At 37.6% G+C, this 144,179-nt stretch overlaps 2 protein-coding genes and 2 long non-coding RNA genes across 7 annotated transcripts; 2 read left to right on the top strand and 2 right to left on the bottom strand.

Moving 5' to 3' along the window:
• Positions 1–7,326: 7,326 nt before the first annotated feature.
• Positions 7,327–20,583, top strand: LOX (lysyl oxidase). Of its 2 annotated transcripts, XM_064405809.1 has the most exons (7): positions 7,491–8,340; positions 8,727–8,835; positions 10,132–10,269; positions 12,526–12,682; positions 15,031–15,126; positions 15,276–15,391; positions 16,864–20,583. In XM_064405809.1, the coding sequence occupies exons 1-7, from the start codon at positions 7,626–7,628 to the stop codon at positions 16,868–16,870; spliced, it is 1,338 nt and encodes a 445-aa protein (XP_064261879.1). In that variant the 5' UTR covers positions 7,491–7,625; the 3' UTR covers positions 16,871–20,583. The 2 variants fall into 2 exon arrangements, with proteins under 2 accessions (XP_064261880.1, XP_064261879.1); XM_064405810.1 differs by lacking the exon at positions 16,864–20,583 and having other exon boundaries at positions 7,327–8,340; positions 15,276–15,395.
• Positions 20,584–24,023: 3,440 nt separating this feature from the next.
• SRFBP1 (serum response factor binding protein 1) lies at positions 24,024–87,554 on the bottom strand. Of its 3 annotated transcripts, none has more exons than XM_064405811.1 (8): positions 87,399–87,554; positions 66,338–66,426; positions 65,325–65,397; positions 45,106–45,177; positions 27,511–27,592; positions 25,873–26,605; positions 25,410–25,447; positions 24,024–24,709 (listed from the first exon to the last, which is right to left on the bottom strand). In XM_064405811.1, the coding sequence occupies exons 1-8, from the start codon at positions 87,426–87,428 to the stop codon at positions 24,519–24,521; spliced, it is 1,308 nt and encodes a 435-aa protein (XP_064261881.1). In that variant the 5' UTR covers positions 87,429–87,554; the 3' UTR covers positions 24,024–24,518. The 3 variants fall into 3 exon arrangements, with proteins under 3 accessions (XP_064261881.1, XP_064261883.1, XP_064261884.1); XM_064405813.1 differs by lacking the exon at positions 87,399–87,554 and adding an exon at positions 68,123–68,406; XM_064405814.1 differs by lacking the exons at positions 65,325–65,397; positions 66,338–66,426 and having other exon boundaries at positions 87,399–87,495.
• Positions 87,555–88,372: 818 nt separating this feature from the next.
• Positions 88,373–96,146, top strand: LOC135289864 (uncharacterized). The gene is made up of 3 exons (XR_010352596.1): positions 88,373–90,444; positions 92,224–92,287; positions 93,401–96,146. It is a non-coding gene; the product is annotated as an uncharacterized LOC135289864 (long non-coding RNA).
• Positions 96,147–100,804: 4,658 nt separating this feature from the next.
• Positions 100,805–106,206, bottom strand: LOC135290979 (uncharacterized). Its single transcript, XR_010353822.1, has 4 exons — positions 106,177–106,206; positions 105,805–105,898; positions 101,563–101,683; positions 100,805–101,065 (listed from the first exon to the last, which is right to left on the bottom strand). It is a non-coding gene; the product is annotated as an uncharacterized LOC135290979 (long non-coding RNA).
• Positions 106,207–144,179: the final 37,973 nt, after the last annotated feature.

Raw genomic sequence — 144,179 nt, 5'->3', positions numbered from 1 at the left:
TTTTCACAGACTCATATAATGGTTTGGATTGGAGGGGACCTTCAAAAATCATCAAGTTTCAACTTTCTGATATGGCAGGGACACCTTCACTGGTCCAGATTGCTCCAAGCCCATCCAGTCTGGCCTTGAATGCTTCCAGTGATGGGGCATCCACAGCTTCTCTGGGCAGCCTCCTTCCATGTCTCACCACCAGCATTGTAAAAAAATTTCTTCCTTGTATCTAACCTATATCTACTTGCTTTCAGTTTAAAAATATTCCCCCTTGTTCTGTCAGTACAGGCCTCAGTAAGAAGCCTCCCTCCATCTTCATTACAAGCCACCTCTATAGACTAAAATGCTGCTAGATTGTCTCCCTGGAGCCTTCTGTTCTCTAGACTGAACAACCCCAACTCTCTCAGCCTACATTCAAAAGAAAGTCCTCCAGCTTTCTGATCATTTTTGTGTCCCTCCTCTGGACCTGGTCCAACAGGTCCATGTCTTTCTTGTGCTGAGAACCCAGAACTGGACACAGTACTCCAGGTGGGTGTATCTGAACACAACAGAGCAGAGGAGCAGAATTGCCCAAGATCCCACTGGCTTTCTGGGCTGGAAGTGCATGCTGTACCCCTTATCTTCGGCAAAGAAAACTATACCACTCAGAAAATTTTTCAGGATGTTTTTAATCCCACTGCCTTGGTAATTAATAAAGATCTCAAGCACTACTGGTCTAAATAGTCACCCTTGAGGGACACCCTTTGTTACTGATCCCCATTTGGACACGGAGTGAAGCCATGCTGGCTGCCTCTAATTAACTCCCTGTCATCCAGGAGGATATGTTTATGTAATCCACACAGAAAACCTTCTTCAGGGTTTACACAATGAACACAGCTGTCTGATAAGCAAAATAGAAACAATAGGTGTTAATAATATCAAACATTTTCTTACCAATACCATGCTAGGAACCAAGACTGAATTGCAAATGTGTTATTTTAGAAACATCCTTCCCCCTGATCAGGTGTTTCCATTTTGACATCATGTACAGCAAAGCACTGCTGTAGATATTCAGCAGGGATAGATGCCTAAACAATACTGTTTTTCATTAGCAGCTTGGCTAATACAACTTACAAGTTGGAACCTGCCTCCCTTACCAGAAACCTTTGTCAGGTTCCTGTGTCCTGCTAGAAGCAGATCTCACTCACTGTGGAGAAGTTGGACCATTCAGCTGTTTCTATTATACCCTCATTTCTTTTTCAATGCAAACTGCAAACGCTATTTCTAATGTCCTTGATACCTTTAAACATTCTAATGTGAAGGTGCAGGAGGATTGCTTGTTTTTACTGTGTATATATTCTCTAGTGAAAGCAAAGTAAACAAGTAAAATCCTAGACATAGGAGTTCCTCTGCCAGATCTTCATTTACCATCTTCAGTGCCCCACTTTTTATACACTCACCTTCATATTACGGGGAGCAATACTGATCAGTGTTTTAATTGAGCCTTGTCAGTATAACACCTTTTTTTTTTTTTCTAATGTCAATTATGAAAGTTCACCTTGGGATTTGAAACAGGCATTTTCTCTGGCATTTTTCCGTCAGGCATTGAAGTTCCACAAATAAAGTCACCTGTCTCTGTGGTAGCCATGCAAATTTGGGGATGGTTATGAAGACATAGATGCTATTAAAAAAAATCACATCCAGCTGAGGTTAGGAGAGTTTTTTATGAGATGCATAGTAAAATCATGTTCCAGAATTTCTGCTGACATGTTCTGTTCTTACATTATGTTGGGCAGTGTTCCTCTTTGTTAATGATTTACAGGCACTCATGCCCTGCTGAAGATGGAAGAAAAATGACAGATTTGGAAAGCTATCAATTTCTCTCCCTTCCTACATAATCTCAACCTGGTGAAATGTCTCGATTCAAAACTAATTATTCTCTCAAGCCTTCCTCAGCTTAGGCTTATTAGATGGGTTTTCTTGCTTTTGTGTAAAATATGCATAAGGAAAGACTTGTTTTGGAGCACTGCCACAACAAAGATATGTATAGAACTGTTCAGCCAGTTTGTGTTTTTCACAGTAACCTCTCCTCAGTATCCACGACGTTCAATAAAATTAGGTGCTTGTGCCTGAATGGTGGGCAGTGCTTTAGCACCTGCTCAGCTTGTGGAGACAATACAGGACTGAACTACCTAAGCAGTAAGGCACTGTTTACCCATGCATTGTCTAATCTAATCTGAATTCTATTGACATTGTTCAATGAAGATAACTCTAGTTCCTATCACAGGTGTAGCTGCACAGATCTTCACTTTGAGTGTCTCAGACTTCAGCTCCTTTGTATGTGTCATCTGACAACTTGCACACCATTGCAATGAATACTACATAGACAATAGATAGGGAAGCTTTCATTATAGATGCTGATGTATAAAGAAAGAAGAAGCTTTGGTGGATTTTTAACTCTCTGAATAAATTTGCAGTAACTGCATATTTATCTATTTATTTCACATTTTTCGATATCTCGCTTTTATAGAAATCTTGGAAGACAGAAAGCAAATAGGAAAGTTAGAAAAAATATACAGAGATGGAACACATTATAAATTCAAGAAGTGAAAGGCTTTTTGTTTAATATTCACTGTGTTCTTTCAAAATCTACATTCAAGAAAGAAACCATGTAACTGCATCCTGTGAAACCACTCGTGTTCAGCTTTAGCAACACTTCAATACTCTAGGCCTAATTATACTCATATTAAAACCTCATCACAACCAGTGATTTGACAAATTCACTGATATCAGAAGGCTTTGTCTTCAGCCTTCACCATGCAAGAAAAGAGCAATGTCTGTCTCAGGTCCTGTAGCTGCTTTTCCTGATCAAGTTGTCAGAGATAAAGTGCGATTAATTTACTTCATCTGGTGAATTCAGCAATTCTACCCATGGTGCATAAAACCAAATAACCACAAACTGGTGTTGTGATGCAGATAGAGAAACCCAAAATATTAGAGAAGGGACAGGTGGCATTTTGGCTGTTAATTTTGAATTGAGGTCTTTACCTGCTAATAAAATTATAATAACTTTATTTTTTTTCATCAGATTAGCAAGTTCATCGAATCATTAAAAATCTGTCTGTTCCTTTATAAGTTCAGAGCAGAAAAAAAAAGTCTGAAAGTTTACTTTTGCGTTTTACTTATGGTAGTGGAAAGTTGGCTGATTAGAGACTTCAAAATCAGACATACAAAGGGTAGCTAAATTTAACTGGAAGACTAACTTTTGTAAAAATAATAACTGTCTGCTCCAAAGACTATTGATGTCAGAAAAAGTCTATAACTCTTGTCTCTAATTAAGTTTGTTTGTTAAAAAATATCTCATTACAGACCTGAATCTGAAAGTGCTCAGTGTTTTAGTTTCTAGTAAAGTTCACATAATGTAAAAAATACCTTTACATCTTAATCCAAATTATTAAGGGGAATTTATTAAAATTAGGAAGCTTTTAATCCAATAGACTTACAAGTGACTTCCTAAATTAAGATACCTGGACCTTCTGTAAAACATGCTTTAGAAAAATCCACAGTGTTCTGGTGTGCAACAAAATTACATAATTTTTAATATTTGAATGCAAAAAAGGGCAAGTAATAAAAAATATTATAAGTGAGATCTACGAAATAAGATATATTTGAATAATCTAGTTGCAACTCAGTGTTTATGCAAACTGAAGAATCAGAGTAAGTTCTTTGTCTATTCAAGAACAGACCAGATTAGTACACTGAATATTTCCCAGGTAGAAAAAGTTGAAACTAACCCCTACTTTTCAAGATTTTTCTTGTAGTGACTCCTTAACAACCAACCCTCCAATCCCAAGTGAAAAAAATCAGTTTATAATTATACTTAATACATATTAAGTTTGTCTAGTTTCTTGCTAGGATTTTATAAAATTATTTATATTTCTTGGTTTATGTGTGTGACCCTAGCTAAGCATACCACTTTTTGACTAAACAAGAACACAAATTATCCAACCCATTACTACAGAACTGATATTTTAGCAATAATATTAAATGTAACAAATAAGGGGATTGATGTAAACTGACATTTAAAATTGCTTCCCATTTTTTACACTATCATATTTTTTTCATAAACATATCAACTAGTAAGATTAAAGAACCTTAAAATGTGTGTTTTAGGACATGTATTAAGACATGCCAAATTCAAATAGGTTTGGTTCTGTTTGGGGTATTTTTGTGGTGAACAGGTTAATATTTTTCTATTTTCAAGATCTGCAACTGAATTAGCAGCTTAGCAGTGCTACTAATGCTATTGGAGACATTTTTCTATTTGTAATATTGGAATGAGGACTGATACAACCTTACAATTAAATGTAAATTTAAATGCAAGTTACCACCTGACACCAGGTTCTGAGACATTGCTGCAATTACTTACTGACATCTGCTTTAGTTATTGTCATTTTTTAGTGAAGGAAGATTTTATTTCCCAGTTGATATACACTATATTTATTTCTGTAAGCAGCAGAAATCAAAATCCCCAGTGCAAGAAGTACCCAGGCATACCAATCATTCCAGACAAAAAAGAAAGGGGTAAGCAAATGTTTAAGTAACTAAATTAACTGTGATCAGTATCAGAACTGGACTGTACAAAGCAGCTGTACCAACCTCATTAGAAAGTTTAATATCAGAATGCTCGACAGTTTTTGGGGCAGTCACAGTACCTGACTTGCTTATGAGTCTTTTTAAAGTACTGCAGAAATTTTTACCTCCACATCTCAGGTCACACAGCTTTTTGATGGTCTTTTCAGACCCATGATGTAAAAACCTCGTGTAATTGGGCAAGTTGTGGCGAGAGGAAAGTAGTTAAATGGACATGGACACCTAATGCTAAGGGAAGGACATGACCCTCTAGTGATGCTAGTAATGCTTTTCAGGCGTTATGAACCCTAAATTAATTAACAAATGAAGCTTGTGCTATGGAAAAAAACGGCAAACAGTGCAAATGGCTGATAGATAGGTGAGAATACCAGCCTCAAATATGCTTTCTCCAGTTTCATGAAAAATAGTAACTTAATCAGGCATAAGAAAAAATGGCTGGAATCCCACTGTGTGGAAACATTGTCTAATATCACACATTGGGCAACAACCTACTGTTTGTAACATTAGTAAGATTTAGAGGAAGATTAAAAAGACAGAAATCTCATTCCTTCAGTGTTGCATTTTCCCTATCTTCAACGTTTCCATTTTACTCAGCTTTAGTCACTGATTGTTCCAGGCAAACCCTTAAGTGGAGAATAATATTTTCAAAGCCACAATGAGAAAGATCATAGGGGATGAGCAGCCTGCAAATACGATGAATAAGAGAACCCAAGCCAAACCACCTCTGCAGCAGACTGCCCAAACTAGCACAACCCGCTTGTGGAAAGACACCAGTTACTGTTCTGGCTGGCGGCCCAGTCCAGCAGATGCTCCCCACCATCCTTGGTGCTGGCTAGCAGCGGTAACAAGCACCCACCTGGCTAGTGGATATGTTCTCAGGTGAGAGGACTTTGCTATCCTTGGAGCAAAAGTGCCCTGTGCTGCTCAGTGTTGTGCAGACTGGCCATTTCTATGGCTAGAGCACAGCCAGCCTGGCGTGGCGAGCAGCCAGCGCCGGTCAGAGCCAGTGATCCCCAGTCCATGGGGGGACCTTTGACACACACGGTGGCACCACTGACTTCAGGGTGGTGAAAGTACTTCAAAGATGAGCACTGCAACTCAACAATTCTATAGCAGTGTAAATCAGCATTCACCATCCATCACAGCCACAATACAGGACCTTATTTTGCCGTTTTTCTATTATTAAGTGTGCCCCATTTAAAGTAATATGCAATTAAAATAAACTACAACACGACTGATGACAGAAGAACTGTACAAAACCATCAAAATCCAGTGGCAATGTCCACCTGGCCAGTAATATGTGGCTTGTTAACCTGACCTGGGGAAGCTGGCAGTGGTCCTAGGGGGCCTTGAATCTACCTGAGTAAGGTGGAAACCTCCAGCCCAGACTGATCATCATTGACAAGATTACTTAAATGTTCTCACCACCAAACTTTCGGTGAAGGAGAACTTTTGTGTATTCTCATCAATTCCTTTGCAAGGATTCATAAGCAAACAGCCTTTGGAAAAATACACCCAAAAGAAGTTTTGGCTGAAATCCATGAACCTTAATTCATTTGCCTTACTGGGTGATTGTACTTATCAAAACACAGCCTTGATGAACTCTTGTAAAAGCAGAAAGGAAGGGAGAGGCTTTCAGGCCACAGCCTGCTCCTCTTCTCCAGCAAGATTTTGGGGAGACACTACCCAAACTAGGTTTATTTGTTCTGGTGATGGGGCTAAGCCTCTCCCATGTGAAATTTCACTTTTCAATGAAAACTTACTCTGGGAGGAGCATCGCCAATATATTTCTCGTGTGACTCATATGCACAAAACCCAAAAGTCAATAGTCAGGAGTTTATTTGATAAAGGTTTTCTCCTAATTAAGAGGTCATCAAGGGGATCCGACTGTTACTCAGCGCTGAGACGAAGGTCACCAGCAGCTGCTCCAGCCCGGGAGATGTGCCGGCCAGCACATTTTCCAGAAACATGTTTCCTCTCTCGCCAGCGGCCCCTTCCCCCTCCCCGCCACCCCGTTTCTAGTCTCTCCAGCGCTGATGAGCTAATAGCATTTTTCCTTTGCATACTTTGGCGCTGCCCCACGGCATACTCTGGCAGCCTACGTGTGTCTGAGCGCGCCCGCCCGCCGCAGGCTCGGCACGGCTCGGGGCGCGGGGGGAGGCAGGGCAGGGAGGGAGGATGGGGAGCCCCCGCCGCCGCGCCGGCCCCAGCCGCCCCGTTCCCCCGAGCCGCCCCGTTCCCGATCCCCCCCGAGCCGCCCCGTTCCCGATCCCCCCCGAGCCGCCCCGTTCCCGATCCCCCCCGTTCCCGTCCTCCCGTTCCCGTCCACCCGAGCCGCCCCGTTCCCGATCCCCCCCGTTCCCGATCTCCCCCGTTCCCGTCCCCCCGTTCCCCCCCGTTCCCGCCCCCCCGAGCCGTCCCGTTCCCGATCCCCCCCGTTCCCGATCCCCCGAGCCGCCCCCGCGCGGGGCGGGCGGGGGGCGGCCGTGGGGGAACTGTCAGGGCCGCACGTTTCCAGCCGCATTACGTGAACAAATGGCGGGGGTGCAGCCAGCCCAGCCAGCGGGGCTTGTGTAACTTTGCGAGCGTGCCAGCAAGTTTAAAGTCCCTGGTCTCTCCTCCTCCTCCTCCTTCCCTCGCTCCAGACACCAGCGCGGGCCGGAGGACGATGAGAGGCTGATTGTTTGCTCCGGCTCCCATTCGCATCCCCTCGCCTATAAATACCGGGGAGAAGAAAAGCCGCTCTCGCCGCCTCCCCCGGGCCGGGTTTCCTTTCCTGCCCGACCTGCCCGATGGCACCTCCCGGGTGCTGCAGCGCCTGAGACCCCGCTGCCCGCCCGACCCTTCCAGAGGCGCAGCCCGCACCCCTCGGCCTCCCCGCACCGCCCCCCGCTCCGTCCGAGCAGGAAAGGCGCCCCTCGCTCTGCTCTCGCCACCCCACCCCTCCCCTCCCGGTTTCGCCCGTATCTCTCTACCCGCCGGCGCCCACGAAAGCGGAGAAGATGCGTTTCGCGCCGCCGGGGCTCCTGCTCGCCCAGCTTCACGCGTGCATCTACTGGAGCTGCCTCTGGCCCGCCGGCTGCCAGCAGCAGCCGCCGCGCCGGGATCCCCCGCCGCCCCCCGCCGCCTGGAGGCAGCGGATCCAGTGGGAGAACAACGGGCAGGTGTACAGCCTGCTCAGCCTGGGCTCCCAGTACCAGCCCCCGCGGCGCAGGCAGGCGGCGGGGGCGGCGGGCAGCCCCATCCTGCTGCTGCGGAACAACGGCACGCTGCCGCCGCGGAGAGCCGCCGCCCGCGCCGCCGCCGCGCAGCCCCCGCCGCAGCCCCAGCCCGCCGCCGGCAGCCGCCCGGGCTCCGGAGCTCGGCACTGGTTCCAGGCCGGCTACCAGGCTTCCTCCGGGGGTCGCGCCGCCGGCGCGCAGCGGAGCCCGGCGGCCGCCACCTCCGCGGCCCGGAGCGCCTCCTCGGGGGCGCCGCGACCCAGCCCCGCCGGCGGCACCGGCACCGACGGCAACGGGAGCAGCACCGGGGCCGGCAGCCTGCCGCCCCTGGGCAGCTTCAGGCCCGGCCGGGAAGATGTCATGGTAGGAGACGACCCCTACAACCCCTACAAGTACACGGACGATAACCCCTACTACAACTACTACGACACCTACGAGAGGCCCCGCCAGGGCAGCAGGTACAGACCCGGCTATGGCACCGGCTACTTCCAGTACGGTAAGAGCCCTCCTTCCCGCCCGTCCCGTCCCTCCGGTGCCGCTGGCTCCCCGCACGCCGGTCCCGGCGCGATGAGCGGCGGAGCTCGCCGCCCCGCCCGGCCCTCGCTGACCGGGCAGGCGCTCGCCCGGCCCTCTCGGACCGCGGGCAGCCCAGGCCCCGCGTCCGGGAGAGGGGCGAGCTGCCGATAAGCCCACCGGGGGTCCGAGCGTCGTGTTTGCGGTGGGGTGTTTGGGACAAGCCTGAGCAAAGGGGAATGCGAGGCTAACGGAGAGCAGGGGTCCGTAGGAAAACGACGGCTTCTAACGACTGGGATGGTAGCCAAATATTTGCAAACGTGTCCTGGGTTGATCTTACTGTTATGTGGTTGGTTTGATGAACTGCAGGTCTCCCTGACTTAGTCCCGGATCCCTATTACATCCAGGCGTCCACATATGTCCAGAGGATGTCCATGTATAACTTGAGATGTGCTGCCGAGGAGAACTGCTTGGCAAGGTAGGCGTCGTGCCCAGATTTTGCCCAGTTGCTGTGGGTTGCAGTGCTCGTGTTTCCACCTGTGAACACGGTGAATAGTGGAGAAGGGTGAGACAGGAGGGCTCACGGAAACACAGCCCTTTGTAACCTTCTTCCAGGTTTGTGGCAGGTGATAGAGTATGCACGTCAGAAAGCAATCCTGCCATATTAGAGAGACAAGCTGCAGATCTCCTGAAGAACCTACACTCTGTGGAAATCTGTATTACGTGTTTTTATTGCCAGGCACACATGAACGTTTCTGAATTTTGTGAAATGAAGGCACCTAGAAAACCACTTCATTCAGTTGATTTTCATCTCCCTCCTCTACTCCCACAAGATCATATGTTACTTCAAAAAAAAAAAAAACTCAAAAACTGAACAAAACCTCTATTCTTAACCAGCACAATTTCTTATTAAGATTATAATAAGCTAATTGTTTCTGGGTCTATGCCTTTTAATGTTTCCTAAAACTAAAATCCCTCTGAAAAGTGTTTCAGAGTCTCTTAAGGGGTTGAAATAACAGCTTTGTTATGAAGTTAAGTCTTGTCCAGTTGGCAAAGAGAGATTTTTCCTGTTTTGTTTGGAATGAAATCAACATGGCTGTTTTTAACCATTTTAACTTGTTTGATACCTTATCACGCAAAACAGATTTATTTATTTACCAGCATCATAAATTTATGTTTCAGGGTCATTCCTGCTCTTCGCTTGCAGAAAAAGAAATATGACATAGCAGGGTTTTTTTTTGCTAGCTTCACAGTGGAGACTCATTGAAGTGTTCTTGCTGGCTATTGGTTGATTAAAATATTCCAGTATTTAAAAGAGTGTAGATAATAGCTGTGTAGAATAGAAAAACACAGCCTGATGCATAAACATATTAGTTAGGTTTTTTTTTACAATGGAATCAAACATGTGTTGTGTGATCTTGCATACACAGGGAGTTATTTTGGTTAACAGCAACTAATGAAATTATGGTTTTTGGTACCAGAGTAATTTTACAGCTCAGCAGTGATCTTCTTCATAGAGGGAGTCAGTCAGTGGTCAAACTTCCGTTTAAAAAATTAAAACCAGCTCTGAATTTTACTCAGGTCTTGGTCTGACACCAGGCATTTCCACACCCTATGGAATTCCTCTGTGAATCTCCAGTGCATGAGGCGTATGGAGCATGAAAAGATCTCTGGTACCAGTTACTTCTGAGACAATAGAAAGCATTTTTTCAAAATATTTCTTGCATATACTTATGGCTTTTTCCTTTGTTTTCTTTGATTTGTATCATTGCAGTTCAGCTTATCGAGCAGATGTTAGAGACTATGACAATCGAGTGCTCCTGAGGTTCCCCCAAAGAGTGAAAAATCAAGGCACGTCGGATTTTCTGCCCAGCAGACCCCGTTACTCATGGGAGTGGCACAGCTGTCACCAGTGAGTGAAGGGCCCAGTATGGCATCTTCTAATTATGCTTTTCACTAACAATTGTCACTTACAAGGCAACATTTTCTAAAACTAAAGTGAAGTAGAGAGAAACCATGGGGAAACTTTAGCCTTTTACTATCTGATTAATTTTATTAATTACTCTTTGTAGGTAGTGATAATTACTCTTTGCACAGCCACGTGAAGCAAAGATAGATACAAAGCTTATCCATATGTATGAAAGAATGTGCAGATTAAATACAAATACAAGTCTGAAATGAGATTTCACATTAGCACTTTCTCATTTTATTTTACATATAGTCCACTTACATTTAAGTGTAATCAGTAAATAAAAGTCCCAACCATATAAAAATAAATAGAAACCCTAAAGTGTACATTTACTAGAATATTCCCTATAATAGCACCCAATCACTTCAAACAGTGATCCATACTTCTTCAGCTGAATTCAATGAACTAGTTCTTCACAAGGAATGGTCTGATCAATATGGAAAAAGAAAGCTACTGAGTTGACTCAGGTTGACTGACTTTATCCCATTATCAATAATATTCTGTACATATGTGATGATATTTTGACATAGCAGCATTGCTCTAGAAATAGTGTATTTGCTGGAAACACAACAAAGGAAATGTAGTAGACCAAGCAGGTAACACTGCAAACTTGTACCTTTTTGGAAAACTCATATGTAGAAGTTTGCAGGTTTGTTTCAGTTTTTGCTACTTCTCAGCAGGAGCAGTTATAAGATACTAGAACTAATTACTCAGAATACTTACTTCCACCTTACTTAAAATATGACTCTGATGCTACAGGTAAATACGTGATGACTTAATCTCTTTTAAAAATGGTGTGCAACATGGGTTTGGTCTGAAGGCTTCTGAGCCAATGGAATGTTTCCCTCTAGGTGCAGAGGCTTTAGGTATTGAATGAAAAATTAGTATCATTAGAACAAATTCTTTCAAAAAAGACTCATATTATCAGTTTATAAATCTTACATGCATCAAAAAAGCTAATACTGAATCAAACCTAACAAAAAAGCATCCACAAGTCCTTTAGTTAACATCTATCCCTGAAAAAAATCTCCACCAATAACAAATCCCCCAACCCTCATGCCTACAAACTTGATAAATGGATGAAATGGGTAGAGAGCAGTTGAAGTTTTCTATTTGTAGAGCTTACTGTGCCACGACAGCCCAGCTATCACTGTCCAGATGCAAAATGTCTCTGATGTTGATTCAGTTCTTGGACAGAAAATACATTGCCTACAAAAAAAAAATGCATCTCTCGTGATCATTTCCATAACAGTGAAGCAAACTCATTTGGAAATGAGCCCTAACTGCCAGTTGCTTTGGCGAGCCATCAGACCTCAGTGTTAGTCATCATCATCTGTGGATGTGTTCTGGATGTGCCTGCTTGTGTGCTGCTTTGTTTTACCAATACATTTGAGTTTTGTTTAATTAGGCCTTTCTCATATACCTCTTGAGCTGATAGCATTCAAAAGTAATGACAGCCAAATCCTGCAAAGACACGGTTTTTTTTCCCACACATTGGAAAGGGTGAAATTACAAGAGTACAAGGTGTTAAATCTCCACAGTAAGAGCTAGAAGTCACTTTGTGTGAAAGCAAGAAAAATGCATCACTTTGCGCAAATCAAAAGCATACACACTGCTGAAATAGAGACAGCATTACGTACAGACTGGAAAAATAGCTGATATTGAATGAAATCTGCATTGCCAGTACAGAGAAGCTTTCTTTATACAGATTTTGCCTTCACCAATGTTACAAATGTGTTACATTGACTGAGGGCCAGGGAAATGTGAAACCAAATTGTTGGGGTTTTGCTAGCAAGTAGCAAACTTCCATGGAATTTATGGTATGTAAGGTAAGCATTCCTAACAAACCCCTGGTTAAAGACACTTATAAGATGTTAAATTCAAATATGAAGTACTAAATACTTGCTATTGTTGTTGGAAAAAAGGTGAAACAGAATTTTGGAAAAACAGTGCTACTATGGAGTCTTTCCCATAACAAATTAAAAACTATTATTTATTTATAGGATGACATGTGGTATTTGAAAATGAGAGTAATGAAAATAATTAGTGGTCAGTAGTAGAAAAGTATACTAACACACAGGTTTTGGGTAGTAAATAAAATTTGTCCAGATTTAACAGGATGTAGATCAAACAGGAATATGTGAAAATGCTATTGATAAGATCTGAGCCATCTCTAATAATGTATCTGTGGTTTAACAGACATTATCACAGCATGGATGAATTCAGCCACTATGACTTGTTGGATGCAAGCTCACATAGAAAAGTTGCTGAGGGACACAAAGCAAGTTTCTGCCTTGAAGATACTTCCTGTGATTATGGATATTACAGGCGGTATGCGTGTACAGCACACACACAGGTAGGAGTTGCTTGGAGACAACCACGTGTTTGTGTTTGGGTAACTTTTCTGCTAATCACCTGATGCCCTAAATTAGCTGATGCCCTAACTAGCTTCTGGAATCCCCGTTACAGAGACCAGGATACTAACCTGGAGATGGTAATTCACCCACCTGCTGTGGGTTTCTTGCTAAAGGGCAGTGACACTCCCTAGCGTAGCACCATTGCTGACTGAACTATATTAAAACACACCACAAGCTCTCGTGGCAGTAGGACTGGTCGGGCTTGCTAAGGGGCACTCCAGACAGCCCATAAAGAAGCTGTTCCCAATGTTCATCTCCCCAAACTGATGTCACTGGCTGGTGCCAGAGTTCATAGCCGTTGTTTTCTCCCTTGTGAAGTCTGAAGCTGTAAGGGGCTGGATTTTTCTAACACCCGCAGCTGCTGGCTGGCAGCCTGGCACAGTAATCTCAGAGTATTGTTCTGTGCCCGTGCAGCAGGAGGCTGTTAAAGAGAATGGCACCTGCCTGGATGTTATGATGGGCCACGCACAAACGTACAGCCAGGTGCCAGGGGAACATGGAAAACAGAACATACCATTATGATAGACAAATACATGCAAGACTCCTGCCTTGAGTATTGCATCACCACCTCTCAGAACTGCTAAAGAAAAGCTTAAAAAATCATAACCACCCAATCCCAGCAGAACTAGGTTGATTAGCAGTGTAGTATGGCTAAGAAATTTCATAGACTATTCCATTTGGAAAACCAGAAGTTAGACCAAGATTTGACTGGTGTATTGAAAGAAGAAATTTTTGATATTTACTGACAATAGTTGATGTTTCGGTCAATATATGAAGACCTGTCAGGCAACAGCTTTAAAACACAGAGGAGTGGTCTTTGGACACATGAATGAAGTATTAAATTCCTTGCCATTAGATGTTGCACAGATCAGAAATCTCCATGGGATCAAGAAGAATTTAGACAAAATAACAGATGTTATTTAACACAAAAATCCCATGCCTTAAATACAGTTAAATGCCTGGTGGAAGGAATTTGCCTGACATTACACATCCCATTCCTTATGCTCTTTTCTTGTTAGGCGTCTGCTGCTGAGCACTGTCAGAGACATGACACTGAGCTTTGCTGGATCTGTGGTTTAACTCAGTGTGGCCATATGTACACATAAACCTGTATCCCTTATTCTGCAACTTTTAATCTAGAAGGTAGTTATTCTGTCACAGAGAAATGACAGCCATGTTTCCCTGCTGACGTGTCCACATTTGAATTTTAACTATAATGAATGATCTGCAATATATAGAGGCTTTGAAGAGGTTTTACAAATACTTTTTCTGCTTCTGTAGACTATGACATCTAACTAAGCAACATACATATTTTACAGCTGGTGTATTTATGTCACTAGAATCATGGCTGTGTCAGCATTTCCACTGGAAGCCCATATTTCAGGGGTTTGTAATTGGACTGTAAAACTTTCCTCCAGCCTCAGACTTGGCACAAACACACAAGAGTCTGAGCTGATCACCAGCTGGGTCAAGAGGGAATTCCTGCAGGACTTGGGTTTTCTGCACTCTGTGTGTTGCCAGAACAGATCAGCTCTGCCTAGAGCAATCTGTATTGGCCACAGCTAAAGACACTAGCTTTGAACCACCAATACATTCATATGTGGGGATTCTTACTCATGTTCCTAACAACAAAGAATTTTTAAGAAAGATGCATCTGGAACAAAGGCTACATTTTCAGTTCCCTCAGATTCTTGTATCACTATTTGCCTGTAGAGACACCATTCCCATGCAAAGCTCAATGGGAAAATGGCCCTTACCCCTACTATTCAAAGATGGCACATTCATAGCAAAAAGTTGCATAATTCCTAAGGGTAGAGAGAGGTTCCAACATGGTGATCAAGTCTGTCTGTACTCATGACTGCAGAAGATATTCACTCAACATTTATAGATCCTTACCTCCAGTCTGTGGTCAATTTTTATTGTATTCTGATCTTATGTGAAGAACAGGAAATAATATCATCAACAGTTTTTACATAAAAGGAGTACTGTAACAAATGATTATAAGAAAATACAGATACCTCACAGATGAACAACTGTCAATATTATAGGTGTTTTTTATCCAGTAGTGATAAAGGGCAGTCTATAAAAGTGGTACATTAGACCTAGGTGTTCTAGTTTAGACACAGAAGTAAAATGCCAGCTAAAAATAAGATTAATTTTCTAAGTTAATTTTCTCAGTGAACTGTGATAGTTAAGTGAACTTCAGTCTGAGTGTCCCTAATGTCTATAATGTCACTGTTTCTAAAGATTAATGTTTTTTCACATCAATCTTTACTTCATTCTTGAGGGTCTGAGCCCTGGCTGCTACGACACTTACAATGCTGACATAGATTGCCAGTGGATTGATATTACTGATGTAAAACCTGGAAATTACATTCTGAAGGTAAGCGTACTGGGAAGGGGGAGGGTTTTTTTGGAGCTTTTTTTTTTTTTTCCTGTTTAAAAGAAGCAAATCATTTGCATACATGCTTTGGCATGTAAGTTACCAGCTGAAGCGTGGCAGCAGACAGCAGTGTGCTCTCTCCCCTCCAGGTGAGTGTAAACCCCAGCTACCTGGTGCCTGAATCCGATTACTCCAACAACATCGTCCGCTGCGACATCCGCTACACGGGCCACCACGCCTACGCCTCTGGCTGCACAATTTCACCGTAAGTGCCTCCCCACTGCAGGTTTCTCTGACTCTCTGCCCCACTGTCAGGATTTTGTTTTGTGGGAGTCTTAAAATTTGTGGGAATTTTGCTCTGGCACTCATGCCGTTGGAATATGTAACACTTTCCAAAACTGCTGCTCCTGTCTGCTCTGCCAGATAACAACCTTTGGCTCACACACCTTCTTTTGTACTTGCATTAGGACCTTTCTAGAATCATTCAGTGCCCTTTTACAGCACCCACATGCAACTGAGCAGCTATAGTGCTCTTTAACACATCTGCAAAATCCCACACATGTGTTACTTTGCTGCTGCTGCTGCCTGCAGCGCAGCCGTCCTCCCTGAAACAGTTCTTTCACACATCCTTCATTTACAGTTTTGCTCTTTAAAAGTTTAAGCAATGCCAAAATTGTGCCTTTTTTACATTTTTTCCTCCAAAAAGGCAAATTCATTTAATAAATGTCCTCATGGTCTACTGTACTTTAGTATCTGTGAAAACACACAGAGAAAGCAGTCTTCTGTAACACAGAGGTAAGCAGATCTCAGAACACTGTGTAAGTTGCTCACATGAAATATTTATCAAGAGACTTGGCTTGGATTGTATAAGGAGTATTGACATTGTATAGAGCTTCATATTAAACAAATTCCAGAGCAGTCAAGGAAAAACATATGACCAGTGTAGTCTTCTATAACAATATCAGTGAAACAAATAGACTGAATTAATGTGACTTTTTAAATTAGCCTGTAAAATATTCATTTCTCACTTTGCATTAGGGAATCAGTAGTTAAATGAGCCAAACTTACATTTCATGCCTTTAACTTCTATGTTACTGAGTACATAGAATAATAGAATAGTTAATGTCAGAAAAGACCTTTTAGATCATAAAGTCCAGCCATCAACCTCAGATCAACACCATGCTTACCATTAAACCATAGTCTCAAGTGCCATATTCACACTGCTTCTGAACACTTCCAGGGATAGCGACCTCACCACTTCCCTGGGTATTCCGCTCTAATGCTTCACAACCCTTTATGTGAAGAAGTTTCCCCTGCTATCCCATCTAAACCTCCTCTTGAGGCCATTTCCTCTCATCCTGTCTCACTGGTTACATGGGAGAAGATACCAACCCACACGTCACCACTGCCTCCTCTCAGAGTTTCATAGAGAGTGATGAGATCTCTCCTCAGCCTCCTCCAGGCTAACACCTCATATATATTTTTATACGTACATATATATATACACACACACACACACACACACACACATATATATATATATATTTATGAATGCATGTATTTATGTAGCCCATACTTTATATCTCTCTCAGGTACATGTTCATGCAGGGCTAGGGAACAAAATGTCTGTTACTGTTGGCTGGCTTGTGCTTTCAAGGTGACAAGTGGGTATTCAGCAGTTCCTCTTTCTGTGCGTGCCTGTTCACCTGCATAAAATGATTTATCTTCTTTCAACAGATACTGAGAAAGATGCAAGAAGTGGATGAGATGGTGACAGATGTTTTGAACTGAAGTGTCATTATACAGACTTCACTAGGATGCAAACAGTATAGAAACAAAGCTACAGAACATACACAGATACACCCACACACCTTACGTGACTTTGAAGCACTTCTGCTGCTTCTCAGCCAAAACTTAACTGGATTTTAGGAATCTAAATTGGCATTACTTGTGTTGCTATTGAAATGCGTGAAACTGGTGCTTCATGTAGAGATATTTTAAATTTTTATAATCTAACTCATTCATAAAAACATGGGACCATTTCTTAGCTCCTTCTAATTTGGAGTTTATGTGATAGTAGACTTCAGTGGGAATATTACTGGTGGATGAGTTGAACATATTTAAAAATGTAGAAAAAAATGTATGCAAAATGAATTTAATAAAACTCAAGAGAAAGTACTAATGTCAGCTATCTCAGAAAAGACCATAATGAAAAACAGATTAAGAGTGATAATACAGTACTATTAAAAATTCTTGCTAGGACACATTGATATGAAAGAGAGAAGTATGTTCAGTTTTCAAGGAATATTAACATATAGTAGAGAAATACATATATATTATATATATCAGTTATACCCCCGCAAGAAAAGTTATGTTTACATTTTTAATACATTAGAAGTTTTTCCATTTTCTTAAGTGAAAAACAGATTGGGTTTTGAAATACACCTTTAATCTGTGAAAATTAATTAAACATCTTGCCCACCTTTATATGTTCAATAAATTTTTCAAAGTGGGACTTTTAAAAAAGTTTCACAAACTTAATGTGGATAAAAGATACCGGTTAAGAAATGGACTCTTGAAGATGATGAAGAGTCCCTGATGTGGTCATCTATGAAAAACATCCAACTTGAACAGGTTAACCATCAAAATAATACAGGCAATTAACTCAGGTGGCACCACAAACAGAAGTAGGTCAGAATCTCTTACAAAGTATTTTTAGCGTGAACAAAACCTACTACCTGCTTCCCCCTTAAGTACTGTAGTTGACTTTAAAATGTATATCTCAGTATTCAAAATAACAAATTTGAAAATATATTATGTAGAGAGGAAGAGCAAAAATCAGTGTATTTGACATCCTACTTTAGGCTGTTCAGGAACTAAATGCAACATTGTTAAGCGGACAAACTTCCAGCCCAAATTAATGTTTTTGCTGAACTGCTTAACTGGTGCTGGGTGTACTACTCCTCCTACCATCCCCAAATTATTTTGCTTTTGCAGTGCACCCTGCTGTAAGCTACAGTAGCTGTGATTTTTGTTTTAAACTGTGAAATGACATATCACAAGGGGATCTGGCTCTTTTTTTTTTTTCAGAAGATTTCTGATCATGTAAAATGAAGAATCTACTTTTGGAGCAATGGGACCTAGAAATATTGATTGGTGTTCATTAATTTTATCAGCAGTTCAAAATACCTAATGAAATATTGGAAGCTCAATAAATTTAAAAAAAAAATAGAAAAAATGTGCTATTCAATATAGTTTAAAATTTAAAATCTGAGGAGTATGGAGAGGTTTTATTATCACTATTGAGAATACTTCAGGTAGTATCTGGAAATATTTTATACTTTGGGACCCTATGGATTTAATTTGGAATTTTGATGAATTACCATAATATCCTTCACAGATCAGCTGTTCTTTAGTATATTAATTTATTTCCACCTTAATCATAACTTGGTTACAAATTTGCACAACCAGAACTTAAAAGGAGCCTGAGAACGAGCAGCCTGGTGATGTCCACCCACCAGTGGGAGAGGGTGCGGAATAATTTAATTTACACCTGCAGGTCCCTTTCTGTTTGCTGCAAGATCTATTTTGGCAATCTGTAACTAGTACGGGCAATGAACAGAAGCAAAATTTGGAAACTTGATTTATGAGAAGACCATTTGTTACATATGTGTGCAAAAACGAGGGTCTGTTTAAAGTCTAGGCTTCTGAAATCTCAGCCCAGAGTTCTTAGGTTTAAGAGGTGTTAAGGGATGCAAGCGCATTCACCTTTCTACAGACTTAGGTCAAAACTGGGGTCAAAGTCCTGAGAGCAGCTTGGGCAATGGACACAAAAGCTACTGAATGGAAGCCAGGCTGTGGGCACGGGCTGCTTCCTGGGAAGAGGTGGTGTGCTCGTACCTCATGGTGCCTGATGCTGAATGTGGGATATGAGAGCACTAACTGGAGCCGGAGCAGCCGCGGGAAGGGGGGTACCCTCGCACGTGACACACTCACCTGCTCTCACGTCTGTGCCCAAACTACTTGCAGAACTCCACTGAAGTCAGCAAGGAGCCAGAGGGGCCTTGAGCATCTGTGTGGGTGGAACAAGTGGGAATGGCCTTGTTTGGAAAGGTGTTGAATGCTGTAACTTTGAATATTGGGGATACTGGAGCTACAAAAATGTAGCTTTTTTTTCCGTAGCAAAATATTGTATTTGTTTTGAAATGTGTGTTAAGCGACATGACATTGATGTACAATAGCACAAAAAATTGCCTAAAACATGAACAAAAAACCAAGGGATTTTAGGATTAAAAAAAATGAAGGAATGTGACTTCAACCCTGTCTAACTATAGTCAATCACAATGCAGTTAGAAGTAGAAGAGTTTATTATATAGCATGTGTAGAAGTAGTTCTAACTAGGGGAGCACCACCCAATATTTTCAGTATCTTGGCTCTGCAGATTTGACACCTTATTTTTTGCGTACTGGAATATGTTTTTGGGATTATGTGCATTTTTAGGAACTGTTTTGGAAAGTTTTTATTTTTACAGCAAATTGTATTTGGAGTCCATTTTACCAGACATCAGGCTTATTCCCTTATCTTTGAAATGTATTGACATTGGTCTCAGTGGGAGCAAAACCAGATTTAAATTTTGTGGGATTTCTACTACAAATTTGCTGTCTTGCAGTCTCAAATTTCTTCCGAAAAGCCAGAATGTATAAGTGTGTGTGAAACAATAACCTCCCACACTTCAAATCTTTACTTAAGAATTGCACATAAGGAACATAATGTATGTCAGGCTTATGAGAGGAAGGGTTTGTTATATATATATTTTTTTTTAATCCTGAAATACATTTGGTATTTGTGTATTTCTAGATAAAAGTGTAACAAAAATGACAGACTGGTCACCAATGGAACCAAAACATTGTGTAGATGATGTTTTTGTGTTAGGAAAAGTCTACTCGGTTTTTTTCTGCTCCAGAATGAATGCACATATCAAATGTATCTTCCTGTTGTCATTCATGCATTGTTTGCAGTGTGCTCATTCAAAACCAGCAGGGTGGTTTTCATAAATGAGACACTGAAAGGTGGTTTATCCTGTGTCTCACATTTATGCCAAAAAGGCATTTTCATTTTCTCCAAATCCTAAAAGGTGCTGAAAGATTTTTAACTTGAATTAAAACCAAAGAGTATGTAATTGGGAGGTTTTTATTAAGCAACTAAATGCTACAGATACAGTGAAATGCCACTTATTTTTTGCAACTTTCTTGAAGACTTTTCATTATTTCCCTCACTTTTCTTCAAAGAGTCTTAATTTCAGTAACTTTGCACCTTTATCTGAAGAGCTCTAATTTATAATATTCAGGCACTAGCTTTGTATTCTTCACTGCACTTTCATATTTTTGTGTTACCTGCCCGTATTATGGTTGCAAGTTTATGTGAAAATGACTTGAATAAAATGTTTCAAGCGTTCTACTTGTCGAAGTATTACAGTATTACTTACTGCACAGGCCACATCCATCCCTCAGTGAGAAGGCTTCAGTTGAGCTTGTTATGTCGACATGAAAATGAAGAAAATTCTGTCTTGCTGACAGTCTCAGAAAAAATGTGACAAGAAGGTAGAAACAAAAAAAATTCAAGGCACGATAAATTACCCCCCACACTACACAAAGGATTAACATGTCAAGGCTTAACAGGAGGAGGAATATGGTTCATCTGGACACGCAATTTCCCTACCACATCGGTCTTGGTGAAAACAGGAACTTAAAAAGCACTTTCAGAATTTCTGCTCCAAAAACTATGCTTTCACAGAAAGAGCATTTGAGCAGTACATGGTAGGAAGTCTATGTACTCTAGAAAACTGACTAACAGATTAAACATGCAGTTACTCCAAACACATTTTATCCTGTTTTTTACATCCTCTGACTTCAAGCCAGTGTCCTGCTGCCTCTTCAATCTGTACGCTAAACTGATGAAACAGTCTGAGTTGTGAAGCATCTCTTGTCCCTTCACTGAGGGACTACTACAGAAGAGAATAGTTAAAAAGAGACTTGGAGTCTAAACAGTTTAACTCTTGATAGTTAAAAAGAGTCTTACTGGAGACTTGTTCCAGTAAGAAGTCACCAAAGACATAAATATCAACTAACTGGCACTCTTGGCTTCAAGTAAATGGAGATAAAACTGATGTAATATCTTTTAAAATTCATGAAGGTAGAATTATTTCAGATATAACCCACTTTGTGTAATGTTTCTCTATTTAAAAAGTATTTTCTATCCTCCTACTTGTTAGAGCTAAGAGCTTCAAACTGAGAATTTCTGCAAGTGCTATTCCCAGAGCACAGAACCTGGACTGGACAGCTTCTGTGCAAATACAAAAATGCAATAAAAATGGCATATGATTATTGCAGAAAGCATATTAAAATCTATTAAAAATAAAGCATCTCCTAGTTTCCACATGCCTTCTACCCCCATTCTGCTCTCATTTTTACATTAGACCACCTGCCTACTATCACAAAATGAATCTACCACCAGTAGATCTACCACCACTCACAAAACAGCTCCAGAAAGTATTGATGTAACTGAATTTTCATCCAAGCCTATTTTTTTCTGATCTAACTATTCCATAAAAACTGATTAAATAAATATTTACGCCTGTTTGGAAGTCTACAAAATGGTCCCATCAATAATACACCTCTTTGCTATTAACAAAAAACAACAATCACATTTAAATTAGTGATGACTGTCTTAAAAGATACTGAAAAATCTGAGATTGATTTGTTGGTAAGCATGAAGTGAAAAAATTGTGCATCTGAAGCAGCCTAGTAGTATCTGACAGTACGTACCTGGCTAAAGATATTTCTTCTATGGTATGGTATTGACCTGAAAAGCATGGTTCTCAACATTTTAAAATCTAATCATTACAGAAAGAAATAACTATAAAAATGTCACTATAAAAATAAATTGCTAGTACTTTGTGAGAGGTCTCTGTCTAAACAGCGCCACTGATATGATGTAAGTTAAAATCACATATATGCTGAAATAGTTATGTTGTTCTAAAAATGTGCTAAACTTTATCAACAACCTCCAGGCAAGCTCACTGGGTTTATCAGTTCATACACAAATTGCCCAGTAACATGTAAAAGACATTATCAGCTCTCCACCATCACTACTAATTTGTATAATATATTAAGGCTGTGATCCAGGTGAGTCACTAAGCACCAGTAGAAAGTAGCAGTAACCCATTAAAACATGAAGTAATGCCAGTATCCTAATCTATCTTCTCTCATTCATGTTCAGAGTATGTTATCTGTTTTATTTCCTTTAAAGTAAGAGCTCAGAATATTTTTGAAGGAAAAAAAAAAAAAAGAGATGTTTTGATAAGTCAGGCTTCCTTCAGGGAGAATTCTGTGGCCACAAATTACAGCTGTAATAATTCAGTAAGAAACTTGCTCTAATGCCAAGATAAACCAATGCTCCTATATCTTTTAAGCACATGCAAAAAAACATTTTAGAACATTGGCTCCTTAAAGTCTTGAGTTTTTTTTGAAACTATTTGCAATCTTTAAGTTTTTGATCCTTAAATAGGGTACTCATCTGCTAAAAGTAAGCTAAGTAGTCCATGTTACAACTGATGACACCTACCAAGACATTTCTCGTGCCTTACACTGGAAGCAGAGAAGTCACATACCAAACCTTTGTTTGTTGTGGCATTCATCTAGGATTTATTTACTTGTTGTATTTAAAGCTTTAATTTGCATCTGAAAATCCTGAAGTTTGTAGAAAGCAGGTAAATGCGTGGCTTTTTCTGTGAAATATAACCTTACAAAACCACAGTAAACATTTTTCTATGCTTCATTTTGCAACTTTTGGCCTTCAATACTGTTCCATATGGTACAGTGAAAATAACAGCAACAAAACCACTTCGAAATGGAAGATGGTTTGAATTTCTCACTCCTCTGGGAGGCAATGACATTAAAGACAGTATTACATATACTGACATTTGTTCAGTACATGGAAAAGAAAGCCTAACTAGTGAGGCAAACCATGCCTAAATATTAATCCAGAACAGACCAACTTGAAGGTTTTGTCCTCAAGAACTTAACACAAGATGGGATGTGTATAATGTAGCATTATCTGTGCTTAGTCCAGGGCAAGGATCCTCATACTGCTGGCAACATTTTCTAATACAGCCCAGGAGGCAAAGAAAAACACTAGGCTTTTTCAGACTACAGTATGTAGGAATATGTCATCTACACCTTTAAGGATGACATATTCTACAAGTTTCCAGGGATTTAAGAGCAGACAAATCTGAAGAAAGGAAATTGATTGATCAAGGATTATTAAACTCCATAAGCTACAATATCACAAGATGTCACTGCGCTGTAAAACTGGAAGCTTGAAGAGATGGATGTTGCATGATGTATCATTGTGTGTTCCTTCTGTTCTTAAAGCATCCTTTTTTAACTAGTTTCAAACATACTAGGTTAGATTGGCCTTTGAGGTGATGCAGGGCTTTCCTCAGGCATCTTAAAATGCTACATGAATAGTACAGTCCAGTCATTTACCAAGTTTATGAATTAATTTGATTATGAAAGGTCACTATATTTAAATAAACAGCACTATTAAAGATTAATTACATGTTCAGAATTTCCTTCAATTAGGTAATAGAAAAAGCACTTGAAGTATTCAATGAACTTTTTTTGTCATATTCTAATCAGAAGAACTCCCAGTGTCAGACTGGCACTTAAAAGTCAAATGCTTCTTAATGTACAAAGTTTCTTCACATTTCCACATTCTTTCAGAAAGTGGAAGACACACATGTTGAAAAATCCAGACGTAACTACCAGAACAAAGTATTAAAGACACCTCTTAATTTCTTCAAATTGGCAGTATAATCAGAGGACAGAGATCACAACTTAAAAGCACAATATTTTATTCTCTCCAGAAATTTTCATATTATGCTCAAAATGGATTGACTTTTCCAGCTACATGATACACTGATGAATTTATAAAGTCTCTTCAAGTTTAAGAATCTTTTACTTTGTCTCGGTTGAGATATGACAACCTTTCTTCTGACAACCAAGTTCTCATATAAAGCACATTTTTTTACATAAAAAAACCAAACCCTTCCAAACTATTTCTACAGGGCACAAATTATGCTCCTAAAAACCCTTTATTCACATCAGGGTATATTTCATGAATGGTGGTACTGCATAATGGGACTTATGAACCAAATGGCCATTACATTAATCACCAGACAGCACGAAGAATGAATGAAACAATCTTGATATTCTATGATGGTAAATAATAATTGCAATTTTGGAAGTTGCAAAGGATATGGACAGTATAACAACGATGTTCAAACAGTAGCTGCAAAAAAATTTTTCTTAGAACCCCCATTTACATATAGTCTAGTCATCAAATTTAATCTTTTTCCCCTGGAATGCTGTAATTTGAGACATTTGCTCTCTGCGTTTCCTGCTTGCTTCCCATGAAGGATGAAGAGGCTGCTCCAAAGATGCTTTCTTATTGTTGCATTTAATATCCCCTGAAGCTTTTGCAAATGGTTTCTTCTTAAGCTTTGTTTCATTTTTAAGAAAACCTGCGCAAGTAAAAAACAAAACATTAACCACATCAGGAACCTTCATAAAAGTACCCCAAATCCCTTGGGATTGCAGATATTTTCAAAAATTTCATAATGAGCCATGGGGAACACAGTTATCTGAATATTCACAGCAAGATTTCTTCATCTTGCAGCCTGGTAAGTTGCCACTCGGTAGGCTGCAGATAGTTAAGATTTATTAATACTGACTAAACTCTAAATTTGTGTAGACAAGCATTCAGCACAGTGCAAACTTTTTTCTTCACAATAAACCAATGACTGTTACACAATGTAACTCAGTATGACTGGAATGATAACCTCAGTCTAATGAACTTCAAAATGGTACCACAGAATATAAACTGAATAAAATATTCCACATTCAGGAGCTATGGAAGAAATTTCTTGAGATAAGGAACTAGATATATATAACAACCTGTGCATAAGTAATGCTAACTGCTTGACAGACAGAAAAGCATTTCCAGTGTTAAGTATTTCTAATATGAGAAAATAGAAAATAGCAGACAATATCTACATATTAAAATGAAAGCTAAGCAGTTTGACCATTTTAACAACAAATGTTAAAATATGTGCCACAAAATTGAAAAGAAACAAATACATCCCATCATGAATAGACTGCAGAGGCAACAAAATTTCAAAATGTTTTTTCTCTCCTAATTTTACCTGGTTAAGTAATACATACCTGTTCTTTCCTTTTTGAGAGGCTGGTGTTTAGTATTTCTAAAAAACAAAAAGAGAAATTAAGATTTTTCAATAAAATTGTAAGATTACAAATACCTGTGAATAAAGAATCATCATCACCAAAACACTCATGGAGTAACTTCAAATGTAACATGTGAGCTTCTTCAATAGTGCTCCACCCATGTTAATAAAGAAGTAGAAAGAGAAATATTCAGAAGTGATTGAATTTGGGTTTAGCTCTAGTTAGGAATCCTATGCATAAATCAGTGCTATTGTGAATATAAAAAATTGTCAAGAAAGCTTAAGAAGACTAGTGAGTAGTTTCTGTGAAAATGTTTTGAGGTTTGATGGGCTGAAATTCTCTTTCTTTAATAAGGATTACTAGAAATTACAACTAGAAATCACATTTCCATTGCCATGAAGGAGGGAAGGAATGGAAAACATAACATGGGGAAGAGGTTTACCTTCTGTTCTGAGATTTCTGATTGGTGGTAGACAAAGAACTGCAGAACACTGACTCCAGCTTGCTTGCTTTTGCAAGTGACTTTTTCTCTTCCATGATCAAATCCTGTGCTGGCCCAGTCTCTGTACTCTTCTCTGTTTTCATTACTTTTTTCTGAACACTACCCTTTTCTTTTGTTGAAGAAAAACTATTAACTGCTGCTACTTTTTTCTTCTTTTTTACTTTTCCAATGAAGAAATCATCATTGCTGTCACTGTCAGAATCTGATGATTCATTGTAAAACCTCTCTTCAGTACTATCATCAAAGTATTCCTTTTCATGCTCTTGGTCACTATCATCAATTCTTTCTTTTATTGCATTTAACTTGTTCATACTCATATTTTCTTTCCTTTTTTGATAGTCAAGTTTCTTTTCTGTTTTGTTTTGAGTAACTGTTTGCATTTCTACTGCCTGAAATGAAGGTGTTTCTGGAGCATACACTCTCTCCATTTCCACAGTTTTCTGCTCAGATTCACTCTCACAGAGCTCTTCAACCACTTTGTCAGTTTCTACTTTCATGCCTGGTTTTGTTTTGTGTTCATATCCTTGCTGTTTTTGAGGCCGCTTACAAGCTTGGTCATCCAAGTTTTTATTGGAATGTTGTGCTGATTTAGGCTGTTCTTCTGACTGATCCTTTTTCACAGGAGTGGCTTTGTCTGGGTTCTTCCTTGCATCCTTAAAAGCTTTAACAGCAGCTGTACAAGGGGCAGAAAAATATTTTGTTGCAGCTACATATGAATTATTTTTATATAATAAAACATTTTTGCAACTTATATGTGTTGTATTGAGCATATTTTGAATGTCCTTGTGAAGTATTTACCAAAGTATTTACATGGGACAAGAGATATCTTAGAATGCAGTAGCAACGAAAGTGAAGGAAAAACACTGAAAATATGATCAATAAATACACTATGAAATTTGGGTTAAACCATGAACTTCTCTTTCAAAAATAATCTGCAGCTGATAATCGTGCTCACTTAGTGTACACTTGTACACACATGTACACTTTGTGTGTAAAATTGCAAACTGATATTAATTTGTTCCTATAAAATTAAATGGGTATTTGGTATGCTCTGTTATTAATGAAGTAACCTTATGACAGTACTACTAAGACTTTACCCATCTTAACATTAATTTTAGGTGGAAAATTCCAGTTTCAAGAGAATAAGAGAAATCCTAAATAACCAGGAAAGATACCCTAAGGATTCTGAGGACAGTTTTCAGGGAAAATTAAGAAAGTGATTTGTAAAACCTTTTAGGTGCCTTTGAAAATCCAATTGTAATGATCCATTTATGTTCCTATTTAATTCAGAAACATTCCATTACATCTACTGGATTTTTAGAATTCCCATTATGAGCTCTGTTTGTTCAATACCCTATATTAAATAAATGTTGTATTGCATACAGTCACATATAAATTTCAACCCATACAGATGGTTTGAAGTTTGTGGCTTGGTTCACTGCAGCTAGTTAGGCTAATTACACAACCTTTTGGTTTTTGTGGGTTTTCTACTTTTGTTCGTGTCAGAAATATAAATGAACAAGGTAACACACAAGTAAGCTACAGATAAAATAAAAAATTCAATAAAATGTTTCATACCTTTAAGTTCAACAAATCTGGGCTTCAAGGTGGGGTGTGTTGCAAGTCTTGCCATGGCTCGCTCAGCTGCAGTACAGTTTGGCTGCACAAGAAAAATTCAAGGGCATGAAGTCACCAGAACAGTCAACTTACACAGGTCTGTATCAGTTATGCTACAATGCATACTAATGTGATTCTCACCAGGAACTGAAGAAGAAAGCTTATGACACTAACAAGTATTTTATTTTTCATGCATTACTGTCATGCTAAATGCATTAAAATCTGCCTGCCTATCATTGACAGAAATGTAGCAGATATCACACAACACATGATACTTCTCAGGTACTGAATAGGGATAACATGATTTATGTCTTCTTTAAAGCCTAAGAGATGCATTGGTCTCTGATTTTATATTTACTATTTCATACAAGAGCAAAGAAAGTTAATGAACTCACTGAATAAAGAACATCATACTGGTAGAAGGCATTCTGCTTGAAGGAATGCAATAGGTTGCAAGAATCCCATAAAAGCTGGCAAAATGACATAGCAGATATTGAAGGAATACATGTAAACTATCGAAAGGCAAGGTCTAACTTGCCCATAAAGACAAATAACCTTAAATTTGATGTGGCAGAATACTGGAACTCTGCAAACTGATTCAAAGAAGAAATATGATCTTGCTTCAATTAAAAAGAGAAAAGAAGGAATTGCTTCTATTCTGACTTCCTCTTTTTGATACTGGAAATCACACGTATGACACATTGTAAAAGCTCTTGTTTTCAGGTTCTTGTCATCACTCTGCTTGAAAAATAAAATGAATGGTATCTAAGACTTTTTCAAATACAGTCCTGTCTTCTGTTCAGTTTTTTTTCCTGTGTGATTGTTTGTTTGTTTCCTTTTTTCTTATCTTCTTTATTGAAAAAAGGAAAAGCAGGTCCAACAGATTTGTAAAGCACACCTTTATCAGGAAGATTTCTTAAAGCCTGCAGTAGAATTCTCTGGGAGAGAGTGGAAAAGACATACAAAAAGACATACCTTTCTCTCTTCCTCCCAGTGGTACTGCAGTGGATACAAATTGTTTCTGTGATTTCACCTTTGTGCTATGGAAATATCACAGCAGAAGCCACCAGAATCAACAGAGGATGATATTCATAAAGAACCAAACAAGTGCCCTTGTGACCAAACCTGAGCTGATTTTGGTGGCACCAACTCAACAGAGCATGCTGCCTCTCCTGTCCTAAGCAATCACCAGAGCAAATGCAGCCCAAGCCCCAGGTGTTACCTGGTAGACAACAAGGAGTAGAAGTGGTACTGGCTCTCTCCTGGGTTGGAGTTAACATGCTTCATAGTAGACATGATGGTGCTGTGTTTTGGATTTGTGACTAAAACATTTTAGAGTTGGTAAAACATCAGTGTTTTAGTTACTGCTGGGCAGTGCTTGCACAGCATCAAGGTCTTCTCTGTTTCTTGCTCTGCCCCTACCATAGGCAAGGAATATCCCGGTACAGGTGATCCACATGGACCAAAAGGATATAAAGTCCTTTTCAAGTCATACTAAACAATAAAAGCTTGAGGTAACAAAAAAGTCTGGGGAGATGTTTGTGGTTATCACGTTTATCCTCCCAAGAAACCATTATGTGAAGTGAAGCTCTACTCTCTGGGATGTGGCTAAACATCTGTCTGGTGATGGGAACTGGTGAATAAATTCCTTCTTATCCTTTTCTTGCACAAACAGATTTGATGTCCTCCTTGAACTGTCTTTATATCTTGATATAGAAGTTTTTCTGATTTCTCCTCTTGGGATGCGCTCCCCATCCCACAGGGGCAGGGTGAGTGAGCAGCTGCTGGGTGCTTAGCTGCTGGCTGGGGTCAAACCCCCATGACACACATGATACCCAACACATCAGCAAGTCACACTTAAGCAGCTGATGTGATCCACATAAGACTGCTCAGTGGTGAATGTCACTTGTTTGCATGTCCCTTTTCTTCCAGCAGAACCATGTGTCTAGAAACAGTTATATATCCAGTGCACAGGTCTGAAGGAAACAGAGCAAAAGAAGGCACTACAAATAAACCAGAGTCAATACTTCTAAATGCAGAAACATTTAATTGGTTTGCCAGCCATAAATCTTCTTCCTCAACCAGTGGAAAGCAAATCCCATTTTGTAATTCTTCTCCCCTAGTTTTAGAGCTTATAAAATATACCCTGTGGTCAGCCATATTTCAAGTTTGAAGTGTAGAGCATCTGGGAATTCTAGTACTTTCCTTTCCCCTCAAGTCTCTGCTACTAAAACATTATTTCTTCAGGTCAAGAAAAACTGGAAAATTGTTCTCCCCAAAGTCTGTCTACAGAACTATGAACACTGGCCAGAGGAGACAGGTCAAACGATGGGTCCATTTCCAAGGGCCACAGATTGGCTTATTTCCAGGCTAGTTTAGTTTAGCTCTAAGAACTTGACATCTGAATTTTGATCCCCATGTGACAGTGCTGCATGCTGCCACCAGATTCTTGGGACAGAAAACTCACATTTCTGAAGATCATATGCTATTTTCTTTGGAGATTATTCTATAGCTGGAAAATCTATTTCTGAACTTAATTAATATACTTTTTCCCTCAGCTACTTCCTGTGGGTTTTGAAAGAATATACCATGACGTTCAGAAAGCAGCAGCAGCTTCTGTGCAACATCTGGTGTCTTTTAGTTCAAGTATTTATAGAAAGGCTTTAAGCATATATAGGACAATCCATATGGAATAACCACATTTTTTTCCTTAGAGTAAAATACTTCACAAACACTACTCAGAGTGATAGCCACCAACTAACAAACACACGATATTCACATTCCCTCAAATTTCTCATTTTTCTGTATACGGATTTTTTGGTTTTGCTTTGGTTTGGGGTATTTTTGGCACAACCCATGCTCACTTTATTTTCCCTCAAATATTTTCCAGTATATAAAATGTTTTAGAAATATAGACAATATAGAAAAAGACTTAACAAAGAAATACCAACTGTCTTTACAATCAAGAACACTTTCCCCACTCCTTCCTATCCCTTGGATGTATAATTAGATACTAAAATTGTACATCTTTATCCTGACATAATTCTACTACTTCTTGTACTATTTTGCACTACTTTTACACAAGAATGTGCTAGTACTTTCTACAGGAACGTTCTTTGTCCTTCAGTGTGCAACTGAGGCACTGGAAAGTGAACAAAGCTACAAAGCAGTGCATAGTCACACTTTGCAGTGAGAAATTTTAAGTTATGTGCTGGTTGAGGCTGGGGTAGAACTAATTTCCTTCACAGGGGCTGGCATGGGGCTGTGTTTGGGATTTGTGGTGGACACAGGGTTGATGATACAGAGATGTTTTGTTATTTTTGAGCAGGGCTTACACAGATTCAAGGCCTTTTCTTCTTTAGTACTCCCATGTTGGTGAGGAAATTGGGGTGCCTGGGAGGTTGGGGGGAGATACAGCTGGGAGAGGTGGCCCCAGCTGACCAAAGGGATATTCCAGACCATGTGACATCATGCTCAGTACATGAAGGGGGGCAAAAGGAGGAATGGGGGGGACATTTGGAGTGGTGTTTGTTTTTCCAAGTCACTGTCACTGTCTGATAGGGCCCTGCTCTCCTAGAGATGGCTGAACATCTGCCTGGCATAGGAAGCACTGACTTAATTCCTTGTTTTGCTTTCCTATTGTGCACAGCTTTTGATTTCTCTATTAAATGGTCTTTATCTCAGCCTGTGAGTTGTCTAGCTTTTATCGTTCCAATTCTCTCCCTGATCTTGCTGGTGCAGGAGTGAGTGAGCAGCTGCCTGCCACTTGCTGTTGGCTACAGTTAAACCACCTGAAGACAGTCACCTCTAAAATTCTATCTTGGTAAATAACGTGTTATTTATGTAAATAATATTAAAAACATGTATTATCAAACACACATGTAAGCCCCACACAAGAAAGACAAGCTTGGCAAATAGTGGCAATGACTGTGAAGAGAATGAACGTTACAAACTTGCGAAGATAAAAGCAGATTCTCAGTGCAAGTTTTGAGATGGGTTGGAACAGGTCAGAAGTTTGGAATGGCTCTGAGAGCTGGCACCACAGGGTAAAAAGAAGGAGCAGTGTGATGTAAACATCAGGCATAAGCCGTGTGGGTAGAACTTGTTTCATACCATGCAGGTAATAAAGTGAGAATGAGAAAGTGAGTGTTTCAAGGCAGATGGGATTGCAGGAGCTGAATGGTATGCCTCGGTAGTAAGTCTGAGACAGTAGAGCTTCAGGATGAATTAAAGGGCAGAACCCATGATTAATCCGAGAATATGAAGTGTAGACTTTTGACCATTGTTGTATTCTGAATAATCTTTCTGTTCCAAGACTTTTGTCTGTACCCTCTCTGCTATAGTTATAATCAGTAACAGGAAAAAGGTCATATTCTGTTCTTCAACTGACTTTTGCACAGAAAGGGAATTGCCTCACTACAGATCTCATCAGAAACAAGACTGTTATTAGAAGCATATACTACTATAAGGACAACAACTACAGTTTCACCTGGGCGAGAGTGCTACTAAACTGGTAATGCTTTGTGGCTCTGCATCTGTCATTAGTCAGCTATTTAAAACAATGATATTCAAATGGAGACAGTAAGAAACGCCACTGGGAAGTAAACAGTACATGGAAAAAACACGATACAGAAACCAACATTGGAGAATGTGATATGGAAAAAACATGATACAGAAACCAACATTGGAGAATGTGATACTAGTTTTTAAACTACCTAGAAGTGCAGTTTAATTTCAGATGTTAACAACACCCTGAATTTAAGAAGGAGGTAAAAAAAAGAGTCAATACTAGCTAGAGTAAGCATAAAAAAGGTTAACATCCAATTCTGGGCCAAAGAAGACGTCATTGCAATACCCTTTATTAGCAGCTTGGGAGAAGACCTCTCTATTAAAAAATAGCAAAAACTGACCAAACAACTAGAAACTACACATTCTTTACAAAACTCTAACTAGTTACAGCTGTCCTTCATAACAGCAGATGTGATTAATGTGAAGTCACAGGGTGGTTCAAGGTGCCAAATCATGGCTGCCACCCAAGTCTACACCATGACCTCATACTGCTTTGGAACAAGACTTGAAAGAAGTTACGTTCTGACTGTGAAACTCAGCAATTTCTCCCTCTTGCTTTATGTCGGTAAGGCATACAGCATGTGATTTGTGGCCATCAGACATGGTGATGATTTTGGTATGGGAAGCCACTGGTTAATGGTATTACTCATGGCAGCATTGCTGTCTCAGCTCCTGACAGCAAGGGGTTGGTAGTTGACTGTCTCACATTAATGATGACAAATGATGACAAATTATTTACTCATCATCTGCCAAAACCTCTCATTTTTATAATAATCTACTACTTTGACTTCACTCAAGCTTTAACTATTTTCAACATAACATCAAAATGATCACACAGTGTTAGAAAGTAGCAATTATAATAGTTTAATAGCATGACTGGTGAGAAGTTCTTAAAGAAATAATTTCTTTATGCATCTCAGGAAATTACCCAAGTTTCAGCAGATTTTTATTTTTAATTGGATAATATACAATTTTAAAATAGGCTGATAAAAATTTCCATTTGAAGATTAACAAATCTAAAAGTCTTAACAGATCTAAAACCTCTGCAAAAACTCTGTTCTATGACAGAACTACAGAACTAAAAGTGAACAAATTCTTATAAAACATCAAGATACACAAGAAAACTTGTTTATTATTCTTTTCAATGCTTGCCACAGTTTATATTAACTGACTTTTTTTTTTTTTAATCATAGTAATTCAACCACGAAAGTATTTGGATATTAACTTTATTTATCTTGAAAGCCATGATGGATCAACCTCAGCTGGATGCCAGGTGCCCAGTGAAACTGTTTTTACCACTCACCTCCTCAGCAGCACAAGGGAGAGAAAATACAATGAAAGATTCACGTCAAGGGATGGACAGGGAGAGATCACTAACCAAGTATCACAACTGGCAAAACAGACAGCTTGGGGAAGTAATAATTTATTGCCAATCAAATAAGAATAAGGTTTTGAGATCTAAAAACATCTAAAACACCTTCCCTCTACCACTCCTTTCCTCCCAGACTCAATTTCACTTGCCATTTTCTCTGCTTCTCCCACCCCAGTGGCACAGGGAGGTAGGGAATGGGGGGCCTTGGGTCAGTTCACACATTATCTCTTCTGCTCCCTCCTCAGCTCCAGTGCCTGAAGCACCTCCTCCTCTTCTTTCTCCCACATATTCTCACTCCTCTCTTCCCTGGTTGCAATTGCTGCTGTGCATTCCCCCCATTCCTTTTTAACTCTGTTATCCCAGAGGTGCTGCTACCATCGCTGAAGGGCTCAGCCTTGGCCAGTTGTGGGTCCATCCTGGAGCTGGATGGCACTGGCTCCGTTAGACACAGGGCAATCTTCTGGCCCCTTCTCACAGAATACATACCCTATAGCCAACCCATTCACCAAAATCCTGCCATGCAAACCCAGCACAAAACACTATGAAGAACATTACGAAACTGAAGACATGGGGTACCTGGCAATATGCACAATATTTTTGCTCATATGTAAAACTGCACACAGTAGAAGGTAGAAGTCTGGAAAAACTATCTGAGCTTGGGCTGCCAGCAGCAGCACTGACTCAACTCATCACTCTCTACCACAGACTCTTGAATCTAGCACCAGGGAACAGCATGAGATTCTTCTAAATACTATCAAGGTACTTACACAGCTGTAATTTTATTTGAATGTCTGGACCAAAGCTACCCTTTTCCCAATAGATTTGCTCACCTAGATTCACGTTCATTTCCATATTAAGTTTGTCTTGTCTTGTTTTTTGGCTTGTCTTTTATCAAGAAGTCTGATGTATAAACATGCTTCTATCATTCCTCCTCTTCTTTTAAAATAAGAGTTCCAAATAGGTCATTGATTCAAATAAAAATAGATTATTTGTGGTTCTTTACTACATGCACGATAAAAAGTACCTACTATCTAAGCATTTCAAGATGTTAGGCTCTTTAAAAAGCCTAGCACTCTGCAAATGTTAGATGACCATATTTAATATGAGTATGAAAGAGTCAATAGAGTTTCGGACTAATCTGTCACAATTCATTTAGCCAGGCAAAAAAGCGTGAAGTAAATGCTTATTTTTCAAATTTGGAAATGGTCAAAGAGAAGCGGAGTAATTAATCCCAAACTATCAGAGTGATCTACAGCAGGGCTTGGCATAAACCCCAGACCTGCCCAGTACAAATTATGTACTTAATCTTCTACACTTTTCTTTTTCTCTTTATGCAAAAAAACAATTCTTATGATTGTTTCAATACAGAAAAGTCAGAAGAAAAAAGTCAAGATTAAAGTAGGCATGGATTCTTGATTATTTCCTTATGGAGAACTGGTTCAACTCTAGGTGTAAGTGGAAACTGCTTCTAACTCATCTTCATTTTTTCCAAGGCTAGTAAGGCTATGTGTCTATAATCATCTCAATTTGACATCCCACACAAACAATGTGCACATTAAAAAACAAAAAACTTCTTAAACTTATTAAAGAGGACACAAAGTGAGCTCTGTAACAACTCTTCCCTGAGTTGTGATGGTCTAATTCATATGAACACTGAAACCACTGCTGGCCTTTAAGAAAACCTAGGAGAATGCTGAACATTATTTTAAGCTATAGAAAACTGTGGACAAATTCCAAGTGGAAAACAGATGTGAAGGGAGTGCTCCCTATTTAGAGTCTAAAAAAATTAAATAATTTAAATTGTACATCCTGGACAATTCACCAGGATAAAATACATGCAGTTCTGACTTATACAAATGTAAAATCAAACACAAAGTATAGCAGTATAAAGGCTACTTGTTTGTTTTAATATACAGCTTTCTATAAAATATATGTATTTCATATATATTTTGACATTTGAACCATTTGGGCACAGTATTGCTATAAAATACATGCACCTTGCCAAACTGCATAAACAATTTTGGGGGAGAGCATAGATGGCACTAAAAAACCCACCCAAACTCCACATAAGAAAACCAAGCAAACATTCCATCCCACAAAGGCAAGAGACAATCATACTGAGAGATTAAACTGTAAAGCAGAATAAGATCAATAGAAACCCTGAAAGAAAATACATACTCCAGGGGGAATAGAAACAAAATACATCTTGGAAAACAGGCAGTAGCTGTGAGAAAAAGAAAGTTCTTTGCCACAAAATCCACATAGAGAAGAGAAGAAAATGAAATTTGAAGGAAACACCAACTATATATCAGATCTGAAACCATAACTGACTTTTACAAAAAAGTAAAGTTGAGATAATTTCTTGTAACTGGCCATCTTGACTGAGGGCCTGAAAAATTAAAACAGGCAGCTGTTTATTAAGTCTGAAGAGACAGTTAAACTAGGTAATGTAAAAATTAAATATGAAACACATTTTTAAAGAAAATATTAAAAATTGATTATTTATACTTATTTGTTCTAGAAAAGAGAGCAAAACCACAAAGGAGACCAATAACACTTAGGCAGAGCTGTAAAACAATCAGTAAACAGAATTCTCTGACTTCATTTTAACCTGAATGCATCTGAACTCCCATGAGTCAGCTGCACACCATGGGCTTGTCTAAAGACTGAGTGGAGCTGATGGTAGCAACTAAATTGGTGATAAAGGGATGAGCTCTGTATTATTAAAACTATTATAATGAACCAAGAAGTTAAAATATTCTGTCTTGGATGAACCACAGGAGTTTCAGAACTGAAATATTCACAGTTGTCCCTATGACATCGATATGCTGACAAAACTCTGTACCAAACTATCAGGGATGTAATCTTGAGATATCCTTACAATATTTAATTTTAAAACAGATGTTCAAACCTCAAACTATAACTACTCAGATGCAGCTTGATACTGCACTGTAGTATAAACATATATGAACTTAAGTTTATAGCAGAGAAAGTAGATGTAGTTGAGCTTTTCAAATTTAAAACAGATGTAATGCTTTAAAACTAGCTAATATTTCAAAAAGAAGTGCCACTTTAATCAGGTATATTTCAGATAATTTATTACATAAAGGAAAATAATTATCCCTGTGGACAGATCTTGTCTTGGTCAGACCTTTACAGTTGCAAGCACTTCCACCAGGAACACACACCTATATGTAACTAAAGTACTGTCAAGTTTCCAATACTTTGTCTTACCTATCAATATTGCCAGAGAGGTGCAATGTGCTGTAAACTTATGCTGTCATTTTACCAAGATTAAACCTTTTCAACTGGATGGTCTTGAAAGTAGCTATGTTCATTGGCATCTCAATACATAAGAATTTTTTTAAACAGAATTCCAATAATTCAGCAACATCTACAGTTTCAGGCAACGGTGGCTCTAGCACTTTTTCTCCTAGTTTTTCAGTGTTAACAACAGTTTGATGGGGTTACTAATGAGCTGAAAGAGCCTGCTTAATTCCATAACTTTTGTTTTACATTTTTGATTTTTCTAAGTATCAATTTCTTAGTACTTAGTTGGGCACTTTAAAAACTTACCTGTATAGGAGAGATGGGAAGAAATCAGAATAATGTACTTTATTTTTACATTTTATATATATAATGAAAACCTGACAGAGTTTCATTTGTGAAAATAAAAGGAGCATAAGACACCAGCGTCTGGCTTTCATTTTCAGAAATATCAGGAATGTCAGATTTTTTCTTTAATTTTGTAATGCAATTCTGAGTCACACGACAAAGCAAATATACAGAAATAGTTTTTCCAGTTAATAATGCACAAGGAACTGTTAGTCTTTAACATAAGTAATCACACTTGTTTATATAACATTAAAGACATTTTAACACTTACAATTCTCTAAACAAGCAACCAAAATAATGTTTAAACTCATGTAAATTCTACCTTATGTTTTCTCCTTGCACTTTTCTTCTAGATAGGAGTGCATTCACTTGGCACACTATCACAGAGTCCCAACTCTATTGTGCTTCTGAAAGCAAGATCAAGACATAAACTATGGCCATTTTCCCCTCCAGAGTTCACCGATTTCTCAAATTCACAAACATAGAAAAAAGCCTTCCTGCTGGAAGTTGGATCTCTTAAAACCAGCTATAGGAAGCTTGGTTGAAATTGCTCAATGAATGTCAATTCTCAGAGTATTTAGAGATAGATGGCAAGACAGAGGAAACATTTCGCTTTGTCATTTGGTTGCACAAATCTATCTCCCTGCCCCTTCATGTGGATCAACTTTACAAACTGATTACTTTCAGTAATTACTATGGGATATCCATAGGGAAAGTAATCAGTTTTATGGATACATAAAAAATACAATTTAAAGATTCTGTCTTTAGTATTCAAAATAATTAAGAGTAACTGAAAACATTGACTCTTATTATCTTTCCTAAATTTGTAGCTTCTCTAGTCACATTGAACATTTTCTCTTCACCATTATCATTCTCACTGGAGCCTGGTACAGCCAGTACAGAACTGGTATCAAACTTTTGTTACAGTTGGAACTTCCATTCAAAACACTTGAGTGCTTTTTTTTTCTGGTAATACCTTTGAACTGTTAAGCAACAGTGCTTCACAGAAAAGTACCACTCTGATGTGTGTACATTGCATCCCATTATCCCTGTAAAGATGGTAAATTGAATTAAATTGCAATTTGCATCTTGAAGATGTGGTGGAAGAAGGGCATCTATATTATCTATATCATCTGTGATGATGATACATGTCAGGAATTCTATCTCCCTGCCATTACTGTTTTCAGTGCAAGGGTAAATATTGAAGCATTCATAATTTACACTCTTTCCCTGTATACCTTAGTACTGGAGGTGTCAATCAACTGTCACTGTAGTCGGTCTGATTTACCCTCATTACTTGTTGGATCAAGCTGTTCTGTCCTGGGCCTGTAAGAGACATCCTCAAAAGTAGCCACATGCTCCCTGTGTATTATATCATTGCTAGTTTGATGTTCCTCCATGCATATAATCTCCCCTGAGCTTTTAAATATTCCTTTATGTCCTTTAAAATTCTCATCACTGACAGCCCATTGCAGTATGGACAATGCTGCAGGGTCATCCTTCAGCTTTTCCTGGCCCCAAACACACTACAAGTATCTAAGTGTCTCGTTTTTATACCCTACACTTATCTAGGCACTGGTATTCTGCCTCATAGGCATTGTATGTGAGTCTGGGCAATATTCTGGAGAAGGAGATTGTGGCTATCAGCAACTTGGCCTTTATTAAAAAAAAAAAAAAAACAACAAAAAACAACCATCCCCAAAACCCAACAAAACAACAAAAACCAAACCAAACCAAACGGCTGCCAAATCAACCACAGTACCCTGAGAACCTCTTTTTATCTCACTTTTCTTGTATTTTCTTCAAGCTTATATTCTCCTCTATTATTCCTGTGACAGCTCAAATCCAGACAGATACTGATGACACATCATTAATTTAAAATAGAAATGAAAGTTGTGAGTTGATTGTCTTTTGTGAGTGCTGCAACATAAAGCTTTCTGTGACTGAAGAAGTACAGCCATGCAGCATCATGCATCACACCATCACACACACCACCACTGCCACAGCCGTATCTGACTTCAACAGCACTGTTCTACCCACGCCACTTTTCATCCATTATGCCTTCACAAGCATATTCATTCTGTTTGAATTACCTGGGGATGCAAGCCAAATCTCACTCACAAAAATGTGAAACAACTTTCTCTGAGCTTTACTAACTATGATATGTTTGCCCACATTCTGGTCTGGCACATCAAGTAAGTGAAATGAGCACTTCAAATCAAAGGCAATCACACCACTTCTGAGTCTAGGGACAAGACTCTACTTTAGCAAACTTGAAATGTTCAGGCAACAAAATTAAGAAATACAGTCTCACAGGAATGCAAATGAGTGGTAGAAAGATTCTTGGACTAGCAATTTAAAATCTGAAAGGAGTCAGCCCTTTTGTGTTAGAGATAAACAATATCTCTGTGAAACACTGCCAAAATTAGTAGAAGCTTATTTCGATACTGAACTTAAAAGAAGACTTCTTCCAGAATGAGCAAAATCAAAGCTGTGGTCAAACTGAGCTCATTGCAATTGCTACTCTGATGTTAAAGACAATGCTAGCTTTGGTCTAGCCTACCCCCTTGCTCTCAAACAGTGGCACTATAGTGGAGTGTGTATGGCAGCCTAGTTTGAATGTGAAGGGGCAACTGGAGAAGATGGATAAGGTGGGAGTGACATGGACAGAACCCAGCACAACTCTGTACTCTCCCACTGGAAGCCTGGGGAGGGATTGATACTGGCCAGGCCAACAGACACACAACTGCAAAGCAAAATAGGCGGGAAGAAGACTGGAGAGAGATTTGTCAAAAATTGGCAGACTTCATTTATACTGATATAAAATTACAGTTGCAGCCACAGTAATGGATTCTAGGCTCTGAAATACAGCCTGGTATATAAATAAAGGCCATGCTAAACAGCTTGGAGTTCAAGAGATCAAATTTGGAAGATGAACTTTCAGGAAAAGAAAACAGAGAACAATCAGTCACACCGAGAATGTATTTACACCTGAATGTGATATTCATCAATGAATGCAAAATTCTTCACTTCATCAGTAGTCTTCGGAAGACTAGAGACATTCCTGTTTAACTAACATCTGGTGTTTGACATAGAAAATTCTCAGGAAACTGTGGCTTCATACATTTAGTGTAACTTCCATTCAAAGTGAGTAAAAATACTCACGAAAAAAAAGAATTAAACTCTGTAACACTGATGCCCAGCATAAAGACAATTATCTTAGTCTGTGATGCAGGAAATTGTAATATTAAATGAATGCAACATATTTCCAAGAAATCTAACATGTTGACAGATGCATCTACTACAGAGAGAAAAGTCTATCTAGCATCTAATATGCAAATTAGTATCCATTGTTTCATGCTGAAATAATTCTCCAACAAATCTTACTTTGTTGGAGAATAGAAACCATGTACCTAGTAAGGCAGTACAGTCCTTCTGGAGAAAAAGGAAATAAGATAACAATGTTTCCAGTACTTAATACTCATAGGCAAGGGGGCAGGGAGGGAGATAGAGATTATCTGTGAAATCCAGGTAGGCCATCAGTGTGTGTAATAACCAAAATTTAGAGAAGGAGAATCAAGTTTTTCATGGGTTCCCCAAAACCACCAGCTGTTTGCCCCCACACAGCCAAAATCAAACAACAAAATTGCAATGTATTAATGATAAGCATATTATACAATGCTTATAGAATATCATATCAGTAATACAAAGTTAATTGATTCATACAATAGTCTTGTCCCTATGATTTATGTACTGCAAACAAAGTATTTCCATAAGCAATGTTAAAAATCCATTTACATAAGAATCTACTCTTAAAGGCACTAACAACAGAAAAAGAAGTTTTACATCAATAATAACATCTAGACTAATTAGTATGCTTGTGTCATGAACAGAATTCTTCAGGAGGGCTGGGGGGAGGAGAAGAGAGGAGGTTGTGGAAAAATCCCCCTAACACTAAACAAAAGACAGCAACTATTCTGTGTTTGATTCAAAGCCTTTGAAGCTAACAGCAAGTCTCCAATTAAAATGCAGAAAACCCTTTTTAGGGGCCTTTTTTATGATTTAGTACATTTCCTCAGATTAAATCTACAGTACATGCAGAGGTTAAGATATCTTCAACTAGGAAGTACATTTTTAAAAATAAATGAAAGCAAAGATCACAAACATACATTTAGGATTATCAGAAAAGAGAGAAATCTTTCTATTTTTCAAAATTAGGAAAGACAGATATGACTGCTGCTCTATAGATATAGATGTGTTTAATCAAAAATTCTACTTGATTCAGAAATAACATCTTTCTTATCCTGCCAAAAAGTCCAAAATTACGAGGAGTATTAAGTTTAAAATTTCCTTACTAAATAAGTGTATTTAGTAGAACAATGTCTCGTGTATTCCTTCAGCACAAATGATGTCTTGTATCCATCTAGTGAGTGATTCTGGGACACCTGGTGCTCCAATTAATTACCCAATCTTAATTAAAGCCCTAAAGCTAGCAGCCTTTCATAAACTTTCACAGCCTTTCACATACTGTAGGTGCGAAAAACATTTTCAATATAAATCTAAAAAGAAGAACAAAACTAGGATTGTGACTACTCCACCCTTGCTCTTTTTTTGGTTATTTATGACAGAGAAGCTGTGAATTTATAGACTAATCTCAGGTCATCACCTGCATAATTTAAAAAGGACACAAATCTGACAAATGCTATTTTGATAATGTCATTGAAACACACTTTTGAAAGAAATAAAGTTAATACATATTTAGCCCTGTAGCTTTGTCATTCTTCTTCCTGTCTGTCCTGGGCAGAAACACCTTTCTAACTTCCTTCTCATGTCCTTTTTGCCCAAGGACTTGTTAGTGAACATCTGTTAGCAAAAGCAACAAAACCAACTGTGGTTATGATGAAGGTGTTTGCAGGTGGACCAAAGTCCTCCTTTCCTGAGGAAACACCCCAATTATAAACACGCTTTTGTAATACCGGAAAAACATTAATTGGTATTAACTTATTTATCCTGCCTATCTTCACCCATCTGAATGACTGTTCAGTAAAACCTCTGTTAGCGACAAGTTGAAGTGCTTTGCCAGTGCCCAGTTCAGTTTTCTGCTTGCAATGAACAGCATTATTAGGATTAGCTTCCAATTTGTAACTTCAGTGTCCTGGAGCATAACACTGATGAATCAAGCTTCTCATACACTGCAGGAATATATGCTGTATGCAACAGCTCAAAATGCCATCACAGCTGCAAATGTGAGTTTAAAATATGAGCTCTATGACATGTTTTTCTAATTTTACTAATGTCTGTCACAAATATATTTGTGACAGCCAATGCACAACTTGGTGCAAAAAGTGCACAAGGACTTGGAGAAAACCTACAAAATACAGGTTCTGCTCTTCAACAGCTGTAAATAGAACAAACAATATAAAACCTAGTCAAGTTGCACGGTAACATTTATTAAAATTTTTACTATAGGATTTATCACCTCTTGGTAACAATGGTGCTAGTTATAGCAATATTCAAATAGATTAAACATACTTCAGCAGACAAAGAATTGTTCACCAGCTGCTTCCTGTAACACTTTTATAAAAAGTCTTGTGCCAGGGGGCTGGTGACTCTTGCCAACACTGCCAGCAACTCGATAAATCTGATCTGCTTATTATCAATACAGCCATATTGAAATCTAAATCACAGGAACTCCCAGTAAACTGCTACCTGCTAAACACTTAGCACAATTTCATTGTACTTGATGGAAATATATCCAAACTCTTTTTAAACAGAAAAGTATGCTTAACTTATTCTGAAAAAGGCTGGGAAATAGCAATGGAACATAAAAGCTCAGTGAGCAGAAGCAATTAAAAAAGTATCTTGACTACATGACCACTATGCAAAACTAATATTCAGCATTCCACAGTGAATTAAAAGCAGACTGCCTTTTGTCAATGAAAACAAACCTATTATGAAAATGAAAACAGCCACAGGATGTTTTCCTTCAAATATTTTGAAACTCAAGTTAATGAAAAGGTAAACAGTGTAGTCTGTATTTCATGAGACTACAGAATATTGCTAAGGATAGAAAATCAAAATTTTTTTAAATTGTATATTTAATGACTAAGTGGGAGAATAAGAAATAAAATTCTGGAGAAATAACTTCTGTTTCAGCACAGAAGGGATGCCTTCTTTAGTTGGGGATATGTTATGGTCAACCAAAAGCAAACAGTGAAGTTATGATATATATTATACATATTCTTCTACTGCAGTGAGGTTAAAACCCTCTGCGGATTTAAGAAAGCATCAGCATCTATCCATCAGCTTGATTTGAAATGCAAGTTCCATCCACTAAAAACTGTGAGATTAACAGGCTTCCATTCCCCATAAAAACAGGGCCACCAGCAGAAAGTAACAGAAAACAGATCAAAACCCTGAAACAACTCCATGCATTACACATTTTCAAGAATTAAAGCTGAATTAAAGCTTATTTTAAGACTTTAAGTAAATATGAGAAGCACACCATCAGTCATGACTATGAATATATAAACAATAATGGGGTGAAAGTAAGATTAATTACATTTCTTCAGCATTGTTTTCAATAAAATTGCCACCTTAGAAAATAAAATTCCAGCTGTGAACCTACAAACTCCTTTAAAAAATAGCATCAATAATTTTATTTTTGTGCTCCTTCACTTTATGAAATCAGCATAAGCCTGATGAATTTGAAGTCTTGGCAGAAGAATCTCCTATGGTTAAGCCACAAAACGTCACTGAATTTAGCATCCCTCTTCAAGAACTAAATCCCTCTCCATGTGTCCTCACATATTCAAAATCTTCATGTCTGCCCCATTTCTAATACCACAGTAACCAGTTTCTCACTGCCTCATCTTCACACTGGAAAACCCTGGTTAAATAAATTTAAAAAAAGAATGCTTTTTTAGCTTCATGTCAGTGTTATCTGTGACCTTTTCCTTACTCTCTTCTATCATTAAGAGAAGGAAAAACAATTAGGATACTTCTACCCAAACCCTTCTCCAGAAATACCAAATTCCTACGATATTTTCCTATTAACTTGATTTTGCTGACATGAAACATTGAAAAAATTGCTGCACACTTGAACTACATCACATGACTATAATATGCAACAGCAGAGTTACATTACAAACTAATGATGCCATTAAAGGAGTAAATTACCCAATTCTACATTAAAACTTATCCTGTGTACAACAAACATTTCAAGTTTCAGCCTTCCTCAGTGGACCAACCAGGAATTAAGGATAAAGTGAAAAAAAATAAAACTTAATGCATTGACATTTTTAAACTCAGAATTGCCTTCTTGCATCAAAAATGTAACATGCTCTTTGAAACAGGACTGCTCTCAGCCTCAGCTGCTTATTTCAATGAGTGTCGTCACACTTCTATGTCTTCATTTAATCTCTTAAGACATCACAAGTTAGGCTGTTAATATTTGACACTGTACCATCAGCAGGCTTCAAGAGAAACATTACACTGAAATGTACGAGTCACAGGAGTGTTAGAATTCCACCTTTATTTCAAGATAATGTTTGTCCTGTTTTGTTTACACATAGAAACTTCCCTCTGCATTTGAAAGTATTGAGAGCCTTTTTCCAACTGTTGCTGAAAGCTTACTCAGATTATTTATACTAATTGAAAATTAATATATACTAATTGAATTTATACTATATCATGTATACTATATAAACAAAACAAATCTATTTATAAAGACTAAGAAATCACTACTATGCTTCATGGTATTCAGTTGTAATTACTACGGACTAGACCACCTGACTAATGACAATTCATACCAGATAGCTATTCATTTTTCTGTAGATATGTCCCAGTGAATACACCTCCTCAGAAAAGGAAGATGTCCAATGAAGATACAACACAACAAACAGAACACATTGTGCCAAATCCATGTACTGGCACCCACACATGCACCCTTTCACGCTCAGAGCAGCAGGGGAAGGAAAACAAAAACCAGCAAGACTTACCTTTTTGCAGACACTTTCAAAATTAACTTCTGTCCTAAGAGCAAGTCTGGTAACTTCATCTGGTTTTATTTCCTGTAGACAAAAGATAAGTTTATTCTTATTATGATCAGACCATATGAAGTCTTTCTAAGATTCACCTTCCTTATAAACATTCTAATCATGGCACCTCCCTCATCTCTTAAAGTAAGAAAACCAGCTCATTATATGGCAAATTTTTTTGTGTGTATGTAAACACTACATTTATACTGACTGACCTTTTCAAAACACTACCTCATACCTAATCTGACTGCATATACTAGTGCTGAAGGCAAGAGGGATTTTTCAACAGCAAAGTATGTAGAATGGGTGGTTTTATTCACAGAAATATTTCAATTGTCCATATTGTTGTATTACAAATAAACTCTGGAGGGCCTTAAATTCCTGACTTATCTTCTGATGAAGTTACGTCCTAACAATGTACATGAATATGTTAAGTTAAAGACAATGAAAATGAAGGTGAGATGAAAAAATAGTATGGTTTTTTTTTTCTAAAGAGACTGACTGAATATGCAGCTTGCATTTGTGGACTTAAGCATTTGCAGTGGCAGCTAAAATAGAGGAATGAAAATTCTGGACAGTAGATTTTGTTAAAAGCTGAATATTTTATAAAGCATGACTCCACGACAGATTTCTTGCTATTTTAAGACACATGCTTTATGTTGGTTGTATTACAAAATACTGTATTAACCTCATCAAAGGAATTAATTAAACATTATTTTCCTCCTAGGGGCAGTACAACAAAAAGTCATGTTACATACCAGTTAAGTTTCCCAGATAGCCATTTGCCATTTCAAAAGCAGTTTAACTATACTTATGCCAGATGCAAATAACATCTCCACATTTTGAAAAGTTAAAATTCTCTACAAAGTAACTTAGTTCTTCTTATAGCTTTCATGTTCAACAACTACACTGTATTTGTTAATTTCTTTCTTTCCCTGCTTAACAATTCTTGAAACCTATTCCAATACCTACATTTTAACTCCACTGTTAAGTTCCATATTCTATCCCTTTTCTGTTGTAAATCCGGAGCAGTCTGTACATTTCCTTAGACGTAATTTCAGGAAGAACCAAGTAGCTTACCTTCTTATAAAAGGTCATACCTTGCATCTCAAAACCTTATGTTTTTCTTCTTTGTATAGATAAGATACTTTACAGACACTTGCAATTTATCTATTTATTTATCATGAATTGCGTATGACTTAAAACTGTAAACAATTATCTAGTAATGGGAAAAAAGTAACAGAACTCAGTTAAATTAACAACAACAAAGTATCTCTTTTTGTGAATGTCAGAACTTCCTGACAATGAGATCTAGAACTCTGCAAAATCATCTCCCAAAAGTACTAGTGGAAGCCCAATCACTTAGAGGACAGGATCCACACTGGAAAAACACTGGTGGATGTAGGAAACAATCTTCTACTGGCAGATGAACAACTGGATGACCTAACAGAGATGGAAAAGACCTATGATTCAGTTTTCCGTGACTCTCCAAAGCGTTTCACAGATGGTGAAAGTAGGACACGTTGGTTATGTGACATGCTTACTGTCACATAGGAGGTTAGGGGTTACGAATGAAGCTCTCTAACCCAATTTTTTCATTAAATCAAGCTGTTGGTTTATGAAAAAAGAACAAAAACACAAAAAAATATAATTCCTATGATCTTCATCCCAAATAAAACTGCCTATTTCCTGTCTCCTTAGGATTTAAATGCTGCAACAGGGTTCAGGGCAGAGGCAGACAAACCTCAGCAATCCCTCCATGAGAATGTCAGAAGTTTAATTTTGATATGATAACATTGCAGAATTCCCAAGACGTTGCAGAATCACGAATAATACTGAAGAATGAATTACACTTTGGAATGTGAAGTCATTAAAGCCACACTGAAATGGCGAGGATACAAAATGAGGCCAAGAACCTTCCGTTCAGGCTTAAATCCCCAACTTTATAAATTATCTCCTTCACTTCTCCTAGACTTAAGGCAAACTAAGCATTTTTGATTTATATATTCTTCCACAGAACCTTGGTTTTGTAAATGTAGTCACATGAGTCAAGTTACTGTAATAAATACATGTTTATTCTGCCTCTATTAATGGTCAGCAACAGATAATAAAACAGAAAAAGAAACAGTGCTGTTTTTATACAGTTTTCTCAACTCTGAGGTGCACCTGACTCACAAGGAAAATCTTGGTACTGAATATCTATTATAGAACCTTCTTTCCAATTGTGCTAAGGGATGTTATAAATGGATGCCCCCTCCAGCATCTTCGAGGCCCATCCAGGGATTCCTCCTGCCCTGATGCTTCAGCCCAGCCCAATGTGTCCAGAGATCAATAGGTGTCTGTCCCAGGTCCATATATGTAGCAGTTGCTTTCTTATTGACAGGTTCAACCAGTAGAGAAGCTCAGCTTTACAGGATGTAGCACTCTCAGGACTCACATGAACTTCAGCAGAGCCAGCCAAGACCTCTTCCTTCTTTTCTCATCAGGACTGAAGTTCATTACTGAGAGCATACCACCTCCCACCCTCTCAAAATGCACAAATGCATGAGTGGGTCCCTCAGTAGCAGCACAGCTTATGCTTCTGTCCATCTAATACCCCTTGGCCTGGGTCATAGCTCTTGTGCCCCCTCATGGGCCTCCCACTTAGTGGCGGGCAGCAAGTCACCCGAAGGCAGATGCACACACTCACAGGCACCAGCAAGGGCCCTATGGCCACCTGATATCCCTTCCCAGATCACAGAACCACAAAATGGTTAGACAGGGACACACACTGCCTGTCCTCCCTGACAGTGCATATGCTGTTACTGCCCCTGTGCCTGGAGTGGAGACACCACAGGCTTAGACACCTACACTCCTGCCCTGACTCCTGCTGCTTGCCCCATACCCTCAGCAGCTGGCACCTAGTCCTTACAGCACTTGCAGGCAGGGGACAAAGAGGTGAAATTACAAACAGGTAAGAAAAGAAAAAAATGTCAAGATGACACTGGGAAGAGGTGGCAAAGGCGTGGCAGCAGTAGGACCAGCCTGACTCAATTTTTGCAACTGTGTGGGGACTGACGCTCCTCCAGTCATTCACTGCTCAGGTAGCTGCCCCAGTGGGCAGTGGAGCAGTGGCAGGAGAACTGACCTGTCAGCCAGTTGGATCCTAGCTGCAGATGACCAGACCTTGGCCTGAGATGAATAAACAGGTTGTGAAAAACTACTGGACATAAGAAAGCTGGATGTGACAGACAATGCAAGAAGCTGCAGAGTGGCTGTACAGATCATCAGGGCAGAGTACCACAAAAACCAGACAAGCTCCATGGAAAGGTGGAACACAGGGCAGACTTCAGGGGCGGACATCTTGCAAGGTATTAAGGTAACTGAACTATTAATATTACATGAAACCAACATTGTATACAAAGTTACAGTGAAATACCAAATTTGCGGAAAAAGTAACTATGGGTGGGCAAAGACTGGCCTAGGCTGGGCAAAGCGAGCACTGGGGCACAGGAAAGGGTGGTTGTGGGGCAGGCAATCATCTCTGAACAGAGTACTGGTGGCAGTGAGCTCACCCCAGTACTTACAGAAACTCAGAACAGCAATGTTAGGAGATTTCTTTTTTTTTTTAAAATAAACCGTAACTGTCTTACACAGAAAGACAAGACTATATTGAAGAGAAGTACATCAAATGTAAATTGTATGTGAAAATAGGATTTCATGCTTATATTGATTGTGGCTGCTCAGATGACACTTTATCCAAGTGATACTGAGTAAGAGAGAGGTTCTAACCTAAAAGCCATGGAAATGTAATTTATTGAACAGCCTCTGAAAGACAGCAAAACCAAAAAAACTTGCTGTCAAATGAGGCTTCAACACATCTCAGAAATACAAGATTTTTCATACAAAATGTATTCCCAGCTATGCTATCTCAGGCAGTTTTAGATTACTCAGAAAAAAACCCCAGACTGCCAGCAGCCTGTGGAAGCAATTTAAGAGTCTTCAGACTACTAAAAAGACACAATTTCGATTTTGTTTTGACTAGTATTTTTTGTTTACCTTTATCATAATATCCATTACTTCTCATCATTATTTTTTGACATTTTCTTAGCTGTGCAAGTTTTAAACCCTTCCATATGAAAATATTATTTTCATCACAAAATGCTGAAACTTCTACAAAAAAAAAAAGTAATAGAATCAAGGTATATAGAAATAGAAACAGAACACCCTCACCAAAAGTCGTATGTCTGGTGAAATCTCAGGTATAGTTTGCTACCCATTTATGCACTTCCAGCTTTTAAAACATAACCATAATCTTTACCCTTAAACCTGTGTTTGAGACTATTTCCCCACAAAGTTTCTTATATTTTTCCAGAGCATTCAGTCTGTCTTTGAGACTTTCTGTCATTTTTCTAGGTTGCTTATGAGGAGAAAGGTATAAGAGAAAAAAATTCTAGAACACTTTTTAAGCTTTTCTTTCCCTACAGTTTAATCCCTGTATGTCTTCTTGTCATAACCAATTTGCTCCCCTAAGTCTTCAGAAGTTCAGTATTTTAGTCATTCAGAATAAAAGTAGTCTCAGACTTATGGGTAAGTATTACCATTGTGAAAATACACAAAAATGGGATCTCCTCAAAGTAGTGAAATAAATCAGCCATGTCTCATCTGAAAGCTTATCCAGCTTCCAAAAAGAAATTAAATCCATTCTAAGAGCACAAATTTTTTAAGTTACAAAGGCATGTTTTCCAGAAATGCAGTGCTGTAACTGATTATTATCAAACTGATTATGAAGAAAAATAATATCTTCCTCCCCTAGCAGTTTATAAATCCAAATCCCTTGTCAGTAGTTGTGACCTAAATACAAATACAAGAATTTCCACTGTAAAGGCACATTAGTGGACCACCACACCAAAGTAAATGGCACTCTGCCTATATAAAAATATAAAATAAAATCGCAAACCTCCATCTCCTCAAGTCCCCATTTTACTAGATGTACAACCAAGATGAAAAGTACTACCAGAATAAGAATTTGGATAAAATTAATAAACAGAATTAAAAAAATTGTTCTGATAAGTAAAATATTACATTGTCTAGTTAAGTGTGGCTTAAGGTTATTAGCAAATTTATGAAACAAATCAGGGCTACACTGACTTACCTGCTTTATTATAAAATCCCTATGTAATTCTATCACAGAGGTAAGCATTTTCAAGTAGATGCCTGACTTACTGCCAGTGTTTATAAACTATTAGTAAAACACCTCTCAAGCTATTTTCTGAGTAATTAAGATATCCTGAACTTCATCTACCACAGAATAAAAGTTTAAAGATACGTAAGGTCTCCAAGTATCTTTTGTATTTGCTCTCATTTATTAACTACAACTTTTAAAACAGGAATAAAATGGGAGGCAGTATCTTTCTCGGTAAATCTCACAGAAGAAGAGAAGACTGATCCTAGACAAAGAGTCTGTAGCCTTAGCCCTGGAAATTTCATCTTCCATTTGGCTTTAGTTTTTTCCTCAATGAAATCCAGGCAATCCAGGTCACTCTCATCTTTATCCATCACCTGTAAATTACATAAAATGCTTCCAGAGAGGCCTGCTGATTTGTCCCACATTTCCCCAACTGTACTCTGATGATGGGTAAACTCAGAACACTGTACTTGCTACTTTTTGCAACTGCACCTTCCACAGTAAAGCATTTTTCACCTGAGAACACACCTTTGTTTTAATGATTTCCTGCTTTGCTCACTCTGACAGCTCCCAGTAAAAATTTATCCTCCCAGCTGAATGACAATGTGAGAATGCCCAAGTGGTGCAATGGATCAGTTTATTTTACTTGGTGCGAATAAACAGATTGGATAACCATTAAGATGTTACATTGATTGCATTTCTAAAGCAAGACCTACCATTGCCACCTTTTGCAGCAGACACATCTGTGAATATGAAAGCATTACATATTTAACAGGAGTTTCCTGCTGAGAAGGACTGAGGTTTTCAATCCACAGATGAGAATCCCAGTGGGGGCCAGTAATAGTCTCATGAGAGGTAGATTGATTTGACAGGAAGTCCAGGATGGTGCTGTTAGGGCCATCTCTGTCATAGGTCTGAAGCTGACTGATGTCCAGAAAATTATGAAGACTGCCAAGTCACTTGTTAAGAATACTGTAATACTTCATGAATGCATCTCCATGCTAAAAACTTTCCTGTTAGTTTTTTTAACTGTCATTGGGAAAAAGCCTGCACTCACCCATCCTGAAAGTGTCAGCTGACTTGCTGGCCCATGCAGCTGAAATAGGGACTTGTTCTTGGAGCTGTTGGGTGAATCACACTTGCAGTTAAGGGCAGAGGATGTGCTGGGAAACATTAGCACTTCAGCTGTCCTCTGTTACCACAATCCACTCATATCACATAGGGAAGGGCCTTGCTGTGCCTACTAAGACACAATACTGGATTTAAATAAAACACCATTAAACCAATTTATTTTTAATACTCAAAAACAACAAACATATACAAAATTCTTAGGAAAATAAATAAAAGACAAGTTATACCTAATTTACTCACACTAAGGTTAAAGACCTCTCTACCTCATTCAGTCTGACTTGCCATTCTTCCTGGCAAGACAACATTTAGGATTTTCAATGTTTGTGCACATTTATGGCAGAGCCTACGCCTTTCAGATAGAAAAAATAAAGGAATCTAGTTTTGGGAGCTATATTCAGTATTTGGTGACTCACTGGCATAAATTCTTGCTTTTCAGATTACAGAAGGACACAAAATCTAAGTGGTGCTATCATGCAAATCTTCTTAAAAAACACAGGGCTCTACTGTGTAGTAAGAAACCATAAAAGATAGTAACTAACCACTGTGGGGTGCATGTGTTTGGGAAGACCGTTTTATCTAATGCAATGTAATACAGTGACAAAGACAAGACTGTCTGTTGAGGCACATGTGCACTCAAAATGAATACAAACAAAACAAATCAGCATATTACTAATGTACTCTTTATTCTATGAAAATTAGATGCCACATTACAATGGGGGCTACGAATGTCTTTCTGACTAGCAATGCTCTGCATGTTGTGGAAGTGTCTTTTCACTATCAAAGACAAATATGCACTAACAGATTTCAAAGAGAAATCTAACAGTACTTGAATAAATACTATTTCAGAAGTTTGCACATATTCAGAAACAATATATTCTTTTAATAAATAACTTCAAGAAGTTAGCCTTTGCTAAGCTTACAGTCAATGCAGCAAGTCTGATAAATATCTAAAAATATATGTATGCAGAAATGTAGCTTTCTGTGAAAGTCAAGTTTTACTGTACACACTTGTGTCATAAAGGACAGACAACTACAGCAAAGCAAAAGCACAGCAAGAAAAAAGATTCAATGTATTTTCAAAAAAATTATTTGTTTCACCAGTATAGCCAACACAGCTTTTGCCAGTGACCTGACTGGATTACTTGGTTCTCTATCCCCATATCCTGAAAAGAGAGGTTTCATCCAACAGAAATGAAGACATTTTCTCTCTAATTGGAGAAACAGGTTAAGTGAATTACAATTTAAATACATTCCCCTGTATCACTTGGGTTTAAGATTATTATGATGTTCAAAAGTAATGATAGAGTTTTCAATTAATAATTTATCTAAGAACTGCATTACAAAGAGGAAGAAAAGCATAAGAATTAATGGTTCTACAGTTTCTAATTTTCCTGCTGTGTGCACCAAAGATATTTAATGTATTTTTAATGACTTTGCATATTTTATCTACTGCCTAAAATTTTCAAAAGCTGTACTGAATTTTACATTGCTTTTGATTGTCTTTGATTTTAATATTAGACACCTCAAAATAAAAAAGTAATCTTTCTTGAAATTGTTAATTTTCAACCTTGCTGGGTTAACAACAACTTGGAGAGAAATACTACAAAACAGATTAAGAAAAAAGGTAAAATTTAATTCATATTTTAAAATAACAAAACCAAAGGTGTCACTAGAGGAAATTACCAGAATGCAACTTCCCAAAGAAATCAGAAGCTTAGGAATCACCTCACTTTAGATGAACAAAGGAAACTGATTTTGATGCAAATTAACTATCCTAACCATTAAAAAAAAAAAAAAAAGAATACTCCAAAATCACAGTTAATCATTGGGAATTTAAGAATGTACTTCAAGAGGAACTTGTCTAGCAATTGTTCTTTTTGTAAACTACACTGGTGTCAGGTTTTTGCTGGCACCAGTTTTAAACATTACTAAATGTCTACAGTATTGCTGTCTCAGTTTAGATCCAAGTGAAATTCAGTGTCAACCTGTGAATTTTCATCTAGTAAGTTTCACAACACAAAATTTTATAGTTTTCTGGGTTTGTTGTTTTCTGGAAAATTAAAGTTACAAAAATACCCATCTAATCAATTGACTCCATATTCTTATAAACACAGTTTTGCACAAATGGTTACCTTCCTCAAGCTAAACACCCTCATTCTTCTATGCTGCATAACCTCTTCTGAAAGCAGAACAAGCAGCTGAAGGAAAAACTACTTATTCATGCTTTAATAACAAAACAAAATGAATAAAACAACTCCCAAAAAGAACACTTAACATGGTTAATTGTTTGAGCTCGTGTACAATACTCAAACTTTATTTGGCAAGTATAGGCCACTTTTTTCTGCCACGTTTATAAACTAATTTAATATTTCAAGAGGTATGCAAGTCCAATGCCAGCAATTACATCAGTCTACTGAGATGAACACTGTGAACTTGGCATTTTATTCTGCCAATTAGATTAAACGAATTGTTTCATTTTGGAGGTTCACATCTGATTCAGTAGTCACAATCAGAGAGCAGTCACTGTTTTCACCACAGCAGACAGAGAGCAATTAGCTAGTCTGCAATCTTGTGACAATTCCAGAAGTAGAAGGTATTATGAAAGTACACTACAAGCATATAAAAATGATAAAGAGAAGTAAAACAAGCTTAGAAGCACAGCAAGCATGATGCCAAAAATTATCACTATTTGAATATTCCTTTTCCTTCAAACATCCCTTAGTTCTGAATGTCAGTGTTCCCTTGCACTGTAATGCAATCTGCAATTTCATTGCACTGACACGCTTTGCTCCACAGTGCCTTCCTAACGCTGAAATAACAGCCACATGCGACTTGAGGGTTAACACACTTCCACGCGTCCCTGCGCCGGCTGGAAGCGCCGGGGTGTCGGGTTACCATGCGCGGCATTCCAGCAGCGCGGCCGAGGGCGCGGGCACGCCTGGCGCGCCGCCCCGCTCCCGCCGCTCCGCCCGGCAGCGCAGAGCCAGCCCGGCGCCGCCGAGGCAGCCAGCGAAAGGCCGTGCTGGATGCGCACAGCATTCCCGAACAGCAAGACAGTGACTGACAAACGGGTGCGATCCGCCTAATGACCCCCCGCCCGCTAGGTTCGGGTTTGAAATAAGAGACGGAAACAGAAACAAAGAATGGGGACAGAAGAACTCGGAGAGATGCAGCGAGAAGCAGAAGCACGTGAATACACAGACCGCATATGCACAACCTCTTTGCTTCCAGAGGGCATAAGAGTTCAAAGATTAGACACCATGCAGGAAAAAACTTCCTGTTTTTCATTTCTTTTCCCACTAAGCACTGTCTCCAGGAAAATTACTCCTCCTCCAGTCCTTTCTTCAAGCTCCATGGAGGAAAAAATTAATTAGTTTTTGCCCTTTCCTAGAGATCTTGAAACTTCAGCATGAGAAACCTGTCACCTGATTTGCCCAGGATAAGGAGTAAAGGCTGAAAGAAGAGATTGAAACAAAACACACAAAAAAGGTTTTGCTTTTAATACATGCAGATTTTCAAACAGGCTGTTAAAACCACCTCAGAAAAATACTGGTACACAAGATGTATACAGGACAAATATGTGAACTGTGTAAAACTCCAGCATCAGTTGTTCACCTTATATCCTGGAGAATCCTCTTCCAACTTTGTTACACCTTATACAGATGCTGTGCCATGTATGATCAATCTTGACACTCTTCTTTATACTTTTACTAGGTTATTTGGTTGGTTTTTTTTACATACACAAAGACGATTTATGCAGTATACAGTAAAACAATTTTAATCGGAACAGACTGTCTTCTGTCTGAAGACAAGGAAGGGCAAACTAGCATTTTCACAGATATATATGGTAACTATGATATTCACCTCCTAGGGTATCAGCAAAAGCCAATTTCTTTCAATCCAGTGAAAATGAAGAAATGTAATTCTCAACACCACCACAAGTACTACTTAGCGCTTATTACCATTGAATTTCTTCAGTCATTTAGCTGCCCAGTTGATCAGTTCTGCAGTGTTTTAAGTATTAGTATCTTCACTACCCCAAAATTCTGGAATCATCAAGCTCTGTCATTCATTCACTTTTTCTGAATAATTTCCAGCACTGATCTGCACAAAATTCCACTGCTAGCTTTCCAACACTACAAAAGCCAAGCATTTATTCTTCTCTTTCGCTTACTATGTTTAACTCTATGACGAAAAGAAGAAAATTAGTATTAACGACCAGCTTTAAAAAAAGAAAAACCAAACTAAAACCACAAAATCTTTGGTGAAAGCTGGACAATGGTTTTTTTAATAACATAACAAATATAAAGACTAAATGAACAGTATGTACTATATATTTACTCCTTCAAAGACCTCTGACTGATTTGCAAGGCATGACTTTCATCTCCTAGAGGCACCATTATTCTACCTCTATGTGTTCACTACATCCTCACCTAAACAAAAGTGCCAATACAACTGTCCAGCACTGGAGTCATATTTACCTTAGCATTACCTTCCCAAACAGACTTTTTTTATTTTTTTAGGAGGCAGCCATGGGGGAAATAAGATTTTACACACAAAAGTTGGAACAAAGAGTCATAGCAGCTGCACTCACCATACTGAACTAATTAATTTCCAAGTGACTATAAAGATACTTACAATTATCTCCAATTTCCTCCCCCCTCCCACCACAAACCCTTCAAAAGATCTAATTTCTACAGAAAATTTCTTCAGAAGAAAGAGGACAAAAAGAACAGTTGATTAAGGATATTTAGACAGTTTAGTATTTATCCACCATACTAAGAAGAATCACTATTTATTGCAGATCTAATTCTTTGCTTTTCCAGAATAAATTTACTACAAAGACCAGCTAGTATACAGCAAGAAGTTAAATAGAATTCTCTCAGAGATCTCACAATGGCTACAATACCTCAGCACAGGATGATCAAAATACAAAGCAAAAGTATGCAGTACTTACAGACATATTCTTTTCTTTTCTTTTTCAGGTTCTCATGAATTACAGAGATGTTTAAGAAAAGGCCCAAATTGGTTCAGTAAAGTGTTGGGATAATGAAAGACGTAAAAAGTACAAAAAAAGTGTCTATTTTGAATACACAAGTATTTTCAGAATGAGTGCAGAAACAAGCTGACACTTCTGTCATTATTTTGATTAATAGAAAGTGGTTTGTTTTGCTGTCACTGGTCAATTTTCAAATAAAGGCATATGAGTTGCATTCTTTTTTAATATTATCGCAAAGGTTGCCTCTTTATTAAAATAAAACCATAAAAATACACAGGATTCAGAAAAGAGACAAAGTCCCATCTGCAAGCCTTATTTTTTAAAAAAGTGAAAATAGCTTATTCTGCATCCTTACAAAAAATGAGATAGTAAAATTCTTATGCAAGATTCGATTAGAAAAAGCTTCATCTGCAAGCCATATTTTTAATTCAGTTGACAACCTGCACTTAGAACATACTTTAATATTTTTCTTAAGATGTCTCATATCCAACAAAAAGCTGCCCTTGTGATCTGTTTTGACTTTGTAACTAGGAATCTAATGCATAAGAAAAGAACCACAATAGCTGCTGCTATTTAAGTATCTTGTCAACAATACAGGTTTCAAAATGAAGCTGATGATATTTTTACTGACTTTTATTTTTAAGACATGCAGCCCATTTTTCATGTAATCCAATACAGTATCTCAGTATATTAAAAAAGCCAAAGAACTTCTGCTATCATAATGTAATAAAACAGTAAGAATGAAGGAAGAAAATAGCTGACAGCCAAATTAAAACTGTATAGTACAAGATCCCACACTAATTTTTCTTTCTGTCTTTTGTACAATTTTAAGCATTCTTTTATGCTTGCTATCTAGAAAAAAAAGGAAAAAATAAAGCATCATATTCTACAGTATTCTCATGTTGAGATTGCTCATTCAACGTATTTTGACCCTGCAAGAGAAGCAACCAAGAGACTAGCTTAGGAAAACAGTTAAGAATATTAAGTATGTAGTTTCTCATTTCAGCATAAATATGAATGGAAGCAATGTACCGGTGAAAAGAGTATGAAATGCTATGAAGATTAATAACAGAACTCAGACAGTGATTATATCAACCTGCCTTCTCACTATTTTGAGAATCCAAAAAGGCTGTAAGTAGGAATATTCAAATAAAGTGGGTACATTGAGGAGACATGTAGGCTTCTGATGAATTGTTCCTTCCTCATTCTTATTCATCAATTAAAAAAAAAACATTAAATAGCTCACCTTTTTCAGTATCTCCACACTGAGCTGTGGACTTTTATTTCCTTTAGCCTTCTGATACAGTGTACCTACAGAATCCATTCCTACAGAGCTTCACATTCCTCACCAATTGAAAATTTATCAGTATTTCATATTTGCTAACATCATCTTTGCACATAATCAGCACAGTGTCTTCTACATTCCTCACAGGCTGTCTGGTCTTGCTTCTACCTTTGGTAGACATCCATTTTGTGTTTGGGCACTGTTTATCCACACTACCTTCTTCTCCATTATGTTAGGTGGTCTTTACATTGTGTTCCCTACTTGGGAGAGCTTTTACTTCAACCCTGACATAATTTTAGATAGCCACTGAATTAATGTTCGGTTTTTTTAACAAAAATAATACTCCCTAGTAAGGCACACATTCTGCAGAACAGCCATGAACTGCCACTGGCAAAGTAGAACGTGCTGTTGAGAGCACAAGCAGCAAACTTTTGTGTTTCCTAATAGCACCTGACTTCTCGCACATCTATGCCTGACCAATGCACATATGGATGTATCTGCCACTCAAAGTCCTATACATCCTGCATTTCTGTAGAAGAATGCATCAAGCATGGACAGAAACTCAGACACCTGCACCAAAGCAAGGATCTGGACTGCTCTGCTGAAGGAGGGCTGAATAACTTTAAGTTTTACCCCTTCTTCCTTCCCTGAAATTGTCTACAAGTGGCATCTGGCCCACAGAACTGCAGATGCTGAACCACCACGGCCTCTTGATGAGAATCATCAAGGACTGTTTCTAGGCTGACTACACTGAAGTTTAAGCAATTCCCATTAGTCTTACAAAAAACTTTTAAAGGTTAAAGATTCTACAACATTAGGATGAATATTTGCTTTATTTTAAAAGAAAATCTGCAAGACTGTTGGAAACACATGCCAGGAGAAAGAAAAAGCAAAAACGTGCATTTGTTTCCACTCTGCCTTAAGATAATCTTACAGTGAGATGTTAACTGAAAGCCAGGTTACAGAAGATGAAATCATTAACTGTTGTGGTGCACTAGTTTAGTTGTTCTTTTGCAGTGGGTGATTGGGAATTTGCACAGAGTAGTTTTTTATAATGCACTGTATAGCTTATGTTATATCACGTGGTTTGTTACCCCATTTCCCTATCACATGGTCTTTGCCTCACCTGTCCCAGTACCACCTGGTACTCTCCCCTGGGTTACCCTTCCCCTAGCCACGCCTGACTGGTGTCCCATTGGCTGGGGACCTCTCCCTCTGTCCCCATCCCAGGGGGTATAAAAGTTCCCTGCTAACAGGGAATGCCCTCTTTCTCCCATGGGTTTGTCTGCCTGGTGTGTCTCTTGGAATAAAGGACAACATTTCCCACGTGGAGGATGCTTCTCAGTCTTTTACCTTCATCTATGAAATATCGTGTGGGCAAGGGTCTATAGCTAGCCAGAGTAGACCCCAACAGCCTGGCAGCAAACACTATATTTTAATTAGCCGAGAAAGAACACACTACTGCTAGAAGAAAATGACAAAGATTTACAAAAAAGACTGGTATTTTAGGATAGAAAAGGCCATACTAGAAGAAAGACCTACCAAGTTCCTGACCTACTACAAAAATCTTCAGTTACCCAGCCCTATCCTCAACCTTACACTATTCTGCACCTATTACTTTCAGGAAATTGGTGTTGTTCCAAGGACAATGAGTGTGAAAACATCCTTCGAACAGAGGTTATACTTTTATAAAATAATTTGACTTTCACAAACTTAGTAATGGAGTTCATGTTTAAGTCTACTTCTGTTAACATCTTGCTAGAATATAAAACTAAGAACATAATGTAAAGTGTTATTTTTTTCCTGTATCTTTTGTACTAAATTCATTATTCTGTGATAAATACTGTTGTTTAAGTCCACTGAAAACCCTCATTGTATTAACTAACCTATTTCTCCAGTGCTAATTTTCAGGATAGAAAACGTATCTTTCCAAGACATTTGAAAATGGCTGAAACAAACTGCTGCTCATTCCTGACAAATGGAAAGCATTTTTCCTTCAAGCACTGCAAATTGTCTTTTGTCCATATTTTCTTAATGGGCATCCCCCAAACATGATATAGCAACATCTTGCTATATCATGACAAGATTTTTGTTTCAAGATAAAGTCAAAAGTACTCCTGGGCACCTGGTAAAGAAACAATGATTATATTAAGATCTTTCTCCAGCCAAGAAATTCCAACAACTCAAGGTAAGCTACACATTGTCTAGTGATTTCTTAGCAATCTGCTATTTTTGTGTCAAGAAACATTCAAAAAATAACAGGTTCTTAAATATGGAAAGTAGTACTCTACAATGCATAATTAATCCCTTTTGATAGTATCATCAAGCCTGACAAACAAGTAAAGAAATATCTGTAAGTATACACAATTTTATATTTCACAGAAGTCTAGAAAGGATCTTACCATACTTTTCCCCCATATTTTGTGAATTCTGGAATAAATATTTATACAGTCTTGGAAAAATGAAAACTGAAGAACTCAAAAACCAGTGTATTATTCCAATAGCTTTGAGAACTCCTGCAACCAATTAACCCAGTTCCTGCATCCACGTAGCTGGAACTTTTAACTGCTCTCATTTTTCACAATGTTTACTTCTGATTGTTGTGCCTGAAACACTTTTAATTCTATTTGCCAGTTAAGATTTTTTAAATTCTTCAGTTCTAACAATGAAAATATAGAGAACAAAATATTTAAATGCCATTCTAACAATACCTACAATATATACTATTTGCAAATTCAAGTAACAAAAGGTTTTTCAACACAGCCCAGCACCAACACTTAACAGATTTTCAATATATATGCAGAACTGTGCATGCGTGACTATGTAGAGCATATTAAAAAAATACATGGACACACTATTAAACCTAAAAAGAAAAACATATTATACCATCTCACTCCTAGGAAACAATGTGTTTAAAGTGATATTATGTCAGCACTGTCTGCTCAGAATTTACCTGAGGACAGGAAAACAGCATCCCTGACAGTTAATAATATAACTGTAAGTAACAGCAAGGATTTTGTCCTTCCTATTGTATCAGACTGTAGTTAGTACAGACACAAACTAGAAAGAGAGAGAAGTTAAAAGAGAGAAAGTTTAAATCCAGGAAATATCAAGAAAGAGAAGTTAAAATCTTGTAACTGAAACTTCAAATTTGTTTCATTCAGAGAAGTCCTGCTGAGCGGCAGGCTCAAAAAATGTATGAGCTTACAGGCAGCTGAACTGAGAAATATAGTCCTTAAGAAAGCAAAGAATTCTCTCTGATTAGGATTTCAAACCATTAGATTATTAGATTTTTTTTTATGAGTAAGAGAAACTTAAGCCATTGTAGTAAAAACTTCAGTAAACAGACAGCTGTGTCAAGGTTGCAGAATTTCAGTCTTTCTTCCTTAAGACTGAACCCAATTACCTATAAAAGAGAATCCACCAATAATGCCTTCTGAGGTTATCAGAATACATAAAGTCCTTCCCAAGACTTTGCTACCAACAGTCCTCAGGTGGCTTTTTTTTTTTTTCCTGGACATATGATAAGGAGAAGGGAGGTCTCGGTCTGTTCTTGATGATGGAAGAAAAAGGACTGGTGTTTAGAAAGAGGCATCTTTGTGCATTGGTTTAACACAATGGCTTTTAGCGGGGATGGGGGAAGCCACAGAAGCAACTTCTGAAACAAGCTCCATGAAGTTTCTACTATGCCCAGAAGAGCCAATCCCTGAAGGCTCTAATGACAGACATGTTGTTGACCCAATTAGACAAGTTGGTAATGCCTCTGCAATGACATATTTAAGAAGGAAAAAAAATGTGCTCAGTCCGTCCTCTTCTTCCTAGGGGTGGGGAGGCACTGGGGCCATCCCGGTGCCACGAGCGGCTGCCGGGGCCACGCAGCACGCCATGTCGGCACAGCTCGAAGTGAACATTGCCTGCTTAGCTGCTTTTCGCCAGCTGTGCTGCAGGCAGAAGGGCAGAGGCAGCAGCAGCAGCTTCTCCTTTTTGGTGCCCCACATGAAGAGAGGTGCGGAATGATGCCAGCACCGCGGCAGCCGGCACAGCCCATGCGCTGCCGCTGGCACATGGCCGACAGCGAGGGGTATAGTGAGCAATTCCCCGGCACAGAGCCCAGAGGAGATCAACCTTTCAGCGCTGCAAAACCCCATGAGAAAACTGGCAGACCATGAGAACAAAGGAATCTACAGACATTTTTTTCTTGAGTCAGAGAAATGGAGAAGGTGAGGACACATGAGGAGAACAACATGGTGATACTACGCTTGCAGTGAAAGGAGGGAGGGACAGGAGGTGCTCCAAACGTTGAATCCAAAATTCTTCTACTAGATGTGGTGAGGACTATAAAACAACAGACTGTTTCCTGGTAATTCATGAAGTGCATGGGGGAATCCAGAGATCCATTCACAGGCTGTGAGAAAAGGTGCTCACACTGGAGCAGGTGCATGCTGAAAAGCTGTAGTCTAGTAGGAAACCCAAACAGAGAGCAGACCCTTGTTTCCAGAGGTAGAAGAACCTTGTTTCCAAACTAGAGCAGCTTATCCTTAAAAGACTTGCATGTACCTCATGAATGAATATGACCCATAACTAGTAGTTAGGAAAAACTATTTTGACTGGGAGAGGGACTCATGTTACAGCAGATTGCGCAGGACCGCTACTTGTGAAAATTAGAACCACCCTGGAAAAGTCTGCAGAGAACTGTCTCCCATGGGAAGGTCCCCATAGCATAGCAGAAGAGCCTCCTCTCCCTAAGATTTTGAGTGAAAAACTGACCAAAACTCTCATGCCCTGTCTCCCTGTACTGTCAGTGGGAAAGAAGGAGAGGCTGGAAGAAGTGTTCTCAAGGTTTAGTTATTAACATCTTTTAATCCCATTAACAAATTTTTCTTTATACCTTTTAAAGTTTTGAGTCTGTTTTGCCCTTGGAGTGTTTTCTCCTAATCTTTATCTCAACCCATGAGCCCTTGAGTCTTTCTTTCTGCCTCCTCTGCTAAGCTGTAGCAGAGGAATATGAGTGAATAGTTTTTCTCGTGAGTGCCTGGTGCTTATCCAGTGTCAAACCACGACTTTGGCAACTGGGAAGAACTTGGAAAAAAACTGCGCTATTTTTTTCAGCCTACAGAAAGCCTTTAGGCCTTCAATCAATAAAGAATTTCCAGAAGTTTTAAGTTACCATTTCAATAAATCTTTTATCATGAAAATACACATACTATCAGACTCTGGTGCAACATCCATTTTCTGGTTCCAAACCACTTTGGCTGCTGTCATTATTTTGTTGGATTTTTTGTCTTTTCCATTGAACTGCTCTTTGTAGTTTGCAGCTCCTCAAGACTAATCATTCACTAAGAGAGAAGAGGCATTTTTTCTTGCATAAAAACACATAATGAGAAATTAATGGACAACTTCTTGATGTTAACATAACATGAAAAATTACTATATCCACCATGCAATCCATCAATTTTGAAAGGATTTTGAATTTCCTCTGGCATGTGTTTGAGATCCACACACTAAAACTGTTAAAATAATCTAAAATAACTCAAACCTTAGTTGCTCTAAACTGCAACTTTATAGACCACTTTCTATTTCTATTGTGTCCATCTTTCCTTAAAATTCTCCAGTTCTTAATTTGAGTTATGTGAATGTGATTTTAATGAATCTTATGATCCATAACTTAAGACAAAAGTTAGCTTGGAGTGAGATTTCACCAATATAAAATCTTGAAGTCATGTGAAGGACTATTACCAGTTGGTGTGAAAGCTGTCTTTTTTACTTTTTCCGTGCTGAACGAGGAATATTTCAATGTCAACTCTAAAAATCTCTGCTAGTGCAGAAATCAACAGTGGTTGGAAAAATACATAAATAACTAGTGTCTTTTAGGTAGCAATTTATAAGAAACAGGAGTTTTTCTTTTGTTTAAGAAACAAAGGTACTGTAGAGCTAGTAAGTGTCAACTTCTGCATTTTTGAAGTCTAAAAATCTCCAAGTAAACAAACCTTTTCCCTATTAAATAGTAATATAACAGTACATTGTTTTTAACAATAAAGTCAACTCACAGCACTTAAAATTTCAGATAACCAAGTGTATTTACTAGCTATCTACCCAAGAAGAGGGAGAGTTCTTCCTTCTCAACTGCTTATTTTGAGGACTCCTCCCTTTCTACAAACTATTTCAGAGCAAAATTTGCCCTGAGCTTTCCAGACTACAAGTCTATCCTCCCCTGACAGCCACTCTTAAAGCTACCATTTACAAACCTTGTACATGTTCATGCCAACTGAAGCAACACTTGAATGTACTTGGCCAATACAGTCCTGAGTGCAAGCAGGCTTTAAGATGTCTGAACCCATCCTGGCAGGAAAAGCACAATGTGGACAAAACAGAAACTCCTGGTAAATGCATGCAGAACAAATCTTGCAGTGAAACCCTCTCAAAACGTTCACAAAAGCCCCATAAAAAAACATGGGCTTCTGAGCTCAGTGGTCCAGCACACCTGATCACTTCATCATTCTCTTAGAAACGGAGACGCACATACTTGGCATTAAAAAACAATTTAAAAAATTAAAAAAAAAAAGGAGAGAGAAAAAAGACCAAGTTTAAGACTGATGGCAAGTCAGTAATGCAGAATGCCTCAATATTACTGTCATGGTGATTGAGCAGTGCTGCCCATTTTCTTTTCCCTTTTGCTGGTTTATGAAGACTCTTCCTGGAAGTATTAAGCTAAAAATCCCTCTGATTCTACTTCATCAATTTGGCACAAAGCACATATAAATTGGTCAATTAAGCCTTTCCTGTTATTAGCCTTTTTTGAAGGCTAAGATTGCTGCAAGGTTGAGAAATGAAAGAGAAATGCTAAAAACAAACAAAAATATTGTGTGCTCCCAGAATAGCACACAATAGTAGCATAATGATATAATCACTATAGTTATCAAATACACTTATCAAGGAAACAATCAAAACAGCCATATTGTGAGAAAACATTTGTCACAACCTATACATGACTTGTGCTCAAGTCCTGTGATTGGAATTCATAACCCATTTCACCATACATAATTTTATGTAGTATCAACTAAGACAGAGATAAGCACAAATCATTATGAAGTTATAAAATTTCTGAAGCATTTTCTTGATGTCATAACATATAAGATACAAACACTGTATGAATTAACAGCAAGGCTGAACACTAAAAAAAGATCTGACTCAAGTGTAACCAGTCCCTTGCAGCTACAATTTGAAATTATTACAGAACCAAATACAAATGGCAAGATATTTAGAGCTTGCAGGACAGACAACGAGGATACTGTACTATCAGACACACAAAATGCCTTCCCATACCCCTGAGCAGCACAAGAACTTCAAATTCTGTGCTTTAACTGTTACAGTAAAAACTTCAAACACTACACACTGGTAAGCAAATTCATGTTTAGTCTGGAATGCTTAAGACTCAAATTGTTTAACACCTTGACAAACGCAAATACTCACAGTTTGCTAGCTGTGTTAATGTTCAAGCTTACTCTGAAAATACTTTAAAGTTTCAGTAATGCAGTCGCAAAAACCAGACAATTTAAAATAGTTGTGTCTAATATTGAATTATCTACACATGGCATTACCTTCATGGCATGGATTTCTTCTATTAATCTCTCAACTCGTTTTTGGTTCTTTAATTTCAAGTCTTCTGAACCCCTGCAAGTGAAGTCTATTGTTATTAAAGAAATCTCAGTTTAGTTATTTTATTTCCTCTCTGGCAATACCAAATAGCAAAATAAAAGAAAATCAGGAGATGATGCATAAACACAATCCCTTATTGGCAAATGAACATTTTAGCAAAGAGCTAAACATAGCCTAAAGCTTTTGCTGAACTGAACAGCAGAGGAAACAGTGAGGATTAAGCAGAACAATGTGAAAACAAATGTTACTGTATCAGAAAATACAAAACCACAATTCATATCAAGAACAGGCAATATCAGTGTCTCAAATAGAATTCTATTTTAAGACTGTAGTACTTAAATATGGAAGTTCATTGGATTTGCTTCTTATTTTGGACAACTTGCTAAAATTGTGAGAGTATCCTCAATTTACACTATGAACACAGTGTGAGATGTATCTCACACCATCTCTAAGACACGTGCCAAGTTATTTCAGGCCAGTAATCTTCAAAAACAATCTACAATATATTATTTAAGCTGCTTATATAAGAATCAATTAATAGTAATTACTAAAAATCAAGTATGACCTGTATATCTATGCAAATGAAGTATTTTTTGATACATAGTCCTGAAGACAACTATTGTGAAAAAACTTGGTGCCACTTAAATTCAACAGCAGAATAATCTAAAAGATGAAATCTTTTACAGGACACTTTCAGATGTGCTGTAAAAGGTTCTGTAACTGATTCAGATCACCTTCCAATCCCATTAAAAAAGTCATCCCAATTATGCTTTACGAAACTCCTTTTAGTTAGTATTTTTAGTCTAAAATTATGTTAAAATAAGACAAATTTGCGTTTTAGTGCCATAAGTTTTCAATGTAGTACATTTTTCTCTCTTTTTTTGTTTTTGTGAAAACAGTTAAATTAGTGTCTTATTTATAAACCACAAAAAACCCACTATTATTTAAAACTGACTTTTTCAACTTTAATTTCCCGATGTGTCTGGTTAGTTTGCGAATAGTGAGGACTCTGGCCTTCTTCACATCTTTTCTCATCTTCACAACCTGTGAGAAATATGGAAGACATTATAAACTGTTTTCCTTGATTATGTTCCATATACAATACATTCATTGCATTGACTTAAATTTTAGAAATTAGTTCAACAAAGAGAAATATTTTGAAAATAGAGTGCATTTCCCTGCTAACCAAATTTCATTTCAAATGAATTCAGATTTCCATTAAAATCAAACTGCTTCCATAAACATCAGAGGAAGAATAACCAACAGTCTAAAAATGTGTCTGAGGTCTAAATAGAAGACAAGACATTCCTAACTAGCCATACTTTAATATTATTCTTAGAGCTAGACTGAGCTACGGATTTGAAATGTCTCACCTTTTGCCTTCACTTAGCTTATTTTGTCCCAGAGAAACACCAGCAGTACATTAAGTCCATTGGTGCATAACACATAAAAGCATTTTAATTATTAAATATCTTCAAGTGTAAAGGAAAGACTCTCAAAAATTAACATTATTTATTATGGAACAGAATTGAGATATTATTCTTTTTATATATTTGAATTAATTATTGTTGAAAACAAAAATCCAAATGATTTCTAACTTGCTACAGTCTGTCTTAACCTGCCATCCTACCTGGTACTCTGTTCCCAAATTTAAGGCAGGCAGTTTTAACGAAAATTTGACAATGATATTTTGGTCTTAATTTTCACATCAATAACAAAGAAAGAATTCTCATTATTATTATTATCAGACAGGATGAACAAAAAAATCATACCAATCTTTTGCAATTAAATCCCATAATGGAAAACCTTAAGCTAGGTACTGTCTAATGATGAACGTTTCAGATACAGGGAGTCAATAGTGATCCTTTATTTTTACAACTCAACTTCCCCCTTATTTATACATATAGATCTTACTATGTCTATTAAAATTTTGTATTTAACAGTTAAACTTAGAATAACATGAAATACTAACAAGAAAAAAGAAAAAAATCAGTCTTCTTGACAAAAGCTAAATTTATCTTAAATTTATCCAGTGGGATAAGTTTCAAAATTAAGCTGGCACCTCTTTCTCAATAAAGTTCTTTACATCAGATTTCTATTCTAATTTCTCAGTGATAACATCAGAAAAACAGAGTGATGACAACTCCACCACCTAGTCAGGTCAAGAATATTAGTACTATAAACCTACATCAAGCTCGAACAAAAAAAAAAAAACAAACACCCCCCCCCCCCCCCCCCCCCAAAAACAAAAAGAAAAATCTTCAAAGCTCACAGAGCAGTACTTCACACCTGTGATGGGGTACATATACATGGGGTACATATCTGGCTAGTACATATACACCCTGCCATAGAACATAAAGAGGACACTTAAAAAAACCAAAAGGAAAGCAGAACACATACTTTGCATAACTGATTAGGTTTGTAACTTAGATTACTGATTCAATCAAGTTGTTAAGCCCTGAATGGCATTTACCAGTAGCTTAACTGAAGGCTGAATCAGAGCAAAACAATTTCTAGAGAGGGGGTATGTGCTGATTGTCAGCCTTTGTCTGCCAGGCAAGCCAAGGAACATGGGAAGCAGTGCTCCTCTGAGAAGCAAGGGAGGGGAATTCTATGGGGGGCAGCGTTAGTGACTTGCACTATGAGAAATAAAAAGGTAGAGGAGGTTTTGGGATAAAAATAACTGACCTAAATGTAGTATCCTGTTCCAAAAATTGTTACAGCAAAGGTCAGTACTTACCTTAGTTACCCTAATAAAAGTAACTGTACACACAGATCTACCTACAAAAGCATTTCAACTTCAACTGTTCAACTTCAGTTAACAGCAGAAATCACATGCCAAAAAGCACCAAGTGCTGCTACACAGCAGCACTGCTTGAGACTTCAACGCCTTAAGGAAGAAACCCATAACATCATCATTTGCAATCAAGGCATGCAGATATTTCTTTTTATAAGATAACTGAATAAGATTATCATAGGTTCCTATAGTATATCTTCTAAAAGGAAGAAAGAAAAAAAAGGCAGCTTCTGTCTGAACACCTTTTCAGTACTATACATACTGGTACACTGAATGGAATGTTTGGAATGTCAGAGGAAAACTGGGTATGCGTTCTTAGAACTCTGGGGAGGTTGTTTTGAGTTTGTGATTTTTTTATTCTCTATTTTTTTAACAACCACAAAAAACTAAAAATCCACAAGCTAGAAACATACTGGAATTTAAACACATACTTTACATATTACTTACTGTGTATGCAAAGATGAAGTATATTTAACTTTCAAAAATGTTTTGTCAGGTATTTTTTATTAGAAATATTAATGCACACACAGCATGTTTCTAGGGCCTATCAGAGCCAAACTTCAGCCTCCTCTGCTGCCAGCCAGTGAAGGCTGTATAGACATGACAGCAGGAATGAGGGAAGGTATTCGCTCCTTGGCAGACTAGGAGTATCAATTTATGTAATCCAGTCACTTCTTTCACACGGGACAGTATGCATCAACTCTGTTCTTGGAAGTACTCATAACGTTCTCAAGAAAGCAGTCAGCTCTTTGGGAAAGAAATCAAAAAAGTTTAGCTTCAGATTTACAGTGTGCCTGAAACAATGGGGCTTAGACCACCAGGGTAGGCCCTGGTCTGTTGTATTACAAAGTGAGAGAGGCAACTTTGCCATCAGTAGAAAAAAAATCCCAAACTAAGCCAAACCAAACAAAAAACCCCACCAAGAATAGTCATGACTTTCAAAAAATAACAAATATTTATTAATATAAGGTATTTTTTATAAATAGTTCAAGAAAAGACAGTAGGGAAAGGAGAAGTCTTTGCACTGAAACATAAAAAGGCTGCAGTCCAAGTCAGGATCAAACTTTATGCTTTAAGACCAGGCAATAAGGACTTTTAATGTACTCAGCAGTGACAGTAAGCACTAAAGAATAATTATAAATAAGCAAAACACAAACCAAACAATTTCTTCTATCAATAGGATCTAGGATTCCTGGAAATTAAGGAAGTCTGCAAATATATGTGGAAATAACCACTTCAAGGATTTCTTTGAACAAAGAACAAGAGATGTTTTCCTTTGCTGAAGACAGTTCTTAATTTTGTTGGGAAATACTATTTATGAGACAATTAAACTATACCTCCTCATTAACACTACCAAAATGTCTGTGTTCACACATTAATAATAAAAATAGATAATATCAAAGTAAGAGTAGATATCGACTACATATCAATTATTAAATACAAAAGAAATCATAAAACAAATGAACTCACTTTTGAAAACAAGCCTAGGTAGTAACATATAGAATGCACACAAGCATATTTCAGAAGCTATGGTTATGAACAAAAATCATCCATTTAGCACTATGCCCTTTCACAAAATAATATATTTATATTACTATTGAAACTAAACAAAGATGAAGTTCAAAAAATTCCATGACTGATGGTACTCCACAAAGAGAGGCATTCATCAAGCCAACAGCTTTCCACCTGCAGTAAGCACTGCCACAAAGCGTTGACATGTACCAACCAGCAGCATGCAAACCATTTCAAGCCATGGGCAGATGGTAGCTGCTGCTGCCCTTTCAAGAAAGGGAAAACAAAGAGCACAGCAGGGGATCAGCAGATGACAAGCCAGACAAGAACTAGAAACTCCCCTGCAATTCACCTTTTCCAAGGAGTGCACATTACTGAGGGAGACTGTAACAGGAATTGCTGGCTTCAAAACAGCCTACATTCATGTGACACTTGGCACAATGCTCCCAGTACTCATCTGGCAACAAAAATAGCCCCAACTTCAATGGGTACCACTCACAGTACAAAGGCACCAGAGGGTACATATCAAACCAAGAGTGTGATTTCTAGCAAATAATAAAGAACAAGTGTGTGTTTAAAGACATTACAAGAACTGTATTTAACTTAGAATGCACAGCTGAGAAAGGGAGAAACTAATAGCCTCAACTACTTTCCTTTCTATTTCAGGTTTTATACCTGGCTCCAAAGGGTTAATAGCTATTCCTAGAGATTTGTCCTTTTGTGTGGAAATTCAATCAGACCTTCCCAATCAGCAGCATGTCCAAGCCCTTCTCCTGGCCAGAAAGAAACTGACACAGGATTACTTAATTGTACCTTTGATCTCTTAGTCTTCTCTAGGATTTTTCCATGAAGTAGTTCCATTTTGACACTGGTATTTCACTGCAAGTTACAAATTAATTTTGACTAACAAAAGTCTTGGAAGGGCTGAATCAGTTCCTAAATCAGTGTTAGAAAGTGTTAGCAAAGGGCTTCTGATCACAGACATTAACCCTTTTAAATTAATGGGATGCTGGTATTGTACATAATACAAGACAAAACACATGTCTTCTACAACAGAAGAGGAAGTTATTTTAAGAGTCTTCCACATAATGAAGCTGTTCCAAAAAAACTGGCTTGAAAATATTCAAGTCTCTTTAAGAGAAATGTAGGGCATTTTTAGACAAAACATCAAGAAGGCTAGTTTAGGTCTGAATTACTACAAAACAGTCCTGATATTAGAGATGGTAAAAAAAAAACCACAAAAGAATGTGGATAAAATTACAGTGTAGGTACAATTATACATTCAAATTCATATGACTAGTCAAAGATATTTGCCTTCACATTTTTAAGACAACAGCAGCAAAGTTCTCAAACGAGCATTACATTAGAATAAAATATTATACTTGGCCACTTCTGAAACTTGTTTTGAGGTCTGTACAAGCAACATGACTCCAAACTAAGCTAGTGTTCAGCCAATTAGAAAAACAAAAAAGGAAAGTGTGACTAAAGATTTGTAGATGTATCAAGAAAGGTACGTGTCTACTCTGAACTATGGTATCAACTGTACTTGACAAAAAAAAAAAAATCCCAAAACCAAACCATTACTTAAAAAAATCCCATGGATTGAGAAAAGCATTAATATGTTTCTACCTATGACTTGTTTGGATGTATTTTATTCTAACAACATTGAAATATTAGAACAACTGTGAAGGAAAAGATTTTTTTTAATATTACCACACACACAAGCTAATATCATATATGAAAATATCTGAAGGACCTCGAATACCTTAAAGTCTTTTTAACTAAATTTAATAGAAGTTAACTTACACAGTTAGCCCCAGCTATCCAAAATGCATGAAAGCCAATAAACTAATGGACATGTCCTTTTCTTCAGAGCAGTCTGAAGCACATACAACTGTTCTTCTTGGGCTTCAGTCCATGAGGTACTGAATATTTTGGTCCTGACCCAATAATGCACTTAAATTACTAAATCCTTAAACAACCAGCACTAGACAGACCAGAATTTCTTCATCCACTTCTGCTTTATGCCAGCACACAGTCTAGTCCTACTTCTGGTACAAGCAAGCAGAAAAGACAAATCATTCTGTTCTCTTCAAGGAAGGACACTGTATGTAACCTCATCTAGTGAAAAAAAAACCTTCTTGTAAGAGTTTATAACATTGTGAAATATCCATAATTTGAACAAATACACACTCATTAAACAGAGGCCCCCAGCCTCTCCTCAACACACTGTCTATGAAAACTGTCTTTAACAAGACAGTTTTGCAGACACAACTGCAAAAATATTTCTTTTACAATTTGAAGACAATGTTCCTAAAGCAGTGTCCTGTAATTTTACATAGACATATTCAAATTCAATATAAGGTACAATATAAGGTTTCTAATGTCTTTTCTATCACCTGATGCCTGGAAGAAAAAGACTGTAGTTCTGAGCTTGCTTCTCCATTTCAGTTTCTTCCTGTACTCTCCAGGCTTACAGAACTTATTTGACATGAGGGTCACACATGAGAGTGGGATACCAAGGAGAAAACATCAAGAACCAAGGCTATTAATTCTGTCCCAGGAAGAGTCTATTTTAAATATAGCCTATCATATTGCTAGTGCTAAACTACCATTTACCAAAGCCTAGTGAATGAATGACAGGAAAAAGAAGAAATTGCAGGTACAAGATTTACTTGAGCCCTCAAACATTCCCTTCATGCCAAAGAATTCTAGGAGGTTGAAATGACAGCCTGGTCTACTAGAATCAAAATTGCTCAAAGCAAAAGGAAAATATTATTTATATATATGCCTGTAGGTACACAATAGGTTTTAGATTTTACTAAGAGATTTACTTTTGAACTTCAAGTTTAAACAGTACTGCTAAAGTAGAAAGGCAAGAAGTCACTAAAAATACACCAAAATCACTTGTGTTTTGTACAGTGGCCTTTTCTACAAATTTTTACAAATTGCTTAAATTACACATTAACAAGTGTGAAAACAAGAAATCCAGCTTAAAAAACTACCAAATAAAACAATACAAAGAATGTAAAATGTATGAGATGAATATTCAAGGTCTTTCCAATACCTGCAAAAAAGCCATGGAACTCAGTAATGTTTCAGTCTCACTGGTCATCTTTCCCTTCCTCATTTCAGGCACATCAAAAACACTGGTTTCACTTTATAGTTACTTGGCAGTCTTCTAACAAAGAAATTACCATGGCAACAGAGTATTCTCAATGTTAATTTTTGGTGCCATTTGGCAACACAGAGTTTTAAAATTCAAAACACCTGCAGCTGGATCACAAATTAGCCAGAACTAACAACAGTACATAATCTCTTGAGTGAATAATCTAAGTGAAAAAATGTTTCTGGAACTTCATTACAAATATTTCTCTCTATTATCTGGAATGCCAGCTTGAAAGATCTAATGATTTTTAGATTCTTGCGAAAAGCTACCAATTGCCAAGTTTTTTTTTTCCCTATTTTTTACAAAAAGAACCCTTGTATTACAGTATATATTTTATACATGTCAAAATATGCGGAACTAGGCATAAAGACTTAATAGAGCTTCATACATTTCATTATAAAAACATTTAAGTAGAGTGGCAGAAGAACCAAGAAACAACACAAACACATCTGTGTGGAGTATCAGTGTTCAGTTCCGGAACAGTTTTATACAAATATATACTGCAAAAAAGAATATATTAAAAAATCAAAACAAGGTGAATTTTCAGCCTGAACTGTTTTCCCTTATGGTCACATGAATATTAGCTAGTTCCAGCACAAAAGAGCAAAGTAAGAATACACAGAAGGCAGATGTGGACCACAACAAATTAAGACTACAATAAATGAGTTCTCTTCATTTAATATAAAGATCAAATCCCAACAAAGTGCCAAGGAACACAGTTTTTCAATTACTGTTTGTGCCAACATCATGTTAATCAACACCACTGACGTCTTAATCTTGCCTTTGCCATCTGCAGCTACATGACAACAGGTTTGAATCAAGTGGATTCAATTCTATCCCAGTATCAGAATGTACAAAAATTATTGAAATACGAGGTAAATTCTTCTGGATTAGACTATTTCACCCTGCTGCCCAAAGCTGACAGAAATCCAGAGCTAGAGCATCCAGAAAGCAAAACACCTGCAGCTTCTCACGGCTCTGGGTACTCAGCCACTCACACTGTCAGGTTTCCCAAGGGATTTGCTAAGGATGAATGAATAAAGCACACCACCCACTTGGGCGAATTTCCACCTTCCTCACAGGAAAAGTAATGCACACACCCCTTGTGAGTTACTGTCAAACCCTTCCTCCACAGGCTGCCCACGCTGCTTTCTTTGTATTTTCTCAACTGAAGCACTGAAATATGGGTTTCTTTATTCCATATAGCATTGTATTTCCTTCTGCATGGAGAACAGTTGTAATTTCTAGTGTAATTTCTCCAAGTGGAAACCACAGTGAGTACTCGGAAATGCTAGAAAAGATAATTTTCATTTAAAGGTTTTGGAAAGCAATTCCAAGCATCTAAGATAGTTGGGAAGGAGTAAGACTAGCCTAGAATTACTTGATCATTGCCAAAGACCAAAATTTAATGGATTTACTGCTTCAAAGTCAGCGTCTCACTGGATGGAGTCAGACTCTATGCAGTACTTCAGAAAGCATTCAAGTCCAAACCAGGATCATGAGACGGCTAGACACATTTCTGAACCCTGTGTACACATCAGTAACTGCAAATGTCCATATAAGAAATAACAGTTATAAACTAGTCTCAAAATGCTGTATTAGATATACTACTGCATCCACAGGGAAGTATAAACTATACATGTTTTCCAAAATAGAGGACCTGAAGGTAATTTCTAACTCTGTATTTAATTGATCAGCAAGTTTGAAAACCCCCAGCTACCACTCTGCTATAAATATTTCCATGGAACGTTGAAGGAGGATGTGATCATGGCATTCAATACAGACAAGCTCAACTCAATGGACTTCGATGTCTAGGACTTCTTAATCAGACCAGAGCTCTAGCTAGAACTCACACATGAATTTCATGCCTCCTTAAGCTCTGACTTTACAGAAAGACAATAACAGCAGAAGCTCCAGTTGTGACAAAAGACTTATGAGGGTAAACACACATGAATAAATAGTAAGAGTGCTGAGGGCTTCTACTCCTCTTCAAATGGTGAGCCTTTTAAAAGCAGCTGGTAAAGAACGCTGATCACAAGCTACATAAATCTACATTTCGTGCATAATCTGAAGCATGACACCACAGCTTGACTGAACTGACTCACAAACAATCTATGTAATTTTTTACATTAATTCTATAGGTCTCAAACATGATCCAAACCTGTAGAGCTGAACTGCCATTATGAAAAGAAAACTGTCAAAATTGGGTAAGAACCTTTCTCCCTAACAAACATGAAATTCAATCACAGTGATTCCAGTATTAATTTGGAGGTATGTTTGGTGGTGTGACTGGAACAGCAATCAACTTCTGCTGCTCATGCCGAAGTCCGTGTTCTAGATAGAAGCAAACTACGCCTCAAGTTACATCTTGCTACAGTTACAGCTAATTTTCATCAACAGCACTGACACATTTTCAAGGGATATGCTGCTCTCCCTATTACACTGTCCTCCGAGCCTGAAGAAATCTCAGTCCTGCAAATATATTTTCAAATAACGATAAAAGTTTCGCCTCTATAAGCTGTAATTTTCACGAGTGTGCTTTCTTGTCTGATGTTCTGATATGACGTGTATTAACATTTAGGAAGATAAAGAAATCATCTATAAAAGCAGCATCACAAGACGTAACAAAAAACTTCACACAGGAAGTAGAGCAGTATGTCATGGAATGACACAGCATAATAAGAAATGAACAGAATGGTGTTAAATCTAAAACACTGATCACATAAAATTTAGTGAGTTGATTTCCAGGAGGAAAAATAAATAATAATAATAAACAAATAAATGAATAATAATACTACATAACAATTTTCTTCTTATGTCTGGGGAAAAAGCTATTGAGAAATAACGAAGGATTTAGTATCCACATTTTTAAAGGAAAAAAGTCCTTTGCTAAAAAAAGAAAAGAGAATAAGAAAATAGGGAAAACAGAAAAGATGTGTTTGTGGTTTATGGCTTCCAAAGTATCTGGTACTTTTGCCTTTCTTCTTAAAAAAAGAAAAAGTCTACCACCTTATTCAAAAAATGTTACCAACCCCAAATTTCTTTGAAGAAGCATGAAACTCCTTTTACTAATAGACAATCAACTCTAACTTTTCTTATGGTGCTCCTAGCACAGACACCTGACATGCCTATAAAAATTAAGTATCAAAATGCATCCCATGAGTACAAGTAAGTACAACCAACTCCTGTTCAGACCTAGGGTATGCCAGTGACCACCAAAAGCCATGGCCTCAGGAAACACACCCTGATAAAAACCTCATATAAGGGAAATCCAAACTTGCATCACAGATCTTTCTGACTTACTCTTCCAAACAGACTGAGTATTCATCCAAAGACTATGAACATCACCAGAACATGAGATAAACTTCCACTGGCTTCAAACATGCTGCAGTATTATTGGCCTGACAAACTCTGAAATACTATCATGCTTCTCACAGAAAAACTGCTCATCCCTTAAGGTACTCTCTGTTATTATGTCTCTAAGACTTACATTTTTTGTGGGAACTTTCAGTCAGTAGTTATAGCTTTATTTAAAAAATTAAAAATTAAGTAGTACTACCATATAAGCCACTTTTCAGTCTTTTCAGAAGGGTGGCAAGAATTCTTGCTAGTGGGAATGCAGAAATACCTTGTTACACCAGTTAGTGTTCCTTATTCCCTCAAATCAGTTTAAAAAACAAAACAATTTAATGATGAGAATTTTTCATAAACGCAAACACATGGGAAAATCAGTGTTTGAAAAAACCCCAAAAATCTAATAATCTGCATTCTTCCTAGCTTCATGACATCAATAGAAACTGGGGAAAAGGACAAGTATGAAAAGTAGAAGAACTAAAGCACTTAAAATATCCCTGCCAGATGTCTGACATCTATTTGTTAATTTAAATACCTTTCCACAAGTTGTTCTCCATCAGTTGCCAAGATGCCAAATCTACAACAGATTTGTACACCACTATCCCAGTACTACTTGCTAACAACTTGGAGCAATGCTTAAAAGTTCCTGCAAAACCTTCTTTGTTGTGACAGAACAAGTACTCTCACCTGTCTGCCCAATAATACGTTCATTGTCCAGCCACTGACAACTTTTCTTCCACATCAAGTGCTGGTTCTGTTGGAAGATTTCCTTCTTTTGAAGCTTGCTACCTTCTTCTTCAACCTCTACGTGCTTCTCACCAAACAGATTTCCTCTTTCCTGTCCTTGTATGCTCTCCTCATTCATCAACCTATTTCTTCTTGTTCAACACACCCCATCACCCAACCAACATTTTCATCTGTTCTATTATTCAAATACTTTCAAATCCCTTCCTTCCGCCACTTCCTTCTGCAGGAGCAAGCAATCACCTTAACTGCTTTAATATTGTTTGGAATTCCTATCTTATCCATGTAAGGTATGCTCCCCTGGGCTATTCACAACCTCTGCAGCATTTCCTCAGTGACACCTGACCCTGGATGAAATCCACCATTCATTCCTTTGAACCAGTTGCCATTCAGAACAGTTCTTACCAGTCTCATGTGCAAACAGCTTTTACCTGCTCATCTCTTGCTATATTAATGTACCTGTACATGACCTTATGTTTTCTCATATGTGTCCTCATTAAACAGCAGAGAGGATTCACAGAATCATTTACACTCAAAAACACCTTTAGGATGATATAGCCTAACCATAAACCAAATACTGCCAAGCCAACCACTGAACCATGTCTCTAAGTACCACATCTACACACCTTTAAATACTTCCAGGAATAATGACTCAGCCATTACCCTGAGCATCCTGCTGCAGCGCTTGACAATCCTTTAGGTGAAGAAATCTTCCCTAACAGCCAATGTGGTGCAACTTGATGCCATCTCCTCTTGTCCTGTTACTTGGGAAAAGAGACCAATCCCCACCTCACTACAACCTCTGTTTAGGTAGTTGTAGAGAGCAATCCACCTCAGCCTCTTTTTCTATGCAGTTTCACTTGGTATTAAATGCCATATGAATAAACAGATATCATTATGACCCCTGTTTGCAAAGGAAGTAACAATGCTACTTTTTTTCATACAAAATCAGTAAAAGACTTTTAAATTACTATATATGACTTGAAAGACACTTAAAAGAGTAACTGAATTTAGTAGTTGGCCACTTCACTTCTCCATTAATTTCTCTCAACTACTGCAGCACAAGACAAACTGAAAAGAATTTTATCATTATGTACCAATGAGGAATTGCAATGAATTCACAACTGACTACTATTCTCTTATAGGAACATCTCCGTCTCCAAGCCCCAAAATTCTATTATGAAGAAGTCTAACACCACACCTTCCCTTCTACACCCGTTTCAGCCTTGTTCCCATCTTAATTTAGCATCAAGTTCCAGACCCAGCAATGTAAAGGCTGCTGAAAGACCTCTGCAAGGACAGCAGTAAGCAATTATGCCCATTTACTGTAACAGAACTATTTTTAAATTGTGTTTTACTCAGGCATATATAGCCATAAATTACATTTAATAAAAAGAAACTACACTGCGTACTGCAAGTACCTCACAGTTCCCTTAAAGTAAAAGTTACTAAGTTTCCCATGACCGTTTGCATGTTTTTTTCATTATTGTACACTACCACACGAAGGAACCACAGATGTTTTTGTTTTATGAGAGCATCTTACTAGCCTACGTGGCCTACCACACACACTTTATATAAACCACTTGAGCTAAGAAAAAGTTTTCATTCCTGTCCTCAAGTACAGTAGTCCAATAATGGCTGTATACAATAGTGTCAGAAGTAAAAAACTGCCTTGTTAGCCATGGTTAATTGCTTCAGTAATCTGAAAAAAAAAATCTGTGATTGCTTGTGAGCAAGCAGATCAGAATTTGCTGCTAATATTAGTAAAACTGATGATGTGGCAACTCTAGAAACTTTAGAAACAGCTGCTGGAACAGTTCCTAGGGAAAAAAAAAGCCACAATTCCTCAGAATTTTATCTCACAGAGTATAAGTTTGGAAATTTCATAAGCTTTCAAAAGACTTTTTCCTTAGGACATTTACATGGTCTGTAAAAGAATGTCAGCAATTTAACACTTGAACTGTTTTAAACAGAAACCAAGCCCTATGTAGCACAACTTTCTTTTCCTTCTTCAAGAAACTGTTGTGCCTACAATTATTTATTAGTAACACAACTAACGCAAGAATTTTTACATGCATTTCCATAGAGCTAAAATGACTGCTGCCAAGTATTCCAGAGTTTAAAAAGAAAGCCGTGTTTGCTTTCCAACTTTGCATAGACTTGTACTATACAAAAAAAACGCAGTGATTTGCCAGTGTACTAAGAAATGAACTGATGGAAAAGATTAGCTGTTTAGTTTTGAATCGTGCAGAAATTTATCTTTTCTCAGTTCTCATAACTTGTTTATATGCCTTTCCAAGACTTTAGACTGACTTTAGTGACATTTAAGAGAATGCAGGACAAGCTTCAAGGAAGTATTTAAGACCATGTGCGAGCCAGGGATACACAGATCTTGGCAGTGCCAGTAGTCAGCCACAGCTTCAATTTGACCACAGAGCATCCTAGACACCCATACTTTTTCAAAAGTATCCAAGAGCTAGCCACTCTACCTTAAGAATAATTTTGAAGTGGTCACACATGAACTTCAAGCCAGCTTAAGTCGACCAGGAGGCAGAGACTCTGTGATACATCTGAACCATACTGGCAGATAGCTCAGGAGAGTACGAGAACTGGAGTCCATCTGAGGAACAGTCTAGATGATGGGGCACCTAACAAACCGAATAACCTGGTATAGGAATCTAGGGTAAACGTTTCTACTTCAAGAAAATGGCTTGGCCAGGATACTGTATAGGTACAGGATAAAATACAGCTCATAAATCACAGAGACAACAGTAAAAGAGAACTTGTCTACAGACCAGCAAAAAATTTTGTCAGGAGTAAAGAGTTCTGAGTGCCAGTTTTTCCTTCAGGGAGCTCATGTATTTTATGCTAATTGTTGGATAAGCAGCCCTTGGAGCACAGTCAAGGACTTTTCCTACGGAAATGCTCCCACTGGTGAAACACATGACCAGGCTCTCCCCTCACTCCACAAAATCACCCTTTGCGAGACAGTAGTCCAGCAACAGTATTTGTTAATATTTGTGATTAGTGCACTCTGCTGGCCATTGAGATTCACAGGAATCGACTCACCTCAGACTGAGGGAACCTATACATCGGCTTTCTCAATTACTGCAAAGTTTTATAACAACTAAGCCATTAAACTAAAAATTTTTCCCCCTCAGATAGCTTTATGCCTTAAAGAAAAATAATGTATTTTTACTTACGAGCAGTTAAGACATCTCACAGCTCAGTCCAATACCAGGTAACTGGTCAGATGCCTCACCTGAAGTCTCACTTCCCTTTTATACAAAGAGACCAGACACAAATATGAGATTGCCCTAAGGGATTCCTTGATTACCACATAGCCCAGGGGATAGCATAAAAATAGATCTTTGGGGGTAGCTACTTTATTTCAGTGAGATGCTGGATCACTGCACTGGACTGGCTGCCCAGTATTTCGAACTGCCTAAAGCACAGTAGTGTCTACAGCACTCTGTCAATGTTATTTTGGAAGTTTCCATCTAGAATTATTTTTGATCATTGTAAGGAAGGCTTAAGAATATACTTTAAAATATCACATAATACCTTAGGTAATAGAAGCTATTTGGATCCTTGGATCTAATACACTAAAAATCTGAATGCTCACATCAATTTGCCCATGACAGCAAAAAGCATTTTCAAAGAAACCCATTGAAGCATCATGCTTCAACAAGTCCCTGAGAGCAGCAAGCGTTAATTTCTTAATTACTGTTGGAAATACAGCTCAAATACTACCATTTTCCTCTACTTATTACCAGACTACAATTTTTTCTTTCGCAGACAAGAGACCATTTTTCCCCCCTTAGTCACATTTCCCAAAAAAGAAATATAAACTTAGTGACATACAAGAGACTGTATGACCAGGTTCAAGGAAGTATTTAAGAACACAAATCATCAGCGATAAACAGATCTTGGCAGCGCCAGTATCCAGCCTCAGCTTCAGTTTTGACCACAGAGCATCCTAGGCACCTGTACACCTAGACACCACTGAAATTTTAAGATTTTTCTTTAAAGCTGATTCTTAACGAGTCTCCTAGGAACTCATTATGTAAAGCTATCAAGATTAGACAAATATAGGGACTCCTTTGGCCTCCCCTTTGAGCTCTGTAATTCTCCTGCCTTTACAGACTTGACTGCTATTTAACATCTGTAAAAGAACACCTGTCAGACAACATAACTGCACATTATATATCATCCTACGGTACGTTTTTCTGGTTCAATACCCTTCTTAAATTCTATGCTTATTTCACAGAAAGCCACTGCTTACAGAGAAACACATAAGTGAGATGAAATACAGCACAGCTCTATCAGCCAACCAAACAGCTCACTCACTCACTGTGGTATGACAGTCCATTTCTCTACCTCTGTGCCCGTCCCACTCATCTCAGCTCCCACGTTGCTGTTGCTCCCACTCTCTTGTAAGAAGACCCTGTTACCATCAATCTGCAGCAAAAAACTACACTAGCAACAAACTTCTTATGATCACAGAAGCGGGAGGCAAAACCACATGGCTGGAATGGGTGAGGGAGAAGCCCCAGATTCAGAAGCAGCAAGTCCAGACACTTGTGAAACCACAGAGAATCACACTCCATCAGGGGCACTGCTCATCTGTCTGAGCTGCAAAGCAATGCTCCACAAAAAGCCTTTTGTGAAGGTGCTTCAACTCTCTCGCTTTTCACTGAATAAAATGTGAGTAAAAAAACAGACCATGAATAAACAAGATTTTGAATTGTATGTCTAAGCTACCATTCTAAATCTATAAAAATCCAGACAGGTATATCACATCTGAATGACAAGCTACTCACACACAACGCTGAAGAAGGATGAAAATATGGAAAATCTTGGGTAACTGCAAATAAATATTCACTTTGTACAGAATGCTTCTTGCAAAAATGGTGACCATTCAAAGACTAAAAAACTTTAAGTTAATTTCATCATCAATTCAAAAATATTTATACAGACATGCTAGACATACCATATAAAAACTAGAAATATATAATACACTAAGGACTAGCATAGGTAAATACTCAGACCTTTCACACTTGGCGCACCTTGCAGAAATCATGAGGCAGATCCTGGTTATACAAATCAATTCAGCTCCAGGAAGAATGAATGACCCGCTCAATTTCCCCCTCCCTAATCTTTCCTGATATTCCGTTCAGACCATGTTCTCTTTACTGACATACTGAAACTTTGGTGACCAAAAGTTATTTACTTATCAAAGGATATACCTGAGCTTTCTTCAGTTTGTGAATGAAGACATGTATAAATGCAATTTCAATAGCCCTTTCCTTTTTGTTTTCTGTCTTAGCTGTGTCTGAACACCTAAGGACAAACACAACACCTACCCATGCCACTCCAAGACAATTCAGTCTTTATATAAGCATCTCCAAATATATATTTACTTCTGTTTGCACTGTTATAAAAGATAATTACAGATATAGTTCTGTACAATTGTTAAACTACAGCTAAAACTCAAGACTGCAGTTTCAGACTTCATGGACTGTATAACTTTAACTTTCTCACTAAGTTAAGGTTATTCCCCATGGCTTTTTGTCTGATTTTTTCATTATCAGCCACGCTACTCATACCTGACTTTGCAATACACCAATCTAAATTCTTAATTCACATGTCCAGACTGCTTTCTAAATGTGCCATTACCTAAACTGCTGCCTGGCTAAATCTGAGGCCAGGATGTCAGCACTAAATCTAAAGAGTAGAAGAGCTAAGTGTTGCCATGTAGATTATCACAACACAACACAAAGTGCTGGGACCCAAAACATTGTAAGTGGAATTTATCACCTTGAGTATCATTACTAAGCTCCCTACATAACAATTTTAAGTCTGGACTTTGCTTGACAGGCTGAAAAATATGTGCGCACACGCATCATTGTCAAGTATGGTTTTATCTCGAGCCTACTTTTAGGAAAGAAAAAGAACAATTCTATTGTAGATGACAAGCATTATACAGACATCACTTTTTATTATCTAAAACCTGTAGTTTTGTAAATCCAGAGAAAAATTATTTTGTCCACATATGATCAAATTAAAGAGAAAAATTCACCTGATAGCAAAATTTTGATATCCAATCAATTCTGGAAAATTTGATTTGCATGTCCCATAGACAGAAATTACTATCAACTATAATATAATAATGCATAATATAATATGATGCCTTACTACTATTCAACTGTAGCCATTATGGCACTCATGGAGGTATATATAAGAACAGTGATTTTTACAACACTGTATACAGACTTCATTTGCATTAGCTTCATGAGTTTTCTGCAGCATAGCCTCTTGAGGTAGCTGCAAACAGAACACCATTTAAAAAAAGGAAAAAAATAGTAGAAAGAGAATTGAATTTTTTGTTGCAATAATTCAATATTGATAGCAGATTAGGGCTGTAAAAGCAGAACAACATAATTTAAGAAGCACAGGTTCTGAAAAAAAACCTACAAATCTGTAGAGCTCCCATTCAACAGCTTCTGTTTCATATTATTGTGTACTGCTGATCAACAAGGATAATTTTTCACATTAAACATGAGCCATTTCCCTTGAAACTAGCCCTTATCCATGGTAGTTGATGATTACGTGCTGCCATCTAGCAAATGTTTCAAGAAAAGTTTAACTTTGGAAGCTATTCTGTGGCAAGACACCTGAAATTTCTTAGAAAGCCTTTTAAAATAGGAAACATATTCAAGACAGCAATGGGTTTTTAAAATGATACCTTCAACCTGCCTGCTTGCAAGAGTAACCACAATTGGAGAATACAATTAGGATTAATACAGACAAACCCTTCAAAAGTAAGACCATATGCAGTGAATATGGTACTGCAAAACTGAAATTTTCATTCTACAACTATGCTCTCCTTTGTTTCAGTGAACACAATGAGTAGAAAATGGTTAAGAAATACTGCATGGTCTTCTTTCCTAAAGACTCTAGTCTTCACTGTTTCACTTAGTTCCAATTTTCTGGGTTTTATTTCCTTTGCACACACTCCATTCTTCCTTGGTAATTAAAAAGCAGCAATCCCATACAGTAATATGATGGCCACATTACAAAAAAATGGTGTTTCTTAACCCTTTTCAATCTCAATTTTTCAGTCACGCAGTCACACTGAAACTGTACCATGCTATCTACTAGCAGCAAGATGGCTTCTTAAAATTACTGGACCTTGTTGACTGTGGGTTCTGCTAAAACCTTATTTTTTTTGTTATTATCAAGGTATATATTCAATTAGAGAAAATTTAAGAAAACATTTATACACTTTTGGCACAAGTCCTACTTGTTAACATGGAAATAGTGTGACATTTTAAAGCACTTACACTGCTATATATTTCTTTTTGTTAAAAGAAATATTAACAAAACATCTAAACTAATTATTTGTGAATATTATTGGTTTCTTATTATTTTCTGTCTTATTTCACCTCATCACAATAATTGCAATTTCCTCTTTTCACCTTGGGTCCTAACATTGTACAGTTACCTTAGATCTCTCATTCATCCAGTCACCTAAACAGTAGAACATCTTCATTCTTTGCTTCCCATAGATCAGAACAGTGGGGAGACTATTGCTCCACAGAGGTATTACTCTTTAAGCAAATTATAATTTTAAAAAACCCCAAAGCCCAATAACTTTTGGGGTCTCCATTCCTCTCCAATTTCTCTGAAATTAGCCAATGGGTTCAAAAGCCCTCAGAAAGGACACAGGCATCACAGCCCACTATTTGTCTCATTTCCCCACAGCATTTTCTTAACCACCATCATCACTAAATAATCACACAATTAAATGTCCTCTAGTTTCAAAGCACATATACCTCTCATGTGGTATCAAGCTTTTTGATGCTTACAACTGTTAGTTATTAATATCAAACAAAAACCAGTAAGTAATTAAAATAAAGGCCAATTAACATTAGGATAAGTGCCAGTTTATATCACTGAGAAACACTGGTCTTAAGAATATCTGTTCTTCCTGTAAACAAAAGGCAAATTGGTAAAAAAAAAAATTTGAAATCTATCATTCTAAAATTCCTTAAGAATCCACCATTTACCATGACATGCTACTTTTTGTTAATTAAAAGCAGAAGTCTTTCTTTGCTAGAATTAACACATGAAATATATAATATTAAGAATTTCATAGAACGGTTTGGGTTGAAAGGGACCTAGATGACTATCTGGTTCCAACCTTGCTGCAATGGGAAGAGTCATCTCCCACTTGACCAAGTTGCTTGGAATGCCTCCAACCTGGCCTTAAGCACCTCCAGAGACATGGCATCCACATATGCAGGGCCCAACACAGGCTAGTGCCTCACCACCCTCACAGCATAGAATTCCTTCCTAATATCTAATCTAAATCTACTCTCTCTCAATTTAAAGCCATTCCCTCTTAGACTTTTCTCAAAGGCATGTAGAGATAGTATTTCTCAAGCTTCCTTGTAGACTCCCTTCAGATACTGGACTGCTGTAAACCCAGCAAACAAGTTTATCAGCTATATAAGGGTGACAAGGTTGTCTCTGCCACAAATACCATCATACCTAGTGTATATGACCTGATGGGAAAAAACCCATATGATCCCTAGTATTGTCTGGTTGTGAAAAGCTGAAGGTGCACAGAATAGAGCTCCTCCACATTTACTTTCCCTTAGCAAATTGAAGAATATACAAGAAATATTATTTAACAGACTGCATTTTCAAAAGTTATTCCTTTAAAGATGGTCCTAATAAAATTCCTCCATTTCATCTCTTATTAGATGAAGATCTGATTTTTACTCATAAAATGTATTCTTACAAGGGCATCTCTGTAACAAATACACAGAGGGTATCTGTTATAGAGATATGAAATATCAAAGTATTGATAAATAATTTGTTTTACATTTCAAAGTATTGATAAATAATTTCTTTTACATTTTATAACTAAACACCACAGTAATTAATACAGCTCTGACACTTACAAAAGGACATATGCATACAACTGGAAAACACTTTTTAATCCACTCACGCTAGGTCTCACCCTACTCTAAGCCAGTCTGACCTTCTGACCCTCTTGAAGAAATGGCATCCAGGATTTCAGCCTCTGTCCTACCTTACATCTCAGATGGACCTATTACTACAGACTGTATACTATTTGTAGAAACTTGTAAAAGCTATCTCCTCCAGAACTTTTAGTTTCCTCTTAGGAGAAAGTTATGTTCGAAGTGTAAGATGAAATGGCATTCCCAGTGTCCTTACTGCAATTTTCCAATATTTTGGGCAGAAACTTACTGTACTCTTTTTCTGAAGAGCTCCTCAGTCAAAGAATGCTTCTGTCTTCATCCCTTGTTATACTAGAATTTTTCATGGTGAAAGACTACGAAACATCACCCAAATGTGAATCAATCACAAGAAGTCCACATTACCACAATGAATGAAATACCCTCTTCTTTCCTTGGTGATTTACAAGTATGTTTCAATGTCAAATCACTCATTTCTGACCATACACTTGTTAACAGCAAGAACCAAAAACAACTGAGTAAGTATCTTGATTTTATCTATCAAACACTTTTCCTGATGAAGAGGCTACACTTGACTAAATTCCTGAAATCAACTTGCAAATTAACGCCTCTTCAAGTTACCACATGCTTAAAACAAAGTAATTTTTGTTTGGCTGATAACTGTAATCAAGCTGTTAGTTATGTAGGAATTCTGGAATCGCACAGTGCTAAGTGCAGGTGCTGGTATCACACATGCTCAGCAGAACTGCCAGCTATTCTAAACTGTTGGTGCAACACCTAAAATAAAGTTACTTTAGTTGTGTCAGGCTTACTGTGCACAATGATTTGCAAATATGTAACCAAAACCCATCACAAGTGAAACACACATAACCGAATTCACAGTATAAAGAAGAAAAAAAATATACGGAAATAAATATGAAACACCAAACTTCTTACAGAACAGGAAGAAATTAGCTGTAACCTATCAATTTTTCACTTCCAGTCCCTCCATGTCCAAGAAAACAAGGCAATATCTTTGCCATCCGGGAGACAGGCAGCTGGGGCAGGTGGGTCGGCTGGATCACCTGCAAAACTTCAGTGTGAACACGAACACAAACACAGCAAGACAGGCGTGATGAAACGACACCCGGGGCCAGGACGTCGCACCGAGGCACACGTGTCGAGATGGCGCGGCACACCCCTACAAGCAGCTTGGCTTCACCCGACGGAGGTTTGTTTTCAGCAGCTGAGTTGCAGCACCACGGGACGCGTTCTCCCACGCCGCGGGACGGCGGCAGCCACCTGCGGTCTTCCCTACGGCTCCAGGCCGCCACGCCGGCTGCGGGCAGGGCCGGCCCCGAGCCGGCTCGCTCGCAGGGCGATCCGCCGCCGCGGCCCTCCCCGGCCAAGCCCCCCCGGCCCGCTCCCCCAGACGCCCCGCGCGTCTCACCTCGTTGTTGAGGTTCAGCACGGGGGCCATGGCGCCGCAGAGCCCCCAGGCCGCTCCGGGCGCTCCCCACGCCGCCGCACGAACCGAAACCGCGCGCAGGCGCCGAGAGGCCACTGCCGCCCCGCCCCGGAGCCCTGGTTCGAAACGGGGCTAAAGAGCCCGGATTGGGGCTCCTGCCTGCCGCTCGCTCGCCGTGGGCGGCGCGGGCAGGGGGCGGATCCGAGCCCGGCCGCCCCGGGGCCGTGGGGCCGTGCCTGAGGAGGCCGCCGCCCGCCAGGCGAAACCTGAAGTGTCGCCGAGCGGTGATGTGCCTGGCATCGCCGGCCGGCTTGCTTGCTTAATCCGGGGAGTGTACGTTTGTAAATCCTTAAACTGAAGTGGCCTCCGCCCCCACGACTAGTTTATGGTATAAATATTTTTGGGGTTTTTGCCTTTCCCGCCGTGTTGCTGGTGGGTGGAACGCGTTGCAGGAGCAGGCTGTGGCCGCTGCCGTAGCTCTGGGCTTTGCTCTGTTCCCCACCATGACAAAACAGCCTCCGTTTCCAAAGTGCTGTACAATTTTCAGATGGACTTTACCGTTTGTGCAGAAGGAAGATTCAGGGCTGTGTAGAAGCTATACGTCCTGAAGCTTTGATTGTGTGAAGTTTTTATATACATAATTAATTTTAAATAGCTAGGTGAAGTGTGGCTGAGCATGTGTTTTGGACTGAGTAATGTCTCAGTCTGAAAATTTTGGCAAAGTTTCATCAGAACTTTCCTCATCATTGCCAGTTTCTTGTGCTAGAAGAATTTGTTGATTTAAATTTCTGTATTCTTTTATTGAAACTTTTGAGATACCCGTGCTTGAATGAAAGCAAAGCTTAATATGTTTAGAGAATGAATCACGGTGTTTGGTTTTTTTGTGGGTGTTTTTTGTGGTTTTTTTTGTGGGTTTTTTTTTTTTTTTTTTTACATTCCTGTTTGTCTGCTGCAGTATTCAAAAGAACGGAGGTCATATTTGAAAATATTTGGGGAAATTGTTTTAAACAAACCAAGTTTTCTTTATATAAGAAACAAAACCAAAAAAATCCAAAACCAAACAAAAGAAAAAACCAAAAGAAAACAAACTACCCCCCCCAAAAAAAAGAAAAATTGAGGAAATTTATCAGCAATTAGCTGGCCCCTGGATGGCACTGTTGTGCCTGGAATTCTCCTTTGAAGTCTGACTATTTAAACAAATACAACTGTTGTCAGCTGTCTCTGTAATACATATTATCTGCAGGATCTAGCATTTGGAACTTGTTATATTTTAATGTTTGATTTCTAACGGGTGCTTAGGCATCTCCTGTGCGTGAACTGCAACAAAATCGCCCTTGACTGTGCTTTTTATCAGGACTTTCATGCTAGTGAGGCTAGCCCAAACTAGTCTTTTCAAAGTGTTACTTTAAGTTCCATTTAGGATGTTTCTGAAGGTGATGCTGGATGTTAAGTAGCAGTCTAGGTGTCGTCTCGATCTGTAAAGAGCCAGCTGAAAATACTTTGAGCTCATCCCTTCATCTTGTAGTGAAGGGATTATTTCCAACAGGAGCTGAATTTATTTTAAAGCGTATGTTTGAGGAGAGTGCTTTGAGTCTCACTCCAGATGAAGGGTGTTTACCACAGCTGGTGCTTCATAAAAGTTCTGACTTGGACAGTTATGTCCAGTTTAGAAAAAGTCAGCCAACTGTCAGAGACTGAACTTTTCTTTGTAGTACCACCAATGTCAGGCAGCTACAGTGATCTACATGAGAAGGAGCTGAATTTGACTGTATCTGAGTATAGATTAGCATTGGATGTGATACACACAATGCCATCAATATATGTTTAAGATTTACTGGATACAATCTCATATCTAGGTTGTATTTGTTTGCAGTGGGTGTAAAATTGGATGCAAAAAAATCCAGAAGGAAAGATCGTCCAAGGAAAATAAAGAGCTCCTTCCTTTTGTCTTGGTATTTCATGCAAAACTAATCCCTACATAGGCCAATCTTAGGTTCCATTGTGCATCTTAGCAAAGAGAAAGACAAAAGCAGGAGCAGGGAGCCAGCTGTGCTTCTGTGAATCCAGCCAGTGCCAGCCTGGCCTCACATCAGAGTTGTTCCATCTGTGTAGCCTATTGGGTCATAACTTCAATTTTCCTTTCCAATTCCTCTGAACACTGAAATAACTTGCTTTGAAAGTTTCTTATAGGCCCTGATGACACATTTCTGGCCCTTCTTCATCCAACAATTTTGTTTTCTTCCCAGTTAGTCATTGCTGAAAGTAAGTGCTTCATTTCTTTCTCCCTTTTTAAACCTCAGTGGCCATCCAGAGTTAAGAATCTTTGTGCCTCATAGCTTCCTTGTCAGCCCTTTGTCATACTATTTTTTGACTTAAATGCATTCTAAGTCAAGATTTTCTTGTCAGCTTGTCACAGTCAGGATGCTTTGAGGCATTGCCCCATATAACACTTTTGTACTTTGATGCTTTGTTCTGACATTTCTTCTTGTGGTGTCAGTATTTCACTCCAGTATTTTGGCACATATTCTCAGTGTTGGAATTCAACTTTCTGAACTATATTTTCTCCTTTGTGAACAACTGTTCTGTGTTTGCACATTGCAGGGCAGCATATATGTGTGGGCTACAAAGATGGTGAAGGGCCTAGAGGGGGAGGCCAAATGGGGAGCAGCTGAGGTCACCTGTTTTGTTCAGGCTGGACAAGAGGAGACTGAGGGGAGACCTCACTGCAGCTACAGCTTCCTCATGAGGGGAAGATGAGAGGCAGGCACTGATCTCTGCTCTGTGATGACACTAACAGGACCCAAGGGAATGGCCTGAAGCTATATCAGGGGAGGTTTAGGTTGGACATTAGAAAAGGGTTTTTTCACCTAGAGAATTTTTCCCCAGGAAAGTGGTCACAGCACCAAGCCTGACAAAGATCAAGAAGTGTTTGGACAATGCTCTAAAATATGTGGAGTGATTCTTAGGATGTCCTGTGCAAGGCCAGGAGTTGGACTTGAGTGATCTTGATGGGTCCCTTCCAACTCAGGTATTCTACAATTCTATGTTTCTATTTGTAGGATGTAAGATGTTGCAGAACAATACAGGGGAGTTGAAATGGAAAACTATTTAAAGAAAGAGGGGGTTATAGCTGGGTCCTCTCCCTTTAGCTTGGCATTCTCCAGGTTCATGTGATGTGGTAGCAGCTGTGCAGACCATCTTGTAGCTACAACTGGCCTTGATCCCAGAAGCCATGCATAAAAGTTATATTTTTGGAATACTTACTGAAATACGTGATTATTGCAGATGCTTGCATTTGTATGCTCAGTACAGATGTAATGAAATATGTATGAAGTGTGTTTTGTGTTGAAAAATGACAATAAGCAAATTTTAGAAATTTCAATTAATCTTTTATGCTTTGTAAATTGAATTTGAACTTTAAGAAGTTTTTTAGTAAGGAGTGCCCGTCGTGTTAGCTAGGCACTGAGGACAACAAAACCAGAAAGTTTTCTGCAATTTGGTGTTTCCTATAGTGTGTGCTTTGACTTTCACCAGAGGAGTTTCTTTTTACTGATACCAAGACATCTGTTCTGGCCTTGCTCCCTTTCTTTTTGTCATGACAATTTAAAGATGATACTCATTAAAATGAATTGTCTCCCCTAATTTCAACCAGTCCTTTTCCACCTATAAGGAACAAATATTAGTAGATACAAGTTTAAAAATAGTGGTTACTAACAGGCAAAACAGCAACAGGCAAAAAACCCCCAAACCAACCAGCGAATAGTCATTTAACACAAAATTTCTATATCTCAGGAGCCCCATGAGTTTGGCAGTACCAAAATGCCCCCTCCCAAGATGGCAGTCCCTGCTGCTGACCATGTGTAAGGAGACAAAGGGAAAATGATGCCAACCTCTTCCCCAAGATAGGAATTCTTATTTACATAGGAAAACTATTGAAAAAATATACAGTATTTTTTTTCTTCCTGTATAAATAGGTTATACTAAATGAGTTGTTTTGACTTCTATGACAGAATAGGAAAATTTGTTCTTAATATTGCAGATATTTTCGTTATTGCTTTCTTCACTTTTGAGTCTTCACACACACAGAAGGCAGAAATCTTCATATGTTACTGTCCTTATGCACACATTAGCACACACACTTTGGTGAAACACACTAAATTTGCTTCATAAATTACTATATCCCTCTGTTACTAAGAAAGCACAATTGGCTTTCAAATTCCTTCCTGCTTAGAATCCATTCAACGTTCAGCAATACTTTGATAATTTAAATTTTTAAAAAATTAAAATCTGAATTTAATGATTATTTTAATGTGTATGAAAACAGCTTAGAAAGAAGGTTTTGTGGTGAACTTCCACCTGGGATATTAAGTTTAAATGTGTAAAGCACATTATTTTCTTCTACAATCCATAATAAATGCATTATTTAATAATTTTTATATCCTACATTTTTCTTTTTTAAGAAGCAGTTCCAGTAGTTCAGCTGGCTCTTTCAGTTGCTTGTTGTGTGAGGCCAAAATTTTCTCTTATTACATACAGGTAAATTGTTAAGTAAAAAATGGGATCCTAATGTCTGCTAGATTCCTTAAGTAGTATTATAAATTAAAAAAAAATTCCCGTGAAAGCGTCGTGAGTCACTCAAAACATTCCATATCCAGAAATTTGTTACAGCCTGTGGAATAGAAAATAACAACTCTGTGTTTCAGTCCAGAGATGACTGCTGAATTTATGATAGCAGAGAAGACTGCTCAAAGGAAAGATTCAGGTGGAGAAAAAGACAAAAGACCAAACTCTTTCTGATCCCTTGCAGGAGGAACCCTTGAAAATAAACTGCAGAAGCACTCTGAAGAGATCCCATGAGCAAAAAATGGATGGTGGGTCTTTGTCATGATGCTCAAAGAGGTGTACTGGGAAAGATGAGAATGAAGTGGGTCTGAGTCATTCACAGAGAGAGGTTGTTCGAATTCACAGTAAAAGATGCACAGGAAGTGCACATCTGTGGTGTCTACAGTTAGAGCTGTAAGATGACTCCTTGTACCAAGTCCCTGAAAAAGAATTTGGAAGTGGGTGATGGAGCTTAGAAATGGATGGGGAAGGGATCTGTGGGATAGTAGTGGAGTGACTGATGGGATTAATGGGACTGTCTGCTGCCTGTATGGCAAAGAAAAAGCTGCAAAGAATGAGTGGGCGAGAAAAGGATACATTTTAGTATGAAAGTTTTAGTAAGTGGGATCAGGAGTAACATGAAATCATTACTGTGAATGGAGAGGTATGGACAGACAAGTAGAGGAGACACTTCTTGGCTAAAGAGAATTTCACAGCCGTACAATAATTTTAGTTACTTACATGAAAATGTAAAACAAAGCATCATTTGATTTTACTCAGACAATTCAGAAATTATTTTGTTCCAGAATTTAGATTTGGTAAGCAAATTTTCTGTATAGAAAAGTCTGAAGGCCAAAGTTTGTCACACCCAGGCTGTAGGCTGTAGGCTTTTAAACAGAATGTTTTATCAGGCAGGAGTCAAATCAGGATTATTTGTGACTTCCATTCCCTTCAGAGTGAGACACAGGGATGCTTCCAGAGAGCACTTAAGACTTAACTAATATCTTGTTGCTGAGGGTAACAGAAGTCTAGGGTGACTAGATTCTTGACCTAAGTGTCTCAATAAAAAATTAGTTAGGATGAATCTTCGCATGGCTGTCATTGTAGGTGTGATGAAAAGCTCAGAAATATAGAAGGAGAGAAACTGGTAGTTACAGTCTGCCTAAGTCTGCAAGCATAAACAGATGTGATTTACTCCAGATGCAACAAGGTGATTCTTGAGTGCTCCCTGCAGTAATTAAAAGCCTTTGAATCAGTGTCATGTTTCATCAGGTTCATGGACAAAAGCAGCTGGGGAATGAAGATTCTTAGGGCTTATTCCAGTGGGCACCTGACTGATCAAGATTGCTCTCTATTTTCTTTTCCTTTTGGAACTGATCTAGGAGTCAAATCTGAAGCTGAGCAGAATTCAGGTAGAATTACTCTTTCAGGAGTCCAGTCCAAGGAACTCATCAAACTTCGCAGATCAGAAGATGATCTGTGAAGCTTCCTCACTTCTAAAATGAAGCTTTAGTTTGGAAAATCAAATGATTAAAGTACAAAGAGTACTACTTTGAAAATTGCGTATTTACACGATACTGTTAAGTGGTGATTAATGAGAATCATGGTTCAGTGTTGATAACTAATAGTTTTGATATGTGAGAAAGATAAAAGACATACAAGAACAAATTTTAACAATGTAAAAATTTGAATTTCTGAATTCACAATTTTTCTGAATTCAAAATTTTTTCTGAATTCAAAACTCTGAATTTCTTTCAGGCTGCTAATTGACAGTTGTTCTTACCAGAATGTGCAAAGGATTGTGGCATTTTAACCTGAGTTTTTAGAGACATTGTTTCCTCATATCCTATTCTTAAAGTAAACTGATTTTTTTCTGGAAAAAAAATCATGCTTTGTCTCCATGAAAATCAGCAAAATGTAAACAAAAGTTTGGAATGCACTGTAAGTTTTCTTCAAATAATTAGTTATACTCAGTAGTTCTTGGAACACTCAGATTTTCTGTCACTGATCTTCTGACTTTAAAGAAACATCTGCTGTCCCTTAGGTTATGAGCATAATCACAGAACTAATAGAAGTTCTAAAAAGTTTGGGTAGCCAACAACATGAGCAAACTTTGCAATATGAGGTGCATATTGCATTTTATGATCTCATATATATTTCAAGCACTGCCCTTATATATCTTCACCTGACCATCTGTTGTATCTTTGAATAGGGAAGTACATTACTGGCCAATTTCAGGATACATAGAATATAAGATAGATTGTAGCAACTTGAGAGCAGAAGGTTCTACTTACAAGCATGTGAGTCCAATGAATGGGTACTCATTTGTAATATCAAGTTCTCAAGGATAACTGTCTCATGTGTTTCATCAAAATGAGCAAAAAGAACAATTTTCAATAATTTGTATTCAACATGTAGTTTATGAAACAGGCTGATTTTTGTTTTATACAATGTATAGAAACAAAAAAACTGGGACACTTTATGCTTTAAAGTTGGAAAGTGTTTTCTTGGTTGTTTTTTGTGTGTGTGTGTGTCTGTGTGCTCCTGGCTTAGAACTAGTTTACAATTAGTCTTAGAAAACGAATGTTAATAGCTAAACATAATTTGAGAGTGAGAGTCTGTTGTGAAAATTCTGACTAATGAATCTGTAGCTCTAGCACCATTAGCAGAATTGTATTTCAAGGTTTTTAAAAGTGGAGTTGAGAAATAAAGATGAAAAATTAATGAGTCTTTTTAATTTACAGGGTTGAACCAGCCCAAACAGTAAAAAGTGTTTCATTTAAAAGTGCTCCGTGTCATTACAAGAGAGTACATTATGTGATATACCCAGAGTTTATGTAACATGTTATCCTTTGGCAAAGATTAAACATACTGAGCTTTCAAGCCACAAAATGATGGAGAAAATTTGGTGTCTTTCCAATGTCAAAGCTGTTGTTGAATATTTGCTGTGAAACTATAAACAAGATAATTTTCTGAATTCTAAAAGCTTGGGGCTGATGTGGTGGAAAGCAACTTGGCAGGAAAACACCTTGGTATCCTGGTGGGCACTAGTTGACCATGACCTAGAAGTGCACCCGCACAGCAAAAAAGGCCAGAACTCTCCTGGGTTATACTAGGAATGACATTGCCTGCTGGTAGGTTGAGGATAGTGTTTCTCCCCCTCTGTCACATGTGAGACACATCTGAAAATGTCAGTCTAGCTCTAGGCTTCCCAGTGCAAAAAAGACATGGACATCCTGGATCAAGTCAAGTGGAGGATGACTACAGGACCATATGTTCAAGGAACATGCAAGACAGTTGGGACTGCTCAGCCTTGAGAAAGCTTAGGGGGATCGTACCAATGAATATAAATATGTGATGAATGTAGCAGTGCCTTCTTGATATGACCAAGAGGCAGCAGGTGCAAACTGATAATAATATCAAAACCCAGTGAATAAGTAAGTTTTTGGTGTTTATTACTCTATATTGAAACAGGCAAGTGATGAGAAGAAGAGTAGGCCATTCCTAACTGATCAGTGTTTATATCTCAGTTCTTTGGGTTTTTTGAGCAACTTTGTCATAGCTTGAGGGAACACATCAGGGGTAGAATCTTGTATTCTGGTCAGAAGAACACTGCTAGAGTGATGAAAAGATGTTAGCCAGCAGACTTGAGTGATTTGAACAAAAGAGCCCTCCTTTTATGTTTTTTGAGGGTTTTTTTGTTTGTTTGTTTTGTGATGTGATTTTGTAGGAAGGTGGCCTGTGTTTTTTGTAGCAAGTGAGTAATATGCTAGAACATGTAAGACTCAAGGATGTTGTTACTGCTTAAATATATTAGGCACCTGCCATGGTTTTCTTCACAGTCTCCAAATTAGACCTCCTTTTCAGCCCACTGAAGATTATTCTCAATAGAGATTCAACCATACAGATTGTCAGAGTTTTTCTTCCTGTCTCTTTTCAAATTGCCTGCATTATATACATCTGTTCTTGTTTCCAACTTGATCTAACTTCCATTTCTGAAATAAAAGCCTGTCTTGCATGCCATAAGCTGTGAAACAGAATAGGAAAATAATTGTATCTGTTGTCTTGGATTTTTTAATTTTTCTTGCATTTTATTGATGTTTCTAATAAGCACTCCAGCAAATTTTATGAACCTCTGTATTTTAATTCATTATAACTGTAGGAAGAATTTCTTCCTTGCTTTTTTGCTTGATATTTTTAGGATTAGCGAATTTGTTAAGCTTGCTAATAAAACATTAGTAGGATTTTTTTCACTGATTTGGTATTTGTGTGTGTGTGTGTGTGTGCACATGTATGCTGTGGATCTGTAGCTTTGCTTTGATACTGCATGAGAGAATAAATAGAAAAGTCTTTTGCACTACTGAGAGAAATTCAGAGGAATTCATTCACAAGGTCTCCATAGGACTACTGCAGCATGGCTTATTTAGTGCAGACACAGCTCTTCACAGATTTTGCCTCTTTCAAAGCAAATAGAGCAGGAGAAGAGCTTAGTGATTAATCTGTCTTTTCTGTTGCATCTGTTGCAATAGAAAACTCACAATGGTGTTGACAACAGTGTCAGGCAATGTTTCAGTCACAATATTTTTGGTGTTTATTAGTTTTCTATAGGGATGACTGGCTTGTGAATTTGTATGTGGGTTCTTCTGAAAATGGTCACCAGAAGTAAATATTCATAAGTGGGAGGCAGTTGGGGTGATTACCACTCTGAATGAATGGCAGCTATTTTAGGAAGAGATGCATGTACTTAGAGAACTTTTCAAGTTCTCTGCCATTGAATGTACAAAGTCTCTGCAACCCTTAATAATATCTTGATCGCTGTGTCATTTTAGTTCTTCCATTCATAGAATCATGCCTGAAAATAGCAAGTGTATTCGTGAGGTTTCATTTAGAAAGAAGCCTGTTTAAAGTGCAATTTTCAAGGGAATACATGAGTAAGAAATTCTGTGAAATGATTCTCGTAATCTGATTTCTTTATGTCCGATGATGAATACCCACCTCTGGAAAAATTTGTCACAAAATATATGTTGAGAATATCTTTTAAACTGCTTAGGCTTGGTTTGCTCAAAATTCTCGTTCAAATTTCTATCAAGCAAGATTGATAGAAATAAATAAATTTGGTTTATGCTTTTAACTTTGTGGCCTATCTACTGCATTAGCAACATTTTAGGCTCTGGTTTCCAAGGGAAAGGTTATATCAGTTCTTCTTATTTCTCATTCATTTTATTGATAGGTGAAAGACCTGACATTTGTGCAGTGCACTAGTTTTGGAAGGCAGATAGAAAGTTGATAATTCAGCCTCCATAAGACTTCTCTGCACAACTTCTGGGGGTTAATTAATGGTAATGGATTCTGATTTTACTCCTTATCCTGATGTGGGAGTTCCTTGGGAAAAAAGAGAGGTCAGGATAGTCATTAGCCACTGAATTCTTTTCTGCAGTTGCTGGCAGCAAGCTATTAGGATGCTTAAATTTATGAGAAGGTCAAAAAAGCCAATTGCAGGGCTGCTGGATGTCTGAAACAGACAAAAATTCCTTGCTGAGCATAGCCAATTGTGAACCAGAAAATCTAGGGTAAAATCATGTTGGAAATCTGAAGTGCAAAAGCACCTTTGTACATAGGCTTCACACTTAAAAGTTTGGCTTCAGCTCATGTAAATCATCCACTTAGCCGTATCTTTTTTATACCAGTTAAATCCAAGTATCTCATTAAAGCTCAAAAATAAAGATTCCTCTATGGTTGAGCTGAGGGGGTTGGGATGGGCATAGGGTTAGTCTTGTTATAATGATCTGACCAATGGGGATTTTTCTACTACCACAAGGAGATACTTTCAGAGATGATGAGGTCTTTTATGATCCCATTAAAATGAAAAATTGGTGAAAAAGACCAGAAGCCAATTTCCACACTGCTTCTTGAATGTTTATGTAGCCATTAAAGTAATACATGGACATCCACGAACTGTGCAAGTACAACAAGAGGAATGAGGACATTCACCTTGTACACACAGCCTGAAAAGAACTCTCTGAATAATTTATTTTTGTGCCCTAGTGTCAAACCAGAAACCTGAAGGAAAAGTTCAAAATTACCCGGTTGTAAATTTAAAGTAATGGTTATTTACACCATTTTTTCACTTACATTTAAACCAACTTTCCTATTGTGTAGCATAACACTGGGAAGAACATCTGGAAAAGAAAAATTTTCCTCCTACACTTGTCTTTGTATTGTTGTCTGACAGTTTGGGGAAAAGTTATTGATAAATTATGACTTCTTTATTCGAAGAAGTTTCTCTACAGTCTTTGTTTACCTGTATTGGTTTTGTACCACATATCTGAATGGTAAAAATCCCGATTTCTTCCATGTGTGATGCTTTGCATGATTCTGTTATTGACTCATAAGATGTGTGCTCTACCTGAGAACCCTGATTTGGGTTGTGTATGGTGGATTATGCTTGTAATATAATTCCTAAGGGACAAATTCTTATTTGCTGCTTTTCCAAAATTTCAGATGTTTTCAGCAGGTTTCTTTCTGCATCCTTTCTGCATCTTTCCTCTATAGAAAGACTATGTGTTCTTTATAGACAAAAAGGTACTGCCTGTCATGCAAAATTAATGTTAATGACATTAATATTACAGTCATTTGAATATTTTCTTAGACTTTGTTATAGCAACTTAGTTTTATATTTGACTAAGCTTTAGGAATGGTGTGTTCTCTTGGTCGGTTCTTACAGATCTTGTGTATGAACTTCTAAGATCTGCTATGAATTGCTTTGCCTTCTGAAGTTACAGAGATTTGCTGCAAATAAAGTGAGTACAGCAAGGTCAAGAGTTCAGGTTATGGCATTCTCTGTGTTATAGACTGAAACAGCTTTTCTGGTGTCTATGGTAAAGGATAAAGTAGAAATCGACCCAGCTGTTGGGTTTTGAGTAAATTATACAATCTCTTCTCTCGTAATTTTTGAATTCCAGCTCCTATTCTTCTGGCTTACTTCTCAGAAATAAGTTAGTTTAACCCAGTGGAATTTGGGTTTTTTGATAGCTGTGGGTTGGCTACTGCTGGATTTTTTAATAAATACTTTAATAAATTTTTTTGTCCCCACAGCAGATCATTCAGAACCTCTATAATTAAACCTCTTTCATTGTTATGTTTGTCAGTTCAATGTCAGCAAGTGTTATGTGCATTTTGAACATACACTGTGAATTGAGGAATGACTGTGCTGGCAGAAGATGTCAGTACTTCTTCTGATAGTCTGAAAGATTAAAAAATGCCAAAATCTTGCAAAACATTAGTTTATCTGGCTTGGAGGGAGGCTATATACAGTTCAGGATAATGTGTGTAAGTGAGGAAATGTTACAGTTTGTTGTTGGCTATTATAATTGGGAGGTCCAAAACCCACTAACATTTATTTGCATGAATGTTCAGATGCACGTTGTAGCATATTTTTAGGTATATGTTAACCAAATGGATTTTCATTCTGCTTTAGTCAGGAGAGAGAAAATAGTTTATAGAAATTTTAATGTAATTAATGACAAAATTTTGTCCGTTTTATGAATACAAGTCCACACAAGTACTTGCTAAATTATGGTGAGCAGATTTTAAGTAATTTGTGTGATGTGTGCAATTCCGCATAATAGTCTGTGAATATAGTTAGGCACATAAAACAGGTAGTGGGATGCACCATATATGAGAACAAGAGGTGTTTTCTTTCTCTAAGAAAGAGTGAAAATGTAATCATATTTGTAACTTTATATCATGCAACTACTAATTAAGGTGGATATGAAAGAAGTTCAGCTTTTAATATCACCAAGCAATGCCTTCAGACATCACTCAACAGTCAGATTTGATCATGTAAATTCAGCTGTTTTTACAAATTTTGCTCACTAATACCTAAACAGCCAGTCTGCTACCATCATAACTTAGAAGCACATTTGGGAATAAAGTGTTCACTGATTAAAGGAGCCTTCCAGGTATTTATAAGCATGTGTGTCCTATCTTTTGTTCTAGCAATACCAATATTTATTTATTTGTAGGAAAGAAAAGTAAAACTGCTGTTGGAGTTCTTAAAGGACTTTTCATTGCTAAAAGGGACAGCTTTCTAAAACTTCACACTATTTTTTCTGAAAGTTCACGCTGTTTAATGGTAATTTTTTTTGTCTACTCAACAGCAGAGACAACGTGCAAAGATGTTCATGTTGAGAGAGAGACCTTTTTCATGATTACAAAAGTCTTAGCACATGTGTATCGTTAGCTGATTTTGCTGCCATGAAGTTTTTTCTTTTAACTGTTTAATATCAGGTATTAAACAGATAAGCATGTTAAAAATCTATTGATAATTTTTTGAAATTTAAATTCATCACAAGATTCTTGATATTACTGGAAGTTATGAGAAACAGGCAAGGAGATTTTACTTCAGGTAAAAGGAAATACTCTCTAGTATTACATGTTTATAACATCTGTTCTCACAAAATTTAGGCTCTGATTTATTTAGAATATATATTATTTGCATATTGTATGATATGCACAGGTATAAAATGCATATGTGCTTACAATGTAATGCTTAGATATGATCTTGACTTTAAGGATGTATTTCAAAATTTTTATGAAGAGCTAGGGACTTAGTGGTAAAACAGCTTTCTTACAGAATACCTTGGATCTTTGTATGTCAGTAGAAATCAGTTTTGTACATACATGCTTAAATACTATGCTTTCCTTTTAATTAGGGAATGCACCAAGGTTTGCTTAAAGGTTACTTTATTATTCACCTTCTTATAAGTAAAAATAAATTGCAGTTCAGAATATGATTTTTCAAAGTATGTAAAATAAATCCTTCTACATACAGCCACTGTTACTCAATATTAGATTCAAAAATTAGTTCATGTCTGTAATCTCTAATTTTCAACAGAATAGGAAATGTGAGGAGCAAAGTTGTACTAACAATAATATGATTGTTCATTCATTCTTAATCGCTTGATACCAGGGTGGTTATTGCAGGAGCTCTCTGTAGGAGAGCTGTCATTACTCATGGTTGTTTCCAGTATGGTTTGTGGCAGTACCTGAAAGCAAAATTGCAGCATCAGATTTCTGCAGCGGAAGTTAGAAGGTAGTGTTCTTCAAAAACCTCTTCAGTACTACATGAAAGGTGGCACAACTCCAGATTACAATTTTGAAGTAGTAGGATACAGACTTTAATATAGCTTAGCCAATATAAGAAATATATGAATCTGTATATGAAACAGTCAGATACATAATCAGATACAGATCATCTAAGGCAAGAAATATGTTTATTCAGTTGTTCCTTTTCTGTTCTTTACAAAGAACACTACCAAGCAGTTATGAGAGGTGGCAATCTCTTCAGGAAGGTACACCTGGGTAGAATGTCCTTGAAAACACCTTAGATAACATAACAACTGCCCTCAGCCACATGGGTGCAACATACTGTGATACCGACTTCTTGCAAGAGAAGAAGATGAGGGAGCAGTATTCCATAAGGCATGTTCTTTTCTCAAACTCATATCTCATATGGAGAAGGAAGTAAATATAGAATATTTACCAATAGAAAATCAGTCTTGCCGTACATGCTTTGAGGTCCTCATTGAAGGCTTTTCTGTCTACATCTGTACATAGAAGTGGTATAGGCATGTCTTTGTTTAGGTCAGTCTTCATTGCAACTTCTGAAATATAATAGAATTTCAGTTTAGTCTTCATGGTCAGAAATTAATTTATGTTATGGTATTATACTTTACAGGTACTAACCCCATGATAGTCACAAAAAGTCCCCCTAGAGCTGCTGGAAAGTTAAGATTTCATTGCTAACTCTCATTTCAATAATGTTTTTGCCTTTGAATTTTTCAGAATAATTTGTTGTCTAACATTTTAAAAACATCATATTACCAAGCTCTGTATGGTTAGGTTAGAATTCGGTTATATTAATAATAAATTAATTGGTTAATAAATAGTTTTAAAATATTAAATGCTGTTTTCAGATAATTTTTACTTAATGAGGTTACTTTTAAAAGCTGAGTTGTTATTAGTCTTCGTCACTGTCCTGATATATGTGCTGTTATAATATATTCTTATTATATTCCTAATTCCTATATATTGCTATATTCCTGGGATATTCAGGGTACTGAAGCAAATGGTTGTCGGAGCATTGAGTATTGTTTCAACACTTGATCCTAACATCTGTTTCTCATTTGAACTTTCTTTACTCCTTTATTTTCCTGCCCTGTCTGGGCCTCACTGTGAAACAGATCTGCCAAAAGGAAACAGAAAGAAAAAAGAATTTTCTGGTCCCTTGAAACTCTGGTCAGGCAGCAATGTTCTGCAATATTTTCTTTTTACACCATTAGACATGAGAACATGCACTTATTCTACATTTTTTCTCTCAGGAAAAACTCTAGCCAAATTTATGACAGAAGAAAAGAAGCAAGAAAGGCTGATCCATGACTTCAGGTTCCAGAAGATGTTTTAGACATTGTGGTCTGCAAATAGATTTACCAGTCTATTGATCTGGACTAAGTCATCCTTCAAAGGAAAATAATTTACCAGGACACAGTGGGCAGCAGTCCTTCTGAGAGCACTTACCTTGAAGAGCCAAGATATTTCAGAGACTCGTATTATGAATGTGTGTTTAAGGGTTGCTAAAGAATCATTGGCAAAGGTACTGCAAAAGCAGGGCTTGTGTAACAGCCAAAGCATAATAAGTTCATTGCTCAGGTTTACGCTGCTACTTACTAGATGGGTAAACAGGGAAAAAGCAAACAAAAATCTAAACCCATTTAACCTGCAACCAAAATCAACTCCAAAACTATCTGTGACAAGGCTTGGGGGCTGAGGGAGGAGGAGGGTGAGGGAAAAAAAATGGTTGGAAAGGATAAGGGTCAAAAGGGAAAAGGAATAAAGAAGGCCCTCCTGTTGACTCACAAGATTCAGAGTAGACCCCCTTGTTAAACAGAGCCTAGGAAATTTTTCATCTAAAGGTTTAAATCTAAACCTAACAGCAGTTAGTCTATAGCTTAAGTTAAAAAATTGAACAATTTGTAGCACAACAGTAACTCACAGGCTTAATTTACTTACAAATCTAAAATACTTAATCCAGGAGAGCAACACTCCCAGTACATTTGCTATGGCATATTCATATTAGCATGCACACAGATGTCAAGAGTGCAGGTCAGATATACACCTCTGAAAAAATTCCCTTCCATTTCATCGAAGTACTTTTGCCAGATGCCTTTGCATCTTCTCAGCAGGCAAAGGGTTGAGTCTGGAGGAGGGGGTGTATCACCATCACTGTTGTTCAGCAACCCTCCAAGTACAGCAGACTGGAGAGTTCGCCGCCTCTGAGAGGCCCTGCTCAGAGGGAAGAGCTGGTCACAGCTGCTGCGGTCCAGGAGAGCTCCAAGAGTCTCACTTTGGACTATGGTTTAGAGGGTTACAACAGAGTGAGCTTTGGTCATAATGATTTCTCGTCCTGGCTGCAGTTCGGGGAGGTAGCTTTCTTCGAAAAGTGTTATTTCCCTTGGGCAGTTTTTCAGGCATGAAAAATAAATTTCCAACACTGTTTGTTGAAAACCAGCAGCTTGTTGGACAGCCCTAGTTCCTGGGAAGAGTTTTTTTGATAGGCTCAAGAAAATAGGAGCCCAGGTGCTGTTCTTCAAGGCTGAGGCCTAATGAGCATTTCTCAGATCGTAGTTTGCCCTGAGCGGGGCAGGGGATGCAGATTGTCATAATGTGGCACTCTGCTTGAGTTGGGCCAGGTTTCCATTGACAAAAACTCACAGTACTACCCAAATCCCACTTCAACATGTGTCTGGTGGAGACATTTTAAGAACGCATTAAGAAAGTTTAGTGAAATGTGTATATGAAGCACGGTTTGGATTTCCCCTTTTTTTTTTTTAAGTAGACAAGTATTTTCAGAAATTCATTTACATATCAATGGGCTGTGAGAATAAAATTGTATGGGATATTTTTGTAAAAGATGGAAACATTTTCTTAGAATTCTGAGAAACTGAAATTTGTCTAAAGCACATTAGCAATGACTCATGGAATGCAACAAAAAGGGACACAAATTTCTTTGTCACTAGGAATGCAATTAGGTGATAGCAAAGTTGGTGCATTTGCAGCATGGTTCAGCACTGAAAGTGAATCTGCTTGGAGTTAAAATACTATGCATAAAGTATGGTAAGGGAACTTGGCAGAGGCTAAAATCTGGTGGTTTGTTTTTTTTTTTAGTGCGTAATAGCATTTCAGTGTTCCAGTAGTTGACGAGGGAAGAAAAGACTGTGTTGGTCTTCTCTGCTTTCCAGTTCCTTCTATGATGAATTAAAATTTTTCAATCATGTAGCCAGGTCAAAGAGGGAGAAGTTCACATTGGATTGTGGGACATGGTATTAGGAAAGCCTTGGCTGAAATGGATGCCTGACATATAGTTTCCATAATGCAGTATAGGGCCTGGGAAATGATACTTAAGGTTTGGGGTTTTTTTGGTGTGTCAAAAGGACATTTCCTTTTGGTGCATGATAAGATATATGAGTCAGAGAGACTCACAATTAAATATTTGATTTGACTTTATATAAGGAAAACAGTTTTCCTGTGGAAAATTCACAATGAGCTTTAGTATTAATATTAGTTAAGCAACTGCTTATTCACTAAACATGTAGAACTGTGCTACCTCTAGTAAATTCTTTTTTAATTTGTATTCAAGAGCCTTCAGGAGGACAAATATTTTAGTAGAAACTGGTGATCTAGCATCAGTTTCATTCTTTCTGGTTAAAATTGATAAGGAACTTGTAAAGACTGGATAAAATTTCTGTCATAGGTATGTTTCTGTTACAAGCACAGTGAGAGGTTACACTGAATGGAAAAGAGTTTCACATGTCAACCATAAATGTACAAAAGACAATCACAGACTTTTTTTCCCCTTTGCTCACAGTCCCTACATACAGGATCCAGTTGTTTTGATCTTGAAGCATTTGTAGACATTATTTCCTCATCAATTACTTAGTCTAGAAATGTCTTAACTAGAAACTTATGTTTTCAGGCAATAATTCAATTCTGAGCTGTTATTCAATCAGCTCCATAGATGAAATCTCCCTAGTTTCGCTCTTAAATGTGGGTTGATTCATACACCTTAATACTTTGCAACTTTGTTGTCACAATTCTGTCTTGCAAGCAAGACAATACTCCCTTGTGGAGAGGTATGCCAGTTGTATGTTAAAAGTTGTCTGCATAGTTTGAAAACAGTAGCAGACAAAGTTAAAGGATTTTAGTAGTCAATAATCCTATGTTACTTCTGTTAAATCAAGAAAATGCTATGGATAGCACGTAGGGCCTTCTCAATTTCTGCTGAGAGAAGCAGAGAACTTAAGTGATACTTCAAAAAGTTGTTAAAAATAGGAGAGGCCCAGGTATCAGACTTAAATACTTGTAGACATGAGCCAGGAAGGAAAAGTGGTCATGCTGACATCATAGTTCCTATAGTCTGCTCCATGTGAAAGAATAATTTTGTGTATTTCATTGTCTTATGAAAAACACTTAATTGGTTTTAATAGTGCTGAAGAATAAAGCACCACAAGTTCTTTTTGAGGCTGCTAGATAGTTATTATCATCATTTTCAAATGCAAAAAACATCCTAAGGTTATTAATGGCCTGAGATAGACCTAGGGAAAGGACTCAAAATTCTTGAATTCCTTTGACTTAACCAGATGACCTTTTCAAGACAATATCTCCTATTTCTGGGTATTTTCTTAATACACAGCGGAAGAAAGAAAAGGATTTGTTTGGTATCCATTACTTCAAACTTTTCCTGTTAAGTCTGAGTCTCCTGAAGGTAATGCGTGGGCTGACACATTTATCCTGTGCTCCCGGATGAACATCGGGAGAAAACACTGCGGAAGAAAGGTAAAAGGACTTTTAATAAGAACTTGCTTCAAAAGTTCAGGTTTCAGTAGCTCTTGTGAATCAAAGTAGCAATGTGATCAAAGTCTCTGAGTTACCACACCAGAGATTCTAAACAAGCAACATGTGCAATTGAGCCTCCTGTTATGTGTGCAGGAAATTCTTTGCTCAGTGCTGTAAGTGTAATGTTACAAAACTTAACATCTGGAAATTCTGAATTTTATTGCTTCATTAGTGCTCAATGAAGTCTATTAGTATTTTCACAGACCCCATCATTGGTTCAGCTCAGGCTGTTGTATGACAGCATTCCATATGGAATCATAGAATTGCTTGGGTTGAAAGAAACCTTAGACAATTCCACTCCTCCCTGACGTAGGGATACCTTCAACTGGACCAAGCTGTTTAAAGTCCCATCCAACCTGGCCTTGCACACTCCCAGGGACGTGGCATGATAAAACTTCTCTGGACAACCTCACCACTCTTCTCTGGACAAGCCTCACCACTCTCATAGTAAAAAAAAATTTCCTGAAGTCTAATCTAAACCTACTCTCAGTTTAAAGGCATTTTGGAATTAATTGTCCAATTACAGCTTCAGGTTTGTTCTTCTACAGCTTCAGCTCCTAGTTTGTTCTTCTCAATTTTCTGTTGTTTATACTTTCTCGGGCTTGAAGATGTGATGGTGACCTTGGTTTTCAGGCTGGAAATGGATTGTGTTGTCTAACTAAACTGTGAAGATAACTTGCTAACACTTTATGTGTAGTTTAGAATGATATATTAATGCAGCACAGAATCTGAAAAATATGAGAGCTAAAACTTAAGGCATCACTGGAAGGCCTCAATTAGGTCACCCCAAAATTTTCTCTTCACTAAAACCATAAAATTCTTACACAGGATCTGAAACACAAATGAAGACATTTCCTACTTAAGCATTTTTTATGATGTGGAAAGAATGTGATTTTAAAACAGGATCTGCATTTCAAACCAAACTTTTATGAACTAGGGCTGCGGAAAAAGGTTTAACATTGTCACCTCGAATTTCTACTAGCCTTCCTTAGGTTGAAGAGCTGCTTTACTAGCTTCTGGAAGGAATTGAACTGGCAGCCCTGTAGAGGCTGGATGAAAAGATATTGCTGATGCTAGCCAAATGCAGTGTTTTTATTCAAAGAACTTGGAGTTTGTGATTTATTATTAAGACAAATGTGTGTCTAAAGAAGGTTGCCCTCTGTTCATTCAATGAAAAAATAACGTGCCATTGGAGCAATTCACTTTTAGTTGGGCTAGATTATTGCATTTATGCAAAATAAATTCTTAAATGTCACATACTGTAACAGCTTTCTAATGACAAATTATAACTTTTTATATGTATCAAGATTTTTAAGTGGTAATTTTCATAAAAGCTGTTGAATTATAAAAAAAATCTGGCACAGAACAAAGATGTATCCATGCTCCTTGGGTTCTAAGTTTTAAAAGTAGATTTTTTTCTTATTAATTTCCTTAAATACTTAATTATATATTGCTTGTGTTGGAGAGCTTCCAAATAAGCTGAGGACATTGAACTATTTCTTGAACAATAGCATATAGAATCTGTCTTTGAAGGCTTCCATAGTGTTTACATTAGTAGGGATTGTGACTACTGGTGAAGGGAAAACCACTTTTCACTTTCCTCTGCACTAGTACATAATGATCAAAGTTAGAAAACCACCTTTTTCTTTAGAAACCAGTTTAAAAAAATGAAATGCAGTATGATCTTGTAATTACTCTTAGGCTGGCTGTGCTGTTTTGCATGCCAAAAAATCCTTTCATCTAAGAGGCATTAGTGTAAAAGTTTATGCATGCATCCATTGTTTCTTATGATGTGCCATTAAAAGCTTCAAGCAAGCACAGTATTAAGTCAGCTTTAAAGTGATCCTAAACTCTTTCTCTTTCCCTTTCTCAGAGATGTATTTAAATGCAGAAATGACAAAATGCAAAAAGATCAAAACTTCATTAATTCCCAAACAAATAATAAATCAAAAGCCTCAAACTTAGAATAAGTACTTCTGAAGTGTCAAAGATTTCTGTTATTTTAGGGTAGCTAGGATATTATGCTGCAAGGCTTTCATGTTTCAGCAAAAACTCCTCTATGTTGCTGTGCATTGAGATAAAAGTCATCAAGTCAGTGTGGTTAACAGACGTAAACAATATTTTATAGCGAGTCTCCTCTGATGGTACAGATGGCATAGAAATACTCATAGTAATACATTAGGAAAGCTGATAGAGTTACAAAACATTGAAAGAGGGGAATACCCTTGAATATCCTTTTGGGACTGTGAGGCAAATTTATTCTAATATGTTGAAGTGCTGAAGTAGAGCTGTGATACAAATTCTTCCCTGTCATAATATGTCACAATGACTGCCTTGTCAATTTCAGCTAATTGCCATTGCCAGTAATCCCAGTAAGATATTACCTTAGAAATAGCTTATGATCTCATGGGTACTGGAAAATTAATCTCCCCTGCTGCTATATCTATCTTTTCCATCTCCCTAAGTTCAATTTATAAGAAAAGTTTAAATTCCCTTAAGTTCTCTAAAAATAATTGTAGTATCTTAGTAATTTCATATTTCGATTCTAGGTGATGAATTTGAATATAAATTCGTTCAGTCTCATCTGAGTTGTTAGACTGAACATGCTGCATGGGAATAAACACAAGCAGAGGATGAGCTATTGGCTTTTGCTTATTTCAAACTGCTCAGTTCTGACTAATCTAAGAGATTTATTGCTGCTCTTTTCTGAGGGATGGATTCACCATTTGCTTTACTTTTGGTTTTGTGTAGAGGATCTAATGAGTAGTCTCTGCTTTTAAAGAACATCTTTCTACGAAGGGTTAATCCACAAGTTATTCCCTTTACACTTTAACTAATTTTGTTTCTTTTTATTTTCTTATTAAATAAGAGGACTAGTGCAAAAAGCAAGCCTAAGAAACAAATCACCATCAAACATTAATTTGCATTAAAATTAAGCTTTCTTGCTTTGATTTGAAATAATAAAAGGAAAGAATGTTAAGTAGAGAAGAATCTTCATTAGCTAATGAGCAAAGAAACTCCAGAACATCAGCTATTTGCATTTATGTTGAAACTGAGTCAAGAAAAAAATTGCTAGATAAAAGAACCTTGAAAAATATTAAACATTTCAAAGTAAAACAAAAAATAAAAACATGAAATAGATTAAAATTAATGATCAAATATAGAAATCAAGAAATGACATTACATTGCCAATTTGTCTTTATTTACGTGAAAATGAGTGAAGGGAAGAAGATATTAGCAATTCAAGGTGAAATCTAAATTAAAATGAAGGTGATAGAAAAAATTAAAGGGCTGCAATATGAAATCTAATTTTCCCAAGAAGGAAGGTATGAGTAAGCCATACTGGTTTAATGGGCAATAAAACATGGGTGATTAAAAAGTATTAAAAGTTTAGCAGAATAACATAATGACAGTAAATGCATGTATTTTTTTTAATTGGTGGGTTTTAAAGAATGCATGTATGCAAGATTAATATTTTAGGCTTGCTTACTATGACTTAGTAATAGGCAATGGTTTTAAACCAAAAAAGATTTGGTTTAGGATATTGAACATTCTTTACTATGAAGGTGATGAGGTGCTGGAACAGGTTGTTCAGAGCAGTTGTGGAAGTGCTATCCCTGGAAATGTTCAAGGCCAGGCTGGATGGGACTGTGAGCAATGGTCTCATTGAAGGTGTGTCCTGCCCATGCTGGGAAGGTTGGAACTAGATGATCATTTAGATCCCTTACCCAAGCCATTCTATGGTCCCTAGTATTCTGAGAGGAAGTGAATCATGGCAAGAATATCAACTAGGAATGCATAAGTCTGAAAAACTTTTCCACTTGTCCAATGTTCATTCTGTATAAAGGACCATGCATCAGAGGCCAAATTAATTTTTTCTGAATATTTACTAGTTTATGCATTCTTGGTTTTGGCAGTAACTACAAAGGTTCAGATAGAAAGGTGGGTTTGAAAAACCCTTACTCTTTAATATCTATAGCCAAGTCCAGAACAAAATGCTGATTAAAGTTGGCAAAGTGTTGAATTTTGTGTTACACCTCACTGCACATGAAACCAGCTTGAAGATCTCAGCTAAGACCTTAGTAAATAATCATGGCTAGCATATCACTGTAGGGGCCCTATAAATGATAGTTTTGTCAATATGAGTAAAATATATGTTGCTTGTTTCAAGGGTTTTGCAATTTCTACAACTTATGAGAAATAACTACATAACTCATAGTGACAATGGAGAAAACAGGTATGTGCACTCAATTTATAAGGAACAGAAGAACCGACTGCTCTAGGTGTTTGAAGCACAGACTCCTTGTCTGGCACATTTCTGATATGCAGAATGATTTTAATGGCTTGATTGAAATAAGCAAAGATAATGATATTTGCAAAAAACATTCATTTCATATAATCCTCAGTACAAGAAAAACAAGTAGCCCTTGTTTTGCCTTCTCCGTACCACAGAATGTCCCGTAAGTGTTCCCAGTGGCATTTTTTTCTGAGCTTTTCAAATGTTACTAGCAATGTTAATACCTGTTTAAGTCTGATGGAGTGCTTGATGCCTTCCAAGGGCAGAACAAACCAAAGAAGTGTTTTGGATGATGTAGTTCAACAAATCTTTTTTACAGGTTAGAGGGAAAAGAGTTTGTCAATTTGTTTTGTGAGCCATGTTGGCTTTTTCCTAAACCAAACCTTTCCTCCTGGTTTACCCAAGTCTCCTCTGACTGAGATCCATTTGAAAGTCAAACATTCTTCTAAATACATCATAGGTATTTCTATTTTCATCACTTTTGAGGGAATTGTATAGGCTGTGGAGGAGTATTTACTGAACATGCCTCTCAAAACCTGAACCTTCTCTTCTCCAGATGGATGCTTCACTGTCCCTTCTTACAGCCATCACACAGTAAAGGGATCTTGGCCAGTTTGCACCTTTTTAGCTACAGCTAAATTTTGTATTCCTTATTTCTACAGGCTTGCAAGTAGAAAGTGTTCTCATGCACCAAAATGTTTTCATGCACTAAAAATTTTAGGTCTTACATGTACTACAGCATCCATTTGTCTGATGTGGAATTTTTCAGTAGGTTAGGACTTGTGTTGGAGGCCTGTGTTGGAAAGCATGAAGTCATAATCAGGCAAAGATGTAACGCTGAAGAACTGGTAAGATGTTGAGGTTCTTGGGGAAAAACAAACTACAAAAGAAATCAAGGAGGAGGACAAATTTACAAGAAGTCAGAAATTGTATGAAAAGAAATCAGAAGCCGATAAACAGATTAAAAAGGGAGATGTTCTATGGTTTGTAAGTGTGCAAGATGATTCTGACAGTGACTTTCTATGCTGTAAAGTAACAAATGTAATAATAACCTAGACAAGGGGCAGTAAAATTGCTATAGGAGAAGACCAAAGAGAATTTTAATCACTGATATTGCAAATCCCCTGGATTTTGAGGACATTAAAAGCAAACAATAGCAGACTGGATATGATAGAGGAGAGACCAAAAAGATTGTGGTTAGGAATCTCTACAAAATTGAGCTTTATTAGCTATTTGAATGGCTGAAGGGGAACTGATTAGGATTTAAAAAACCCTCTAAACAGGAAAATAAATTAGAACATCCAGCTATTGTGAAAGCAAATGTTTCCTGGGGTTAGCTGTCAGAATTGATAAAGCTGAACAGTCTCTTTATTACTTACATATCTTCCTCTAATGCTTTAATAGTTCATGGCAGGAGATAAAAATTAACTTCTTTTCCTATCAGTCACAGGAATTTTGTTGGGTGACAGTGTAATAACATTTTGTGCTGCAATGGTCAGTTAAATCTCTGCAAAATTATGGTTGATATTCATCTCATTTGCATTTTTTGACCTTTATTGTGGAGTCTTTTTCCTACAAAACTACTGCATTTCATTTCTTCTTCATCCAGTGTTCTAGTACCTGACCTGATTGTGACATAATGATTCTGAAAATAGTTACTTAACTGCTTTGGGCAGTCAAGGTCCACAAGTGAAAGTCTGAGCAGTCTGAGAGAATATGAAGTACATGCATTAACTCTAGCCCATTATCATCTAGCACTTTGGAAAATATGTAGTTCTAGAATAGCCTAGTTGAACAAAACCATTCCTTGAATTAAAGGTTTATTTAAGTTTGACATGGAAAAGGCCCATGGTTTGCTTAAGAAGGGTTTGAGTTCTTACTCTTCATCATAAGGACATTATAGTGGAAGTAGAACCACAGTTAAGCAAACATGTTGACCTTCTGTAAGCCTTGAGGCTCTCTTTGATTCTTATATAGTCATACAATGGAGGCATGAAATTGTACACAATTATTTCTGTTGATAACAGTTCTGTGTTTAATATTGCCATACAGAGATCAATTTAACCGTGTGTACTTCTGACATGTGATTTTGGGCTTCATCCTAATGTGTCATATTGCTAAAAGTCACATGTACTGATTTGGAGTGTGAATTTAGATGTATATCTCAAAGAGAAAGATGGAGTACAAGTTATTTCAACTGAAATATGGACTGGTATATTTCTGTTTATGGTTCACACATTCCATGCTCAACAGGGACAAGGGTGGAGTGGTCTGAGATCTTTTTTTGTCTTCAGCAGTCAAAATTTCCATTGGCCATTGTACAGGACTCTGGCCTGAATAGACCTGTGTGAAATAACAAGTTGGAACTTCTTAACTGATTCAGTGAAACTCCACACAGAAGAACAAATCATTATTAGCTGCATTTTGAGTAGCTTCAGCTTTTAAAATAAAGTAGAATTTTGATAAAGCAATTATTTTTTTTGTTACCTGTATGTGTTCCAACTGTTTCTTTCTATACTTACAGAAATAAGGAGTGAAACAGTCTTAATGTTTGTTAAAAATTAATAGTTAAAATTACAGAGAAGTGATCTGTAAAGCAGTTTGTATTTCATCTCAGGTTGTGAATAACTTTCAGTTGCAAAATCATTACTTTGCAGCAAATCTCTTTTGCCTTTAAATACATCTCAGGTAAGTTAAATTAGTGCTGTTAATTAGAAAGAATTAAATGGTAGTTTGCATTTGGGGAAACATAATAAAATAAGACATTTTCTTTTCAGAACAGAACTGCATTTTAACTTTACAATAATTTAAAATAAGAAAACAACTAAATAACTGGGACTAAATTTTCTTACATCTGGTGGAACTAGTGCCTTCAGTTCAAATTTCTGCTCTGCTCTTTAGATTCATTAAAAATGAATCCAGCTTGTCTGCTTTCATCTTGCAGAACAGTACAGTTTGTTCCCAAATTTTAACTTACATATGAAAATAGTGGAAAAGCATTTAGCCCTTGAGATAATGTAAACATTTTAAATTGGTATGATTATTAGAGTCATGGATGTGCTATTTTGCTCAAATAATTACAACTGTGCTCCCTAGTATAAGTGCTGTGTCCTATCCCTGTGTTTTCTGAGAGTAGCATTCCCTCAAAAAGCCTGTAATATCAAAAAATTGTGTTTATATTCTGGCATTGTTCTCTTTTCCAGCTCTGATGGAACTGCTGCATCAGTGCAACTTGGATGTGGTACAAGTGGTGTTTCATGGTTACTGCTTTATGCAAACACTGAAAGTATGAGCAATAGATAAATACTGTCCATTAGTGTCTTTGCTGGCAAGGAACAGGCCAAGGCAGATCTTCTGGACAATAGAAGAACAGATAATATCAACTCTTCAACTACATGTTTCTATTTGTGAAGAGTATTTATCTATTCAATGTTTGTGTATATAAATATTTTTGTTGTGTTGGAATCTAATTAGGCACTGTATGTGTGCCAGTCTGGCAAAATCACTACATCTGCATGAAGACTATGGCTTCAGGAATATTCAGATTTCTAGATGGAAGTTGTTAAGAAACAAATATCCAAGATCAAGACATAACTTTGTGCTGCCTGAATAGAGAAATTTTGTTGTAATTTGTTCAACTATTTTGTTCCTCAAAAATTGGCATACCAAAACCCTTCACAAAACCAGCATACTCCATTTGGGGACTCAATGATTCCAGTTATCTGCTGAAGCTGATTTATACATTCTAGTAATCTCTAGAGCTCTTTAATTCTGTATTTACACTAAGAGTATCATGTGAAGCCACCTTAATCTGGTGTTTCTGATAACTGTTGAAGAGTTTTAACAGATGATTCTGCCATAAGCCACCATGACTGAATATTGACTTATGAATGTTGTGTACAAATTTGTTAAGCACATTTTTTAAAGCAGGGATTTCACTAGAAAAGAGTACATCACCCTTTTTCATTCACACATAGGTAAATTTCTCTTAAACTTAGAACAAGGCAAATTCCAATGTAATTTCTTTTTATGTATCAGAAATGAGGAAGCATGACTAATGCCTTAAAGCAGAATGTCCTAGAATATATGTTCCTAAATATGCGGGTAGTCCAGATTTGTGGTAAACGATTGCCATTTTTGTTCCATATAGAATACATAAATTTGGCTGTAACCATGATCAAAGCAAAAGGGAAAGTGTTTAACACTCCATACCTGCTGCTCCCACAACAGCCATGTCAGGTATGGGCAACAAGGAGGCTGACATCTTTTGCTACCTCCCCAGAATGACCCTCATTTTCTGTCCATATTTTTGTCTCCGGCAAAGTGCAAGGGCAGGGAAAAACAATGAGAAGGACAAACTTGCAAACTGTATCATTGCAAGTTGCCAGAGATGATCAGTGAGGCATTTTAGGGAGAATAGAGAGACAGTGTGGACAGATCTGACTAAGCTTATTATGGTATTTGGAGTCAGTGTACCTAACCAGTTTCCAAGAGGCATGCTTGCCTTCTTCCTGTACAGCGTGGTGGCCATCAGCTTCATCCTGTAAAATCTTTGAACGTCTTAAACTTCACGGAATCACAGAATCACAGAATTTCTAGGTTGGAAGGGACCTTTAAGGTCATCAAGTCCAACCCATGTTCTAACACCTCAACTAGGTCATGGCACCAAGTGCCACATCCAGTCTTTTTTTAAACACATCCAGGGATGTGACTCCACCACCTCCCTGGGCAGATTCCAGTATTTGACCACTCTTTCTGTAAAAAACTTCCTCCTTAAGTCTAGCCTGTATCTCCCTTGGCGCAGCTTGAGACTGTCTTGTTCTGTCTGTTGTTGCCCAGAGAAAGAAACCAACCCCCAGCTCACCACAGCCACCCTTCAGGAAGTTGAAGAGAGTGATAAGGTCACCTCTGAGTCTCCTTTTCTCTAGGCTAAACAATCCCAGCTCCCTCAGTCGTTCCTCATATGGCTTGTGTTCCAAGCCCCTTACCAGCTTTGTTGCTCTCCTTTGTTGAGATGCTCAAGCATCTCAACATCCTTCCCAAACTGAGGGGCCCAGAACTGGACACAGCACTCAAGGTGCAGCCTCACCAGTGCCGAGTACAGGGGAAGAATGACCTCCCTGCTCCTGCTGGCCACACTATTCCTGATCCAGGCCAGGAGGCCATTGACCTTCTTGGCCACCAGGGCACACTGGTGGCTCATGTTCAGCCAGCTGTCAATCAGCACCCCCAGGTCCCTTTCCACCTGGGCAATGTCCAGCCCACCATCCCCAGCCTATAATGTTACAGGGGATTATTGTGGCCAAGGTGCAGGACTCGGCACTTGGACTTATTGAACTTCATCCCATTAGATTCTGCCCATCCATCCAACCATTCCAAGTCCCTCTGCAAAGCCCTCCGTCCCTCTAACAGTTCGACACATGCTCCCAGCTTAGTGTCACCTCCAAATTTACTAATGAAAGACTCCAAACCCTCATCCATATCATCAATGAAAATATTAAACAGAACTGGCCCCAGCACAGACCCCTGAGGGACACCACTGGTGACTGGCTGCCAGCTGGATGCAACACCATTCACCACCACTCTCTGGGCCTGGCCATGCAGCCAGTTCCTAACAGAGTGCTCCTGTCCAAGCCACGGACTGCCAGCTTATCTAGGAGTATGCTGTGGGAGACAGTGTCAAAGGCCTTGCTGAAATCCAAATAAACAACATCTACAGCCTTCCCTGCATCCACTAGGCGGGTTACCTGGTCATAAAAGGTGACCAGGTTGGTTAAACATGACCTACCCCTCCTAAACCCATGCTGACTGGGTCTGATACCCTGGCCATCCTGTAGATTCTGCATGATGGCACTTAATATAAACTGTTCCATTATTTTGCCAGGTACTGAGGTCAGGTTGACTGGTCTGTAATTACCAGGATCCTCCTTTGCACCCTTTTTGTGAATGGGTGTCACATTGGCCAGCTTCCAGTCTTCTGGAACCTCACCAGTGAGCCAGGACTGTTGGTAAATGATGGAGAGTGGCTTTGTAAGCTCATCTGCCAGCTCTCTCATTACCCTGGGGTCCCATAGATTTATGAACATCCAAGCATTTCAGTAGTTCTTTGACTGTCTCCTCTTGGATAATGGGCGGACCATTCTGCTCCCTGACACCATCAACCAGCCCAGGCAGACAGGTGTCTTGAAGGCAAGTCATCTTCTCACTAAAAACTGAGGCAAAGTAGGCATTAAGCACTTCTGCCTCCTCCTCATTTGCAGATACTAAGTTCCCTCCCTTGTCCAATAAAGAACTAAGGCTGGTCTTACCCTTCCTTCTAGTATTAAAGTATTTGTAAAAACATTTTTTATTATCCTTTACAGAAGTCGCCATTCTAAGTTCAAACTGAGCTTTGACCTCCCTAATTTTTTCCTGCATGCTCTAGCAGTCCTCTTGAATATTTCCTTAGAGACTTGACCCACCTTCCAAAGCTGATAGGTCCTCTTTTTATTCCTCAGTTCCTCCAAAACCTCTTTGCCCAGCCAGGCTGGGCGTTTACCCCGTTGACTTATCTTTCGGCACACAGGGACAGTCTGTTCCTGTGCCCTCAAGATCTCTGTTTTGAGGCATGCCCACCCTTCCTGAACTCCTTTGTTTTTAAGGGCTGCCTCCCAAGGGACGCTCTGAATAAGTCTTCTAAACAGGCCGAAGTCTGCCCTCCAGAAGTCCAGTGCAGGAGTCTTACTAGTGTTCCTCCTGACTTCACCAAATATTGAGAACTCTATTATTTCATGATCACTCTGCCCCAAGCGACCTCCAACCACCACATCTCCCACCAGCCCATCTCTATTTGTAAACAGCAGATCTAAAATAGTCCCTCCCCTGGTGGGTTCACTCACCAGCTGCAACAAAAAGTTGTCCTCCATACACTCTTTACTACTGTATTAAGTTCCCAGCAGATGTCTGGTAGGTTGAAGTCACCGACAAGATCAAGGGCTGATGATCCTGAAACATTACCTAGCTGCTTATAGAATAAGTCATCTACCTCTTCTTCCTGGCTGGGTGGACGATAACAGACTCCCAGTAGGGTGTCAGCCTTGTTGGCCTTCCCCTTAATTCTTACCCGTAGACATTCAACTCCATCTTCCTTAGTTTCAATTTCTATGGAATCAAAAGTCTGCTTAATATAAAGGGCCACTCCTCCACCTCTTCCTTTCCTGTCTCTTCTGAAGAGCTTGTAGCCATCCAGTGCAGCGCTCCAGCCATGTGAGTCATCCCACCATGTTTCTGTGATGGCAACTACATCCTAGCTCTGCAGCTGCACCATGGCCTCCAGCTCTTCTTGTTTGTTACCCACGCTGCATGTATTGGTATACTTTCACCTCAGCTGGGTTACTGATTTCTCTCCTAACTCAGGCTTACCACCCCTGGGCCTGCTACCAGACAGCCCAGATGCATCCTCTTCACCCTTCAAACCTAGTTTAAAGCCCTCTCAATGAGGTCTGCCAGTTCATGAGCTAAAAACCTTTTGCCCTTGACAGAGAGATGTACCACATCTGGTTCCAGCAGAGCAGATGCTGTAAAAGTTTCCCCATGATCAAAGACACCAACCCTTAAGCCATTTGTTGGTGATGCGGATTCTCCTGTTTCCTTTCATCATTTTCCTCCGCCACCAAAGGGACTGAGCAGAACACTACCTGAGCTCCTGACCTTTCAACTACCTGACCTAGTACCCTAAAGTCCTTTCTAATTGCCTTGACACTCCTCTTTTCAATCTCATCATTGCCAGCCTGGAGTATCAGCAGTGGATAATAATCAGAGGGCTGAATCAGCCCAGGAAGTCTCTCAGTGATATTTTGTACCCGGGCCCCAGGGAGGCAACAGACCTCCCTGTGGGATGGGTCTGGTCGACAAATGGGGCCCTCAGTTCCCTTCAGAAGGGAACCACCTACTACGATTACCCTTCTTTTCTTCTTGATGTTAGAGGTAGTGATCCATCTTACAGATGAGTCAAAATTGGAGGGCTCACTGGGCAGGCAGTTTTCTTCTAAATCATCTAGTTGGATCTCTAGTTCCAGGACCTCATACCTATTCTGTAGTGGTACCTGGCTGGATGATGGGGATAGGGAGGAGTTTTTGTTATTACCTCCCCGAATGGGGACCAATTTCCACTCCTCTTCATCCACCAGGTGCCCTTCTATTGCCTGAGAGCGGGAGGCATATAAGTCCTCAGTCTCTCAGTCAGAGGCCTCCCTTAAAGATGGAAGGGCTGAACTCCACCAGTCTATTTCCCTTTCACTTTCCCTGATACTCCTTAACCTTTCAACTTCCTCCCTAAGCTCAGCCACCAGTGAAAGGAGGTCGTTCACCTGTTCACACCGCAGGCAGGTCTCCTCCACAGCACTCCCTGAAGCCACCGATAAGCTCAAACACTCTGGGCACGGATGGGTCTGTACAGACACATCCTTTTTGGAGGACTCAACTTGCCCACTTACACTAATACCAGCCACAGTTTTTGACCGTGTAGAAACCATTACTAACAGATACCTCAAACACAACCAGGCAGCAGAAAAACCTCAAACAACACATAGGACTCCTAACTAGCAAGAAAGTTGGCAACCCTCCCTGTTTGCCCTGCCTGCGTGAAGTGCAAACTGCCTTGTATATGCCCCAGAGACTCACCACACCCGTTTGCCTGCTTCTGTTCACCGCGCTCCGCGTCGCCGCGCTCCCCAGAGACCTCTTATAATCAGCCACTCAGCAGCAACTCAGGTAGCTCCACCCCTTGCTCCTCACTGACTCACAATGACAACTTCCGCTGGCTTTACTTGAAGAGTGTTCATTACTTCTGAAGAGAGATGAGAGAGTCTGAAAATCTATTTTTTCCCAAAGGAGCCGGAATTTAGGAGGTACGCAGCAAGATTTCTGTGGTGACATTTTGCAGCCCACCACGTTTTGTCCTAAATGGCCAAAAAAATGTTGACATTCTCCCCTATCAATGTATGAGTAAAGAGAGTTACTTTTTCTAAAAGGTTGGAAGTGGTTTATACAGCCTTTGCAACTACAACTTGGGCAGACTGGGTATTATCAATTAAGACTAAAATGAGACTCATGCCTGGTATTTCTAAATTATTCAGTATCCAATCACCCTGGCAGAGTTATGATGCTAGTATTGATGCTCATTTGTTATATATATATGTATGTCATTTTTCAAAAGCAAATACAAATAACACGCATATTCATAGGAAATTAGTGCTGGTTTTGAGGATATCTGAGCCTGCATTTGTATGCTCTGGGGATTTTGAGAATATTAATTTGTTGGTCAGCTCTGACAAGTAAACAAAAATATTTCCAGAATTATAACACTTTTATGAAATAAAAAAAATGTAAAGTAAACAAATTTTTACATAAACTGACAAGAATCCAAATGTATTTTAATAATGAAACTCTGTGACATATTTTGTGGAATATCCTTGCCTCACAGCAGTTATGTACTTTTCAGTATATGTATGCTTGAATAGAAAATATAGAGATATTTACATTCTGTTCCCTTAACTGTTAATTTAAATGCTGCCTGCTGTGATAGAGTTTGGACAGGCTTAGTTTTTAAGGTGTGAAGAGCAACCATCAAATAAGAAATCAAATTGATTTAACTCAATCAAGTTAAGTGTTATTGACCTCTCCAAAGAGTACTTTTTATTTCAGTATGCTGGGGAAAGTAACACAATAATGGGCTTTTCACTCCGGTAATTCCACTTTGAAATAATTTAGTGAATTCCCTTCCCAAGATTAACTCTATTATTTACTCGTCTTTTGTTTAAGAATCCCATAAAGGCTTGCCAAACAGAATAACAATTTAGTGGTTGGACATTGATTCATATTTCTGTAAAAGTGTTTAGTATTTGTCACCAAAAGTGTTGGTGACAAAATGCCTTCTCCTGCATCCTCCCCACACTCACCTTCTCTTCCTTGCAATTTTCTCTAATGGGCAATATGATTTGTCCTGACATAGGAGTACCAAGTGTAAATTGCAGGGGGACTCAGGATGATCACCTGATGAAAGCATTTCAGGGATGAGGGAGCTGTGATGATTGTGGTGGGCTTTGGGGCACACTGGCCTGCAAGAGGGTGTAAAATGCTGCTGGACACTGAGCTGACTGGTCTGCTGGGGTTGCAGGCAGCTTCCAGATGGATCTGCTCCCATCCACCCCATTCCCCTCACTTCCCCCCTTCCTTCTCCCCCGTCTCCAGCCAGGAATATCTGCCAGGTACATCCAGCTACAACACTGTAAAGTCTCACTTTTGAATGGATAAGTAAAAGTGTAAGATCCTGATTACCTACAGATCTTAAAGTAGTTCCATAGGTACTTTGTTGCTTTGTAGCTGTGCATTCTGCAAGGCCAAAGCCTGTACATTTCTAGGGCAATCTGTTTATATTTGATCTCTTTAGATCTATTTATACTATATACTCCATTGACAGCATTTAGATACTTTATTAACAACCAATCTAAAAATAATCATCCACATAACCTAATGGAGAGGCTTTTCTTGACTGCTTTGTCACGTTAAAATTGAGAAGAGCCTGGGCCTATCTGTTTGACCCCTGTCCTTATTTGTATGAGATTTCCTCTTCATCTTCTTGAGCTTGGAGGAAGAAATGCTCAACTAATAACCAGCTTTCTTAGGCCCATCTTCGCTCCAAGGCTTTAACCCAAGGCATGTTACCAAACAGATCCCTGAAGATGCCATGTCAACTTTCCTGAATTCCAGGGTAATGAGCTTTCTGTGCGTATTTTTCACTGCCCCAAAGATCTTGGACTCCCTTTCATGGTCACTGCACCCAAGGCTGCTCTTGAGTTTCACATACCCACCAGCCTCTCCTTGTTGGTGTGAACAAAATCCAGCATAACACCTTTCTTTTTTACTCCTCTATCACTTGGAGAAGGAAGTTATCAAGATAAGAAACCTTCTGGTGGAGTTAACTTTCTTCATAGCATTTTCCCGCTTCTTCATTTTCCTACTTCTTTTCTTTGCTTTCAAATTGTCTTAACACATTTATGTTCCTCCAATTCTCTTCCTTCATATTCCTTCATATTCCTTCTTGCTCTAGGGGTAAGTGAGTGAACAATGAGGTGAGGACTTTCCTACCAGCAAGGGCCAACCCAGCACAGTTTGTTGGTAAGTATGAATGCTGTTTTGAGAGTTGAAAAAACAGTTAACTTCTATTCTTATTAGCTGTTACATGGTTTACTATAACATTCAGATCTTAGATCTGTGAAATCTAGATTTCACTTCACCAGATGCACATACCACTGACAATTTTTTAATTTTGGGGGTTTTTTAGTGTCAATTATTTGTCAAGGGAATACCAGAAATGCAAAACTCTATAACTTACCTAGCAAAGCATTTATACACATATTTTACTCCAAACTTAGCTAACATTGTCAAAAATAAGGTGAGACTTAATGTTTGATTCAATGACAGTCAGATTACACATGAAGTTAGGAACGCATTTTAATATTTTTCCGGACTAGCACCATGCAGTACATGTTCTTTCCAATTTGTAGATCTGCAAATAAGGAGGCCACTTTGAAGTCCACATAGTTACAGGAGTGAAAGGAGGATTTTAAAGAAACCGGGTGTATTTAACCTTAATTTGATAAAAAGCAGAGCAAGGAAAAAAAAAAATCTCTGTGCAGTAATATCCAGTTGGCTGTATTGCAAATGGCTGTCTGGCTGAGCTCCAGATCTCTTCTCATTGCAATTTTAGCACTGTGGGATAGTTAAAGAGCAGAGGAGAAACAGCCCGTGTTTAAAGTAATGTTGCTTATATTGCTGCTTAGCCAAGAAATTAATAGCTGGCCTCTGGGGAATGTGGTTGGCATCTGGTTCATGGCATGATTGAGGACGCTGCTACAGAAGCTAGAATACTAGTTATCTTATTAATAAGTTGCCCTCATGTACATGTTTATTACAAACTGTATCTTCTGTCAGAACTATTCTTTGTTCACAGGGTCTTTATTTATGGTTCTAATTCCCTTTGCATTATTTATCTACAGTGACCAAATATAAACACTGAAAGGTAGATGTACTATATTAAAAAATGTTTGGTTGATTGACTGAGTGAATCAATATTCATATTTATACTGTGTATATCACCCAAGGCCCCCTCGGGGCTTTCCTGTAATTACGAGGAGTAATAAAATATTGCCTTAAAGAGCCAACATAAATGCTAAAGCCTGAATTTATTAGCCTGAGAAATCTACATCAGCACTCTCCAATTTTAAAAGTGCCAAAGCAAAAACTATTCATGTATCACAAGGATAGAAGTAGCCAACAGGGATTTTTAAAAATCTGGTGGAAAGATAGTTTGAAAAAGATAGATTTATAGAAAGAAAGTAGTAATATGATTCTGCTTCAGATTTTTATTTGCTGCAAAAGGACTATTTTTATGGCTTCATCTTCATCACAATTCCACTCCTGCCTGTGCTGTCACAGCAAATCAAGGGATGTTGTTGCCATAGCGACAGCAAATAGGGGGGAAAATCTGCTTTTTGAAAAATTAAGCTTGCATTGATAAGGGTAATGTCAAAATCATTGGTTTAACTCTAATGTAACTCCACTATTTGTAAATGAAGTTCAGTTTCCCTGAAGCTAGTGAAGCTGTGCTGCTCAAAAATTAGTCAAAATCAGATCACATTCAGAATCAGAAATGAGATGATTGTAAGGAGTAGAAGTAGACCCAGAAAAAGTATGTATGAGGTTTTAGCAATGAAATTGGATGTCAAGTGATATCTTGAGTTAGAAGTTCAGGTTCAGACTCACAATTTTCAGCTGATCACATTTTCTTCAGTTGGTCTGCTGGATCTGGACACTGTCACTCCCTATGGCTGAGCTACCTCTCCAGTGCAATACCTGGCCTTGAGTCTGCTTTGTCATCTCAAGTAACAACTTCTTTAGAAGAACAGTGTGTAAATAGTAGAAAAGTCAGAAACTAAGATGTTTTTCTGGAGTAAGAATTGCAAATGAAGTTTTAAATAACATACTTCAGACAGGTTAATATGTGAGTAACAAGTTTTTTCAGTGACTGGCTAGAGAGCTTTAATATTATCAACAAGTGAAGTATTTGCTGATCTACTCTGACTGCAGATTTCTTTTTTTTTTCCCAGTGTAGTTGCCATTTCTTTTCTCAGCTCAGAATCTTGGAATCTTCTTTACAATAAACTTTACTATCCTTACTCCAGACGCTTATCCTACCCTAGACTGATTTCACGATGTTTATTCTAGCTGTTTGTGTCGTGGAAGGTCGAGTACAGCTTTCAACACATTGCTTCATGTTGCAGAAGCAGTGAGAGAAATGTTTGACTAGAGTGACTAACTAGAAGTAGGAATGTGCTATAGTCTGCCTCTCATAAACTTATTTTGCACATACATACCATCCTTTGAAATAGCCAAGCTATGTCTAATGTGCCCACTGGGGCTTATGCAGACCAATGGCCATGGCATTTCTTCCCAACAAATCACTCTCAAATCCAACTGTCAAGTTGTATACAAACAATTTCAGAGAAACAGGAATCAATTAGGCCAAAGATCATCTCAAACAGCTCAAATGTTGGCAGCAAAAGTGATAGAATCAAGGTCCAGTTTACAAATTAATGAGCTAATGAACATGAACAGTCAGTACTGAACATAAAAGCTATTTGGTGATCTGAGTTTTGCTGTGGGATTGAGCACCTTTCAGGAATTCTGTTTTAACCACATCCTAGCAGGGCAAAGTGCATTCTATTAGGGCATTCTGCACCGTACTTTATTTCTTATTCTTAGGTAAGAAGATAGTAAATCCTTTTAAATTTTCTTGTCTGTGGTGACCTGTTAGCTATTCCCACACATCAAGTGACACCTAAAGCTGGATATTAATGTCCTGTATGTATTGGGTCATTCATGTCAAAAGTGTCATTCGTGGCATGTGTTACACTAATAAGTAATGGTAAATTCACAAGTGTGTGGCCAGTTGGTTGCCATACAAAATTGTTTTGAGATCATTATAAATATATTTGGGAAAATCCAGGTATTAAAAATGATCTGTGACAAAGATAATAGCATTTTTCCAAACCATATGCATTATTAAAATCATTGTCTGAAGGTCTTGAAGACATTGTTTTGTAATGTCAGGACTTCAAGTACAATGTTGTAGAACATATGCACAATGGCAGAGAAGAGTGGTATAAATTATGTATAATAGTGAAACTTCAAGTAATTTCATGCATGTGGGAGAATAAATGAATAATCATTTGCTGATGGTAAATATGTCCCAGTTACAATGATTTCTTGGCCAGGAAATGGCTAGTAGGGACATTATTTTCTGTAACATTACTTCAAGTAACATCTATAATTTCTACAAAAAAACATTCATGCCTAAATGAATTGACAACAGTCTTTAACTGAATAATTTTAAAGTAATTCTCTTGTGTAACCTGAGAAACACTGTAAAGGTTTGATTCCACTTGGTGCCTCTGAAGTAGCTATATTTTTTGCCATTAATTTCAGTATAGCCAGAATCCTGCCAAAATATGTCTTCCTGCTGTAGACTTAGAACTGTATATAATCTGGTCAAGGACAATTTTTTTTTCTCCTTTTTCTGTGATCAATAACCTCCTGCTTGTTATTATTCATAAGCAAGGAACAATAACAGTGAGATATCTTACAGCAAAATAAAGGATGAGCCAATTAAGGTCTAGAAAAAGGAGAAAATATAATCACTATTTATTATTTTCTACCCTCTCCAGAAGGTAGTCTTTTAATAATCTGGATGCCTTTCTTATTGCAATACTTCAACTTAAAATAGTTTTCCCAGTTTTGATTTAGGATAACAAAAATGTAAAGCAAAATGTTTATCTGAGTATATGACTTTAAATGATTTTGTGTCTATGTGCTGCTTTGATAAATATAAGGAATGCTTAAGAGTTACAGAGGGGAAAAATGCAGTTTTCAAAAATATCAAAACCATATTAACTTCAGTTATGAGAATATTTTTAATAAAGAAATTCCAGAATGATTTATTAAAATAAAGTTTTAGTATTATTTGAAAAACATACAAACACATGTATTTCAGAGTACTAAGCAAAAGCATAGAGACATTTCTACATTGTTATTTGTAGGGCTTGAGTGGTTTTTTAAAATTTACCTAAGATATATTCCAGAACTTCCCTGACGTAAGTTCTTTTGCTTTAGACTTCAGTGTAAAAAAAAAGAAAAAAAAAGGACATGTAGTGCTTTGGGAACTGAAGTTTCTAAACATTTGATCTGAAAACTGCAAATATAGTTAGTTGTACTCATATCTCAGTTTTGAAAAGGAAATTGGCTTTGTAATTTTTTTGTAGATTTGCACTTAAGAGCTTAAAAGTTATACTTTTTATCAATATTAGATCATGAAAACAATCCTTTGAGATTAATGCTTGATATTATGAACTCTTAAAGCAAAGAGATTAATTATTTAAAAAGTAGCAAGAGAAGTGCTAATGGAGTACATTTTAGTGACCTTATGCTTTAGGAGAATAGATCTTGTAAAATGGAAATGGTTGAATGGATGGTTTTTTTGCTTTAAAAATGTACTGTACTAATACTTCCTGATCTTTTTCAAAATTATGGCTCAATGATTATAAATATACTTTCCAGATTAACCAGTAAGAGTTTTTTTTAAAAACAAACTGGTATTTCCTATTGTGAAGAATCACAATAACTGTAGCACGAGCTCAGTAGTATAAGATATAGATACATAAAGATATAGATAGTTTTTCTGTTGTTTCTGTAACTGCTGTTTTATTTTGAATTAGATATTGATTTACTTGAAATGAGACCAAAAATTTGAATAAACAGACCTTCTGAAAATAAGAAGGACTTAAGTGACATGAAATTAAGTAAATTGAAATTCATATTAAAATATAAAGAGGTTTAAAAATTAAGGCCTCAGAGGATAAACCAAATATTATTCATAATACTTCAGTTTATAATTTTAGACAAAATAAATGGAGAAAATATGGGCTCAAATGCAGAATATCATCATGGTACTTTTATGTTTAAAATATTAAAACTTGATCTTTTCTTCTTAGCACTGACAACATTTTGAGGAGGAATATGATGTCATCATTAATTAAAAATTTAAGTTCATACTTACACATTAAGTTTTTAAAAAATTACTTTCTATTGTATTTGCTTCCTTCACTCCAGATAGTTATAATGTGGCAAGAGGTACTGCTAGGACACTAGTACTGATAGAAGGGATGTATGATCATGTTGTGCCCCATTGCTGTGTCACCATGATATTTGCAATATTTTGAAGGGTCTTGTCCTAATTATGAGTCCACAAAGTACCTTCAAAGCAGGGTTATCTTGAGTCTCAAATTCACTGCCCTATTCATCACCATCTATTTTTAATTTTCTCAAAATGAATTTCAGAATTATGAAAAGTCTTGGCATATGTTATGGAATATTTCAGAAGAAGTTGCAGTTAAATACTTAGTACCTGTGTCCTGCTGGGTGTTGTTGCATGGATGTATATGGAATGTTTGACAGAAGTATTGACAAATGCTTCAATTCTTGTTAATAGGAATAGGCAGAACTTTTCACATTTAAACTTCAACAGTTCACTGCCTTGAGCACCAGCTAATTCGTGTTTCTGAACCACAGAATTATACAGAATAATTTGGCATCTAGTGCTTCTGGTTGTGCCTATTGAGTTCACTTTTTGTCTTCTTTAATCAAATGTAAAACTTCCGATAAATGTCACCGCTGTCTTTGAATGTCCTTGATCTTTAGCAGCTTTGCTGTAGTTGCACAGAGTTGATCATGAAGTATTCTACTCACATTTGTAGGGACAACACCGAGGGGGCATCTGAGCTGACAGTTTACACAGTAACAATTCCCTCTGACACATGCAATGATAGGAGCTGGAAAAGAATTTATTTTTCCAGTGCCCTAGGCTCTGGGTTGGCTTGTTTCCATTCACATAAATAACTAGGCTGCATCAGTGTGTACAGAGCAGCTTTCTCAATAAACTAAACTTTCTAAAATCAAATGAAAAGCTCTAATGAAGGCTTGTGTTGTGTGTGTGCTGCAACCTCTTTTCCCACCTGTGTGCATGCTCTGCCTGGAATGGCCCAGCATCCACAGAACTGATAGGGATGTTCCAGCCTCCTCCAGCTGAGGTGCTAGAGCAGTCAAAGGCAACTTTGTGTGCTCCTCTACTGTGGTGCATTGGTACACCAAGAATCAGATTACCTGAAACCCAAATGTTCTGCCATGTGCTGAACTCCTGTCCTCTGCCACGTTTATACAAGTGTAATTCCCCTTATTTTGCTCTTGTTCTTCATATATGTATAAATGAGAATGCAGGGAGTCCCAGTGTCTTTGTAGCATACCTTTCTTTTTTATCTGTCATACTTTCTGTTCTTCATTTTAAACATTTCAAGTGCTGGAAAAAAGTTAATATGAGGCATGTAAATTGGTGCATAACATTCTTTTATTCTTTTATTTAAGGTGCACTGTGCCAGTGCCAACTCATATTGGTTTTGAACAGGGATATATTAATCCTTTTACTTTGTATGGATGAGAAACAATGAATAATGTTGCTTTACACGTTTCTCATAGCGATAGAGTAAAAATATTTCATTAATACTACCGAGTCTATGTCTATCCCAGAGTAGGAATTTCCTGTATCTCAGTTTTTTGTAAGAGGAACCACAAAAACATACTGTTTATGGTAAATTAGGGGTGTTTTGTTTCAGTAATGTACCCATTATAAGCTGATGGAATTTTAAATCATGTCTGTAGAAGCAGTCATCTGGTTGGTGGGGGAACATTAAGATGTGAAAAACCTCTGATGACTATTCTTATGTTGGTGAAGTTGAAGATTTTTATTGCATTAATAAGATGTACATTAGAAAGTCATACCACAGATGAACATGGATTAGTGTTAAAACACTATTTGTCTGGAGTGAGAGAATAAGGTTATGTTTCCTTCTAGATTTTTTTCAAGTAGACAATGACAAGAGGATTTCCTTAAGTTTTCCAGAAAATGTAACTATTTATCTCATTAATTGCAATTAAAAAACTCTAAACCAATATTCATTAGAATATGAATCATCTGCAGACTAATGACCACTGAGAAGATCCAAACTTTCCCTCTTTTCATTGTATGGAAAATAGCATCTGGCTTCTCCAAGTTAAAAGGCTTCTGTTTGAATTCTGTATTAACACTGGGGAGGGGTTCTGCAAAATGACAGTCAAAAATAAAAGATCAAATTTTAATTTATTCCCATCACTCCATATATTCTCTGGTGTATGGCATGAGGAATTGCATGTGGTACAGTGCTAATCCAGTGCTGGCAGCACTTCCAGTTACTTAAACATATTTAGAAATGTTCCCTAGTGACTAAGTTTGAACTTTTCAAACTCCTTTCCATTAATGGAAAATTATAGCTTGCAGCCTCATTTTGCTTTATCTAGCATTGTTTCTCCATAGGTATTTTAAATATGATGGGAACAGATTTTTCTACTTATTAAGAAGTGACCATGGTGGTGGGGAAGTCACTATCTTTTAGGAATCAGCATAGAGAAAAAAAATGTACCTGTTACCCCAGTGTTTTGTCTTTGTGTATTCCTGTAGGTTAGGTTTGATATTTCTGTCTGGCATAGCCATTTGCAATCTGATATTCCATACTGCTGATGTTAAGTGCTCTGTCTGTTACTTATCGGCAATATGACCTTAAAACTGATTTCAATCTCTTTAAGGTAGTAAATTAGATTGGACTTTAATTTAGGCCAAATCATGGAAGTGAAAAGATACAAAGATGTGTAGGAACTCCCATCAATAAAAAAAATAAAACAAAGCTCCTCCCCACCGCAAAACCCATCATTTTTCATTTTAGTAGAAGTGTGGAAATGGAATAAGAGTAACAATACTTTAGCAGGTAGAACCTTCATTTCGGTACTGAACATTTTGGTGTGTGGCCTCTCAAGTGGAATGGCCCAGCATTGTGTGCCTGCTCTGCCTGTCCTATCTGCTGCTGCAAATCAAGGGAGGTCTGGAGCCCCGTGATCTGTTGAGCAAATGCACCCTGAGAGTCAGCAAGTGAGGTAACAGAGACATTAGTCTTAAATTTCCCCATTGGATGGCTTTTGCAAAACAGCATCACAGGCCCTGAACTTTCTCATTAAGCTGTTTTTTTCTAAGAGTAGAACAAGATTCATCATGAGGCAATCACCTCCTATAGCAGCCATGTTCCTTTAAAGCATGTAATTATCAGCACCTGTATCAGTGTCCTGTTATAAGGTGCATCTGTGTTTGCTTGGGAAAAAATATGTTGTGCTGGTCTGCACAGGACTGAAATACAATGTACATTTAAATCCACAGCCTTCGTAGCTACTGTGTCTGGGGATCTTGCCACTCTTTAATTAGCATTCACATGTCTGTGGGTTGTAATTAACAGCTGAAGTTTGGAATTTTTGTACCTACTTTCCAGTACCTAAGTCTGGTACTTAGGTTCCATTCTGGGCATCTAGGTACTTTTTAGATCTGGGTTTGTTCCTCTTTGCATTGCAGAAGAGGAGCATTATCAATGCTGTTTCTTGCTGTCTGATTTGATTCCTAAAGAAGACTGTAATCTCTTAGATCAGATGTTTTTCAGGCACTTCTTCATAAATTCTTATTTACTGTGATCATCATCAGCTTTGTAGATTCTGCAATCAAGAAGGGAGATAAAGTTATTAATGAAATATCTTTACTTCTTCAGATGTCTGAGCAATCAGTGTAGTCTGTATCAGTTCGACTAGCTCCATCTTTCTTCTCTGCAATATAATCTATTTTGCATTATATACATGATTCACTTTTTGATCCATGGCTCTCTGATAAGGGGAGAGAAAAAAGGTCTGTCATTCTGTATGAACTCTGTTTTCAAATTTGAGCTGTTGACTTCTTTCAGATGCTCTCCTTTCCACCAACAATCTTTAGTTATTGATTCTTTTCCTCTGTGGCCATTCACTTCCTATAATGAATGAAAAAAGGATCCATAATTCTTACTAACTTTTGGGTTCCCTTTCCTTTTTCGTATTTTATTCAGCAAGCAAAGTATTAGAAAGGTGAAATATTACCATAATTATGAGAGATGTAAGCAAAGTGCATACTTTATAAAAGTAAATGGAGCACACCATTTCAGCTCGTTATAGATAACATCAAGTAGATGAGATGTATATTTTTACCAATAAGCTCACAGGCATTGTCAATATCATACTGAATAAGTCCAGAGCCAGCAAAGGAGATGCATTTGGGTTGACAGTAGGCACCAGGGCAGAGGACTCCCAAATCCAGGGAAGGTGGGCATAGGTCAGAATGGGGGTCATGACCCTGAGGCAGGGCTGACACCTGGCCAGGCAGGCAGCCTGCAGGGAAGCCCAGGTGGATAGCTGTGCACAAACAAGGCTAGTCTAGACTATAAGAATACAGTCTTTTTATTTTAGACTACATGCTACCTGTTTCAGTCCTGACATGTATGTATCATGCTGACATCAAAAACTTTGTTACCTCTTGTCAGTACATCATACAAATGTGATACATGACGTTTCCTGTTTTGTTTTTTTTTTTTCTAAATAAATTCTTTGCAAAGGCATTCTAACTCAAGAGTTCACACCATAAATTGCAATTCTTGTTTATTCTTCTACATTAAATTAGTACTCTGTAGAGGCTTTTGCATTTTGTGTATGCTAAGGTCTTCTACCAGCATAACTACTTTTCCTGTTATATCTACACTAGATACAAAATATTTGTGGTGGATTTTTTCCCCTGTTTGTCATTGATCCTCTTTGTTAAACTGCAGAGTATTGTTCATGAATATTTTTTTTAGGTAACTTTAATAAATTTTCCCTGTCACCTAAATTTGTTTTTTCATTCCACTTTTGGACATGAGGTTTTTAATTGTGACAGACAGCATTTGTTTAATAGCATTTTTTAATAGCATTTTTTTAAACATGCATGTACATACCAAGAAGTAGAACTACTTGACCGGCACATCTATAAGTTTTCAGGAAATCTTTTTCCAACACAGAAGTTTGTGCAAAATTTTTTCAGCCACTTCTGTGGCTGATCAGTGTTTTGAGGGTCTCTAGTGGAGGAATATAAGTATCTGACCAGTTAGAAGTGCCCGTATTGCTGCTGTTTACTGAGTATTTTTTTTAAAGTAATCACTTTTTGTGTTTCATGTTGCTACTTGTTTACAAAGGTTTTATTGATCAGTTTTACTTTTTTGTTACACAGAATCCACACAATTTTCATGTTAAAACCCAATCAAACACATGAAAACTCAGAAACAAGTAAACTCGGGTTCAATATGGAAAAGCTGTGTATGAATATACATGTTATATATATGTTTTCTGTCTTCTGGAGCTCTTCTTAGTGTACTGATTTCAAACACATACATAAAATAACCAGCCATAAGGGGAACACTGGTGTGTACTGGCATGGATTATGGAAATCACTGCATTCTGATTTTTTTCTTTTGCTCAGAGCATGGATGAGTACCCTAAAAACAAATAAAAAAATAGCCAGAAATTGGTTATGCAGATCAAGTTCTCTAAATTAGTAGATTGCAGAAGAGCAAGTTTGCTTCTACAAATGCAAAGCATTTCTTTTTCTTTCTGAGGTAATTTAATTTAGGTATAATATAAAACTATTTTATTTGAAACCTTCTGATTATATGGAAGACATTTGGGATACAAAAAATATTAAACATTAAACACTTGTTGAAATATTAATCAGTGCAGTAAACCAGAACCAGACTGAACAATAAAATACTGCAGAATATTATCAGGATATAGTTCTTAAGACCCTGAAAAAGTACTGGTTTGGTGCAGTTGTTTTGAAGGACTCTTATTTGAGAAATTTTGCATGGTATTTATTCTACATATATCTGTAAATGGAATCCATTAGGCTATGGTGAATTAATTTACAGTGAATCATTTAGGATATATATGTGTTGGAAGATGACTAAGAAAATGTCAAAGGTCCACATTGTATTGTGTCTATTCACGCATACTTTTCCATACCCACACGCAAGAGACATCACTGAATTTTCTCATGTGACATTGGTCTCTTCTCCAAGCTCAAAAGATCTTCTTTGTATCAGAACCTCTCATATTTCTCAATTACTCTCTGCTTTTATCTTTTCAAGTGACCTTGGTGAGGTGTTCAACCCATTAATTTTGATCTGTTAATCCAAGACGCAAGCTCCTAGCAATGAACAGACCTCTGGGTATTTTAAAAATCCTCGTAACAGTGTTTTAATGCTTGTGCTTAGTTGCAGAAGGTGAAATGGAATAATACCAGTGATGATGAGAAACCTTGTGGTAACAAAGAAAAAGTAAGGGTCAAGATCTGCCTAGAATACTAAGAAATAGGTGTAGTGATAAATTATCTTTTCTATAATGGATACATTGAATGCATAGCAAAGCATATTTCATCAGCATATTTCATATTTCTCCATCTAAACGTGGTTCTTTGACCATAGCAAATTTTTGTCTGAGTCAAAGTGCCACACAGACAAGATTTGAATCTTGTTTTTGGTCAACATACTTCCCCTGGTTTTTAAGCTTTAGCAAAGCAAGTGATCATCTAAATGATAAATAATGGTTTTGGTGTCCAGGATAGTGTTAGATTAAATCTTTTCCTACCATGTCCCAATCCTTCATTCTAAAGGCTGTTGCTCAATGTTTTCCAGGTGAGCAGATGATGCATTTTTCCAACACAATGCTTTACTCTAGCTGTGTAGAAATTAAAAATAATTCTTTTCAAACAAGCTGTGCCATGCTCCCATAAGGGCAATTTAACTAAAGTGTTTTTGAACTCTCTTTTGGACTTTAACTTCCCTCCTGCATTGACATTCTTTCTCTTAAATGGCAAAAAGCTGAATCAAATCTGTGCTGGGTGCCATAGAGCTTCCTTCACCGTTAGCTTCTTGTCAGAATTTGGTGACAGTGACTATTGTCATGTTGCTTACTTATGTAAGAAGGTGATTCCCAGAACATTATTAACATTATTCTTATTATTAAGGAAATTTAAAAAATACTTTCATCATTTTGGTGATACTCTACAAACATTGAGTCTCCTCTATTGATTAATCTGGTTGGAAAGACCTCACTCATGTCTCTCCATGCCACTTACGCACAGTGATATGGATTTAAAAGAGTCTTAAGATGAGGGCACTAGAAAAGCAGACTACAGTATTGTGATGCATAAAATAAAGTGGGGATTCTATTTGTTATCACATTCCCCTTTTCTTCAGACAATGAATAAGATACAAAGAGGTAGAGAGACACAGTTTTGAGACGAGTGAATGAAGTGGCAGTGCCAGGTTCACTTCTGTGTGTGCAGTAGGACTAAGGCTCTCAGACGGTTGTTGAACACAACTGGGGACTAGCACAGCCCTTGCTAAAGTAGGCTGTTGAAAGCCTACTCTTCCATTTTGCAAGAAAATTTCCAGAAAAGAGAAGCATGCAATAAATTTTTACATCTCATTCCTTCCTCATGGAAACCATAGCTGTAGCTGTTGAGTACTGTGGAGAGAGAGAAGCCATAAGGAAATATCAAAGATTCAGTTTGCTGTATTATGGGAAGCAGGGGGGTAAAAGAAAGTTTAGGGGCTATATTCTTCTGAAAGATTATTTTTTAAAAAAATGGATTATAAAAGATCTTCTGTAAAAAGTTTGGCATTACTTAGATTTTCTGTAAAGGCACAGAAATTTTCACCTTTAAATGGTAATGTAATGCGTTATTCACTGTTTTCCAGAAAAGAAATTATTTATCAGTTTCTATTAACTGTGTAGTTTTAAAAGCATTCTGGGAGCAGTTATTATAACTGCAGTCAGTAAGTTGATGAGATCCATTCAATAGGTTTTTAAAAGGATTTCCTACTGCATTTTCTAGATTGTAATTAGTCTGCACAGATTCACATAAGGAAGAAACTTCTCTGTGTTCCTGGCTATATTAATATGTATACAAACTTTTTTATATAAGATTTTTCAGCAAAGGCAGTATCCATGCTATCTTGCTAGGAATAGGGTATGGGCCCTCTACTAAATGCCCAGCTCTCCAGCCTGTTGAGATCCTTCTGAACGGCTTTCCAGAATTCTGGGAGATCAGCCATTCCTCCTTGGTCCCCTGGGAGATTCCTGAGGGCTGTCCTTGTCAGTGGTAATTTATGCTAAGAAGCCATTCACTACCTCTGCCTTCTCTGCATCATCTGTCACCAGGGTTGCTGCTCCATTTAGCAATGGGCCCACATTTTCATTAGTGGAAAATATGTTATTGATGTATTTGAAGAAGCTCTTCTTGCTGTCCTTAACATCCTTGGCCAAATTTAATCCCACATGGACCTTGGCTTTCCTCATGTCATTTCTTCATAATCTGACAGTATCTCAATATTCATTCCAAGTGACTTGTCTGTGATTCAACCTTCTGTGTGTCTATGGGTTTTGACAGAAGTGCACTCTTCACCCACGCAGGTGAACTTCACCACCTTTGCCCAATTTCTTACTTATTTGGATTAATTGTTTTTAAGTTGTCACTGCTTTGTCTAATGACTTTTTCCCTTCTTCAGCAAATTAAACATTCAATTTGCCATCACAATGTCAGATGCTAGGAAATGACACAGTAGAAACCCTCTCTTACTGATCATTTGTATTGAGAGAGGCTTGATTCTATTGTTACCATACTACTCTCTTTCACAGTTTTTGGTTCACTCAAAACACAGGACAGATGGTGCTCACATAAAAAGCAAATTTTTAATAGTGCACTTTATCTTTGTTGTTCAGCAGATATCAGAAAGAAAAATAATTCATTTCCTGAGGCTTTTCTGTATTGATTATGGCTATAATATCTGGCTCATCAAAACCATCAATTACATGATCCGACACCTCAGGAATTTGAGTGTTTATTCCCATTTCAGAAGCAAATTATTTACAGTTTTCTCATCATCACCCATGAAGGTCAGAAATTGCATAATCTTTCCCAGTGCCCCATTTTAAATGACTAGACATGATTTAGATTTTTTAAAAGAAGTTACTACAATTTTCAGTTGCAGCTGTGACCTGTTCATCCGCTCTTAGATCAGAATAAGCAGTTTGCATGCCGAAAGAAAGATCATATCTGATAATTCTTTTTTTAGGTGATTTGTATAACAATACATAGGAAGTTGAAAGAGACATTTCCGATCCTCCAAGAACAGTATTGGCAGCCTTAATAATTTCCTACTTAACTAGTTCATTAAAAGTCTTTTAAGTTTATGTGAAAATGAAGTCAATATAACCTAGTTTTTATATCATCTTCACTCCATAGGATGATTAATTCTAAAAGCCCTACCAATGCAAACATTAATTGTCAGTATGAAGTCATAATAAGGTCAAACAATTTTTGCAGATAAATATTTTGTCCTTGAACTCTTGATTTGCAATTGATAATTTATTATTAAAGAAGGAGAAAGAAATTCTGTGGCACACTGTCCCATTGACATCAGTGTTATTTGGTAGAAGAATGAGAATGGGCTCCATCCCTTGGTTAACAAAATTAACTGATCTCCACTGTATTTCATCATTTGAATGTGGAGCAGCTCTAAAGACACCTTCAGTGTATTTTGCCAGTGATTCTACAAATGTATCTGGATATTAGAGGAACAGTGAGGAGTAAGAGTCTTGTTTTCCCTTCAGACTCTGGACAATGTCGCTGGCGAGTGCACTTCCATGTGTCAGCTGCCACCCAGCTTGTGACCTCTTCCCGTCGGACCCTGTCTTCTTTCCTTGTTGCAGATGGATTCATGAAAAAGGCAGGTCATGCCCAGCTGCTTGGCACAGCACCGTCCATTCATCATTAGGAGACAGAGTCAGGAAATAGGTAAGAAGTTAAATCTTCACTCAGAATGTGCAAAGTGATCCCTTCTTCTCCAAAGAGGACTGTTTGGGACAGTCTTTGAGAGCCCCAGAAAGAGCCAATGTAAACAAAAAACATTCACAAAATTCAAAGTTGTCAACAATGGGATTATGATGATTTTGCAATGGAACGCTTGGGAAAACCAAAACCAGAAAATGCTACAAGTCCACTTATGTGTGTGCATAGAGTGAAAAGATTAAACTGTTTACAGAAAAGTCAAAACACAAGCATGATTGTCATTTTTGGAATGCTCTTTGGAAATTTTTGAAGTGAACCACTTTAACTCTTATTTTGAGTTCTACTTTTAAAAACTGTAAATAGTGATATAGTAACAAGCTAATCAGAGGTTACACTTCTTTCTTCCATTATAGAGGAAAAGTGAAACAGAAAACATTTTATTCTGGAATGAAAATAGTAATATCTTTATCAAATAAAATTTTATGTATTTGTTTTCTCTGGAAGAAATTCTCATTGTGTGTTCATCTGAATGTTTTGTAAGTATTTCTGTTTGGCTAACCAACTGAAGCACCTATAAGTGTTTTTCTGTCTTTCCAAAACCATGACTTTTTTACATGTCATCCCAGGCTTAATTTCTTCTAACTGTGAAATGAGGTAAATTAAAATGCCAGCATACCTTATAACTTGAGGTAACTTTGTGAAGCAACCCTCTTTTTACATTAAGGTCTGTTGAGTAAGTATGTGGCAGAGCATGGAATGAAAAATTGTTGTAAAGAAGATATATTCAGTTTAATTGCCTCTAGTCACTTTTCTGTGTTTTCTGCCATTTCTCTCTAATTCTGTCAATTTAAACTGCACTAAATAACATTGTAGAACCACTATTTACTTCAAAATAGCTTTCTGTTCAGTGCACCCAGGTTCTAATCCCTGTTTGAAAGAACTGCAATTATTATGCATTCAGCTTTATAATAATACATCTCTTTACTTGTTTGTCCTGGTTTCCAAAACAATCCAAATGATTGTACTGATTGATTCCTTGCCCAGTTTGACATCATCAACAGATAAAATATCTGTTGATATTTCCCAGTGTTACCTCTCTGCTGGTGTTTTAAGCATATTCATAAAGATCCCATCTAACTGTATGAAAATATAATATCAAACAGTATAGCTTCTAAAAAATAATCCAGGCCTGGATAATAAACCTATAAGGGAATGAAAGGAAAAAAGTCCTACTAAACCTTTTGTAGTATTACTGAATGCAGCAGAGCACACTGGATTCAATTCACTTGTATCACCAAATATCCAGTTATTTTATTACATAATAAATATCAGTTGATTTGTCAGTATTTGTAGAAGATGAAATACAGAAAGCAACACAAATCTATGGACATAGAAGTTGTAAGTATTGATTCTTCTTTGTTTAAGATTTTTTTATGCCTCTGGTTTACAGTTTTGATCGATCTCTGTTTTAGCAAGAAGTAACAACAGAGAATGCAAGGGAAGGGTTCCAAGAGAGCTACTCTCTAAAATACATAAACTATAGGGCTGTTGGAAGAGCATTTTGGAAGAATGTTTGTTTAGAAGGTTTTTTCCTCTACACAAATTTTAATGGGTGGTAAATGGATGAATTGATCTTATTTCCTTTGTAATTTCTAATATTTCATGTGAATTGCTTTCAGAAATATAACATAGAGGCTACATGGGCCTGTTCAAGCAGGGTGTATATATTGCTCATGGCAGGTAAATACAGCACTGGGACACTGAAATACTTTTTCAAGTTCTTTGTGTTTCCCTGCAGAGTGAAGAGAGCAAAAAAGGCAGTCTACACAGAAATTAAGTTCAATAAGCTATACTCTGCACTGTTCTGGACTTTGTAGTTGTTCCAAACATCTATATTGCTGATAGTAACCTTTACATAATTTCAAATTGATTTTGCACTATTCTAACTTTATGTTGACTATACAGTCTCTCAAGGCAGTCTGTTCCACTGATTCACTGTCTTCATTGTGAAAATTTCTCATGTAGAAGGAAAATTCACATATCTTGATGCACTAATCCAATACAGGATTGAAATAGCTTAAGACCTCCATTTCAGCACACGTGAGTTAGGATATCTCATATTCTCTGCAATATTTCTGGATGGTCCCTGCCTGGGAAATCAACCTGGAGGAATTCAAATAAAATAAAATCAAATTGGATCATTTTCAAATGACTGTAAATTTAAATGGCAAAGAATGGGATCATTGACCATAGATGTACAAAAATGAAGTATATAAAAATCCTGAAACTTTCCCACACCTCCTGCTTAGCCTATACTTCTTTATTTCCCAAATGTCTGAAATAGACAGCATTATGAATAATGCTTTGGAAGCACCATAGATCATGGAAGACATTTGGATTTAATGATTAAATTATGAAGAAGGAAAGCAGGATTTTTGATATTGAAGAACAACAGGTGCTTCAAAGCTAGCATTTATTTTACAATTTGGTCTAAGGGACCAAATGTGTCCAAAATGGACCATGAATGTATAATTACAGTGGATTAGACAAATAGTTTTCTATTTCTGGGTTTATTGTATATATTATATAACATACTAAAGAGCTTAATACCTTCAATTTCTTCCAAACACAGTTTTAAGTGTGAATTAAGTGAATTAAGAAAAGTATTTAACAATAACTAATCCTTCTTTATGTAGGTACATCTTCTTTCACATTCAATGATTTAGCTCTTCACAAGCAGATTTGGAAAGGAATCATGATGCATATAAAAGGGAGATTTGCTGTGACTGTAAGCATTGGATTAATAAGAAGTAATCCTGTCGCTTCTAGCACTTGGACGCTCTGCTGCCTGTTGCAACAGCACCCAATTAGACAAGTTAACCACAAGATGGTGCACTAACACAAAATACTGGCATTCATTTTTCAAGGAAAATCGTTCTAAATAGATGGAATAAGAAAGAATTCTTTCTGCTGACAGTGAAAAGAAATTCTTATGCACAAATTTTTATCAGTATCTATAGCTGGTGTCTCTCATGAAATGTTCATTCCCATTTATTTCTATTTATCTATGTAGCTGTTTGGTGACTTCCAATAGCTACAGTAAATATTGAAAATGTTTCTTTTAAATCCTGGAGCACTTTATTATCTACGTAAAGATGATTAATGGCCCAAGGTGCCACAGAGAAGCACCATTTTGTAACTGGTGAAAAGATCTTTCAGCAGTGAGGACATGATAGCCAGTTTTTCTGAAATTCTTTTTCCTGTACACCATATAGGGCATGTCAGTACATGATAGTGACAAAACTGGTCATATCCCAGGTCTTGTAATAATCCTCAGGTGGATTGCAATAATTCTACAGCAGTGTATCATAGTCCTAGACACTCACTTTTCTGTTCTTGTCTTTCAGAGTTTTGTTCTGATAATAGTGTATGTGTGAGATTTCTCTAATTCCTGCAGATAAAGACACGACATTAAACAGTGGATGTCTATTGGTTTTTAAAAATCTGTGGAAGCATCAGTCTATCAAGGAATTCTAAATGGAATATGGACCTGCATTCCTTTGTAAGTGGTTTTAATTTAGCATCTCGAAAGAGCTTCTAAGTATGAAAATTTTCTAAACATGAAGAGAGATACATGCATTCAAACCTGAAAGTTCATTATAAATATAGGTAACTGTAAGTAACTATTTGTCTTATTTATGCTGTATGCAATATCTGCATACATCTGACTATGTGTATAGTCTAACATAAAAATAAATGTATCCAAATACAGATTCTGATCTAGTAAAAGCTTTATTAATGTATGTAGTTTTTAGGCCTGAATGTGATGCATAGCATTGAACTAAGCTGAGAATGTTTTGGGTTTTAAGACTTTAAAGCTTTTTAAAATAATTTCCACTTTCACCTGTTCATTAATTCTTCCTTAATGTGTGATACAAAGTGAAATTAAAGACAAGTAGATCTAGAGAAAGTGAGTCTCAGAGCAGACTCTCCATACGTTTTTTTTTTTCTCCACTTAGAATACTGTTTCCCATTAGTACAGCTCAGTGATTTGACTATTTCTGGCAATATGTCAGTTTGGTACTGTTTTCTGTGATCGTGGAAATAAAGATAAAACCTTAGTGTCCAAAAGCTTTAGCTCATTTTCAAATAATTTAGTGCTTTAAGAATACAATTTCCTTTCAGATTTAAGCATCCAAATCTGAAAACTGCATTCAACTGTTTAGAAACAGTTACCAGTTTCTAAAGGCATGTTGATGGATTGCCATTTTGTTTAATCCAATAGCAGTAGTAGTCAAACACTGCCCAACAAAGAACCTCATAAACTGGAAAGTAAATGCCCTCACTTAAGCCTATAGAAGGCTTAAGTACAGAACACAAAATGCAAATCTGAATACAATCTTTTTAATTGAATATAGTGAAGTATAGGAGAAGTAAAAATATAGAACTGCTGAAGTAGATGTAGTGAAACTTACAGGCCAGAGAGCTTTTTTTTTGGGAATTACATCTCTTTCTGGTGATGTACCAGAGCATAGACACCTGAGTACAGCTATCTTTCTTCCCCCAATTTTATTTTTTTCCTGAAATACTTTAATATTTTAAAATTCAGATTTCAAAATTCTATGATAACTACAGATTTCATTGTTCTTCTGGGGGGTAGATGTGAGATTTTTGCTATGCCTCTGCAGTCTTTCAGTCATGGAAGGATCTAAATTCACTGAAGTGAAGCTATACATTAAAAATCAAGCTCCTTAATAATGTGGTAGATAAGTCAACTTAGATTAATTGCACAATAAAGAATTGGTATCGACCTGGCACAAATCATCAGATTCAGCTGTCCAATTTAAAAAATGATACTGGTTGCACGGCTAGTTTAATCAAGCAAGTAAATATTGTTTTGAGTGGGAAAAATATATTTAAAATTGTAATAAGGACATTATTTGAATATTTTTATTACTTTCCTTGTATAGTAGAGCAGAATTATTAGTTCGATTTTAATTATTATTTAAAATGGGGGCTGTTTTTCACCTTAATTAGGTCACTTGCTGATGTTTCACTGGTGTGTCCTTCCTTGTATCCAGTGACAGAATATGTGGAAATATTTCCACGTATTCTTCCTGGCTGTGCCAGGGAAGATTTTGACTGGACATTTCTTTACCAAGAAGGTAGTCAAAAATGATTACACAGTTCCTAGAGAGATGTTTGATGGCCCAAGCCTGGCAGTGTTTAACATGCATTTGGACAATATCCTTAATAATTTGTTTTAAATTTTGGTCAGCACAGAAATGGCCAGGTAGTTGGACTAGATTATTCTAGTAGGTCCCTTCCAGGTGAATGATTCTATTCTATTCTATTCTATTCTATTCTATTCTATTCTATTCTATTCTATTCTATTCTATTCTATTCTATTCTATTCTATTCCAACAACAGCTGTAATTAATTAAATTTATTTCAGGGGAATGGTTCTTCATGTTCACAGAAAGATGGCAAATACTTTTGGGGGTAAAAATTTTCAGAATTTCAAATCGAAGCTGCATTGATTAAATCCTTCAATCTACATGCTATGTCAGTTTTTTGTCCTTCAGTGAAACGTCTTGAAAATGGATTCTTGACATTTAAGCTTCTTCCATTGACATTAGAAGGAATAAGCCAAATCCTTTTGCTTCAATAGGTCAGCTGCAGGTCCCAATCTGTAAGAAAATCAGCTAGAAAACTAAGCTCCAAATTTCCTTACATGGATGTTAAAAGTCCTAACAAAACCAGACCATGAAAACAAGTGTGGGAGCATACATGATGACGATATTACATGATGTGAAGTGTCTTGGGAAGATATTAGAAGCTTTAATTGTTATGATCCTATTGAACTCTTATCTCACTTATGTCTCCTTTAATGAGAGACTTTAAAAATGCCTAGTTTGGAAGAGTTGATTTATCTGAGATTGTACTTTAAAGGAAGAGCTATAATGAGGTTTGAACCAATGCCTTGCCTCTGGGGTGAGCTGTTGTTACAGTATTGCTTTTAGCAATAATTCTGAATCAATTAGTGAGCATTGATTTTATTGTAAGCAAGGAGTTATAAATATATGAACCTGCAGTGAGCAGTGCACCTAGGTAGACAATAGTTAACTCTCTGCTGGCTGAAGGGCTCCTTTCCTGTTCAAGCTGGAAATGAAGAAAAGAGTTTACAGATTTATACAGGAAGAATGAACATCATCTGGAATGGAGTTTCCTCTTACAATACTCTCAATGGTTTTTATACCTTTCTCATTATTCTTTTTTTGGGGTCTGCTGATTACCTATCCATCCCATTAAACAATGCTATTGCTATGACCACAATTTCCAATTATTGTTTCTACATTTGCAGGGGACTTGAAAAAATAAATAAAGACATGGAAATTGATTAATTTACAGCTTGTGCTCATTGCAAATCAGAAATGAACAGAAAAATTAGCAACAAATGAAAGATGATGGTAGGTTATTTCAAAAGTAGGACTGCTAATTAATTTAAGTGTTCTCTAATAGGTAGCTTTAATTATTACTGTAGAAACTAATACTGCCAATACTTGGGGTTATTACATTTTGCATTTGATTACAATGCTTCTAATTCAAGCATTAAACAAGACTACTTTAAGTTTGGTGTTTCAATTTTGTATCTCAGATATATGATTAATTTCCCAGATCTTGACTATATACTCAGTCATGTTGATTCTGCTTGTATAATCCACACATTTTAGTGAAATCAGACATCTTTCAAAGTATCCTGCCTCTGAAATTTCTTTGTAGTTACCTTTCACTTTTTATGGCCTATGCTAGAGGACATATAAATGCAAGTGCTAAGTAATAAAATGTCATAAGTAGAAGACATATATTTATGCTTGGCTATCTCATAATATTTGCTTCAAGAAAGATTATTTCTACTTATCAGTCATACTGGAGTAGAGAGTGCAGAAATCATAGGGACATTATTTGGTGTACAAACTTTCGTAAATGACAGGGTTTTTTAAGATGGATTTGCCTTATCCTCTGCTGAATTGGTGCCAGCTTGGGAGAAATACATGTATTTTAATATTTTGCATATGCACCCATAATAACTTGATTTTTACTATTGAATATATGTTAATTTGTAACACACTCAAAAGTGGAAGGAGCTTCCTGAGCAATGGATCACTTGAGTGGATATAGATTTGGTCTCCTGACCCAGCAAGTTAACCTTCACTCCATGATCAAAGCTTCCCCTTCAGCTAATACACTGATGCCCTCTTTCAAGTAGCACTCATTTCTCTATCTGAGGAAATCTCTGGAAGTAGAAAAGATTAATTAGTCTGAATAACAATAAAAATAAATTCAGATTGGTTTAAAAATAAAATGTCCAATATTTCTGCCCTATTTTCTCACTTTGTCTTTCCATTTGTGTACCCATTAACCCAAAAAGTTCTTGTGGACCTATTCCTGGAATTTCTTTTCAGGAAAATTACTAAGCCATTTGAAATAATACCTGCTGTGATTGTCTGTGCCTCTTTGGCTGAGGGGAAAATAGTGCAAGGACCCTTCTGGGGCCCTCCTAGCTTTGCTCAGCAGGTGGATTTCAGCTTAGGTAATTATCCTTTGCCTGCTTGTTCCCAGCCTCATGACTTGCACCACTCTGTTCACTGGGGTGTGGTGAGGACACATATGTTCTGACACTCTCAGCTTCAGCTCCCACAGCTGCTCCCACTGGTCACTTCCAGGGTCTTCCCATGCAAGGTGGAACCACCCTGCTTTTTTCCCAGACCTCATTCATTGCTACAAGGGACAGTTTGCAAAGTGCATGCAAGCTGCAAAAGTTAGGCATTGACAACTCATCTCTCATTTTCATTATTCCTCCTTTACTGAAAATTTCCCTTCAGCCTGTGGTGGAATACATTCAGTCATTCCTCTGAAAAATTAAAAGATTTACTTTCAAATGTCCTTGAATTTGTAAAATTGCATGTACTTGCTTGACTTTGAAATGTTACTATTAAGTTTT

Source organism: Passer domesticus, chromosome Z, assembly GCF_036417665.1.
Source record: "Passer domesticus isolate bPasDom1 chromosome Z, bPasDom1.hap1, whole genome shotgun sequence".
Taxonomy (NCBI): domain Eukaryota; kingdom Metazoa; phylum Chordata; class Aves; order Passeriformes; family Passeridae; genus Passer; species Passer domesticus.
This window is presented reverse-complemented; position numbering and strand designations above follow the sequence as displayed.

Coding starts and splice junctions, on each gene's coding strand:
- LOX (XM_064405809.1), top strand. CDS start 7,626: ATGCGTTTCGCGCCGCCGGGGCTCCTGCTCGCCCAGCTTCACGCGTGC. Junction 8,836..10,131: donor GAGGAGAACTGCTTGGCAAG/GTAGGCGTCGTG, acceptor GTATCATTGCAG/TTCAGCTTATCGAGCAGATG. Junction 10,270..12,525: donor GAGTGGCACAGCTGTCACCA/GTGAGTGAAGGG, acceptor GTGGTTTAACAG/ACATTATCACAGCATGGATG.
- SRFBP1 (XM_064405811.1), bottom strand. CDS start 87,428: ATGGCCCCCGTGCTGAACCTCAACAACGAG. Junction 66,427..87,398: donor TGCTGAACCTCAACAACGAG/GTGAGACGCGCG, acceptor TATTTCTCACAG/GTTGTGAAGATGAGAAAAGA. Junction 27,593..45,105: donor TTGAAAGTGTCTGCAAAAAG/GTAAGTCTTGCT, acceptor TTTCTTGTGCAG/CCAAACTGTACTGCAGCTGA.